At 43.9% G+C, this 121,995-nt stretch overlaps 1 protein-coding gene across 2 annotated transcripts; it reads left to right on the plus strand.

The window, feature by feature from the left end:
• Positions 1-57,946: 57,946 nt before the first annotated feature.
• On the plus strand, positions 57,947-119,040 carry MB21D2 (Mab-21 domain containing 2; the record flags this gene model as incomplete). Of its 2 annotated transcripts, none has more annotated exons than XM_082767166.1 (2): positions 57,947-58,157; positions 117,716-119,040. In XM_082767166.1, the coding sequence occupies 2 exons, from the start codon at positions 57,947-57,949 to the stop codon at positions 118,978-118,980; spliced, it is 1,476 nt and encodes a 491-aa protein (XP_082623292.1). In that variant the 3' UTR covers positions 118,981-119,040. The 2 variants fall into 2 exon arrangements, with proteins under 2 accessions (XP_082623292.1, XP_082623293.1); XM_082767167.1 differs by lacking the exon at positions 57,947-58,157 and adding an exon at positions 96,187-96,319.
• Between the last annotated feature and the right edge of the window lie 2,955 nt (positions 119,041-121,995).

A 121,995-nucleotide genomic window follows, 5' to 3' on the forward strand; every position in this document is an offset into this window, starting at 1 on the left:
TTCAGCAAGTCAGCCTTATTCTAAGGAGCAAGATAGACAAAAAAAAATGAAGCTGATCAGGGACTAATCAGCTATATACTTATCTCATATATTGAATATTCTTTTATGAAGAAAGGCTGAGAGAGATGGGTTTATTCAGCCTGAAGAAGAAAAGGCTCCAGGGAGGACTCACTGCAGCTTTTCAATACTTAAAGTGGGCTTATAAAAAGATGGAGAGTCACTTTTTGCTCAGGAAGATAATGATAGGACAAGAGAGAGTGGTTTTAAACTGAAAGAGGGAGATTTATATTAGGTGTTAGGAGGAAATTCTTCACTCAGAGAGTGGTGAGGCACTTGAACAGGTTGCCCAGAGAGGTTGTGGATGCTCCATCCCTGGAGGTGCTCAAGACCAGGCCCTGGGGAATCTAATCTAGTGGGTGGCATCCCTGCCTATTTCAGGGGGGTTGGGAGTGGATGATCTTTAAGGTCCCTTCCAACCCAAGCTGTTCTATGATTCAATGAATATGGGTTTATAGCACAAGTTGAGCACTGTATTGTCACAGCTACATGCATAGCAATACTTGGACAAGTTAATTTAAAGCTATCTCTGGTATGTACGGGTCTGAGAGCATATAGCAAAAATACTACTTCTGATTTAAAGACCAGAACAGTAAAATCCAGACTGAGATTTAGTTCAGCAAAAGCTTTCTATTTAAGGGTGAAGTTACAGTTGGAGATGTTTTTCCTAAAACCTAATGCAGACATGATTTGACTGGACATAATGCATAATGACGCTATGCTGATTTCTGACTCTTCAAAAAAAATATTTATGTGCCTTCTAGCATATGTAGTCTTGAAGGTGAATGAAGTAGAGAAACCTGATTCAGTTCTGGTTGGAAAAATGCAGTGCACAGATATGATAGATTGTGCTTAAAGTAGAACACTTACATAGGTCTCTTTATTTCTCCTCACAACAATATGAAGATTTTTCAGTGTGACAGCAACTGAGTCCAAGGCTGTCCAATTTGGGTTTCCTCTATGTTTATTTCTGGTTGTCACAGAAAACTGTTCAGAAGAATTTGTGCATGTCTCAACAACTGTATAATTGCAGTCTCCTTGGAAATGGTACAGTCTCCCATCAAAGGTTACATAATGTGGATCCCCAAAAATGTGGCAGGTGCTGGGGTTCAATGGATAACATCCTAGTAGTCCGTTCTGCACCTTGCAAACTTCGCTTGCTTTGCATGTGTTGGAATTACAAACTATAGTCCCACTTCCAGTACATGCACATTGGCCTGCACAGTCTGTTTGCCAAAAAACTTCTCCTTTCTGTTAGAAATGACAAAATAATAATAAAATTTTTAAAAAGTTAAGAATTAATGATGAACTGTGAAAAAAAAGCCCCATAACTATGTGCTAGAACAAACCTCATAATATTTGTCATTGAGAAGACAGCCACAGTTGTTCATGGACACACACTGTCCCCCGCTGATGACAAAGCCATTGTTGCATTCACATCCCTCTACACAAGGTTTGCTGCAGTTCTTTGATGCAAGAGGGTCAGTGCAGGTTGCAGGACAAGCACTGGTGCATGGGTTATAATGGCTATTAGGAGGACAGGCAACAGCTGAAAAACAGTAAAAGGCTCTTCATTGATGATCACAGCTCACATAAAGCTAGGATGCAAAATGGGATTATTTTGAACTAGTGACAGTAATTTATCAGAAACTTCATTGGAGAATAAAATTTCTTTCTTATTTTGAAATCAGAAAGCAAAAAATGAAAAACACTCTACAAGAAAAAGGCTTGAATGTTAACATATATCCTTGATGTTTAGCAACTTTAAATCCAAATGAAAACTAATACTTTCTACGTGAGGTCTACTACTTAGGTGGTATGTGAACTATGGAAGTCATTAAATGTACACTGGAAAGGAACAAACCAGTTAAAGGCAAAACAACCTACAAATCTCACATGTGATTCCACGTTATCAGTGACCTGCTGCTAGTTATTTGACATAGATTGTTGGGATAGGACAGAGTTCTCCTCATATTTCTGGCAGTAAAAATTAATGAAATGTATTTTGTAGAACTTTATCTGCTCATATTTCATGGGGGAATATGTGAAGAATTTAAGATCTCTAAACTGAATGTTAGTTAGTGCCTGAAAGCAGCCTCCTGAGACAGCAAGGGAACTATTCAAAGATTCAGCTCTGTAGAGAAACTCACGGCAGAAGGTGGCATTCCTCCAGGGGAGAAGAGTCACGCCGGCTGCCTGGCACGCGTCAGCGTAGGCCTCCAGGGCACCACACAGGACCTCCTGGCTGCCACTCATGGCACAAAGGTCATAGGAGCAGGTGTCAAAGTAGCTCTGGGGGTTGATCACGGCATGGCAGCTCTCAAAAAAGCCTGGTCTGGCAGTCAGTATGCCACAGAACTGCTCCGATTGGTAGAGCTTCTCCTCTTCCGCACTGCAGGGTTCCGGGGGTGAGGGCACACCGCAAGAGGGGTCACCGTCCGGCACCTTCCAGCTCTCCCCCAGCGCATTGGAGTCTGCGGCTTGCTGCCCGTCGGGCATCATGTAGTCGTCCTCTCGCCGGCTGTTGAAGTTCCCGCACATGCCGCAGGTCAGGTTGGAGTAGGTGGTGGGCACCCTCACCTCCACCGAGTGGTCGGCGTCGTAGGACACTCTGAGGTTGAAGTCTGTCTCCAGGACGATGTAGCGGCCGCTTGTGCTCACTCTGATGGCTCCTCCTGCTGCACTCACCGGCAAGGTCCGGCGCACACCGTTCACCTAGGGCAGACGCACCGCAATGGACCGTGGTCTCTCTGGGGCCCTCGGCCCCACAGGACCACGAGCCCCGCTCGCACAGACACCCCTGCAGCTGGCACAGCCATACATCTGCAGCACTCTGGGGACCCATTTACCAGAGAAGAGGGAAGACCCTGCCAAGAAAAGCCAGCCCTGCCTCGCAGACACACCGTGCTTGAGCCAGCCCAGCTCCTTACCAGCACTTGGCTCCTCTCCTGCTTGACGATTGCAATGCGCTCTCCGTACACCTCGACCAGGACTTCGCGCACGTACGACACTCGGGGGTTGCCACGATGCTCGTTCTTTGCCTCAACATTGAAGTAGGGCACGGAGCTGTTGGAGCACACTTTGGCCAGGGTGTAGGTGCAGTTCCCCATGAAGTCGTGCGTCACCTTGTCAAAGGTAACGTAGTGAGGGTCACCGTGGATGTGGCAGATGCCATATGTGTGTTCAAGGCACTCGGGTTTCCCATTCTGCACACCACAGTACTGGCCCGCAGGGCATGAGGCGCTGGAGCACTGGACTTTGCCTCCCCGCGTGGGACACGTGCACTTTGTGGAGCAGCTGTTGTCCGTCCAGAACTCCGAGCCCACCGGGTAGTGCTGCCCATTGTGCCAGCACCCGCACTGCTGGCTGGGCACACATCGGTCGTTGTAGAGCAGGTACCCGCTGTCGCACACGCAACCCTCCACGCACGGCAGGCTGCATTTATACGGTGCTAATGGGTCAACACATGTGGCAGGGCAGGCTTCAGCACAGGGCTCGTAGTGACTGTTGGCTGGACAGGCTAGTGCTGTATAATAAAAAATAGTAATACACAGGTTTATCTTTTAATTATTGAAATATTGTTGTTGTTTAATTACATATTCTATTTTGTTCTGAAATATTTGAGGACATCCTGGATTTGTCTGGCAATCTAGTTCATGTGTTTCCTTTTTAAACACCCCCTAATTTAGTTTGAGCTTTGAGCTTTTTAATGTCTTCCTCACGGTGAGAATTTCTTAGGAGACCTCTTACTTTTGTAGGTGTTTTCTTTGGTCACTTGCATGGGCTGAGTATATCACTCATTCTATTTGCCCTTGATATGTGCTATATTGGTCTGGTCTTTTATTCTCGTCTTGTAGCTTCTTAATTTATATATATATTTTTTAATTTCCTCAGTGTTTTAAATGTCTGTTAAATAATCAGGATGTATAAGTGCTCTATTCTATTTTTAGATCTTGTTAGACACATGACATATAAAAAAAATGCTTATTAGAGGTTTTAAACATGAGGTTTTCAAGTGAGAATATGTCAGAATTAACATTTCTGGAGCAATCTTTTTCCAGCTTCTGCATACTTACACGTTGCAGTTCAGTTTTTAATGACATAACCTCGCTCTATTTTAGCCTACCTTCCTAAGCAGACAGAGATCACAGAATTACATTATATACTTCTCTGTCCATTCTCCCATTAATTAAATCTGACACAGCTGACTTTCTGGGGAATGGCGGAAGATAGTTCAGTGTCTCTGCAAGTAGAGTGGGTGAAACTCTCGTATGTCAACTAAGCATTTGCAAAACAAGTTGTCGTTTTGTTGTTGTTGTTTTGTTTTGTTTTTCTCAAAGACACTTAAATTAGCTACAACTTCCCCAGAAAGCAAAAAATCCTCTAAGTCAAATGTCCCTGACATACGTAATACTCCTAAGCAAAAACATAGGGACACTACATGATTTCAAAGGAAAAGACCTCAACTCTATTTGAAGATGGACTAGAAAGTGTTTTTTTCCTTTCATCCAGAAACAGCTTAAGTAGTTTCATTAAAGGCTTCCTAAAGGACTCAGATTGAGGACTACACATAATCCTGAAATCTTTATCTTAATCAGTTGAGATTCACAGTGTTACTGGAATTTTTCAATCTTAAAATGCTCTCTCCTCAGGCAGTCCTAACTATATCCTTCTGACAAATGGTAATTTCCAGTAGTCTTTGATACATACGGCAGAAGGTTGCATTTCTCCATGGTTGTAGCTGGACTCCTGCTGCTTGGCACACATCCGCATAAGCCTGCAGGTTTTGACAAAGGGCTGCATTGTTCAAATGAAGCTCACATAGATCATATTGGCAGGCATCGAAATAACTCTGTGGATCAACTATTGAATGGCAGTTCTGGAATGGACCACTGGGATCAGTGACCAGACCACAGTAGTCATTGCTTTGGATGATATGTTTTTCATCATCAGTGCAATTTGGGGTATGGCCATCATCTGGCAAGCACCTGGTGTGGAAAAAATGATGTGTAAAAATTTACTGGCAAACTTTGCATGCAATTTCATTCAAGATGCTTTTCAAATTGCACCTATCAAAACTTCAGGGAGGCTAGCTCAACATTTCAAAAAAACCAAAAACCTACATTAATTCATTATTATTATTATTATTATTTTAAGTTTAAACAAGCTTTAGACATGGCAGACACCTAGGAAGAGCAAAAAAAAATAAAAGCATTCAAAGTTAAATATCTGTCATCATTAAATAACATACTGTGTAATTATAAAATAAATCGTTAAGTATCTCAGAAGAGTTCAAACAGGATCTTTAAGTATTAGCATTAATATACTATAACACTAACTGAAATTCTAGTGGGTATCTGCAGGTGTTATATTCAAACTTTCTCTTTTTACGCACTGTTGAATTTGCTAGGAAAGTTTACCCAGATATGTGAAGGAACTTCACTGACAAGAATATATTTTATTCCTTGTTCCTGATATTTTTGGCCTACATTCAACAGTTGCATAAAATACTGCTCATTGTATAACCAATAGCTAAGGCCAAACATTCTGATTGGAGTCCTACCTTGAGTCATTATAAACTTGCCAACTGTTTCCAAGGCTGGCCGAGTTTGTTTCCATCCCTCCATCTGGGTTAAGAAAGTCATCTGTTTTGTTCCCATTATAGTTTCCACATATTCCACAGACTTTTGACATATAGGTACTGGGAAGAGTGATTTCTGCTCTGTGATCTCCATCAAACTTGACATTCAGCCCAAAGTCAGTGGTAACCACAACATACTGCCCGCTTAAGGAAATACTGACAGGGTGCACCAAGGTCAGAGGGAGCACCTGAATGACTCCATCAACCTGCAGGGACAGAGAAAGGCAATCCTTAAAATCACTTTAAAAGAAGTATTTCTAATGGTGATCCTCTTAGACTGTTTCTATACTGAGCATAGGATTTGCATAGTGAGCCTGTACAAGAATTAAGAACTCAGACCATAGTGTTATTGTTTTTTGAAGTCTTATGTAACATGAATGCTGTATATGGGCAAACGATGTAAGGCCTTAAGATCTAGCGATGCAACTACTTAGCTTCGAGGTCCCAGCTGTGGTCAAAGCAAGATTGGTGAATCAGACCCAGATGAAAAAAGTCCAAAACTTAGTAGGGCCTTCAGGAGTAACTGATGGCAGACCTTTTAATTTTGGATAAAACAACATGAGCACGAACAAAGAACATGGCATAAAATTTAAAAGATGTAGCTAGAATGAAGTCTCAGACTGGACAAATTTTGAAAAAGCTTTTTTCTTTTCTTTTTTTTTTTTTTTTTTCCTCTTTCTTCTTAATTTTCACACATGAGATGCCAAACAACAGAAAACACATGCTTGTATAAAGTTTTCTTTTTCATTTTCTTCTTTTTTTTTTTTTTAAATTTAATAAAATTAACATTTACTTTGAACATTTGTTCTTATTATATACATAAGAAATTTTAGTTTACTTAGGAACATACATAATGAAAAATGTAAATACAATGGAAAGATATAAAAGAGGAACTGTTGGAGAAATGTGGATATAAAACTCAATGTGCTTCTAAGATCACATGGGAAAGGTCACTGTATATATTTAAACCTTTATCTCCTCTCACATAGATCACTGCAATTTTATTATTATTTTTAATAAGAAGGGTGTTAATCAAATAAGGTGAGCTATTCATTTATTGTGGGTTTTGAATCGAACATGTATCTGCTACCTTCGCCCTTCATGGAAGTGTTCCAAAAAGAAGTCTTAAAATACAATAGCTGGCCAAATGATACATTCAGCATGAGGAGAGTCATCAGATATTCTCTGGGACTCTCATCTGGCCCTGTTTTATGGCAAGTGCCAGATATTAGGTGAAGCTAGCGGTTATGCTATAAATAGAAATCACAGGCAAGCATGCAGCTTTATAGGCCACTGTATAGACCTGGAAAATAACCACCAGCTCAGCCTCAGTTAATGAAGGGCCTTTTTATTTCCTGCTGCAGAATAAGTTTGGGAATGGGGGAAAGCTTGAAAGGTAGGTTAGCCCACCAAAGCTATCTGGAGCATCAGCTTTGGTCCTGCCTCCTAGCAACATAGCACAACATTTTAACCTGTGCTTTCAATTCCGAAATCCCAATGTTTACTTTAAGGACTCTATAGTACTACTAGTCCTAAGTATTTGACTGCCCCCTAAATATCACTGTATGTTTGTAGTCGTTGCACTACAATTTCTTGAATTTCTGGTGATAGCGTCGTTCAGCCTTACCTTAACAACTCTGTTTTTACCCAGATTGATCCTGTAGCCATACACATCGACATCCATGTACTGGACGTAGGACACACGCGTGTTGCTTCCCCTGTGCTCATTGGCCGCTTCCACGTTGAAGTAGGGCAGCGAGCTGTTGCTCTCACACAGCTTGGACAGGGTGTAGGTGCAGGTGCCCATGAAGTCATGACGCTGCTTGTCAAATGTGTAATAATGAGGATCCCCATGTATGCTACAAATTGCTTCTGGAGATGGGAAAAAGGAATATATTCTCATCAACATATTGGTGCATCCAGAAAGGCCACCTCATACCTGCATTGTGCAGTGGGAACACACAGTCACCCCCATTTTATAGATTATATATGGAAGGACAGAAACAGAAAAAAATAGATTCATACAGCAATGCCATAGAAACACACACAGAGAAATTAACTAAAGCGTTTAAGTAGCACTGGTAGAAATGCCTTTCTAAAATGCCTTGACTAGCATATGTGACTGGATAAAATTACCTGTCAGTGGAGATGGTGTAGGTTCTGTTGGTGTAGGTGTTGGTGGTACAGGGGTGGAAACTGCATCTGTCAATAGAGAAGATAAGGTAACAATGAGTTATAACAATTCTCCATAAACACTACATACTAACCAATGTACATGAATTTCAACTTACTCTTCACCAGCTTAAACTTAGAAGATTTTCACTGAAGTGAGTAGAATGGCCTATATTTAAAAATGAGTACTTGTAGGTCCTTTGAGCTCTTAGGAGCTCATCTGACTGTTAGGTTGGTGACAGTGACTGAGCTTGTCCCTGCATGCTTCTCTGGAACTGTAAGTATATTTACAATTGGATGCATGTTTCATGAAATCATAGAATGGTTGAGGTTGGAAGGGACCCTTAAGGATCATCTAATTCCAACCTCTCTGCCATGGGCAGGGACACCTTCCACCAGATCATGTTGCCAAAAGCCCCATCCAACCTTATTATTGACATTACTAATAGCATTATTTATAAAAAATTTAGTTATAGTATAGAAAACAAGTCTAGTTATAGCATAGAAAAGTCATAAGAGGACAAGGTAGAGATTTGTAAATTATGATACAGCAACTACATACTTTTTTGTGCTCACCATATGGTTAAGCTGGAAGTGGGGAGTTTTGCAGGATACTTATGATTATAATTTAGAAAAAGACAATAGACTTCACATAAACTGATGTTCAGTATATACTGATAAAGCTCTGTATAAAATGATCCTATTCACTTGATGATTTCTAACTTCAAAGCTGAAGACACATTTTAATAAACTGCTTGCAAAATGGGATCAACTGCTTTGCATCCACTGGCTTCTTGCACACCTCCTTCTTTTATGCCCACTTATGCACATCCAGTTCCCTACTCTGGCACAGCTCAACATTTCGCATATGCAGCACAAATATTTATTTTTGTTCTTTTTTTATTCTCAAGCTTTAAGTTAACTTTGTTGTAGAGCTGAGAAAAAGAACAGAAGAAAACCTCTTTCTAAGATAGTCTCTCGAGATGTAAGGTGAAGAAGTTCTGCAAGTGACAATATGAGTATCGAACATACAACCCAAAGAATGATTGTTAAAATTGCCTTGAAAACTAATTTTTCATGTGACAAATGGACATATATTTAGATTTTTATGAGTCTGATTAAAATGTTTATTCCATCGAGCATTCTTCTAGAAGCAAAAAGTTGGGAGGATTTTTTATTTTTTTATTTTATTTTATTTTATTTTTATTTTTTTTTAACAAGGCCTAATAACTCACTGAACTGATCATATTAGTAGCCACACAGTTTAACAGAGGGAGGAGCACTTCTCTCGCCTCTCGGAATTACATTTAGTGCACCATCCAGTGGCTGAATTGTGTGGTAATGAGTCCGGAAAAAATGAACAGCTGGCTCTCCAAAAGAGCCCCAAGTATTATGCACAGAATTTTAAAGAAAATTACGTGTTCTGAGGGTGTGAACACGAATGGAACTCTTCACCCTCCAAAAATCCTGCCTAGTGTAATTTGAACCATTTTATCATCATTATATGAGTAGTGTTTCACAGAGAGACCTATTTATACCTAGTGACATTTTCTATACCATATTCAGCAGGTTCCTTGTAGAATTCACATTTTATAAGTTTTGCATTCATAACAGTACAGATGGGATGAAACAGTAATTCATTTCTGAATCCAAGTCATTCACAGTTTGTGCAAGTCTTGGCTATTTTGTTACAGGATCAGGAATCGAGTTCAAACTGCTGATTCATAGACAGAAATGGTAGTGCAATTCAGCATTATTGAGTCACCATTATTTATTTATTTATTTTTGCTGCATATGGAAGTTCTGTTTATTTGCTGAGCTCATATGAACAGAGGTTTGCTGTAAAATGTTGATTAGATCATTTAATCTGTAATTCATGAGCAATGTTCATATTCTTGGCTGGGTTTAGAGATGGACTTCAAACTTAAAGTTTGTTGAACCTTGTGAAAATGATCACATTTGCAGAGAAGCAGATAGCTTATTCTCTACATTCGAGGTGGTGAGGAAAGATTTGGGAAGAATCTACACCAGAACAGGTAACATTTAAATGAAGTGAGCTGTAAAGCTTTTACCATTTCTTTTGTGGTTTGGAATTACAAGGAGTTTTGATATTGTATATGGAATTGAATAATGGTCAACAGCTTAAACAGAGATGAAGAAGGAGTGTATGCTAAGGCACAAATATAAAACTTACCACAGGATCCATCTCTTACTCTCACATTGTCCAGTGCTGTATCCCCATACTCTGTCAGTCCTCGGACAGCCTCAAAAATGACCTAGCCAGGATGTAAATGGAATCATTGCAACAATTACTCAGAGAAATGTGACAGAATTTCCCTCAGCCTGTTTTCAAAATATTCTGTCTGGTCTATCTCTAAGGACATCAGGTGAACTGAGGGTGGAACAGTTTTCCTAGCTTTCCTCGGAAGTCTAGAATATATATTCTGTAGCAAGGTAGGGACTTGATGAAACACTACACTCTGTTTATTTTATTTTATTGATTGATAAATGACTTATTAAAATTAGTTTTCTGGATTCTATAGAGGAGTTGAACATAGGCAGCATCCCACAGTTTAAACCTAAGCTTGCAACGGAAAAACCTGCACTTAAGTAAGGCACCTAAAGTCCTTGTCATCATGATGAAATGAGGGAAGAAGGGAGGGTAGGAAGAAAGGAAAGAGAGAGAAAAGTAAATATAGTTTATCCATTAGCTAAAAACACTAATAAAACTCGGGGTCGTTTGTTTCTTCTCGGTCCGTTGGCACAGAGCATTTGGGTATTATACTTACAAAACATAAAACAAGAAATTCGTGGTTATATTTTCTAGCTTACATATACAATCTTTTACAGCTTGCAAAGGGAGAACAAACATTAATGCTGACACTGCACAAAAAATTTATTCTGAAAATATATTACCTTTATCCTTCTTTGTGTTGAAAAAGTATGAGTGACAGCACCATAATTCCAAGAGGAACTCTGGTTTCCCTTCCGACTCCATGCCACAGACTCCCCTGTGCTGTCTTGGATAATCACTCTCAACTCATTCATTTCTTCTGACCCAAACATATAGTACCAGAAGTCTATGCATATTTTTCCAGAAACCACAACATCTGGGCTCTCAAGTCTGTTAGTGTCAAATGGGATCAGATTACTTGCTTCTTGGTAGATGAAATAGCCTTCTGCAGAGTGAAAAAAAAATAAAAATAGGGCTGAATCTTTGTAACTTGTTAGGTGTAACTTAAAACCGAAGTACAACTCTGGAAGAATTCAAGTGCATCAACATTAACAAAGAAGCAAAGTAGAAGGGATTTGTAATTTACGTTGCAATAGTTAGCATTCTATAGCTATCTAAAGTGGAGTGTAAATTAGAAAGCAAATAAAATTTATCTCACACAAACAGTTATTTTGGCATCATGAACAAAAATTTAAACATCTTTCAAGAGACAGCACATCCAGATACAGTGCCCCACTGATGGTTGTTCAGTTTCTTCTTTCCTCAAAGGAAAATAATGTGAATTGCTATGCAATCTGCTATACAACTTCTCTTGTAGGATATATTTTCCTTTAAATATTTTGGTCTCAAGATAAGCAAATCCCTGGCACAAGGAAAAGTCCAACCCCTCAATGTTTGTTTTTGTCTCAAAATAGGAGGGATATAAAAAAAGAAATACAGATATTTCCATTAAAATATTTAGGTTTGATATTATCAAAAGGACTGAAACTTCTCAAAATTCAGAATCTCACAATATTTGCTTTTAGGATTTGAAATAGTTTAGTTTGAATTGGTTCAATATGAGATCTCATTTTACTTTTCTAGGGCTGAAGCTTTTTGCTTGCCATCACTTCCCTGTACTAAGATCAAAGCTACATTTCCTCAATGCAGTTAGTCAAGTCTCTCCCATCTGACTGTGGAAAGGAATGAAAAAAGACCATTTCTACATTGTAGAGTATTTCTCCACAAAAAAAATTATCTATTACTCACTAAAAGGTTTTAGGACTTTATTGATGGTAAGAAAATTTAAGTAACATTTGGAGTTATATGGTCTGTGCCAATTGGAAAAAAAAAAAAAAAAAAGACATTATTATCTAGTTGTGTGAATCTCTGTTTCAAGTATTTCACTTCTTCTTTCAACAAAATACTAAAAATGTAAAAATTCCTTACTGAAAATCCAAACCGATACTGTTCTAATCTGCTTACTAACTGAGTCTGACAGAAGGTGACCATTCCAATCTTGGGATAATTACAGAAAAAAATATCACTGCAGACTGATTTCCTATAAATAGGACTGCTGGTACAAGGATAATGGTTCACACAGAGGTGGAGCCATGCTAAGCACTCTTTTGATGACACGAGCACTTTAGACCTCAGATTTTCAATCACATGTAGCTGAGTACAAACCTTTTAAAGGCATTCTTTAATTTCTGACATGATCTTGTAAAACTTTGCTATCATGAAAATTACCTAGTATCAGTACTGCAGTCATTACATTTATTGTCACTAGCAGGTATCACTGTAACTTGCCCACAAAATTTCTCATGAACAATGATCTGTTGCATGTCATTGCCTTCTCTGTGAGGTCTTAAGCATGGTGTAACTAGCATTCTTCTGCTTTCTTCTACTGCACTTACCAGTGCAGATTTCCAGCCCGTGATGTTACAACTTAGTTTCATTTACCTGTGACTGAGCATGGTGAAAAGCCAAAGACATGTGTCAACCAAATTGACACATTTCAAAGGATTTCATGAATCTCTTCATAAAATAGAAAGAAGAAGACAGGCAGTCTTCAAAAGGAAATTAACAGTACCACAAACAAGCACTTACTTCCATCAGGATAGTCTCCATCAGGACCCGTTCCATCAGTTGGAGTGTCATGCTTGGTTCGTATCCACACTCCCTGGTTTGCATTGCAAGGTTGGGTCCAGTCACAAAATGGTCTTGAGTTGTTATTAAAATCACACCTGGTGAGGTAAGCTGAAACACACACATTAAAGTAAGGAAAGGATATAGTATATTCAAAACCAGCCTTGGACATCAATAGCACTAAGAACAAGCAGTTACCTGTTTCAGGATCCCATGTTCTCAAGCCACCAGTTGGTCTTTGTCTGAGCCTACCAAGAAAAAAAACACACAATGAAACAGTTTAAGAAAGGATGTCAGGAACAACACATGTTTTTAGGTGTTCTTACTGAATTACTGCCCAGACCCAGGACCTCATCCACATCTGACTCCGTCTCTTCCCATTTGCCCTTACTCCTTCAGGAAAAGTTCTGAGAGTGAGTAAAAGGTGGGATATGTTCACCTTGTCTGAGTGTAGAAATATCCTCCACTCTGTATCCCTTTGAATTGAAAGGAGACCACCTCTAGGTACGGGGATCTATAGAAGGGATGGCTACATGCAACTATGCTCAGAAAATACCAGGATAACAAAAAAAAAACTCACAATGAACTTGCTCATGGCATTGTCATCCCCACTCTTGCAAAACAGTGTGTGTAAATGCCAATAAACTGGTGTACTGTATAACTATGTTATTTCTTGGAAGGCTATTTCCTTTAACCACAGCAAATCTCTTATGACCACAACCTGTCATCTCATTCAGTTCTTCTTCTAACTTCCCCTGAAAATGCTGCAGGGCAAGGAGCAGATATAAATGTATAGTCTTTATGGTGCTACAAAATACTGCAGAGATGAACTGACATGAGACCAAAATCCCATCACAGATCACAGCATAGATGGTTCTTTTATTTGGGAGTTTTTTTTATAGGAAAGGGATTTCCAGGACTGCAAAGCTACAAAGCAGGTCTTGACATGTTCTGATGGTGGTCCACAGCATCAGGAGGCAGGGTCCAGTTCCAGCCTGCATGGTGCCCTCCACCCCAATTACCCTTCTTGTACTTGACACAGTATAGAAAATCTGTCCTTAAGCAAATCCATCACAGTGAATGTCCCCACAGCCCATCAAAATCTAAGCAGAGAGATTCAGATAAACTAGGGAGCTTAGGACTAAATATCACACAAACAATAGCTAGTTCATCAATGAAATCCACCAAGCAATTAGAAAACAGATTGAGATAAAGCTCAATAAGGAAAGAAGTGTGAAAAGAGATAAAGTAGGATTTTTTTCTCTGTTTTCCTTCTTGGATTTCCTCCTCCACAAGAAAGGGAAAGCTGTGACAAGTTGCCATTTAGTCTCCATCCAGTTCTATTTAAACTGTTACACATCAGGCAAGTCCTAAGGCAAAGGCTACTGTAGATAAACTTTTAGAGTCAAACATTTGATAACTACTGCAGATATTTTGTCAAGATCTCTCCTCTTCAGATGTGCCATTAGAAATTTGTGTTACAAATTTCTCTCAGATAGCAGCCAGTGCAGAATTAGGAAAAAAAAAATATCAATTATTTCCTCTTTTTAAAAATTATACAGTTTAAAATTGTACATTCCATGTTTAAAAGGTGAAGAAAGGATATTTATCATTAACAGTAGCTAAGCTTCCTGAGCTAAGGTGCATTCAGTATTGTGCTACTTACCCTGTGGTATTCAGCACTGAAAGACAAAATAAAATTAGAGTGCATTGTAAGTGCCAGAGGGTCCCCATACTAGAAGACAGAGTTAAGTCTTCTGTGTGGTACAGTCTACATAATAATCCACCAGCTGTCCTCAGAAAGAGGGAAATGAGGACGACCAACCGTGAAACGGAAGAATATATTGACCACAGGGCGGAGGTGACTGTAAAATTCTGACCAATCCTGTATCATCTGGGCTCCCCAGGTTATCTTCCTCAAGGAAAGCACGTATTAATGGAAAGCTCCTATTCTGTGTGAGTTGTTTTGACACCCTTCGTTGCCTATTGGAGAAACTGATTTGATTTTGGAATATTTTATTGCTGCTTTTGTATATTTAAAACTTTAAAATTAACTTTAAAGGTTGTATTTTTATACTTTTGTTTATATATATATATATATTGATAGCAAGACAACTTTCTTAATTTTAAAACTTCTGCCCAGCTTTTATTGCTAGTGTAAGCAGGGTTTCTTGTATTCACTGTATTTTCTCCCTCTCTGAAGCTAACATACAGCGCAGCAGACCACAAGCTTTTAATTTACTCAGAACAGTCAGATTGTCATTGGCAAAATTCATGAAATTGCTGAAATATTATTGCCAGCATATTGCCCTGCTGAAAAATGAAAGATAATTTTCTGAGCTTTGTGAATAAAATCTCTGTTAGTTGGAGGCAGAGAAAAAGCAGTTTGATCATTCCCTCTGCCACTTGGGCCTTCACTGCTCTTCATCCCGTGCATTCAAGTCTGTAAAGAAATAGCTTGAAGGAAGCTACATTTTCTATGTCACCTAGATTTTATTAGTGATGAGAATCAAAGGAAAATCAGATCATATACAATGTTACTTTGCATTGCCTGGAAAACCCAGACCACAGCTTTTTGTTGTTATTATTATTATTTTTATCTAAAGGTAGGTGGCTCTGGCAGTAGGGATTTCTGGAAGAGTGGCCTCTTAGCTATAACCACTTTTCATTTGTGATTGTAAATCTCGGGATTGAAGTCATTAAGGTTTCACTATTTAAATGTCTGGGATTTCTTCAACTCCCTTTCCCCTTACTCAGCACAAAATATTTTCACTTGTCATTAAGGAATAACTGAGGAGGCTGTTTACAGAAACAGGAGAAAAAGGAAGAAACAGAGGAGGCTGAGCAGGAACATAAATATATTTGAAGTTAATTTCCCTTTCCTGGGGCTGTATTCTGGTACAAGCTCATGCCCCACACAAGCTCCTCAAAAAGTCAGCTGATAGGTGCAGCTGATGTTTGCTTAACTGGTAAGCCTCCCTTTCCAATGAAAATCATTTCCTTAGAAAATATGTGCATTTTCGCCAATCAGTACATAAGGAACTGCACTTCTGTCATTTAGAGACAGAGGAGACTTATTCCCTGCATAAAACCATTGGCCACAATTTTCCAGTTCAGTTGAGAAGACCTCAGTGCAAGGAGTGGAATATAAGTGACCTTCAGATAAAATTTGCATTGAACACACTGCATTAGCAGCAGGGCTGCTGAGATGTTTGTCCAGCAAGTGGTAACTAGGCAATGGGTGTCCATAGCATATAATGAGTAGCAGGGACCCTCCATGTATGCTGATGCTTTCCTTCTGCAGATGGTTTACAAATTCCTCATTCATGAATCTGATGCTGCTGTGCATGATTCCAACATGATGTTAGTCCATCTGCAAGCAGACACACAAGTCTTCCATGGACAGGAGATACTGCCCACTTTGGAAAGAAATCATCATCTTGTAAATCCTTACACCTCAATGATACAATGTTTTTGAGCCCTCCTCACCCACTGCAAATGTGGGGCACTGCAGTACCATGAACACTGCTGTCAAAACAGGCTGCTCCCAGCCATGGTGCGTGGCCTTTTCCATCACCTTGCCACTTCCGTCTGATGCCAGCTTAGGTACTCTGTGAATGACAAACTGGAGTACTGATGGCTTTTCAGGGAGGGACAAATATTAATATCCACTTTTACACATGGAGAATATGAAAAGGAAAGGACTTGCCATTTGATTCCATTGGGCTGTGATAGTATTTTGCAGTCCTGAGAGCTAAGCTGATCACCTTGTAGGCCTGATGTCTCTCTTCTCCATCAGCATGCTTTGTATCCCTGAAAAGAATCTGGGAGATGCAACCATTTATACAAAAATACTGGTCTGGACTGCACAGCAACCTGAAGAAGAACAGCAGTTCTTTGTTTCTAATACAGTGAAGCTAAAATTCTTTCCAAGGCATGGCATTTGCAGAAAATCTTACAAAGAAGTTGTATTTTAATTCTGCCTTAAATCAAGGATGCAATTGACACATACCTAGCAGCTAATCCCTATGACTGGCTTCCTAATGCTCTATACTGCTATATTTCTTTTTGAAACCAAACACCAAATTTCTCCCAAATTTCCAGCCCACATTAAAAATTTCCCTCCATTCTGTCTGTTGACAGGCACATCTTTAGGTGACACAAACAGATTTCCAACACAAAATCTGCAGAAGATGCAAGTAGTAGGGCTTTTCAATGAACAGTGTGAGCTGCAATATCCTCAAAAAGACAAAAATATACTGAAATATAACGCATACAACTTTATTTCTAGCTGGTGGTCAGAAAGGGACTCTTTAAGAGTGTGTCTTTTAATGTTTGCAGAACAAAGCTACATTCCAGAGGAGACAGAAACAGCTTGATACTCCAGCAAAGTAACAGCACAATAAAGACAAAAAAAAAAAAAAAAAATGTCCCAAGCAAGAAAAATCAAACAGTAAAAATGTTAAAAAAAACTCAACAGTTGATTAATTCTAAGGCTGTCTAGTTCAGCTTTTGCTGCGTATTTATTCCAGCATACCTACTGTCCACAGATATCTAAACCTGGTTATTCCATTTTATTTTTCTTGAGTCCTGATGTTCTCTGATGAATAGCAATTGCATTTTACTGTGTTGTTTATGTTCAGCCTGTGATGTTGAACACTAAAGTGTTTATCCTCATTGGAAAATTACACAAAATCTCTTTCCCTTAAGCTAACAAGTTTAGGCTAGTTGACCCTCATAGTGACAAGGAGACTGCTACATAGTACAAAGCAGAGATGTTACTTTCTGATATGAAGTCCTAGTTATCCCATTGAAATGCACTTGCAGTACAGGCATATTCTAGGGTCTACTCTTTCTGAGGCTATAGTTAGAAGAAATTTTAATTAGATTAACAAAATTGTGGGTTTCAAATAGCAGAACCCTGCACAGATTCTCTTAATTTGGAATATATATGGCTCAGTAAACTTGTGCATATAAATTAAACATCTTTATCTGATTTTCAGGCAATAGAAATGTATCTCATTGGGCTTTGTACAAATTTAACTGCATTGGGTCTCTGCATCAATTTTAGTTAAATCGATACAATTTGTGTGAGTAAAAGGATGTTCCTATAACTTCATGTTTTATTTCTATTCAGGCAATAAGTAAGTTCCTCCTCTCTCCTAACAAAAGAGTGAATCAGTTTCTGCAGCACGCAAGACCTCTGTCACAGTTTCTGGAACTCCCAGTGCCCTCTGGGCTCTGCTTTGCTTTTATTGACGTTGTGTCTGAGAAGGCATTGACAGACCTCTGGTTTTCTGTCTTGGACTCTGGTTGGAGCTACCCCCAAGTCAGCACTTTGGTAAACCCCCACTAGGGAGTTACGAAACAAACAATCAAGACCCATAAAGCCATAATCAGGGAAACTTAGATTACACATCAGTGCAATTAATCCCACCTTTGCTCTATTGAGCAACAACTTTTGATAGGCTGAGAAGGAAGTACATACAAAAAAAAATCTGTTGCTAGAAAATAAATGTATGTTTCTTCGATGACTAAAGTGTACTTCTGTTCTGTAGAGAAAAAAATGAAGTTGTTTTTCTAATTGCTGGCTTTCCAGTCAGAAGCTTAGTTTAGAAATTTAAACTCACTTCTTGATCTGATAGTTGCTATGACACTGAAATTGAATATCATTATGCCCATTATTAGAGCATAGATGCACTTTTAATAATTAAAATTTCATTCTCTTTTTTACATTTTTGACCAGTGTAGAGCTATCAGAAATAAAAGGTAACAGCTTTTTGTCAATATTCTCAGCTGTCAATTGCCTCTGAACAGAACTCCTGTGTGCAAACAGTACTCATACACTGTAACCTAACAGAAATACATTTTTAAGGTAATATTCATGAGCTTATTAGGTACTTACAAATGTGTACCATATGGAAAATGTATTACGTAAGTTATAACTTTTAAGGCCTTTCTTATATTTGAATTGAAATACACTCACAATGTATTTAATTTCCAGCATACCAAGGAGGAGAATTTAACGTTTTTCCTCTTAACGTGAGACAGTGTTTTTGCTGGCATTCCAATGGGTATTTGTCTAAAGTAAAGACCATCATATGCAAAACTAGTTTATTTCTAATTTTAGGGTGCTACACTTGCAATTATGAGATTAGTAAATCAGTTTATAAAAATCCAGAAGTTTTCCCAAGTCTGTTGATTAATATATATTGAAGAGATATAAAGGATACCTTTGAACATACGTTTTGGGAGCAGATCTCTAGCAAAAGGAAACTGTTCTCTTAACACTGCCTTCTTTGTGTAGGGATTTTTTTTTTTAATGTTTTATTATTCAGTGATAATCCAATCTGCTCTCCCCGGCTTGCTGAAGTTAAGTGACCTCACAACTATATATCATTTGATGTATTGTATATTTATTGATTTGGATCTAATAATATGTAACAAACGTGGAGAGTTCAAAGACCAGTCTCTAACAGTAGTTTCTTTCAGAGGTAGAGTAGTGCATTCTATTTGAATCATATCATTTGTGAAATTAATTTACCTACAGAGAAAAAGAGTTTAGAGTACTGCAAAGGTCTGATTCTGCTTTTGCACTGTTTCACTTCCAATGTTCTACTATAAGTTGGTGATGGGCCTAATTCATTCTCGTGTAAATTAAAGGGACTCCTGTCTCCTTTTCTATAAGGAAATTGGTACTACAGATGCAGCTGTGTCTAAATTCAGAAATCTCAGGTTGCCTTAATGAATGCTGAAGTTTGTTTGAATTTTCTGCTCACTGTAGTGAGCTCCTCTGAAGCTGACAAAGCCTGCATTGTTCCTCCAATTCTCAGAACTCCAGTGTTAGCAAGCCTTACTTGAACTCAATTTTAAGCAGCTGTTTGTCCTTGGTTGATTTTTCATATATATCACAAAAAGGAATTGGTGCAGCTCTGTGCTTTCCATCTCCTTCCTTGTGTCCTGAGTAATCCTGCAAACCTCTTACCTCTTCCTAGTCAGTTTGAGAAAGGTGACTTCTTCCATCTGTTACTCCTGGATAGGGCTTTTCTTCTTCTGAAGGTATAGTCCTAAGGTATGGGCACTTCTTACAGTATGAGAGCTCTCTGAATATCCAATGGCTCCTGCAATTAAGCTATTAAAACTAGTTACTGCAGTTGCTTCACAAAAAATCCAAGTACAATTTCCTTTTTATTTAAATAAAGAGAGACATGCAGTTATAAATTATGTAAAAATGAAGAAATTTGTCAATATTTTTTCATATAGCCTTTGCTGATCTAAATCTTACTTTTCCCACGACTACTGGAACCACTACTGCTTACCACTAACTAGATCACATCCCTACAGGAAAACCGAACAAGAGGTGATTGAATTGATCTAAAAAAAAAAAAATAATAAATAAAACCCCAGATTGGCAATTCCTACTGCTTTTATAAGTGGAGAGAGAGACGGAAGTTAACCTGTTGCTCAGTCCATTCCCAGATCACAAAGTAAGACTCTAGCAAGACATGAAGCTTGTGAAATGCACTGCTATTTGTATTTTGTTCTGCAAGCTCTACATCTGAAATGAACTAAACTGAAAGGAGATCACCTGTGTCATCAACAGAGTGGAGCGAGAGATCAGCATTCTACTGTTTGCTTTAGAGTTGACTGTACTTATAAAAGAGTATTTGAGTTTGGAGCTATACAGGAAAACAAGGCTTGTCTCAGCAAGTAAGCAAAGCATTTCAGATTCTAGCTCACATACAAGTGTGTTTGCATATGTATATATGCAATATATATGTATATATATACACACATAGTTTTGTGAAAAAAGTTTAGCAAGTAAAGCTAACCACATATGATGATGATGATTTTATCTTATGCATTGTATTTCCTTCTCCAGAGACTAAAGACAGTTGGATAGCATTTTCTACCAGACTGAGTAAGCTCAAAATGTGACAATGTAGAAAACATAATTGTATTTTGAACATGCTAAAATAATTTGGTTTGGGTTCTTCTGATCAAAATTTAAACAACATATTTCAGACCTCCAAGCTTCCATCTTTGCCACTGAGTCTGAAAATAATTGGATAATTAAAGTCAAACAAATACAGAAAAAAGATAAAGAATACCAATTACCATACTGCTATGAAGTAAATGTTGGTTATCAAACAGAACATATGCATATGTATTGCTTTTATGATCAGAGAGAGAGACAAACAGAGAGTTCTTTTAACTTTTAAACATGATATAATCTGTTGAGAAAGAGTACTGGCAACTAGCTATGTTACTTTAGAGTTCAGCAGGTAGAGGGAGGGGGAGAGGGCAATGTTGCTTCTCGGTGTTGAAAGACAGATTACGAGTGAAGTATGCAGCCTGGGAATGAAGCAAATAGCAAACACATCTGGTTCTTGCTGAGCATCATTGATTTGTATTATCTCTATAAGAGTTACAAGATGAATGGCTATTAACATGATCAGAAGGATATATTGCCATTATACTAAAAACTTGCATGAACCCAGAAATTTAGATGTTTCTGTAGAAATTATCAACCTTTCCGTAGTTAAAAATACAAAGCTGGAAAATACTTTTGTTGTACCCCTGCAGTTATTCCTTGTGCAAAATAAATATATCTGCCACATACAATCTTAATTCTTCCTTCTTTTCTTGTGCATAGAGAATATAAACAATACTACTATAGTTTCCAAAGCAAATCAATAATATCACAATATACTACCTTTATTTCAGGATAGTATGCCCATGTGTGTAATGGTATGTGTAAAAATGTGGCAATGTTTTGATTCAGCTAGAATTACATCAGCCAACATTCTCCAGCTGAATAATCCCATGCCAATGCATGGAAATTGCAGAATCATACAATCATAATTTAAGAAGGAAGGGAACTCTGAAAGTCACCAGGTTTACTCCCTGCTTAAAGACCAGGCAACTTCAAAATTATGTCAAGTGAGACTGGGCCTTGTCCAATCATGATGGAAATACGATGGGGCCTTTCTGAGCCCCTCTCTGATTCCCGTGTTTGACCATACCCATTCTGAAAACTGTTTTATATATAGTTGGTAATGTATATCCATCACACAATGAGGAGCATGAGAAAAGATTTACAAAAATATATATACTAACTAGTTTCAATTTTATTATGGAAAAGAGCTTTCATTTTATCCCATAGCCTTTTTATTCCCTTGCGTTAACATGTAAATACAGAAAAGAAATAAAGTGAAGAAAATAATACAAGAATACTTAGAAAAATCTTCTAAGCAACTAGAGGCACTAACGCATTCCTCTGGGTTCTCTTTGCATTAAGACAGCAAGGAGCAGAAGTTTCTAGATTGCTGACCCTAAAAGGCCAAGTATAATAAATTACTCTAGTTACATTCACCACGTGGGCTTGCTCCTTATTTCTTAAAAAGCTTTGCACAGACCAATTTTCAGAGCTATTGATTTATTCCCATTTGCCAGGACGGAACAGCATGAGATTACAGGATTTGGCAGAGGTCACAGTGGAAAGGAAGCCAGGTTTTCATATCAAACATCTGCTCAGTGGAGTGAGCTCATCTACCTTGGTTTCCCACAGAAGTCGGTCTGTCTTTCTGGCCCAAAAGGTATTTTATTTTTCACAGAAGATGAGCAGGCCCACAGAAGAAAAATGTCAGTGAAATTACCAGGCTAGTTCACAGCACTCACCTGAGTTTTAAGACACCAAAATGAAACAGCAGCAGTGATACCAGCTGTGAGTACCTCAGCAAAGAAGCAATGTTTGAGATTTGAAGGTAATCTAATTTAATTGCTCCAACTGTCTAGGTAAGAAAACTCCAAGAACTGCAAAGCGCAGAGAATGGTGAGGCTTCTTTCTGGAAGGCTGGTAGTTGAGACACTACCAGACAGCTTGGCTTTTCTAAGCATAAAATTGTTGAGGTGAGGATAAATCACTTCTGGGATTCACGGTGGTAAACCGTTAGGAGAGCCAGCCTAGCTAAGGATATGTTCCCCTGTGCCCATCAGGGGGCTGAGAGGTGTCACAGAGATGGGGATAACAGAAGTGGGTGGTAAGAGAGGTTTTGGTACTTAAAGTCTGAAATAAAACAAGATGATCAGTATTGGGGATGACAAGAGCACTCACGCACCCTGACTAGCCTCACCTGAGGTCTCCACCCAAAAGCCCTGCCCGCAGCCCCCTACCAGCCCAGCCTGTGGCCATACTCTGGGTTTATCACATCCTTACTCTGCCCAGCCATGTGCCCTGTGGGCTGTCAGCCACCCCATCCTACTCCATCCCATGTCGTAGCTGTGTCTGACCCTGCTTCCCCTCACTGGGCCTCATCCTGCCCTGTTTCTGCTGTTTCCCCAACTCAGCTGGGGGTGTCAGGAACTGTGATGGGCCCATTAGAAACAGCTCAGGGGTGGGAACGTGACTGGCCCCAGCTGCAGCGGGTGGTGCAGTGCCCTCGCTGACAAGAGTTGCTCGGTGTGGGCTGTGCCGCAGTCCAGGCAAGCGGATAGGAAGGGAAGATAAGAGCGGTACGTCAGGGTGGAGAAAAGAAACCATAGCACGCAGCACCCCAGCTTTCTCATGGCAGGAGATGGCCAGGTAGAGCATAACATGCAGTGGGAGCCAGGGATGCTGAGATGGTGGAGGTAGAAGAAGATGTTTGTGAACTGAGCATGCGGAAGGGAGAGGAAAGGTGCCTGCTTAAGCATTTGATTATTTATGTTCTCTTTTTTGCAGTTCCTGAATTGGTGATTAGAAGTTTGTTATTTGGCAATGAATTAAATGAAGCAAAAAATCTTCCGGATTGAGGTTGTTTTACCTATTACATAATTCCCTCTGGGGCTTGCGTGTTTAGTAGATCTTACTGTAATGCGATAGCAATTTTCTGTTTGTGCTGGAGTAGCTATGTAGTTTTGTTTTCAGCGTCTGGTCTGACTTTGATCTATTGTGTTAGTTCAGCTTGTTGGGGGATCAGTTCCTGAGCGAGCACTGTGGCAGGAATTTCTTCCTCAAGTCCAAGTTCCATTGTCACCACACCTGGCATTTGAGGTGGTGAGGTGTGATACATGCCATTAGAACAGCAGGGCCCAGTGGTTAGCTTGCTGCAATCAGGATCATCTGGTTCCTGTCACTCACCCAGTAAATGATTTCTTTATCACAAGTCACCACATATGATATGTGTAAATCAATTGATTGCTTTGGTACTGCAGATAAAATGAGTAAAACAAGATTTATTGTTTCTGTTATCCTGTTAGATTTTAATGTCTGAACTTTTTTCACATAAGCCTGAAAAGCATGAGCAGTTTTCAAAGACTGAGACAGACAGATGTTATGGCCTTTGCCTTTTGATTCCTTTTCCAGGACATACTGTTTAAGATTGTCTCCAATCGTTTGCCATTCAGACCTGCTTCAGTGAGACATTTAAGAGTGTTTTCTGTTGGGTCTATGTTTAGTCCTGTTGTTCTGAGTGAGCCTATGCAAGGCTTCAAATGGCTTTGAGGTCTCTTGAGCATTTTGTTGATTCTAGTCCTGGAAGGCTATGAAACTGAGAACAATCTTATATTACATTTGGCAAACATTTTTGTTTCCTCATTAATATCTTTAGGCACAGTCCTCTCTTTTCTCTCCAAAATTTAAGACTGAATTTCACAAGTAATTTTCTTTAACAGACTGAAGCCAAATCCATGGAGTCAAGCACTGTCATCAGGACTGCAGCCAGGAGCTGAGGAAAGACACTGGTTTCACTAGTCCACTTGTTTGATGCTATTCCTGCTAATTTTTGTCACCTCTGCTGTCTCCGGACACCACCAGACACTGAACTGAAGAGGCCACCTAAAACAAAGGTAAGAGCACAGGGAGGAGGACATCCAGTAGAGCCAGTCTGCACTAATGCCTAGATAATTCCAGTGCTGCAAATGGTAGCCATGCAACCCCAGAAGGTAGCTAAAAACAAGGGATTGTCACAGTGTGGGTGTGTTTCCATTAAGTAGTTTAGACTTAGTTCTTGGGCGTACAGTCCTTAATATTCTGAGCAATGATTTGGAGTACACAATAAAATTGAGACTGATGAGGTGTTGAGGTGACACAGATTTATGGCAATGTTAGATAAGGATGATGATGCACGAATATCTGCAGTGCATATTCACTTAAGTCAAATACACAGTCATACTTCTGTTACCAAAATACGGTCTATACTTACAGGATAATGATAGGGCAAAGGAAGGTTTCTGAAAGACTGGGTATTCACACTGTACAGTCAGCAGAATTCAATACTGTAAAGGGAAGGTTTAATACGATTTTGGGGGGAAAGCTGAGGTGCATGGGAGTAGTAGTCTGCTAAGCTGTTTTGCTCAGTTCAAGTATGTTATTTTAGTCTGGAGCCAAAATTTAAAGAAAGCTGCTGAAAATATGGATAGAAGACAACAGGTATAAGTTTAGAGTATTCGAAAACATATTGTTGGATAAATAATATGTGATAATGCAATTAAATATCAATGTGCATGGAAAATGAGGCCAAACTACAGTAGAAAAGGTAGTTTTAAATTCCATCATTATCAAAGGACAAACTTTTGGATTCTATAAATTGTATGAGAGCATGAATTTAATTCTTTTGGGGAACTTTTGTTTTTGCTTTTTTAACAAAGTTATGCATATAGTTGAGACTTGCTTGTCATATTTTCCTCTTCTGTTAGAGCACACTAAAAACAGAAGTACTTACTCAGGTTTTCCTGTAATGATACCTTAAAGTTACTGGTGAGGTGGGACTGGTGAGCATTGATGTACTACAGCATTACTGGTGGCATTTGCTAGTCTCTCATCCATGAGCTGGTCTATTTACTCTGCCATTGCTTTTGCTGATGTTTGCTGGGAGCAGACCTTGGGCAGTACAGTGTCCTTTTTTTCACCTATGTGCCTGAGCCATGTTCTGCCCTTCCTCTCACCCTGCCTCAGGTTGCTATTTAATGTCCTTACCTCATGCCAGTCCAAGACTGCTTTCCAAGATCTGTCTCCACTTCTACCCCAATATACATTTTTCATGCTTTTTCCATGGGATGCCCCATGCTTCTGCCCTTGCTATTTCTGTACAATTGTATTTCCAACTCCTGCTGTTAGTTTCGTTTTCTTTCCAGCTGCTGCACTGGTCTCTGTTCCAATACGTCTTCCATGTGGCTCTATGCCCAGATCTGAACTAGACACTCTCTTTCTCCTGGTAAATAGGAGGCAGGATGCCAGCAGTGATTCCTCATAACTTACCTGTTTGTTCCCTAACAGTGTCTTTGGTGCTGGGCAAATGAGACTTTGCCTATATGCAGTTGGGCTGGTGCTTGCTGAATGTACTTAATGTAGCCAAAATAGGGAACTCAGTTACGGGGATCTGGCCAAAATATATTCTGGCTGGAAGCCTGATTCTTCATGAAATTGGACAGATGTGGTGTCAAAAAGCATAGTTCTGATAAGTACACATCCCTCCCAACCAAATTATAAGCCTCTTTTTGAAAGGTGAAAATAGAATTAGCCTCTAACAAGGAAAAGGTCACTAGAATTTTAAAAATACAGGCCAAACTCCCCGTCTCATTTTCTGGGAGTTTCTTTCAACTAACCATTGTTTTGGCTGGAGTTTGCCAAACCTGAAGAACCAAACCTGGGGTTTGAAATCCTATGGAAAATGTTGGCCCAAACTGTTCAGGTTGGTTATATCATTAGTAACTGAAGACAGCAGCAGAGAGTTTCACTCAAAAGTAAGTAGTTGTTCTAGCTATTTCCTTTTCAAGATGTTCAGGTGCTGAGCTCCTGCTGGTTTCTGAAAAAGTAGCTTCAAGGTAATTTCTAGCTAGTCAGAAAAAGTGAAGTGTCCTGATCACCTGGCACTTCAAAATGGAAGGTTTTCCATTTCTGCCAGGTATCTGTTGGTCTTTTAGTCTGCCTTTGACTTGGAATAAGAAAAGGATGCCATTTAAAATATTTGTCCATGTATAACAGTATTTAACTCTGTAGCTTATTAACATTTTCTCTGATGCTTTCAAAGAACTACAAGACCCAGACTACAGAAGCAGAGGTCTCAGTCTGGAAACTGTTCCTAATTTCTCTCTCTCTCTTTTTTTTTTTTTTCTCATTGAGGAAACTTCCTGTATGCAGTGAATCAATGGTAGACTGAAAATCTCTGCATTGCATAGATATGCCCTGAGTCATATTCTCCAATTGCCTCAGATTGCAGCTGAAAGTACAAAGATGAAAGCAGTCTTCTACAGTAGCGTGACTATCTTAAATGCTGCCCTTTGACGTTGCATGACTTAGAGCATAATGTAAAGTGAAAACTCAAAAATAATGGTAACCTTATTGTTAGAGAATGAAAACTTAGCAGTTACCTGGTTGCCAGGTTAATGAAGTAGAGCAGAGGTATAACAGAGGCAGTATAGTCATTCAATATTGAAAGTGATGGATGGTGCAGGTTAGGCAGCTTAAATATTTTTCATCATTTCCTGGTATGTCATGGTAGGGTTCTTAACATGGCACCATTGCAGCTCAATAGCACTTCCTGAAACCTATGGGTAAAAACTAGTCTCAATATAGAGACATACTACAGACATAATCTGAGATGTATAGAGATGAAATACATTGTATAAAAGATTCTTTAGTAAGCTTTACAGTAATTTATAAAGGATTAGTAATTATAGTAATTTATAAAAGATTATCTTTTACATGCCACATAGAAGATCATCTAAGAAATTTCCACAAATTGCTGAAAGGGTTTTAAACTTCCAGGATAAATAAGCTTTTTTACCCAAGACTGTTTCCTTGTCTCTTTTTATCAAGATTCTTTGAGTGACGTACATGGTGATGGATGATGCTGAGCAATAAAATGTATTCATGTTATCTAATTTTCCTACAGTGGTTGCTAAATAAGCATCACAGTTTTATAGACCAGCTATTGCCAACAGGAAAGTTCAACATCCTTCAGACTAAAACGAGTTGGTGGTGAAATGATTGCAACCGGGTATTCTCCTCCATCAGCTCCTCAACCATGGAACACACTCCTCTTCTCTGGGCCCAACTTGAAAGTTTACCTTCAGGTAGATACTGGACAGAAGACCCAGGGTTAAATCCTAATTCTTGCAACCTACTCACATAGTGATGGGTGGATGTTCTAGTATACATCCAGATGTTGACTTGGTCTTGTTAACTCGGATGCAAAGAAATTAAAAGAAAGAGATCTAGCCATACTGAGATAGGACGGATCTGGTAAGTCAAGATAAGAGGTGTGCTAGCTCAAGAAAATGTTGTAGGGTGCTGTTCTTGCCTGTCCAAATGGCGATTTTAACACTGAGTGTTATCAGCTGGTTTGGGGTCCTGAGCTGCAGTGTACAGTCTGGAGGTACGTCTGCTCCATCATCTGTCCTTAGTATAGAGACAAATCCTTTCATTCTCTCAGCTGTGTATTAGGACCACAAGGTCTTTTGGGTACTGCCTTTCTGCCAAAGTGCTTTTGTACTACACCTTGTCTTATGTGAAGCCTGATCTCAGCAGAGTCACACTGTCTGTGGGTGGCAATAAATCCTTGTCTGATTAACGCAGTTTTGCTGCAGTCTATCATAACTCCATAAAATGCACTGGTTTCCAGTTTGCTAGGCGGTGCAGCTTATTCACTGCCTTTGACCTAGGAAACCATCAGGACTTGATCTATTCTTCCTTACCAAGCCCATTCCTGCCAATGTATCACCACAGCAGTGGTCAAGCAGAGCGTCTCCGCTAAATCTGTACACAGGGGAACCAAAAGAATTACTGAGAGCCCTGCCTTTGCCTATCAAACCCTCCCTCAATCTAACAAAACTGCATAGTTTGACAGGACAATAAAAATGAGCTATGTTTTGGGTGAGGCTTCTGCCTGGAGGGGTGGGGAAGACTCGGAATAAGGTCACAGGTCACTGAGTGTGAAGAACTTACTTTTGTAGTCAAATAAATGTTAATATATAAGATGGGTTTGTCTTCTTCCATAAATATGAAGGTATACAAGGCACACAACAACTCAACAAACAAGCTGTCACTGTCTATCAATAAATGATGACAACAGGGAAGAAGGAGATAAAAAACTCATCCCCAAAACATGAGGAAAATATTTAGTGCTTGAAGGTGAAGGCGCTGCCAGCTCCTACAAACCTGTGTCTGCCTTGGAGATGACCTAAACCAGAGAGCAGGACTGCACAGCAGAAAAAGAACCAGCTAGAGGCAGGCAGGAACTGGTTGCTACTATGGAGCAGAGAGCTGCAGCTCGTGGGGTTATTTCCATCTGACAGCAGCATGTGTGGTATGGTAGCGCTCAGCCACCTGTCTCTTTGCTGTAAGGATTCTTCATGGATTTCCCATGTGACAACTTCTGAAAAAGAAAAAAAATCTGCTATCTATTCATGAAATACAAATCGTGCCATATGGCTGCTATGCAATAAATCAAGGCACACATAGATGTTTTTTTTCTCTTGTCTGATGCTCACCACCCCACCTAAGTTTTGCTTCATCCACAACATAACAAGAAGATCCAAAAGCTTTACATCTTTGGGCTTCATTACATTGGTCTCTGTTCAGACAGACTGGACAGAAGATGTATGCTAAACAAATCAGGAGGAATGTCTGAGTGCACCCAACTGAAACAGATTTGTTTTCCGAATATATAAAAGCTTTTTTATCACTCCTGGCACATACATTTCAAAAGTGTTATACTGCAGGAACTCTTATTCTAAGACTTCTGTGTAGCAGTGGTTGAAAGATTAAGGGTTGCTTGTTAGAATATATTGTTCTCTCAAGGAAACTTGTAGTCATAAGAAAGGGCTGGCTGTATAAGCCTTTCGAAAAGGATGGACGTAGGTAATCAGAAAATCTATATCTTGGTTCCCTAGTGGGAGGCATCAGCTCTCAAATAACCCCCGCTCTACAGCCTTCCAATTACAGACTCTTGAATAACAATGAGATGGCAAAAGAAAGCTACTAGTTAAATATAGCATGTGATTGTCCCAACCTCAGCAAGGCCTGCTGATGCTGCAGTGCAGGTGTGTGGTGGTGCACAGTTTCCTCTGTATCACTGTCGATGGTAAAAGGGCAGAGGGATTCATTCACAGCAGAAAATGGACTGAACCAGCCAACTCCTCTGCAACAGTAGGTGAAGTCTCATAGTAACCAACTGGTGAAAGGAATTCATGAACTCAGCACAGAATCGCAAAAGAAAGGAGTCCGAACTGTTGCCAGTCTGTAGCAGACCGGCACATTTTCCAACAGCTCAAGCCTGCATGAATGCTCAGGAACCTTTTGTAGGAGACCATTCACCAGATGAATGGAGCCCTCATTTCTGCTTGCCTCAGAATGCAACAAAATACATTAATTGTTCTGAAAGGTCTCTTGCCATTTCTACTTCTGAACATAAATTAGAGACAAAAACGAGATTTATTCTTCCCATCAGTGCTCATTTAGCCTTGCTGTTTTCACTGTTCTAGTGCAGACTTGTTTGCCTCTGCCATCTAGGATTTTAATTTAAGAAGGACTGGAGAGGTCTTTCCCGACAGATCTTCCACTAGCAACCAAACCACTGCTCTTGCTGGGTTGCACCGTGAGGTGGCAGTGCAAACTGGGCTGACACTAGCCAAATGTCAAGCAGTAGGTGCTGTGGGACTGCCATGAGCCAGCCCTGGTATTCATATACTTTGAAAGGCCACTCCCGAACAGCAACAAAACCTCAAACAATGCTGTTGGGTTTTATCATATCTCATTTCTTTCTGGTCCATAGGATGCGGAGGGCAACAATATTTTTTCTCTAGACACAAGCCTGTGCTGTGTTTCTGGATGTTGCTACTGAAAGTCTAGCAGCGGTATTTGATAGGCAGGCTTTCTGGTTGATTTCTGCTGGGAGAGCTGCATGTTTCTATGCAGGCTAAGATCCCACCTGTAACCATTTCTTCTGGTTTCACACATTTCCACATCTGTGGTTTTAGCAGTCTGATCAGTTCTTAGTTCCTCCACACATTTCCAGATTTATGATTTTACTTGTCTGAATTAGTTCTTGATACTGTAGTCTCATAGTAAAATATACCCTGCTTTGTCTGAAGTACTATCATTACTACTGCCTGCCACACATCAGCATTTGTGTTGTAAAAGGAACTTATCTTTGATGGAGTTTGTGATCTTTTGGGAGCTAATCTGGAAATGCCAGGAGCAGATCATCAGTTGGAGACAAGGTGAACAGATTCAGTGGAGCAGGCTTTCTGTTTCTCATCCCTCTTCACCAGCCCTTCCCTCTAATGTTTCCCAGTTAGCTGTGAATGTTAGCACTGTCTAATACTTGAGTACTTGACCTGTGACTGAGTACAGTCAAGTCTTATAAGCTTGTAAATCATAGTTCTGTTTACCTAGAAGCAAGGAGTTATTACTAAGCTTCATCTATGTACCTGCAATACTAGACAGTAACATTTCTCCCAGTTATAATGATGGTCTTTTAAACCACAGCTAAATTTAATTTTAAATGATAAAAAGTGAAAAATCATGAAAAAAAGGACCTGTTATTAGAGCAAAACATATCTGATCCCAGCCCAATGATCAAAAGGTGATCATTGATCATTTTAGAGGTGTTTTCTAAATCATGGGTTCCAAGACACAGCTTCCAGTCCACCACCTTGGGAATTCACACTGACTACTCTGGTGCATTCATGAGAAACAGAGCACAGAAAATCTGAATACAGATCAGACAGAGAGCAAACTGAATGTCGTTGTGGTTCATGCAAGGCAGAGTATTTGTAGAATGCTGTGAGGAATTCAGGAGTAGGTTTTAGACACCTACTGCTACAATGCAGGAAGTGTGGGCTGTCTCCCAAATCTTTTTATTTCTCAGTAACAGAGAACAGGATTGCAGGAAAGGAAGCTGCAAAAATGACAAAACCCACTCCTGCAACCACAGCAACTAGGAGATCATTGAGATATGCATTCTGTGAGTCCTTCTCCGTTAGGAAGCAGGAGAGACATGGAATATCTCTTTCATCATGTGGAAACTTCACTCAACCAAGTCTTTCTTCTCTGACTTGGGTAATGGCTGGGCTGTTACAGAATGCCATGGCCCTTTGTTGCTTACTCTTTTCATTGGTACTGATTAGGCGGGAGGAGACAGAAACAACTGGGGAGGGCTTATTCCTTGGTGGGGGGAAGGCCAAACGCCCACAAGTATTTTCTGTGCCTCATAAAAAAGTACTCCTTTTCTTCATTGGAATTCCATAAGCAAAGCCCAGCATTTTCTTCTTTGGCAATGGCAAGTTTCCCTTGCTTAGGGGTAAGGAGAGAGCTCATCGCAGTTTTTCTGAGGAAAGGAAGAACCTTATTCATGGGAAGTTCTGAAAGGAAGAGAACACTCAATTCACTGATGATGTAGCCCCAAATAGCAGAAATTAAGGATTCAAAAATACATTTGTCAGTATCAGTATAACTAAATAATAGGGAAGAATGCTGTTCTGCATTCTATCTCTCCTTGCTCCAACCCCCTGGCAGGAGGCTGGCCAGGTTAATGGGATTTGAGTATGACCTGCCAGCCAGAGCCTCTGCTGCTGTGTTTGGCTGCACAATGTGAGTGTGTCAGGATGAGTTCACTGCAAGGGAAACTCTGCTGAAGTCGAGAGTTGTACTAAGAACAAATCCAGCCCATCGTTAGCCTTTCTTCAGGGTGAATTAAGAGCTGATGCAAGCAGGCACAGGTCCCACAAGGTTGGCAGGAATCTCCTAAGAGACACAGGCCTGTTTATGTGGCAGTGCACTGCTCTATGACCTGGAGAATAGTCTAGTGCTTCTTGACACACAGCAATCCTCTGCAGGTGGAGATATCACTCAGAACAAATATCACAAGTGCTTATAGCTATGGAAAAAAAACTTAAGAAATATAATCAGAAAATATGTCACTGATAAACTACTACTTAACATGAGACTGCAAACAACATGGAAATCTAATTTTGAGAGATCCACATGCAGTCATCACAAGTGAATTACTACTGTTATTACCATAGCAGTGCATTTGTCAGTTCCATTTTGTCACTGATCATATTACAGAAGCATCCAGCTAATTTACTTAGCTCATCATCCCAAATTACCATCTATGCCCGTCTGGCCAGCACTCATTCACTCATTGCCTTCCCTTCCCACTGTTCTCACCGGCTCTGTTTGGGACAGCTTCTGCATACCCGTGCTGAGCTATCAACAGGGAGATCAGAACACATGAAGCTGAATATGTGAGACAGCCTAGTGATTTAAACTTGATTTAAAATAAAAAACTTGTAAGTAGCATAGAGGCTGCTCCAAACATTGCATCATTTGTGGCAACCATTAACAGGGGAGAAAACACCAGTTTTTGAATGTATCTGCCACAAAGTTTTAGGCCTGCTGCATTGATCAGATGTAGAAATGAGAGGGCCTGGCTGCAAAATGGAGGCTCAAAATGTTCCACGAGGTCTTCAGCAGTATCCGAGGGTTTTGAAGTCTGTCTTCCAGGATTCTTTTCTAAGATTTTACCCTCACTTTCTTCTTTTTTGCAAAACACTCTTTGGGGCCAAGTGTTCAAAAGAACCAACTTTGCAACAGGATCTCTGTCACCTAACATACAGTAGCACAACTACTTAATCTCCCCCAAAGGCAACAGAAATTAGCTTCAGACAAAGGTCTGGGCAGGCATGGTAAAAACCGAGACATCAGTGAATTAACATTTTTCCAGATTCCAGCAATAAATCAGGTATTAGTGTTTTTAGTGGTGGTGGCCATTATATTTTGCTGAAGATCTGTAACGCAACAGGGAGCTTCTGTCTTTTAGTAATAACAAGCCTGAAATACGGGTCACAAAACACATTAAAAGGTCCTTCTGTTACCTGCTTTGCAAAACCTTGTGGACTTTTCATGCAAACACTGGCTTGAAACCATGCCCAGGGACTGTACAAGCTTCTTCTTTACTGACAAATTCACCCTTTGCAGGTAGTATTTCTTGGATACAGCTCCTGTAGATGTATTGGGCTGTCACTGCAGTGTCACTACACTAAGGTTTTTTTAGGTTTTGGTTTTACAGGGCAGAAATACATGTAGTATTCATTTGTAAACAGTGTGTCATATTCAGTCATTCAGTGAATGGCTGAGGTTGTACATGCTGATGTGCAGTCTCTGGCATTTGGGATTTCTGAGAGAATGTTGTAAAAAAAAAAAAAGGATCTGATTATTCAAACCAACTGTTTCTTCAGAGAGCAGGGCAGGAAGGGGTGGGACTGTTCTCTGAAACACTCTGAAATTGAGATGGCAAGTAACATGCGATGGAGAGACCACCAGTGGAACCCAGCCAGGTTTTGATTATGTTGGTTCAGATCAACACAAAAGAGTCAGTGACCTGCTGGATTTAAACGGTCAGCTTTACTGGCCCGATTCTACCTTTTATGTTAAAATTCATCAATGGTTCTTTTAAGCTATTTTGGAAGCCCTTTGCCTGATGGAGGCTATACAGAATGAGCTAAGTGCTCACTGTGGTTCAGGGGACAGCAGTGCTGAAGTCAAGGAAGCCCTGTCCACTCCTCCAATTGTAGGATTTGACCCTGGATGCACTCATCTGTGGGACAATACTGGAAGGTGGCAGCTTTCCAAAATGTACTGAGTCACGTGTAAGCATTTCATACCCATCTGCAGCTGTGGCCAGCTGTTGTGCTGGGAGTCCAAGATATGTTTCAGTGGGAAGCAGAAGAAATAAACAACAGAAATACATTTACTTGTACATGTGAATGCACAGTGACCAGAACAGGTGAAGTGTGTGCAGCTTTATCTACAGGGACTGCTAGGACAGGCTTAGGAGACACTGAGGTCTGTTCTGCATTGTCACAGATGTGTTTGTCTGTGATCTAATTGTAGGAAATTAGGTCTAGAAGCACACTTGGAATAAACTGAGTACAACTATGTGGTAGACCATGCAGCATCAACTTCACAATGACTCTAACTCAATTTTCAGGTCAGAATACCAGGGTGCTCAGCTGCTGGTAACATAGCCATCACTCCATCCATTTCTCTTGCCATGGGCTGTGCATGAATAGGGGATATGGAGTTTATGCTACACCCTGTCTTCTATTTTATTTTATTGATTTACATGGCACTCTTTGCCATGTTTCTACATATGTTGATGTAAATGAAGGAGAACAAGAAGTCTAGTAGGATAAAACAGTCATTTAAAAGGACTGTGCATTTAAATAGAATGTCTTGGGTTGGAAGAGACCTTAAACATCATCTAGTTCCAGTCCCCTGCCAAATAAAGACAAGACAGCTGATCTCAGTGCCAGAGAAACAAGCCTGAGGCTCAAGAGACTTAGGCTGAGTTCCTAATTCTGCTAGACTCCACAGAGAGGCTGAATTTAAACATTTTTCCTCTTAGCTGTTTGGCTTTGAACAAGACAGCATTTCTGAGTCTGCTTTTATAAAATGAGGTAGATGTATTCATTCATCTGCTTTACTAAGCTTGGGCTGACTAAAGTCTTCTCTAAAACCATGGGCCCAATTCTCCTCTTCCACAAATTGCAATCAGCACTAGCACTGATAAACTTCAGTTCAAGTGAAAATAAAGCAGATCTTTTCTTGGTGTCCATAAAGTAGGATTCGTCTGTCATTTCTCTTGGTGCTCATTCCCTGGTAGCAGGAGGTATTTTACTCTACAGCAATTTTCAAGTTTTGTTACATCATGCTTTGCCAAAAAGCAATTAAACCACAACATTTAATGATGTATACTAAAACCTTTCTAATACTAACACATCTTCTGCAGCATTTAATATGTGCATCCATTTATTTAATTTTAGAGTTGCCAACTGCTTAGCCACCTAGTCTCAAGTATGATTTACATCACAATTCCCAATGAAATAGGGAAAATAAGTTAGGTTTAAGTTGTATTGTCAGCTAAGAAGGCTAGAGTAGTGTGAAGGTATGTTCAGATTTGTACGTATGCATAAATGCAGTCTTATACAACTTCTGCTCGCAGCACAGAAGGGAAGAACGTGGCATATGTGTATTTCCACAAATATGGATGAAGATATATATTTTTTTTAAGCTTTCCATAAATAAACTACAACTGGGAGCAAAGAAAGAAGCAGAATTTCACTATGAAAGGGATTAATTGTCTAAATCTCTGAGGAGAATAAACAGAGTTGTTCAAGACCTGGAAATGATTTTTTTTTTTACTATTATACTTGCTATATTAAATGTAGTTGGATTGTTATGATAGGCCGGCACGTAAATACGTGCAGTTCTTGACTATGCTTCTCTACAGTTAGTTATTTTGTGTTGTGTTGTGTTTTGAATGCAAATATGTGGCCAGATTTGTAGCTAATGGTGTTTAGTGATTGGTCTAGAAAGCAATAAGAAACTGTCTCCTGTGTATCTGAGTTATCGCTGAATAGGTGAGCAACATCCCCGGTTTCTGAATGTCCCCTGAGCCCAGCAGGTCTCCCAGCAGCCTTGCTGTTCGTGAAATCTATCTTTGTCACAAATAGCAAATCATAGGCTACGGAATATCACAATCTCATTATGGGATGTCATCCTGCAGCACAAATACATTATTCTCAGTGGATTTACAGACAGCCTAGCCAACATTGCCACCAGGACATGACAGATGTACTGGGTCCAGACTTACACTGAAACATGATTTACACTTGTCAGGACAGTGGCAAGAACAGACTACAGAGAAGACTAGAAATACTGTCGAGAGAGTTTCTCCTTCATGGTTCCTTAGACACCATAATCCCTGTCCTAAAGCATGAGGAGGGGGAGGGAGCAGCTCTCCCTGGCTCTTGTAGTTACAGCAAGATGTAGGGAGTAATATTCTGCTCAGAATTTCTGTCGGTGGGGCACGAACAATACATTGCCTCGTGGGAACAAAGCATGTTACCCCCTACCAGTAAATCAGCCTTGTAACATCCTTGTCAGCCCAGTTTGCAGATCCTAGAGATGTATTACAGAGGTGGAGGAATAATGTCCGTGTCTGTCCAAGTTATATTATCTTCAGTGCAAATTGAGTAAGGAGTGAGGCTGCACCCTCAGGTGGCTCTGTAGCAGCCCTGGAAGCACTTTTATGTCTCCCATTTGCTCTGCCATTCCTTGTACATGGATCCAGTGAACCGAGGCCATGCACAGGGAGCAGAGAGAGGAGGAGGAGCGGGGCCAGCTGATTGCCTGCCACAAGGCAGTTCCACCTTCACCAGCACATGCCCTTCTCTAACACTTTGCAGCAGTACACAGTTGTTATTCCCAAATGCCACCAGCAGCAGAACGCTTCCAGTGCCACGCAGAGAATGGCAGGCCTTTAGGACAATGGGCTGAAAGCTGAGCTCTCCAACTGATGAACCCTTTTCGCTTCTGCTCCTGTGGCCACTAAAGGCCAGTCTGGAAATTTACTAAACTAATTGCTATGTTGGGTCATCAGAAGAACAAGGTTAGGCAGGAGACCATGAGTTTTTTTTTCCCCTCGGGAGGCCTCTGGTTGTATTCTGTGTGCAATGTGCTGTAGTCCTGCCCTGCAGTCTCCCAAGAACCCACCGCAGCAGCTCCCCAGGCACTCCCTGCGTGCTGGGGCAAGCATCTCTTGGCCTGTCAGCTCCCTGCTTGAAAGCAGAGCTGTTGGCTTTTGTGTACACTTGAAATCTATCCTTCAGCTCAAGCTCTGTAGGAGCCTACAAGCCTTTTGTAAGCTACAGAGGGAGTTGTGCTCACTGCACATAGGTCAGGGTACCCTGACTGAAGCCAGTCGTCAGTTTACTGGTGGAGGCAGTCTATCCAGCATCCCAGTGAGTGAGGAGTGGGGAAAAGATTACACCACTAATAACAGCTTGGTTTCATTTAATCCAAAAACTGGTCTCCCTAACAAGGGAAAACATGAATTGTCTGGGAATAAAGTTACATCAAAAGGAAACAAGGAAATCAGCTTTGTGAAAGACTACAATAAATGGGAGCAGACCTCCAGGCTGCTGTGAGATGAGACAAATGAGAGAGGAAATGATCCACTTAGAGCTAGAAGAGTCCAGTTATCATACTACATTGAGGGGACAGCAGGAAAACCCTTAGGAAATGTCTGCAGAACAAGAGAAAGAAATGTCACCCAGAGAGCCTGCAGGACTGCTGGTACTCAGTATCATGGCAGCCTGTAAGGACAGTGTGGAGTTGGTGTTCCTGGGACATGGGGAGGAGACCTGCACTGTGTCTTAATGAGGGAGGCATTCAGAAAATCCTTGCACATGCATGTGGGGCATGAGTGTGGGATGCTGCAGGGGAGAGGACACACTGCTTTCTGGAAGCAGAAGCAATGAAGGGTTCCGTGAGGGAGCAGGGAAGGAAAGGAGATTGGCTGAGATGTAAGCAGAATTTGGAGAGAGGAATGTGAGTTGTAGAGTTCACCCTGTCATCTCAAATGGGATCTGATTGCCAAAAAAGGGGTATATTTCACCCTTGCCTGAGGTTTGAACTGCTGTGCAAAGCACGGTGCCCTTTCACCTGAAGCAGCAGGCCTTCTGCAGGCAAGTGCTGAAGTGAGCTCTCGATCCAAATTCAAGGCCACCCTGGTTCAATGATCCTCTAGCCCAGCAAAATGGAAGCAAAACAGAAAATAGCTGGCATATCTCCATCCAGCAACTAACAACCTAATTTCCATTTCTCAACTACGGGCATTTAAAGCCCAAAGCCTTTCTGAGTAAAGTGTCTGAAAACCAGGGCTTTTCCAATCCAGAGGGATTGTTTATAGCTCAGGTCTGCATAAGTCTAGTGTTTAAATTTTCCATCTGTGAAATTTTAATGGGCAAGCCTTAGAAATAAGAGAGTTTTACATGGTTTTACAGTAAAATCCAAGACTCACAGATTTATGTTTTAAATATGAGATATCCACTGTCACAGTCAAGTGCAAGGTGAGTAAATGAAAAAAAAAAAGTAAAAAACAAATGAAAATTAAATTAAAAAATATGTATCTGCATGAAAGTGAAAATCTGACAGATTACCCTTGTTCTTGTGGTCACTGGTGCAAATAGTCTGTCTCTTAAGCAAAATGACCAATTGTTTCTGCGTTTCTACTGGGGATACTTTCTTTTTGCAATGTTAATACTAGTATTGATTCACTCTGGGCTTTAAGTATTAAGAAAAATGGAAGGAATTTATGAAATGCTGAAGAAAAAAATCATGCAGAAGAGAAATTGATAGTATTGCCTATGCAATGGCAATATGGTGTCCATTTACAAATGATGCGTATCAGACACTACCTCTCCCTAAAACACAGCAGGCTTGAATTCACTGTATAATCACATTGTTTCCTAACCCAGAGAGATAGAAAACCACATGCCCACCTGGGAAATGAGCATCTCTAACGACAAGGTAGCTGCAGAAGCAGCATGCAAACATTGCTGTATCTCATTAGGTCAGACTTCTGGGAGAAAATCCCCCAAATTAAGCTTCTACAGCCAGCACTGCAGCATGATTGGTATGGGCCCTGGTGAAAGGAACAAAGTGGGGCTCTTGTCCAGGCCATTCCTTGTTCTCACCTCCCCATTTTCCATCTGCTTAGGCCAGCACCCTGTGTTGCTGTGCTAGGGATCTCGTTGCTGTATGCTTCTTGGCTGCATCTTTCCACACATCTTTGAACTTTAGCTCTGAGCCCATTTCTCTTGACAGATGAATAACGTTGCTTCTGGATTCGATGATACAGGAGATCTAACTGTGATTAAGAGCCACCCTCAAACCCAGTATTTTACCTCATTGCCTGGTTGGTTGGAAAGAGAAGCAGGAGCCTTCTTGATGCTTGGAGGACTTAAATATTAATGCTTGTGTGCTGGATCCACACTTCACCATAGATTATCTCTAAGTTTAGGCATTTCTGCTCAGCCAAGACTTCCAAAAAGAGTGTACGGTTATTTACCTTCTTAAATACATTACTCTTTGGCTGTCTGTGGAAGCAGCACCTCTTGAAATTCAGGTGATTTAAGTAGGCTGTAGGAAATGGCTGCTGTGTTGCTCCAGGCCATTGGTTAGAGCCCAGTTCTCAGTTTCCAATTCCAAACAGTCTCACTAAGATCCTGCCTGCAGTGCTTTGCCAGGAGCCTAATGTATCCCCTTTTATTATACTTTCTCCATCGTGCTGACACTTACTTCATCCTGGGTTCTGCCTCATGGGAACTCACCCACAGCAGAGTGAAGTCCTCAGATTTTCCTCAAGGTCTTCAATGATGGTTAGATCAGCTCCAGAATTACTGGTGGGTCTTCCTAAATGATGTGTGTCTTAATTCTTCCAGGAAACCTTTCCAAAGGTGCTTAAATTTAGTCTTCTAAATCCTGCTTTTGGCATCTGGCTGAAGCACCAGAGCCTTCTAAGAGCTTTAACTGGCTGGTGTTAGTGACTCTGCAGCCATATCAGCAAGGTGTCAATAGAGTTTTGCTGTGAAGTTAGTTCCCTGTAGTACAAGGAAAAGTTATATTTTATGTATGGGTGATAGGCCTGTGAACAAATACACTTATTAGTACTGATAATCCCAACACTTACTGCTGCTCTACAATAAACATGAATCATTTCATGGCAGTTAGAAATATGGCAAAGCAAATATTGGCCTTTTGAGACTCTGGAAATCTTCCTAGGTCTGTCATTCTGTATACAAGTCTTTGTTTTTATTGGCCATGTCAGTAAAGCATTGCCAAAGCCTGTCTCTGTTTATGTAGCTTTCAGTACTTGGCTTTAAGAAAAGAGGAGGAGGAGTCATCCAGGTTGGTCAAAGGTGATCGGACGGTGAGACTGCAGGAGGATGCCTACCTTATGTCCTGAGTCTCACAAAAAATATTTAGATCTGTTGAAAGGTCTGCTAAGACCATTCATCTGCCAGTCAGCCTGTGACAGATGACAGAAACCTGAGATTTCTGAGTCTTCCACATTACTGGAGAAAAATAAAATAAATTTGTGATTTTCACTTCTTTAGAAGTCTTCTTTCCTGCAGCACCAATGGGAAAGTGGTGCTGGGTGAATGTGGGTACAGGACTCTCCATCTGTCATGCTGGCCCATATTGCCTTATTTCTTTGTTTCTTCACAAACTCTTGCCTTATGCTTGTGTGAGAGCTCTCTGAAGCAGAGATCTTCCTTTCAATTTTTTAATTTATTTATTTTTTGTACAGCATTATATACAGTGGGGTTTGAATTTATGCATTTGACTCCTGTGTGGAAGCATGAAACACTTCCAAGAAGCACTGTTTAAGGACTGATCAGGTTTTTAAAACTGCACATCTCCCTTGTGCTAGGCTTTTGTGTATAGGTAAATTCAGTCTTTTGAGATCTTGTCAAGGGTAAGGGTTTTCTGTCCTGAAGATGTGGCAAAGGCAAAAATTTAGGGAATTGCCATGCCTACCTCTCATCCTGCTCTAGGGCACCTACCCACTTGGTTGCATCAGTGCAACTGTTTGTGAGGCCCATGCTAAGAATAGGGAACTGATCTGGCTGTAGGAAGAAGAAAATGGCTAAAGAGTGAAGCTGTATATTCATAGCTGGGCCACAAAGCAGATTCTCAGGCTGTAGTACAACTCAAGGGCTTCACTGCAGCAAGGAAGTGGGAATCATCAGTAGGGCTGGGGCGAGTGCAGGTTGCTGTTCAATGCTTGCTGTGCTGAAACACAGCTTGGAAGTGATGCTCTGAAGTCTTGTCTTCCAGTTTCTCTTTCACCCCAATGTAATAATAAAATTTTCTACCCACTTATTAAGAGCCAGACATCTCTGCTGTAGGAGAAGAAGCTGGCTGGGAGGAGCAGGAGCAGTGTGCTTTAAGCACATTACCTGAACTGATGGAGATGCCAGTCTGGGCCAACAGGGACTGGCCAGGCCAGGCCAGGAGTGTTGTGAGACTGTTTCAGTTAGCTGCTGCGCTCCACAAGCACTGATCTGCTTGCTTTTTCTTTCATCTCATGCAGAACACATAGTGCAAAGGGACAGGCGCTCTGACTCCTGTGATGAGCTGAAGTTGATGACTCCTAGTTTGCTCATCTCTGCAGCAGGGAAATCAGACAATTGAGGTAACACGCTGATGTGCATTTTGCCCCAAAGCCTCTCCAGCTACAGCAGTGAAAAGGGCTTTTGTTCTGCCACAATGGAGAGGAAAATTTTCATGTATTATTTTAAACAGCATGCTGGAAGCAAGGACTGATCTTCCTTGCTAAACCCAGAGAAATTCTGTTGAACTCAATTAAAAATGCATCTGAAACCTTCTGATATCTCTGAGTGATATCAGAATCAGGTCTTGCAAGGTGTATGTTATGCCTACAGGGTTAACTGCCATTAGCAAATTAATTTTCATTTGATTCTGTCTAAATGAGCCACAAGAATCCAGCCATCATTACAAATTAGCATAGTAACACTGGTAGCATTGTCCTTTCCTGTCTGCTGCTTCTCCCCTGTCCTGAGTTGATTTGGACACAAGTGACAGGAGTGAGAGATACTCACTTCTGCAGACAGGGTACGTGGATGAGGCAGAGAAGCAAAATTGCACGAAGACCTTGCATAAGTCTGCTTACCTCATGCTCTTACCTCATATATAACTACAGAACATCTGATGGCCCCAGGGTGTGAATGAAATTCACAGGTTGTCATTGTTTGCCTCATAATTATAACTATTCTTCCATCCTGTCCTTAATTTTGGAAAATGAGCAGGTACAAATTATTGTATATGCATTGATTTGCACACACAAAACTGTATTTTAAATTCAGGGGTGTTTTTCACCCTCTGGTTTCAGTGCAGAGTACGTTGTTGCTGACTGTTCCCCTCTGAACTTAGGGACCCTCATGTAGACTGGTAACAGCTTTGAAATTTTTTTCCTCTGGCAGGCTCACACAGTTCTGCTGGAGGATGCCAGGCTTTAGTGGGGCATCCCAACACTGCATAGGCTTGTTAGAGAAGGGAAGCTAGTGCTGTTAGAGAAGCATGCCAGCAAGAAAGTGAGGTCTACCTTACCCCTGACATCTTCATTGTATGGGGCTGTATGGGGAGATGGGCAGACAACTGAGGGGCTGATCTATCTTTTGGCTATAACACACAGTTGTCAGTGTCCACTCCCCAACACACTGCAAGGCACAGTTTCTATTACAGCTTTCCTGCTGGAAACTGAGTAAATATACTTAAAACAAAACAAACTAAAAAGTCACACTCCATTAACAATAACTGAGCAGAACTGAGAAAGTAAGAACAAGATAGCTCTAGGAGTCGGGAGCTAAATTACCTATGGAGAGCATAGATAACAGATCAGCAGTACCACTGTGTGTTATAGCCAAAATGTCGGTCAGCCAGTCTTCTATCCATCTCTGTAACAACCTTGTGTTATAGACCTGCCTGCCTCTGCTTTCCTGTGCAACACAATGCAGCAGTTGTCAATGACTTAATAACTTCCACTTGTAATATCCCTGGGTTGCCCTGTCTGAAGGCATGATTTATTGGAGCTTTATCCATAGCATTCTGCAACCAAGTCCTGTGTCTGCTTTACTCTTCCATGAGCAGCTGATACAGTCTTTCTTCTGTGTGCTCAAAGTCTTCATTTTCTTCTCCTCTAGGAATGTTGGTAGCTTGCCCTGAGCGGAGTCATCAAAGGAAGTTGAGAGATAGTCAGTTCATTCAGTTTGGTTTTCTGAAGAAGGGAAGGCTCTTTCCTTAAACCTTGGGGTAGCATTATACAAGCTCCCTTTGCCCTCAGAATTAAGAAACCAGTTCTGCCCAGCTCAAGACACTGTTTAAAATGAGATTGTATTTGTCTATACATCAGTGGGAAAAGTAAACATCTGCACTGAATTGCTATCACGCTGGGCTCACAGCCACTGTCTAGTTTCATCCACCTGCTGCATCTACTTTAGTTCAGAGCTCTATATATGAGGAAATCCTTTTATTACCTGTTTACATAGGGCCTAGCTGACATACAGATGTCTAATACAAGCCATAAAAAGTAAAATTTACAACTGAACTGCTGAGATTTCTAAAGCTGTTCCAGTGGATTTTCTGATGCCGAAGCTGATGTTTTAGCAGAGCTTTTGTTACTGCGGACAGGATACTGACAATACAAAATAACTGTGTAAAAGTATCTTTACGCTACAACAAAGACAGTTCTGATACTGTTTCCTTGCCGTGCCCTTGCTTCTGGGTATAACCAGTTGAAAAGTACATGGTGGGATGAGAGAATGTGTTGGTGACATCAGGTGACACAATATAGTGCCCACATTAGGACATGCCATGGTGCACATCCAATTAATGGAGACAGGGAAGCTGATCATGTTTAACCAAATATGCATGCTATTGTTTTAGTTACAGGTGGGCCAAGAGGAAATCATGGTGACTTTCCAAGGTCCTTTGTAAGCAGAAGTATTCATCACTAGCAAACAGATTGGGAAGCAGTCCTGTGGACATCTTTCCTTATTACTTATCAGCTTTGTGATGTCCTGTATCTATTTAGTCATGTTTATTTTCTATCACCTAGTCTGTGTGCAGGACATGAACAGCTCAGTGAGCCTGTTTCTCATGGCTTTCTCCTCCTCTGACCATGCAATGCAAAACAAGTCTTCAGAAATGCCTCCTCCATAGGCACTTCTCCCCTCCCCATCTGCAACACAAATGCCTTCCTGAGCTTCTCAGCTCTAGAGCAGAGCACAGCTGGGTAGAAGGGCACACAGAAGTACTGGTAAACATCTCCCTTTCTTCTCACACCCCTATGCAGGCAGGTGCATGGACAAGGTATTAGCTTTGGTATCCTGCATGAATGGCATAGGCAATTTCCTTCTGCTTGCCAGGTATTACTGTGCTTCACTAGTGGACCAGGTTATCCCTTTACTTTCCCTCCAACACACATCAGGAGAGGTGACAGGCTCCCTCTGGGGACTTCCTGATTATCTTCACTGCTTTCACAGGAGCTATGGAAATAAATGAGAACATCAGACACCTGTCAGAGGGGTGGGGGCCTGTCTGGGAGGGAGCTCCTGCTTGTCAGCATTGCCTGCTGGGGCTGGATGTGACCTGAACTGCCCCTGGAGGAGGACAGACATGGGCTAACCCACTGCAGACCTGCAAAGGAAGGCTTTCCCATGCCCAGTGTCTTCAGCTGATGACTTCATCTAACCAGGGATTCATTTATGTTCTAGTACTTAAAAGTAATGTAGGAAAACACAATTAAACGGACTTCTCTGAGATTCATTGTGCAAGCCAACATGCAGAGGACAACACTGTAATCTTTTTTTGGTGTTATTGTAACGTACTGCCCATAAGGAGTAACACATATCAGCTTCAAATTAACTGCAATACACACACTGAAAGCTAAGTGGAGTGAATGGGAAGAGACTGGAGATAAAACGGGCTGCTTTCCAGATATTATTCTGAACATTAAAGCGAGTGGATGGAAGATATACATCACAACAATAATCTATTACACTCCATGTACTAGAGCAGAACTTTCACCCTTTTAAACTCTCATTAAAATGCAGCCATTTTTGTTTCAAAGGATTAATATGTTGGCTCTAAAGAGAGAGGAAAAATGTGATTCATGGTGTGCTTGGAATTAGATATTGTTAATTGAAAATAACCCTAGGCGCTTACACAGTGCTTTTCAGCTCAAAATCTCAAAACACTATTTTTTTTTAAATGAAATTCATTCATGTAAAGTAACTGCTGAAGGAGCTGCGTGCAGCAAAAGTCACACAAAAAATACTATGAAAGCTCTCGTGTACCTACACAGTGCACTAAGGCAAACATCAGCTCTGGGCAGTTGGTACTGGAAACTGTGGGGTCTCACTGTCACATAGAAACAAAATACCTGCCTATAAAAATAACAGGAAATGATTTGTGAAGGATTTGCTACAGCTGAATGAATGTTTATACAGCTAGCTAAAACAAGCCCAATGGAAACTCTGAAAAAACAAACAAACAAACAAACAAACAAAAAAAAAAAAAAAAACAACACTGGTGCAGTCTGAATTCTGTCACTCTAAACATGAGAAAAAAAAATCATTGTGAAATGAGGACTTTATAGCCATTTGCAAGCTCCTAATCAAAGTTAATGGAGAGAACAAATGTTCTTGTTGACAACAGTGTGCTTAAAGATGCACTGAATCCTTCGGTTTACCAGGGGAAGAGGTAGAGAACAGGAGGCGGGGAGGATTTGGAGCATCATAATGTCTACTGTGGTCAACAGCCACAGCAAAGTTCACAAAAGACTTCAACAAGAGCTCCAAGGTAGGCAGACTGTTAAGGACTTTACTGAATTAGGGTCAGCAGCGCTAAATTTGCCTGCAGAGCAAATAATGCCTGTGTTTGGCAGATGGGGAAGCTGAGGCACTCACAGTGTGGTGGCTTGCCTAAGATCACAGAAGAATTTAGTCTGGAGTAAAACAGAAAACCCTTGAGTCCTTTCCCTACCCACTTACTCTCCCAGTGACAAATGAAGAAGGAGCACTGTTCACGAGTTATGGTAATTTCATAAAGCGCAGAGCAAAAGCCTTTAAAATTAATAAAAGCAGAAAGAGCTCATTCAGAGAGCGCTCTGTTCTTTCTTGGTCTCTGGAGTATTACAATGACATTCTGTAGTGGTGCTGTGAGGATTTACGGTTTACTTGCTTATACAGTGCTGCCATTGACATGTTGAAGATTTAGCTTTGTAAGCTATTTGTTTCCCAAGTCATTGTGACCTACTTAAGTTTGTTGTTAAGTGGTTGGGATTTAGAGTGGCTGGGACACTGATGTAATCAAAGCCGCAATTTGGTGCGTGGAGGCAAGACAGGTCACTGATATCAGTGATAGGCCAGGAATTGTGCAGTGCACCACCTGAAACAATAAACGACTGTGGGATAAAGATGAGGAGGGCCCAATGCACTGAGAAGAAGGATTTGCTTGAAGTGGAGAGCATGATGTTTTTCTCATGGCTAACTGATGCGGTAACTCCAGCAGGAAGTCTTGTGGCTGATGAGTGTATCCAACGCTTCCAAAGCCCTCCTGGAAGCAGAGGTGATGATCATCTCTGATAAGATATTTCTGCAGGCTTCTGTTCTTCATTAAGGCCAGGGATGGCTTCTCACAACCCTTCTAGCTTCTAATGACTTTCTTGTTTTATTAGCCCATCTCCTGGATATAGGAATAACTTCCTTTTACTGTGTGTCTGGGAGGCAGACAATTAGATAGGGAACAATACAGATCCAAGAATCAGAAAAGACGACTAAAGCTAAAGTGATGTATTCTCTACCCAGCTTCATCTCTGGCTTTTCACACGAAGATCTAGCTGTAGGCTGCATGTAAAGAAGTGAGTGATGTTAAAACACTTGGCTTTGAAAAAAACACAGGACTGAGAAAAAAAGAAGCCATAATTGTAATTTTACTGTGAGCAGCTTCCTGTTAACCTCAAAGAGTGGTGGGATGGAGAAGGCTGGAGGAAAAACCATAAGGATGTGCAGAGGGCACTACCTGGAGGGGGCTCATGGTAGGTCTGTGGACAAACCCCTCAGACCCAGGGAAGTCAGTGAACAACCTCTTGCTGTTGTCAGAAAGGTCAGGATTTCACAGAGGTCTGACTGTCTTCATGTAGTCCAAAAATACAGGTCACAACCTCACAAGGGGAGCTCCCACAAAGCAAGACACACAAGTGATCTTTGTCTTTAAGGTCTTTCATGTGTCACCATGGCTTTTATGACCCTGTCTTCTCTCATATGTGTGACCTTTTCTCAAGGCTCTGCAGCGAGTTCCCTGCAGAGGCCATTAGTGCTTCTTGTGAGGCAGCAAACATAGAGAAAAGGGACAAAGAAAGGTTTGGGTTTCTCAGGAGCTCAACACAATGTTGTAGAGACATCATCTGTGCTTCCTGGACAAGACACAGGTAGGCACAAAGCAAAGTTGCTCCTCAAAAGGTCTTTCAATCACATGATTGGAAAAAACAGTAGCAGTGTTTCAATTAACACTCTGTGGGTGTCCAGACATACCATGGACCTCGGAACTCAGGGTTTCTGCAGTACCGAGCCTGCATGTGTTAATGGAGTGGGACCTGCCGCTGTGTGTAATGTCTCCACAAAGCACACGCTCCCTGCCAGCCCAGAGGAAAGAAGTGGCAAAATCACTGTGGTTGTTTGGGTCAAGCAGGAGGTGGAGTTTGATGTCCAGCTGTAAAAATCACAAAGAGTAGAATTAGTCCTTGGCCCTCACTGCCTCCCAAAATTAAGCAAATTTCCCACGGAAATGAAAGGAAATTTTATCTGAATAAATGTCCAGAATTTACTGGCCTTACATTGCTTAAGTAACCAAGGAGAATTTAAACTGATCACTTATTTTCCCATGGAAAATTCCCATGAACAGTAATAGAGGACACCCTGAAAGGCTTTTATCTCAATTACTACAGAAAATTACAGAGAATTAGATCCTTTCTAATGGTTTTCTGAATCATCCTTTGGGATTTGATAGCAGGAATGTAATTTGCTATTGAATCGTATAGACTAATGGAAAAACAATGCCTATAGAAAAGTGTTCACTATCTATTAATGTCTATAGGGCTTCCCTATAAAAGGTTTCTAAGAGCCTTTTATTTACAAATACTTCCAGGGGGGTCTATTTATGCTGTACACCTCTGTTTATAATGCACACTCATTAGAGTAAGAAAGGCAAAAATAGACAGCAGAGACCAGTGATCTTGTTTCTGAGAAAGAAAGACAGCATGAAATCACAGGAAATCATCCTCACAACCCCATGAAAATGCATTGCACATAGCAAAAATGGCTGAGATTTTGATCCTGCATAGAGTTCCTCCTGGCATACCCTTGACCCTACCTAAACTCTCTAGCTGTAGGGAGGTGCAAAGAGCTTGCTTTACTTACGGTTACATGATTACACAGACTAACAGTGTAAGTTGCTAATGGTGTTTGTACCCTGGAAGCTTACATGCAAGAAGCCATGACTGCATGTGTCGTACAGCAACAACTGATCTATTCCTTGCTTGCTTCCTTTAGCTGAGCAGCCTGGTCCCTTAGCTGCAACTACAGACCCCTCCTGGGTAGACTTTGCTGTCCACAGCTTGTTTCTTTCTCCCCTAGTACTCATCACCCTAACAGAATTGGGCTCCCTGAACCCTGCTCTGCTCCCTCACTCCCACCTCGCATACATCAATGGCACCATGGAACTGTGAAGTTTCCTGGGCCTCCATGGTGTAGTTTGCTGCAAGTTCAGTCAACATCAAGATTATCTCTAATGGTGTCAACTGGAACACTTATGGCTGTCCAGTCTGTGATGGAAACTCTTGTATTCCCTTCTGGCTCTGGGGAGTTTTCTTTATAGCCATCACTTTTCCTACTTGTTGAGGGTGCTTAGGGCACTCAGGCCTCCAGGTCATATCCTACTGCTCCAGCCTCCCTAATGACACTGGTGCTGCAGGGGATGGGGCTTATGATGAGGAGATGTCATTTCTTCAGCAAACAAGTGACAGTGACAGGAATGCTGTACCCAGAACTGAGCCCTGGAGCAAAGCTATCTCCAGTGGCATCTGCCTTGCTTAAGCTGCTGCTTTTTTATCTTTTTTTTTTTTTCTTTCCTATTTTCTTTCTTCCTTCCTTCCCCCCCCCCCCCCTTTTTTTTTTTTTTTTTTTTTTTTCCCTGATTCTTGGATTCAGAGCATGGTAGACTGCTATCATGGACTTGGTATATTTTAGGAGTGGTGCTGAGCTCCTCTTCCAAACTCACTAGTCAAGAGAATTAGTGTAGTGGCTACACAATATATGTTTAGAGACTTTTCCATTTCTAATGAGCATTTCTGTTCCCTTTTCTGCTTATGCTAACTGCTTTTGCTCTGTTGTTATTAATACAATCCCTGAAGGAAAACTCCTTGCTGACTGTAGTTATAGGCTTTTCAGCAGATTTGTTATTCTACCACCTGATGGGAGGGAGACATGCTGAACAGCGCCTGACACTAGCACTACGCCGCAGTTCCCCTGAGTTGAAGCAGTGCAGCTGAGGCTGTCAGATGCAAATGTCTGCTGGGCTGGGAACAACAAAAGTCAGCGCAAATGTCCAGGCATCCATACTCATTCATCTCTTGTACATTCATAGCAGGGGATAAGAAAGAAAGGGGACAGCAGCAACATCAGGATTTGCCAGTGTCTGCAAAGTAGCTGGGGAGGGAAAAAGAAACATGGTGATTTACTTGATTTTCTTCTCAGGTGACAACATGCCAGACTGTCAGAACAGGAGCCACAGAAGAATTCTAGAACAAAGGATATGGTTTTGTTTGGTTTTGTTTTATTTTTGTTTGGATAATTCAATTAGGAAAATGTTTCAAAGGTGTCACTGTGGCAGGTATCCCAACACTGCACATCTGTTCATTGAGAGTCCATGGGAAAAAAGATGATTGGTAATCTTGAACCAAAGAATGATTTTCATTTCCAAGGGATCCATGTGTATTTTAGGTATTTGTATGGCCAGCTGCTAGCATGAAACACTTAACAGGAAATGCAGATCATTCCAGCAAGCAGGAAACAGCATGCCCTACTGGGGCATGCTCAAAGTAGAAAAAATATTTTAGTTATTTGATTTATAAGCTGAATTAAAACTAGAAAATCCCATTCATGTCCGGGTCCTGGCTCAATAATAACTTTCTGAAGTAAAAAGCACAATACCCTTGATTTTCCATATCTTTGCTTTTTTCCACCCATTTTTTCTTTATTTTTCATTTTCAAGTGTCTGTCTTGGCAGACAGACAAGTCCTGTGTTCAGGACATGAACGCCTACTCCTTATTAGAGGCCACTAAAATGTTTTATCTGACACATTGGCAGGCTGCAACAACCATTACAGGAGATTTTTTTTTTATTATAGGTTTTTGTTGTCTTTTGTTTCTCTTCATCTCAGGTCTTCCCTTCTTCTGTCTGATATGAATCTCTCTATCAGCCAGAGTATTGCTGAATGCTGCTTCTCAGCAACATGAAAACAAAACAAAACAAAACAAAACAAAACAAAAACTCTTAACAATGTGTCTGCAGTGGCCAGGTTTTGTCATCAGATGTGGAAAGGTAGAAGATGTGTGAAGTAGAGCAGTTAAATACACTACAGAGCTCAAGTCTCCTGGATTTCATTTATGTTAATGTATTTTTATTGAAATACGTTCCGAAATCTCTTAGCTCCTCATGCTAAGGAATGGGAAACTGATAGAGAAATCAGTGGCTTGACAATCAGTTACAGATTAGGATATTCTAACGGGGAGCACAATGTGGGGAAAGGCAGAGGAAAGGGAATATAGGTTTTCAACATGTGACCAAAGGACTGCATTTTCTTGTTGTGTGGATGCTGTTACAGGGAATTGTAGCATTTCCTGCAAACCTCCTGTTTTCCTACTGCTTTCTGCCAACTTGTAAGTAGTGCATTCTCCAGGGACACAGGAAAGCGGCTGGGAAAACTTGGAAACCTGGAAAAAATGCCCATCTTTTACAGCTACCACCACTATCCCACAGTCTGGGATTGCTCTTAATGAGGCTCCAAAGAAGTAGCAGGTATGTCTATACCACAAAGACAGTTGCTATTTGACAGTCTGCATGCAGGGTGCCATGTTGAAACCTGCTCAAGAGCTGCAGAGTTCGACGTGGGGCTTAAACTGCTGCTGGCAGCCACCCTGTGAGCAGCGGGGTGATGCAGGAGAAATGGTATAATTGTTTTTTCTCACCCTGGATCTATCCATCACTGCAGGCACAGACTCACTGGTATTTTTTCTAAGCTCCAGGAGTAGGAAGAGAGTTGTTGAGATCTCTGAGTATATACAGTGAAATTAAACAGGAGTGCTAATGACCAGTTCTTCATTATGTTTATGTCTCATTTCCAGTACAATGGGACCCTGATTCTCATTTGTGGCTTTTGATATTATTGTAATACAAGTAATTAACGAACATCAGTGAGTGTAGTCAAGCCATACATAATGCACGGAGATGTGTAAGGGAATGTGTCTTTCTGTTTGTATTCTCCAATCTGCCCAACCAGAATTTATTTATTCTATATGGAACAAAAAGCAAACACCAAATCTGTATCCTCTTTGTGTAGGGGCAAATATGCACATGGATTCATGCTCTGGACATATCCCTGTACCAGAGCTTTAGCTCCAGTGCAGCACTGCAGCTCCCAACACTGCTCAGATCTGAATCCAAATTTTACTATTTGAGATAATCCCAATTTATAAATAAAACTAATGACAGAAAATTGACATAAACCATGGAAATGAGCAGCAGAAATATTTCCAAACATTGCTTACAGAGGCCCTGAGCCAACCCACTTAGAGTCAATTAAGTTTATCATATCAACTTCAAAGGTGCCATAGTATAATCAAGTTAAGTTAAACAACGAGATAAACAGATGACCAATATATATATACATATATCATAATATATATAACACATATATATAATTATATATATTATATAATATATGTATTATATATAACATATATATAATTATATATATTATAATATATATATTTAAAGGGCACTAAGAACAGTAAATGATTTGTCTGAGGTCTTTAAATATTTAGTGTCTGAATATAGTTGAGAATCAGGAGTCTGCTTCTCAGAACCCTGCTTCTTTTAAAAGCCTTGGTAGATATATGAGCTGCAATGATAGATTTCTTGCTTTAAGCATCTGCTATTCTTTTAGAAAATGCTATAAGTATCCTGAGTATGGATACTTTGAGGTTGGCTATGACAGATGCAATGCTATTGTTTCAAAATGTTTTAATGAGCACAGCTCCAGTGCCATGTGGATGGCTCGATGCTGTGTTCTGCTGACAGGATGTACATCACAACTCTTCATGGAAGGGACTTTTTTTTTTTTTTTTTTATTCTGGAGGAAAAGTTTAAGTCTGTCAAGGAGGCGACACATCCCTTTTTAAAACAGTCTCAAGACCGCGGTACGTGCTGGATGCTATTGATCTATTACGATCCTCTGCATACAGCAATTGTACCTGCAATCACCCAGATTTTTACTTACAGACACTGAGAAGTAGTCTCTGGTGTCTGGAGAGAGAACAAGGGCAGGGGAAGCATCTCACGGTCTCTGGGAAATATCTTGGGCACCAGGTGTTTGGAGAGGGACAGAGCTGAGCAGAATCCATGCTGCTTTGGCTGGCAAACTTTCACAGCTGGTACCACACATGTCGCCACAAGGAGACAGTTCCAGGTGGTAAAATGAATGGGGCCCACGGGCCAAAATGACACCGACTTTCCTCTGTAAATTGGAAAAGATGGAGAGGAGCCCTGAGGGTACATGGTGGAAGCCCATTTACTTGACTGATCCAGATCTCCCAAGTCTGAGTGTGCTCTGGTGGGGCTGCATGAATTTATGTTCAGTACAGTTCCCTCAAGTCTTGCCAGACTTCATCTGAAAATCTCTTTTTGCCCTGAGTCTGCACTAAACATGGTCTTTTTTGATCCCAGCCTTGGGGAGCCTAAAGCCTGCTAGCTGTGTCTTCCATTTTGAAGACATTTTTAGAGTGTTCTGACACCAGAATGAGGAAGTAAGTCCTGATGTAGAGAAGCACAGGGAATGCTTTGATGAGGTCCTGCCTGGTAACCCTGAAAGGCCCCACTCCAGAGACAACCTAGGGGCTGCTAGTGGAGGGAAAGATCTAAAGATCAGGAAAGTGGCAGATGTACACGAGGTATTACCAGGGCAGGATAATGGAAGTGAGCTCCCAATAAACCTGAAACCAGCTTTGGTTTCAGCTGCTCTGGCTCCCTACTCCTGGGATTGTCACAGGTCTGGGAATTAAGGCCACGCAGAAGTGAGCAGGGAGGAAAAAAGAGGAGTGTGGGAATGTGCTGGGAAATTAGGGAAAATTCATACTGGGCTCAGCTATCTGTTGGAGGAGCAGAGCCAGTGGAGAGGGAGGGGGATGGCACAGCAGGATCCAGGCTGTCACTGAGCATCTCCCTGCCTGTGCATGGCTCACTTCCCTGCTCTGTGTCACTCTTCTAATCTGTGCAGACAGCCTCTTCTACAGGCCAGGACCAGGTTTCTGCAACACAAGGAGAAAAGGGCCCTTGAACAGCTTAGGATGTATCACAACAACATGAGGCACCAATTGCAGCCACCAGGCAGGAAAAATAGAGCATTTCCAGTCAGTAATTTTGTTCCCGGTGAAGCCCCTTGCCACATGAGGCTTTGAGCTACAGCTGCTTCAGTGCTAAGGACAGAAAGGAAAGATGCTCCTCAAGTAGACTTGCAGCCTCAGAAAATCTGTGTACAGTTCCTATGAAGTGAGGGATGAAACTAGCTCATTCTGTGTCATACCATGATTTCAATTGCAGTGAAATAGCCTAAGATGATTTATCTGAGGCTCCATGCTATTTCTGTGTCTTGCTCCAATTAATTTCCTCTACCAGTTTTCAGCACCTCAGTGAGATGCACCAAGGGTCAGGCCCTGGCTGTCTGCTCTTTCTCCCTGGGTATCTTGGGCCAGTTGCTCTTCATAGCTACTGCAGACCTGTTTCCTCAGTCTTAGGATGGTGGTATTAATACTCACTTGCTATCCAGCAGTTTTTTGAGAAAGCCTATTCAAGTGTGAAAAGCATTTCAAGGTCTCAGGTCATGCAACAGAAGTGAGAACAGTTATTTCTTCTCTTTCGATTCATTTCTCTGTGGCCTATTCTGTTGCTAAGTGCTGGAAGTGGCACTGAGCAGAAAAAAGGGTATCTGTTCTGCTGGAGAAAAAGATGGGGAAATCTGTTTTGCAGGAGCAAAAGAGGAAGACACTGAAGGAAAGAGAAAACCTAGGAGAAAGGAGGGGTACATGTGAGAGGGAGGGCACAGTTTCCAGTGCAGGCAAGGAACAGCTTAGTAGTCAGGGTGTTCAATCCCTATCCTAAATAGGTGAGTATCCTCACTGGTAAGTCTTGGACACACTATTGAGAGGCCATAGGTTCTTCCTAGGCCCCAGATAATGCCCACAGAAAGAGCTATGGGGATGCTGCAGTGTTTCCACAAAAAGTTCTGTTTCAGAAAGAAAAAAGATTTGGTAGAAAAACCCCTGGCCAACCGTACTTGCAATCTCATTCTCATTTATTTGCTCAAATAATCCCCAGTGCTTGATTTACGTAAGACTTGAATTAACTGTGTATTTATTCAGAGATCTTAAATTGCACTGATGTGATGAGGGAAAATTGCAAAGTGATGCAGTTTCAAGGGTATTAACAAGCATGTGACAGTGCAGCAGATCCCACTTGCCACTGAGGGACCCAAGCCCATTCAGAGATTTCCAAAGACAGTAAGGAGGCTCCTTGTTTTGCAAGTACAATGCTTTTCTTGAAGGTGAATTTCTGATAGCACTGGGGTGGGGACAGAGAGGTTCAGTACCTGTCAGACTCCTGAAGAAAATGCAAACTGACTGCTCAATGCTCTTGGTGAGCAGTGTTGGTTTGAGCTCAGACACTAAATGAACACATGCTTTGAGTCTGAGAAATGTCTGAATAATGCATGGTACCAGAAACAAAACAAATTCCAGATGAGCAAGAAACATGGAGCAGTTGACAACTTTGTCTAATGGAAACCTTCTGGAAATATGAAAATGACTGTAACTTCAGGCAGGGGTACCATTAAAAAAGACGGTGAAACTGAGATCTCCATTGCTTCTGGCATTTGTTGTCTCTGAAGCACTTTCTGTTTCCCATAGGCATTTAGGGAATTCAGGCAGTCAAAGCTAGCTGTAAAACTTACAGAATGGGCTTTAAACATTTTGAACAGAGGGAAAAAAAGAGAATGGAAGTATGTCTGACACTGATGTGGGTGGAGAGTCAGTCCGGCCATTTGGAAACCCACTGAAAAACAGGATCTGAGACAAGACAAAACACTAATGAAGAAACTACTGGAAGTTCCAGTACTGAGATATAATGCAGCAACCAAGATACAGGTAGAGGAGAAAGCCCCAAAGTCCATGAAGCCTGTGGAGAACATCAGACATAAAGGGATGAGGCAGGAGAGTTGGGGATGAAACGCGTAGCTCCTATCTAAAGGTCCTGCTACTTTGACAAGTGGTGCCAGCGACGTGTGTATCATAGCAGCTGGCAGTTTGCACTACACAGAAGTGGAACAAGGTCCCCACACAACTAGGAGTGGTTATAGCAGGTGTATGAGACCTAGAGATGTTCAAAGATGGATAGAGCAAAACAGAAGGTCTTGGCATGGTTTGGGGTTCAGGAGTTAATGTGACTTCTGTGGATGCTGATGATGGGGAGTAGTGTTATCACAAGAGGGAGCTGTCTGCCTGCATGAGATTGACACCCCAGACAAAAACACTGCAGAGAAATAGCAACAGGACTCTTAAAACCTGAGGGGCAGGAAGCAAGAGGTCCTAAGCGCTCAGACAGACTTCAGTAGGGTAGCATGGGAGGTCACGGGCTGCACCAGGTTAGCGGCACCACTCTGGGAGGCCACCACCACAGAACACCTCTAATTGCTCCTCTGCAATTCAGGTCCCACAGTGTGTTAACGCCAGCAGTAAGTGGTTTTTATTTGTAGGCTTTGCTGGGGAGGGAGAGGAAAGAAAGGTGTTTGGTCAAAGTCAAACAGGGCTAAGTCAAACTGATCCATGTGACAGTGCAGCTGGTCGCCAAAGGCTCAGACAGAGAATGAAGTCCATGTGTGTCAGAGCTGGCCGAGCGTGGCGTCTGTGCACAGTAAGGCCTGTGCACCCAGCAGAGGGCATGTGGATGCACACACAGGCACTACTACCTTTGCCTTTGGGACATCATTTTGTAGATAATGAGATATCAGTGCCCTCAGAATCTGTGTAAGGCAATACAGAACAAAGCCACAGGCGGTGTCTGTTCTCCTTTGAATAGGCTGTGGTTTCTGCCACAAGGGGCCAAATCTACCCTTGTAGATTTCTTGTTTCAGATAAGGTCCCACTGCCAGGGGTGCCGAGCTCCCATTTCTGACCAAAGTTAGTGGTCCTGTGAAACCAGGCCACATCCCTGAGCACAGGTCTAAACACTAGTGTCTGCATTTACCATGCATCAGGGAAACCAGCCTGTGAACGCTTAGTTCCACCTTCCTGGTTTTTCTCTGAATGCATCACTCCAAAATTTGGTACAGAGATTTTACCTTTGTCTGGGACTGAGACGAAAGCTTTATTTTCTGCCAAGCTTCAGGGGATAATACTTTTTGATGCAGTTTGCATCAGTGCCATAGCACTGAAGTGCCCCACAGAAGCTAACAACGTACTTGTGTGCTCCCTGGGCAGGAAAATGGACAGATGCAGCCAGGTAGCTCATGCTATATATGCTCCATGATGGGACCAGGCTCAGAATATCAGGCTAAGGGGAGAAAACCACTTCAGTTTGAAAAGTCAGTAGGCATTAAAACATGTACTAAAGGAAAGCATGCTGCCTTGACAATGCGGGAATGGATGGAGATCGGAGGTTTGGATCCTTGGCACAAGCTGCTGGACTTTCAAGTCTTCTGACAACCCACTTCCCCCTACCCTTTGTCTGTGGAGCTCAGGGTGTTGGTGCAGCAGTGAGGATACTTTGTCTTGGTCTTTGCTTCACAAAGATACAATAAAATGACTTCATGTATGCATGTGCGTGTATATATACACACAAAACCTACGGGATGCCTTATGGAGCCAGAAAGGAATAAACACAGAATGCCTCTGGGAACATGTGGGAAGAGCAGAGTTCCAAGCCGATTATTAACCCACTTGCAGGACAAGGCTTTTACTGAAGTTTACAATACAATTTAAATTAAAACAAATAAATAAATAACATAAAGAAAGGCATCTCATTCGGAGCCGGAGCTCCGACCCCAGCCTCCGCACCACCCTCCCCCCCCCCCCCAAAACCCAACGCCCCTCGGCAGCGGGCGGCCCCCGCGCCGCTCCGGCACGGCTCAGCCCGGCTCGGCACGGCTCGGAACAGCTCAGCCCAGCTCGGCACGGCTCAGCCCAGCCCGGCACGGCTCAGCCCGGCCCCCAGCCCGGCAGCGGGCGGCTCGGCGGGGCCGCGGGCGGGCGGGGGCAGCGCGGCCGCTTGTTGAGCGCCGTGCCCGGCCCCGCTCCGCACCTCCCCGCGCACGCAGCCCCCGCGCCCGGGCTGCCCGCCCGCCTTCTTCCATTGCACCATTGCAAACCCCTCCCGTGTGCGTGTGTGTGTGGTTTTTTTTTTTTTTTTTTCGTCTCCCCCCCCCCCCCTTCCCTTTCTTTCCTTTTTTTTTTTTTTTTTTTTTTTTTGCATGAAGATGGCGGCGCCTCTCGCCAGCAAGGCAGGGTCCGCCGGCACTACCAGCAAGCCTCCCTTCCCGGAGCTGGATTTCCGATCGGGAGCCAGGGTGGAGGAATTGAATAAACTCATCCAGGAATTCACCAAGCACGACCAGAGGGAGTACGACGACCAGAGAGCCCTGGAGATCCACACGGCGAAGGACTTCATCTTCTCCATGCTGGGTAGGGCAGGGACCGGGGGCGGCGGCGGTGCCGCTCGGGGACCTCGGGGACCTTGGGGACCTTGGGGACCTCGGGGACCTCGGGGCAGGGCTCCCGGCCGTGCAGCACCGGCAGAGCCTTCCCCTGCTGCGGGCTCTCCGGCCGCGGGGCCGCTCTCACCGCCAGCAAACTGTTTTTTCCTGGCCCTTGCACCTCCCCTTCGGCGGTGCTGTGTGTGTACAAGCAGAGAGGAAAAGCAGGGTGGCAGAGCTGGCCGGTGCTGGAGGAGCACGCCGAGACAGCAGGGCTGCAGGCGAGGCGAGCCCGAGCCTGTATTGTTTCCCCCCCCCCAGCTATCCAAGCTGTAGGAAACACAGATTTTTCTTTTTATTTTATTTATTATTTTTTTTCCACGCATTTTGGTTATTAGACCGGCTGATGCTCGAGCAGGAGCATCCTCTGAGCTGCGGTTCTTGCCTGGGTTGCAAAACTTGCTGCGAGTGGAGCAAGTCAGATTGTGGTGGGGGAGTCCTCCTCTGCGCGAAACTTTGAGTTGCGGGCAGGGATCCTGAAACCGGGGTGAGACGCGTTGGCCCCTGCAGAAATCACCTGGGCTCTGGCATGACTAAGGTTTATTAAGATTAGCAGCGGAATGACAAACAACTCTGGTTCTATAGGCGTTGATTTCCCAATAAATATTTACCTTATTTTGACTAAGAGATAACTCATAGGAATGAGAGCCCTCGAGATACAAAAGGATGCTCTTTACTTGCAGGGTAGAGTTTAAATCAGTCTTCTGGATTTAAGTTGATATCCCAGCCATTTCTGTGTGTAAAGAACAGGTGTAATCAGCAGGTGTGGCCAGGGAAGGGTTCTTTGTGGCTCGGAGGTGCACGTAGACCCTTGAAGCATATGTGGCACAAGCCAAAGCCAAATGTGTGGTCTGTGTGTGCACAGTGAATAACCTCCATCACTTTTCTCATTCAGCAGCACAGAGCTATCCCATTGTGATCATAATTGTTTTCTGTATTGCAGGGTATCCTACCCCAGAAATAGACCACTTTCTCTGTAGCCATGAACATACCTACGCTCACCGAATGACCGTTTACCTGTTCAGCTGGGTATCTTATAGAGTACCCGGATAAGTATAATCATCTGCTTTGGGATTTGCACAGACTATTTTGTGTATTGCTTTTTCACCAAGGGCTGGACAGGATATAACAGACTAAATTTAGCTTGAGAACAAGGACAACAAGTTGAAAAGTCAGTAGCATGTATATTTATAGTTGCTGTTATAAATGTTTTTCCCTTCCTGTTTAAAAAAAAAAAAAAGTTACATGGTGAAGCTCTGGTTGCAACAAAGTCTGTAGGATTTTTGTTATTGAAAACCTGATCCCATGGAAGTCATCCACTATTATGATGTGATACATTTTTCAATATGGGCTTTAAATAACTGGCTGAGGAAGCAGGGCTTGACGAGATGAAGCAGAGAGGACAGAAAACAGTGAGAACAGCAGTTCTCTGTGTGTGGCTGCTAGGTAGAGAAAGCTTGTGTTAAAGCATTGCTTTCCTTTGCAGGGGACAGGGATCACGGCATTTTTTCCTGTCTCACTGGCAGGAATAGGCAATAGAAGAAAGAATAGGTTGTGGTGTACCTTGTATTTCTGCGGGTGCACCCTAAGGGCTTGATGTTAATGAAAACAGCCTTGGGTTGTTTAGAAATAGCATAGATTAACGTGGCTGTCTGTTAATGTAACTGGTGGGAGATAAGCATTCTTCAATTTTCACTGTATAGACTAAAAATGGGTTTAAACAAAAGCTATATTTCTATCGAAGTTACATCTCACAGTTAGCAATGAGACTTGTTTCTGTAAAAAGACAAGACCTCAGGACCAAGCCCAGGACAGAAATAGAGACAGGGTATCTGAGTCGTCTGCCTTAGACCCAGAAGTTACATTTGTAGATCAGACCTTTCTTAGCCAGACAGGCTCTTAAATCTAAAATGATTTAACTTATTAATAAATAGCTCTTTCCCCTGTGCCTGATCCCGCCCATACGTACTGCTCTTATCTCATCGGGTGATGATAGGAAAATTAAACATAGCTTTTCTGATTTAATTACATTGGTCCGTAATTCATGGATGACTGATAGGCGAGCAGACTTTGCACAGATTCTCAGATGTTTGTGCTCTGTGTGGCTTGCCCTCTCGCTCAGATCTTTGCTTTCTGTTTATATTAACTCATTTTCTTCTGTGTGCTGTCTTGCACTGCTATTTGTGACTGAACTATGGGAGATCTCAAGAGCTGTGCTATGGTATAGGGAGAGGTGCTGCTTGTCATGCCTTTATCCAAAATGTTGTGCCCCAAGCATTAGAATAGGGCTGTAAATGACCTGGCTATTGGTTGGGGGAATTATTTTCTGCATGTAGACAATTCATGGGCATCCCATACTTAATCACCAGGACCAACCATAGGGTCCTGCCAGCACCCTGCCTTGAAACAACAGGTGGCTTTTGGTGCCTGTGCTGGGTAACCTCCCATACTCATGCTGAGCTGTACCTGATAATTACTTGTCTCCAACACAGGTATAACTGAGCCTCAAGGGAGGGGAGGCTGCATTAATCAAGAAAAGGAGTGGAGGAAAGAGTTTTGTGTTGTAGATGATGGGCTGGCTGGGATTGACTGGGAGACCAAGTCTCTGTCTGCCAGTCGCAAAAAGAAGCGATTACTTATTCTGTCCGTGACTCTGGTGGTTTTTTGTGCTTAAGGAGTGATAAAGGGTTATTTTTATTGAGTGATAATGTTACAGATGATGCTATTTTGATTTTTAAAGCACTTGCTGCAATTATGATGAGAGCACTGCATTAATATTGCAAAATCTTTTAGGGGTACCTGACCTTGAGAGTATTGTTCCTGCAGTACAAGTACTTCCTGGAAACTTATTTAATAAAGACTACCTGTCTCTTTCTGTTCAGCACTAAATAAAAAAGTGTTGTAAAGCACAGATGTGCTAGGCTTAAAAAAAAAAAAAAAAAAAGAGAGAGAGAGAAAACATATATTATGCTCCTGGGAACTAGAACATTGCATATTAAACGGCCTCTTGAAATTTCCAGTGCTGTTGCTGTCTCACAGCAGCTCATGCTCTTAGGGATACTGACTCTCACGTTTTACTTATTAACAAGAAGAGAAAAAAATAATAGAGCAAGGAGTTATGAACAGATACAGACCATTCCTCCACTCTAGGCACACACTAGCATTGGGTTGTCTAGAGCAGTTCTTGAGCTCTTCAGGCTGGTATTTTGTTTCTCTTCCCTATCATGAGACCTTTTCTGCTCTGTAGAGTCAGAATGGGGATGCTCAGGGCATTTTAAGCCCTTCCCTTTGCTCTCCTTGTGCTCTCCCCCCTAGTTAGGGAAAGGACTGGTTCCAACTGGTGCCAGAGCGGCCTTTCCTTTTGAAGGCCCCTAGTGTATCTTTTGGTGCTCCGGTGGCTGCACCTCACTTGTGTGGGACAGGACGGGAGCTGCACATCCCAGTGCCGACCCTGTGCTGCCGACAGGCTGCACACTGGGGACTGGCAGCCAGCTGCCACTCCGAGCTGCTGACAAGACTTCGAGAGAGCTTGTATCAGCACCTGATACGGGAGAGGTGGGGAGCCTATGCTGGGAGCGTTTCCTGGCACTGAGGTTTGATGATTCCTCTTTTCTAGGGTGTTTTCCTAGTGCTGAGCTGAGTGTGCCAGCAAGTGTTTGAGATGGAGGCAAGTTGTGGCAGAGGCAGAGCTGGTGCCAGCAAAAGCCTTCTGCTGCTAGTACCCGCTTCCCACATGGAGCGAGCTACCCTGCTGGCCCCTGCGTCTGCAGCAGGGCTACCAGCTGCTTCTTGGACCGAGGGGCCTCTAAAACATGTGGTGGAGGTGCAGATTGCTGTGCTAAGGACACAGGTGTCCTGACAACAGCTTGTTTTTATTAGCATCACCTACAAGAGAGGCATTTCATGGCCCCCCTTGCAGTGGAGGTCTGTATATTAGGACAGCTTTGGTAGTGTAACTCTGTAGGTTTGTGTGGCGTTTTTTCCTGTTCCCTACCTGGTATAACTTGCTGATGAAACCTTCCATTATAGTCTAGATTTCAGGCATTGTTGGAACTGTTGCCTGTTCGTCTACGATAAATCACAGAAATTCTCTGGTTTCTGTTGTGGCGTCGAGCTGATGAAATAGCAACAGGATTGGTGTGATCTCTGTGGGGTTAAGTCTTTTGTATATGTGCACCTTTCCTCAAGAGAGGCCAATCATGACAGGAGCACACTGTATACTCGGAGGCCTATGTTAATAAAGGCTCCCTGCTGGCATTCCCTGTGCTGCTGAATGCATAATGCACAGCTGCTAAAACCAGCCTTACTGTACTGCAGATTTCATTTCTGGCTTCTGGTGGGTCCCCACTCCCTGCAGACCACAGGTTTCTCTGCTTGCATATGAGGTCATGTTTTCTTTATTATTTTTTGTTTTTTAAGGGGCAGGGTGCTACGCTGTCAGTATAACCGTAGCAAGGCATCGAAAGCTTCCAGTTGGCTGCAGCTATCAGAAGCCAACCAATTTTACCTCCCCTGGGGATTCTGTCTCTGTCACCAGCTAAAAAGGACTGCTAGCCTCCTCCATCTCTTTGTTCAAAGGGGTCCCTCCCCATGTGCAGTGAAAATAGCTTGAACGTTTTCTCTCAATTTATTTTAAGCCGCTGGTACTTCACTTGCTCAACTACTGTTTTGAAACATTAGGCTGTGATGCAAAGTATTTAGTGTAATAGCTAGGAACATGTCCTAAGGGCACAAATTCGCATGGCAGGCTTGTCAGGCTGCCCACCGCCTGTTCCTTCAGTCTGGGGAAATATTTGTAAAAGATTTGGGTGAATACTTGCCAAGCCCAATTATGTAATTATGTTTTAAGGGCAATTTTATAATTATAGTGGAGGATGGTAACCAGGATACACGAGTTGTTGGGTTTTTGACTTTTCCTTTTTTCTTCTACATGACTTTGCACGAATGCAGGAACATTTGGAGCAGCTCAAGTCAGAAACCAGTTGTTCAACTTTCTTTTCGGCAGCTGATTGTAGGTGAAGCTAAATAAAGGCACGTACAGCACTGCTCAGGAAGGCTGGAGGGCATGTTTTTCTGTAGCTTTGGTGATTTATAAGACCGATGTGTAGTCAGAGAGGTAGAACAGCTTGCAGGCAGAATCCAGCCTGAAGGAGGCTATGTGGTCATCCTGCCCGGTCTTCTCAAAGGGAGCCCCTAAACCGTGTAAGTTTTTTGGATAGTGCGGATTGTCTTTATTCATTTTGATTTGTCAAAAGCCACGTTACTGCTGACTTTAACAGTGTCTTGTACAGACAAAACTTTTGCATCTTTTCTCAGGCCTTGTCCTATACAGTCTTGCCCCTGTGCAGGTCCCAATCCTTTTGCTGCAAAGACAGTTTTCCCAGGCACATCTCCGAAACCCATCCCTGTTCTCTTTTCTCTGTCCACATGGACCCTCGATGTCCGTGCTCTGCAAAGTAAGTTAGATGGGAACGGTCTAGAAAGAAATGTGGTTCAAATCAAGAGATTAGCTTCACTTCCAATCAAAGGGGCTTCAGTTGGCAGGGTTACCTCAGCACAGTGCTCTGAACGGTGACTGAGGTGACAGTGGAGCTCCAGGCACGTTTTTGTGAGACCCTGTGGTGGCAGCTGCAAGTAGAGGTCCTGGCATGGACCTATCAGTTCTCCTGGAGTCTAAGAAAAATGGTCTGCCACTGAATCCATTACTTATGTCTAGGTGATGCTAGCGTATGAACCTGATTGTTGGACTATGTAGGTGCTAACTTGGAAAGTAAGAGCTGTAGCTTATTTGCTATGAAAAGTGAGCTTTAAGAATTGAATGCATTATGCAGGGTGACATTCCTCCTGAGCTGGGTTTTCCCTTAGCAGCTGAGAGCTGGGCTGGGTTAAGTTCCATAATCAAAAGTAAAACCATCAGTTCTGTCCATTAATATCTCGGTGAAATAGTCTCTGAAAGAGGAATTAAAACTTCCTGAGACCAGCAGTCCATTCATCGCAGGATATCATACATGTATTACATGCAGAGTTTCTCTAATTTGCCTGTCTGTAGGGCATGACGCAAGCACTAGAGTAGATGGAGCTGTGGTTAAGGAAAGGGTATCTCCCCTGGTTTTCTTAGCAAACACAGACAACCTACCACAGGACATAAAGCAGAAGGCTGCTTTGGATGCTGCGCTTGCAGAACTTCCCTTACTGAGAAAAGAGAAGTGTTCATGCATGGGAGCAAGGGTGAGAGAGCTGAAAAATGACCTTTAGATAAATATCTCAAGTTCTTTGCCCAAGTCTTGTTCAGATCACTAGTAATGTGGTGTGAGTTCATCAGACTGAAGTGAAACTGTATTGGAAGCTGCAGCTATACTTCATAGGTTCCCCATCCTACCTATGGATTTTATATCTGGCGAAGTTTTATGACTTCTGTTAGCACAATCCTGTCTTCCTGTCTAACTATGAAAAATATGGGATTTGGCTTCTTTCTTTTGTTAATGCAACTGGAAGGCAGATTACGAGGCATTCAGAATAAATCTTTCAGCAGCAGCTGACGTTCCAATTGACAGATGCTGCTATGGATTTTCCTTTCTTTTTATTGCGGAGAACTCTGCTGTCTGCTTTCATTTCTACCATTCTGCTGTATTCCCTTTTATTGAAAATAGGAATTGTCCTGGACTGAGTGGATTAGTAGTACTTCAGCCAACCTGGCAGGTTCCTGAATCATGTAAACCCTCATCAGATAGACTTCCTTTAGTTCTTTCAAAGCACTGTTTCAGTGACTTTCTGGAATTAACATCTGCTGTAGTATTCAGTTTTAGGAAGATTAGTTCCCTCCCTCCCAGCATATTTGACTTTTGAGCTTTTAATAAACACTTGATGCTAAGGAAGTTATTACAATCCTGTTAATGCATTATATTTAATCTGTCAGACAGTGTAATTTTAATCTAATTGAAAGTATTTAATTAGAAGGTGGTTAATGCATCTTGTTGTGAGCATGCTGTTGTAAAAAGTACAATTTGCACAGCACTGAATGGGGGGAGTTCATTCCTTTAAGGTTCCTAACATCCTTGCCTTTGAAACAGCAGTGGCAGCTACTCACACCCACTCATGGGTAGGGCTCTGGGCAGAAGTTTGCACAGCCCTGGGTGGTTTCATTTCGTAGAACAGGAGGTGGATGGAATCCACTTCATCCAAAGAAAATCACTCTTGAACACTGAGTCTGGACACCCTAGACCTGTGTTCCATCTTTGGCTGTCCCCCAGTTCACACAGCAACTTTCTGAGGCTAATAATGTGGGACCTCAGTGCTACTGCAAGGCTTCCCCATCTCTGTGCTTCAGCAGCTGGTGAAAGGCAGGGAACGCTGTGGTGTTGCTGTTCTTCATCTTAGAGCACTTCAACTGTGCAGCCCTCTGAGACTACAGCTGGAAATGAAGCCTGCTTTTGAGAGCTTCAGGGAGTCTTCCAATAGCGACAACAGATAGTTGCTCTGCCATTGAGTGTTGATCTAGTGGTGGCTTTGAGATCAAGTACAGCTCAGCTTCTGGGAGAAACATTACAACCTGACTGGGTTAGGCAGTTGTAGCAAGTAATCTCATTTTATACTGAAGGGATCCCAAAGCTGTGAGAAATTAGTTTAAAGATTACAACCTGGGTACAAGCTGTATGGTGATGTAATTTGGCAGAGTCTGGCAATGCCAAGCAAGGGGAAAATGCCAGACAGAGCTGAAGCTAAAAATGCAGCTGAGGTAGCTGTAAGAAACTGGGACAGAATCATTTATTTTGTCCTATGACACCTTTCTAAGGTCATGATTTAGATTAAAAGTATAGTTTTATGTGTGGGATGTTGTTGGTCTTCTTAGATCTTCTCTACTGTGGCTTTCAGTCAGACCATGTGGAATTTCCTCCGCCCACTGATGGAGTGAGGGTTCATAAATGATTTGGTCCTGAATTGCTGAGTAGCTAGGGAACACTTCTCAGCAGCTGCATCCAGAAGTAGGTACGTTGGTTTTCGCTCTGTTGCAAAAACAGTTAGGCCATGTGATTTTTCTGTTCTACAATTACTTATTTCAGCTCTCCTGCTCATGTTGTAGGGTCTTTTGATGCTGTTCCACACCTCTCTCAAGAAAGGATGTTTTTATTCACTGGTGCATATATGACCTGGTTTAGAAAATCAGATGCTGAGGCTGTGAGGAAGGGATTGTATTACAGAACTCTCAAAAATATTAAGGCAAACGATGCAATCAACTTCTGTGTTTTTTCCCTTCAGGCTTCTACATTTACATTTTAATGGCTCTCTTGGTGATGCTTTGGGTGATCCTGGGACCCAATGGAACCTCTTCTTGGAAAGGAATCCTGTGCTAATAGCTCTGGCTGGGCCTGATCCACAGGGCAGGTGCTTGGAGATACTTCATGTTTGTTTTATACCTCACTAATTAATGTATAACTTAGTGGTGTAACAGCAGGAAAGCTACGTCTGCTGACACCTCATGATATAATGATTTAATCCTTTGTGACACAGTCCTGCTGAGTGTCAAAGCTGATGACTCTAATCTCTGTCCCTAGCCCAGTGTGACAGGAACCTGCTCTAGAGGACATTCTGCAGGAGCTTGTGAGCTCTTGTAGGTACTTTGTGACTGATTCGTGTGAACTCTTTTTGTACATTGCCACTCTTGAATGTGATTGTCCAGCACTGCCTGGTGCACTGAGGAATCTGGAGTTGAGTGCAAGCAGAGGAGCTAAGCAATTTCATTCAGATGAAATAAGGCTTGTCTTGGGAGAAGGGAGGAGATAGATATCCTAATCTGCTTCCAAATACGCTTCTTCCTTTGCCAGCATTCAGAGTGGTGTGGTTTTATTGATTCAGAAGTGCCTTAGCTCACTGTTCTCTTCTATATAATTCTGAAGCCTGGGTATGGATGCAGATCCGTACACAGGGATAGCTGTACAGCTATTCTCCGGTGGTCAGTCCCTGCCATACAACCAGCACAGCTTGCTTCTGTTCCAGCATGGACAGTGAATTACTGTTTATTTTAATCTTTGGGTTGAATGGTATTCATAAAACAATTTTCAGCTCTGCAAATAGAGGAGGGAATGTTGCTGTAACAACTCTTCAGGGGCTCTGTTGCTTTCTGCCTCTGCAATTTGCCTTTTGGAAGTTGCATGAAGTGTGGTGAATGGCAGATCAGGTATTGATATTGGCCCCTTGATATTCAGCCGTCCAAGCTTAAGTTGCTGAAATGTCTGTATATCATAGACAGTAGGGCAACCAAGTAAGCAATCACTAGCTTAAGGAAAATGTAACTCTCTGCAAATGCAGCATCTCTGAACAAGCTGCACTGTTAGAATTAAATGCCTGATGTGTGAGTGTGTTGTTTGTTTTTTTTTTTCCTGTGTGCAATCTGTAATGCACATCTAAGTGCAGTATTGAGAAAAAGGAGCTGTTAGAATTTGCCTGAGCATCTGTCAGGGAGTTTGTTTTATGTGCTAACTTGTCTTTAAAAGCTTGACCCTGTACTCTCAGGTTTCCCCAACACCCTCTGAACTTTGTGAATGTGTAAAGCATGCAGGTGAGGCAGACACGTTATCTGAAAACAGCCACTTTGGCAGAGTTGCGATACCAAAGAATGACAATGTCTCTGCAGTTATTTTAATTATCTTGGGGGAAGGGGGGGTCGTATGTGCTATTTAAGCACAGCATTCTTTGAGTCAGAGCTGGAGACATTAAAGCTACAAGTTAGTCTGGAAAATTAAAGAGAAAAAAAGTGATTTTGATCTTCTTAAACATAAATCCTGGCTCTGGAAACATAGAGCAATCCTGAGTTGCTTTAAAAGCCAGACAGTCCCTCTTACTCCCTCACCAAAGCCGCAGACAGGAGGTTTAAAATCATCTTTGTATCTAAGCTGCTTCTTAACAATGCAGGTAAAGAAATTGATGTCTAAAAATTTGCTCTTATGCTGAGACCTGTCTTGTCAGACATCACTTGTGTGTGTGAATCACCTCACTCTAATGTGCCAGTACGTGTCACTCGGAGCTCTCAGCTCTTTGTGACTAACCCTTTCGTTACCCTGGGAATGTGTACGTGTCTTTATGTGTGTATGTATGCATTCCTTACTTTGCCAAATCAAATAATTTAGGTGACAACATTCTGGTAATCAAGGGCATTGATGACAGTGCTTCAGAGCGTAGGAGAGGGTGTTGAGAGGTGGTGTCACTGAGGTTTGCGGGTGGAGGGCTCGTCCCGTCTCGGCAGAGCTGTTCCACTGTGGCACACAGCCCTGCTTGGCGAGGCTTGCAGGAGTCCTATAGAAGAGGCTTCTATAGGAATGGGGAGAGACAAATGAACAAAATCCCCAGACCCACAGCGTGTCCATAGACCTCCTGTTGTTCTTAATTTGCGTCTGTAAATGGCACTGCTTTCCACTGTTGTGCACCAAAACAATAATAAATAACAATCCTTAGCATTTATATACTACTTCACAATTTTCAGTGTTCAACACACATTAACTAATTCAGCTGAGATGCAAATATTCTCTGAGCAAAGCCACTTTTCTTGCTACCAGGGGGACCTTTCATTACAGCTGGGACAAGGCTTTTCTTTTTCCCCTTAACTGAAGCTGATGACAGGAATGCTCTATACAGGGACTGTGTCTTTCTTCCTGACGTTTCTAAGCATTAGCATATATCCCCGTTTGCCCAGGAATTGGCCTACTCCCAAGTCATATGTGGCACTATTAAGAAAATTATGCAGCAGGCTCGCCTGAAAGTTCTGTGCTACAAATATGCAGGCCCACAGTTAATGGATTTGAGGTTTCAGACGCTATTGAGTTAGCAGAGATGTTGATCCATTAAGTGCATCTCTGTGCTTGCATAAGGCCTTGGGGGAACACCAGCTCTGGTGGACCTCAAGGCTGCCTGTGCCAATGGTCTCGCAGCAGCACAGGAGGGGAATAACCATCCATCAGTTCTGACTATGCTGGATCATCAGAGCATGTGCTAACAGGAATTTAGGATGCTTTGTGGATGGCGTTGGTCCATGTTTCTCTAGATCCAGCAGCTGCTAGCGTACTGATTTCTTTTGGGGGAGGAGAAAGCCCAACAGAAGGCCTATTGCATGGTAAAGCATTTGGGGGGAGATTAGAGACCTCGTGTCCATTGTTCACAATGCTGAATTCCAAACATGGGGCAATATTTGCATTAGCATGAATCTAGTCTTGCTGGCTTTCAGCTTACTTTCTGTCTTGACATTTTGTCTCTGTGTCTAGTTCTGGTGATGGGGAGTTTGATGCATCTTTGAGCTGGGCAGGACTGGCTCCACTTTTTATTTGGGAGAAAGGCATCTCTTTTTAGCATCCCATTAAAGGTCTAGGATATAAGCGTCTTTCCTTATCTGGTTACGTAATAACCTGCTTTTAGGGATTTATTTTGGAAACAAATATTTGGAGGTCTGTAAAATGATGCCCAGTGCTGTAGAGCTGCTGCGTGCTTTGTATTAATAAAATCTTCCTAATTCTTGCAGTTTAGCCATAACTAGGTGGCACTTCTGGATTGCCTCTTTGTCTAACCTTGTGGTAACTTTCTTTTTAAGGAGTGATGGCTGCAAGTCTGACCTCTGAAACTGGTTCTGAAAGAACAGCATAGATTGTAATTTTCATCTAAATGGCTATGTGTGCAGGAACACCATTAGCCTCCTTGTGACCTAATTACACTGGAAGGTAGCAGCACATTTTGAGATCAAAACTCTCCTCTTGCTGCAGCTTTTCCTTCAGCTAGCAGTGCATGGGAGACGAGCAGCATGTTTCTTTCAGGTGTTGATTTCTCTTTCAGTGGCTTTGATATCCTCATTTTCTCTTTGAAGTTAATGTGCAGATTGCTAGGTAGCATCACTCAAAGTGACTGACTGAGCTTTTGTTGACTGTGAAGATATCTCCAAGACAACCCATTTCCTGGTCAAACAGCACATTGGCTTCTTCCACAAGATGTTTTAAGGGAGTTGGTCAGCTGAATGAGCAAGATATTTTAACAGTTTATTATTAGCACTGTAGCTGCCAAATACAGCTCAGAGTCTATGGCTGAAAATGTTCCTGTTAAACACTGCATATGAATAGCTTAAAAACAAGGATTGTGCAATTTGATTAGCAAGCTGATTTGTCAGGGAACTTCTACCAAATAATAGAAATTAAATCTCTATGTTTGCAGTTCATTTTCTTCACTTGCTGTTTGTGTTCCTCTGCTGGAAGCATGGGGAATTTAAGGACCTTTGTTCACTCATATCTTATTATTTTACAGCCAGGCTTCCCTGCTACATTTCAGCTCTGTTTTTTCCAGTGTTAGTGTGCCATATTTTTTCTTAAATGTGCCTAGAAATTAAATGTTTATTCCCATTTCTCTTCTCTAAAACTCTGAAGGTTTTAGTGACTCCTTCCTATTCTGAAGTTAGGATAAAATAAGCTTAAAGCACTGGATTTTGTTTTCTGCTTTGTCCCTTTCTCCCACTCCTCTTTCTCTCTAGAGGAGCAGTGTTACCAGACAGGTGTAGAGCACTTCCAAGTATTTTTTGTCTGCGTTTCCAATTTTTGTCTGTGCTTCTTTCCATAGAATACTCCCCTACACATTCCATTTGAAGGGACGAGGTCCAAACCAAAATTTTAAAATGCCCACATGTTTCCTGCCTTCCTTGCAAGCCTTGGCTGTATTGCCTAGCTGAACAAACCCCACCTTTGTCTTTGCTTTGGAATGAGAAACAAGCGGGCTTGTTGATTCCTGCTGCATTAACACGATCCTCCTCCCTCATGCTGATGTAGTGGTTATGGGGGGGGGGAGTAGGGTGGAAGCTGCTTGCTGCTGTTTTCATGAGACCTCCCAGGAGGCTGCTGCAATCCGGATCTCCTGCACTTTGGCCCCAGAGACCTTACAGCACTTGCTCAGGCTGTAAGGGCTGGAGGAATGCAAGCAGAAACCGTTTTGTGCAATAGTGGGTGGGGAAAGGACACTGAGGATGCCAGGCCAGGAATACTCCAAGACTTCCAAAAGCAAGCCCTGGAGGGACAATGAGCCTTGACCTCTGTCCCATGGCACATCTGAACCTGAACTCTCAGCTAATAACCCCTGAGCCACTGAGCAGCCTTCTCTGAGCATGCCTGCCCGTGACGGGGAATTTTAGGAATGCGGACTTCAGCATGGTGTGGGGCTGCCGCTGCTCGCCCTCTGTTCAACCAAGAGCTTTAGAAACTGCAGTAGGGTTTGTATCGCCACGAAAAAGCCCCATTGTGGTTGTTTGCAGCCTTCTTTAATTAAAGATTTATTTTCCTGGGTAAGGTTCCATTAGAACAGCAGGAGCCTACATCAAAACACTGCAGAGAGGCCTCTTCTCTTCCCTGGCATAGCACAGCTTCACACCACTCCCTTCGCCAGCCCCCTCCCAATCCCTTTGTTTTTAAGGCATTAAAACTTTAGTGACTGGGATATTAAAGAGGCCGTAGTTAGTGGTGTACTGCCCTAAATTACAGGGGCAATTGACCTGAGGAGGTAAGAGGAGAAAGTACGTGTGTAGGATGGAGGGAGGTGGTATTATTTTTGAAAACCTCTTTTTGATGTCCCCTCCATGCTAAAGCAGTCCCATCTTTAGCATCCAGCCACTTGAATCCTTCCTGCTGAAGGATGTGAAAAGGTCAGGAGCTAAGCTGGTCACACAAACCCCACCGTTTGCTTGTCTGTGTCCACAGCTCTGTGTTGCGTGTGTCTGCTGTGTCGGTGCCTCACACAGCAAGGCAGCATGAACCTGTGGTTTTGTTTTCCAGCTACAGGTATGGCAGGGGGTGAAGGAACATGTCCCTGTCTGCGTATCTGTTGGATAGGTGAGAGGTTCCTCCTCCTCCTGTTATCTTTGGAAACCTGCTGACATAGGAAGGCAAAACAGTTGGTGTCCTCAGTGCAGAGGATAACCATGTGGCCAGCATCCCTCCAGAAGAGATCTTGGAGTGCCACCCAAACTGTGAGCATGCAGTGCCTGTACACGCAGGCGTTATATACCCTGCTTTGTAACCTGGCAGTGATTCCAGCTGTCTGAGATGCTCAGAACAGTGTGAGAAGTAGACTGGACCCAAATGAGACTCCTGAAGTAAAATGTAAGGTTGATTTTAGAGTTGTTTCTATTCTGTTCTGCACCAAGGAGGACAGTGCTTCAGTTTTCCATTACGGTTCAGGATTGGTCTGCCTGATTGCTCATTTCTTGTCAGTACCTGATCTAAATGACAAATACTGGCTGCTTCAGTACCTCCTTTCTTCATCTTGTGTCTTAGCATTAAAGGTGCTGGAGAAGGCCGTGGTTTGAGACAATCCAAGGTTTGTGTTCTCTGTAAAATACTTTTGTTCTTGAAGTTACTCTTGATTGCCTTGCAGCAAAGCTATTTCTGTCCTACCGGTGGCCTGGCTTGCAAGCTGAAATTGTAAGGATAGGATTTATTATGCTCTGACCATTAAATTTTAAACTGCTTTTAATGGTAGATGTTAAATCACTGCTGTCCCAGTTCCAGGCTCTGTGCAAAACTCCCGAGTTCCTAGGAAGGCATTTCCCCTGCCAGCAGCCTGTGACAGCTCTTGGTTTCTGAGGACAGCACGGAGTTACAGGGCTGTTTGTGGGACAAGCAGGTTTGGCGGGGGACCTGTGTGCTATCTGGTGGCTAGGCCAGTGTCTGTGTGTGGTGTGGTTTGCTTTCTTTATCCCAAGGCTGGGCATCATACGAAGTCATCATTCAGCATTAGCCTAGTGGGAAATGCTTGAGGGCAGCTTCCAAACAAGGCTGCTGAATTTTACTGCATGCTGTGGCAGAGTTCTCCCGAGCCAGTGCTTGACTGAAGCAAGATATCCCCAGTCCTCAACGATCTGTATAAAACCACTAGCAGTGTTTGCAGTGCTGGCAGCTGGAAGTAAAACTCTGGGCCAGAGTAGCCAGAAGCTTAAAGTCATCTTGTATTTGATAATTTTCCTCTTACAGAAGATCAGTGCTCTCTAACTGTAGGGTTATTTTACTTTGCTTGCAGTGGGAGAGGCAGGCGATGATAGAGAATGGTGGTGCTGAACCAGGGGTTAAAGGAAAACCACTTTCAGCAAGAATGCTTTCCCTGAGTGGGTCTGCCCATCTTGAGAGAAATGGAGACTGTCTTTTTCTCTGCTTGTTCTCACACCTGTAAAGTTTGAACAGACCATTTTAACAGTGCTGCCGTATGGCTCCTTCCCCTATTAGAAAGGAAGGTGCTGCACACAGACATCCCGGTGTGCATGTGTCTGTCTGTCTGGACCTGTCCCATCAATTAAACAGGAGCTGACGTCATATTTGAAGGTCAGCTGTTTTATAACCTAATATTACCATTTTGTTTCCTCTGGGCTTATTATCTCCCTCCAACCTGCAGCTCGGCACCATCTGGTGCAGCCACACAAGGGAGAAAGATTAGAGGAAAGTAAAGCAGCTTTGTTCACTTCCCCCATTGCTTCCGATGTACAGAGGAGTCGGCAGTCTCTGACAGTATTGAATTTTAAGTGGTGGGAAGGGCTGGATCCTGTTAGCTGTCTAAAGGAGGGTGAAATAGTCTGTGCTCACCAGCAATCCGTCAGGAAGTGTCTCATAATTCCTAAGTGACTTACTGTGGCCACAGAGTGCATTTCATTGCATTTTATTTTATATTTAAATAGTATTGTTTATTTATGAGCTGCTTTTGCCAGCACCCATATTTTCCTCACCTGCAAATTGCCAAAAGCACTCGTAAATGTTGTGTACACACAGGGCTCACCCTGACTACAGTCTGACGATACTGAAGTGCTGTGGACACCTGAAGTGCACTTACATCTGACAGCCACCAGACTGACACAGCACAAGCATGTTCTGCCACACAGGGAGAGCTTCATCTGCCCCGGTGGCATCTGTTTGCACAGACCAAGGAAATGTGTGTTCACTTGTCCATCCTCAGCCTCCCGCTGAAAAGGCTGTTCGCAAACAGCACAAGTTATTTCCATCTCATAAACAAGAGGGGTTGTGTCTTCACCCTGCCTCCCACCCTCTTTCTCTCCATCCATCTGGAGGTGTGATCGCTGTCTGTCCAAACTACATGCTCACTGTTTCCTGTAAAAGCAAATTTATTTTCTTTCCAATAATAAAAAGATAATAATTCAGGAATTCTGATCTCCTAGGCCAGCAGGATTACGTGCAAACTAGTATCTTATTGTTTAGCCTCAATGCTGCAAATTTTGCATTGGGCTATTTTGAAACAAAATGTCTCTAGCCATAAATAACTATTATGTGTTTAGCTGTTTGGAAAGGAGAGCTAATTGATGTGCTTTGGTTGGATACGAATACACGAGCCAAGTAATGAAGGCATTTGGCGGACTGTGATTCATGGCATGTACATGGCACTGTATCATAAAGCATATAATGTGCAAACAGACTTTTTGTCGTCTGCCATTTCTTTGCTGCTATGTAGCATTCTTCCAAACTGCTGTTTTGGCAGGTCAAGAATACTTTGTACAAATTCCTGGAAAGAGGGTAATTCAGCTTGGAGGCTTTGGGGAGGTTCATTATTTCTCATACATTTAAGAAAAATTAAAATGAATTTCCAGCCCCTCCTGTTATGTAGAGAATCTTGAACTAACAGCAGTAGATCTACAGAAAAGTGAGATCTATCTTGGAACAGATAAGAGTTTTTCAGTGTTTTAGGTTGGCAATTCTAAGTGTGTCCTTCAGATTGGTTGTGCTGTTTAACTGGGAAAGTTACGTAGGAGCAACCATGTCCAGTGCATTATGCAGAGATGAACTGAGAAGGACTTACTGTCCTTAGAACTGGGCTGGGCTTTTCAAGGATTCCTGGTTGTTGCTTCTGTAAGGGAAACAAATCTGTCTTGTAAAGCAATATGGGGAAGCTCCAGTTTGTAACTGAAATGCATTTGTATCCTTTCACAGGTGTTTTGCAGCTTAACTGAAACAAATGGTGGCAACTCCTGTTAGATGCCTAGAAAGGTGTTTGCTCCTTTTTTTTTTTTTTTTTTCCCCATATAACTTATAAGGCCATTCTTGAAGTAATTTTGAACGGCATTCATTCCTTGATCACTCTCTCCACTGTAGTTTGAGACACATGCTGCTTGCCGTGCAGACTGGCTCAGCTTTCTCTATACCATAACACTTTATAATAAAAAAATGCCCTTGAAAAAAAAAAAAAAGAAAACAAACAAAACTTCTAGTGGTTCTTTTTTGCAAGTTTTCTTTGTTTTCAGTGCCAAATGCAAGAGGAAAGGAAGATTTGTTAGTATTATTTTTATTATTATTAATATTATCCATTTATAATGTGTCTTTTCAACCTAAAGTGCTCCTAGACAGATCAATTTCGTACTTCTAGTGATGTCTCTGAAAAGATCTCTCACTTTTTGTTTCAAGGACAGCATAGGACAGCATCTCTTGGCTTAGATCATTGTGAAATCCCCTTATCTGCCTGTTCTTACTTTATTTTTCTTCTGTTTCTATCTCTTGTCTTCATTGGTATTGAAAGCATGCAGCCAAGGTTGATGAGGACGAAACTTAAGCTGTGGTCAGTCCTTGCTTAACTCTTTGCTGCTTTTCTTTAAGGAGGCCTGTGAGTGAGCAAAGCTTTTTAATCTCTCTCTTTTTTTCTTTGTTTTCCATTCTGTGTCAATGCAATGAGGAATTTTAATCTGCCTTTTGAAGGGCTGAGGAACCTGAAATGGTGTACGGTGCCTGGTGATACTGAGTGCTCTGCAAGGAGCTCGGGCTCTTCCATCTCTTAGACTTTTCTTCTGGAGGACAGATGCATACACCTTATCTTTACCACAAGTGATGTTGTACGTGCCAGATTTCCAAATGGCAGGCTTCAAAAAAGAGACAACAGGATAGCTGGCTTTGCTACCCAAGATTTCTGCTCCAGAAGAATGTTCTGCTGACAGACATCTTCATGTAGCTCCCGGTGCTGCAGTCAGAGGAGCGCCCACACTCTCCAGTAGGGTCTTGGCAGAAAATGAACCAGCAATATGGGTTCACCTGATACACGACCAGTCATGCCATCCCAAAAGTGTCAGGTTAATGGTTGGCAGTAGCACTTGAACTAGCATATCATGTTGAAAATCAGGGCTTTTTGTTTATATTGCCAGTACCAATCAGTAGTCTTGGTTGGGGACAGAGCCCTTTAGTACTCAAGCCTATGTGACAATTAATAGGACAAGTTTTCCTTTGCTTTGAAGCATGTCCTTAGGATATAAGTAGCAGTGGCATTTTAAGTAGCCCTGCAACTTGTGATCCTTTGTTAACTTTTGCTTTCATTGGGTTGTTTTAACCATTGACTGAACTGTTGCCTTTGACTATTTCTTTGGTTGCTTTTCTTCATACCTGAGCAAAAATCCCTGCTGATCATCTTTTGGAGGTTGTCCTTCTTGTTCCTGGAAGTTCTGCTGAGGAGCTTGGCAAGGCTGTGCTCACTGTCTGCAGCGATAATTGAGGTGGTTTAGTGAGTTACAGAGAATAAACTAGATTGATTTCCCTTTTTCAGCCTGGACTAGAAAAGCTGATTCCTTCAGTCTGCTGTGTGCTCAAGGCCACGAGCCAAGCTGCTATCAATTTTACCTTCTCTGTGAAATTGTTGAAGAAAAAATGCTTTCCAGATCACGTGTGTGGAACAGATGTGGTTTATATTACTACATGATTCAGCTAAAAGTAGTGCCAAAACATCTTCCAGAACTCTCAGCTGGCTTTCGAGTTTAGAAGGGTAATCACTCGATCAAATGGCTGTAACTGCAGCCACAGCAGGTACAGTTCCTTTTGATTTAGCAAAGGTCCAAGAGAATGGTGGGATGCAAGGTGCACATAGAGGTCTTGCAATAGTCCTGGTTGGTACATGGAGGTACTTACAGACAGTGTGTGCCCAAATTAACACAGCTTCTCCCACTCCAGGTATTTCTTTATTGTCAAATACCGTCAGCATAGAGATCACTGGGGTCTTATTGGCCAACTGTATTTCCTTCCACCTGCTGAGATGGAGGAAATTCTGTTTTCATAAATAGATGTGTGACTTAGCTCACCTATTTTTCTCTTTGCAGTCATATTTGGCAGTCTTCCAGAGAGCTTCTGGAATAGTTTTTTGTTTGTTTGTTTGTTTGTTTGTTTTGGGGGGGTATACATATACACAGACTCATGCCAAAGATGGGACTGGACAGCTGCCTGGAGTCTTGCGCTGTAACTGCACATTTGTTTAAGACTTGCTTATATAGAGACTGAGAAGTGCAGGAAATGACAAGTGCTTAGTTGAATTTAGTCCATATCTTAGCAGGTAGCTCTTTGGACTTCAGTGTTGATGTTGTAAATTGGGGCATTTCAACTCCAAACCAGTTTAAGCTTTTATGCAGGGGTTAAGTCCAAGGACTTGTGTGCTGCTCTTGGTGCCTGGGGAATCTCAAAGAGCAGAAACTGGCAGTTTGGCAACCCATAATAAGGAAGTGTAAAGTTTGACTGATGAACAACTGAACCAGACGTGTTTTACTGCACAGAGGGAGTTTCTGGTGTATGCAGAGTAGAAAATCTTGGCACCGGGGAGTGGGAATTCTGCATTTTTGATGGTCAGAAGTCCCATTTATGCAAAATGATTGCAGGGTACCACCAGCTGCCTCCATCAGCCAGAGCACTGGGTGCTGGTAGCCTGGTGCATAGACACAGCGAAGAGAAGACCTGTGTGCAGGTGGCAGTGGTAGGGCATTTCCCCCTCCCCTTCTTGGTCCAAGAATAGCTCCAGTTCTGTCAAGTCTTCTGCTGAAATCTATACCATATTCTGCCCTTAATAAAGGGAACTGTAGGAAGAGCTGTGATTTCTTTCTGTGACTGCTGAGTCAGGAAGAGATGGAGATGAGAAGTGCAGAGCTGTCATTATGTTCCCGTGGGAAAGCTGTTTGCACCTTGACACAACAGTTCCTCTCTGTGTCTGCCTCTGTTGGAGCTTTCTCTGTGGTTCAGCAGCGCTGTCTGCCTTCACTGCAAATTAAGATTTCTTCCTGTTGTTCCTTGGGTTTGGACTGTAGACTGTAAACCAGATCTGCAGTGCCAGTGAGAAGACTGGGGGAGGTCAAGTGCTGGGCTGCCACAGACCGCTGGGTGCAGCCTTGGTGTCATGTGGGAGACGGTGGTCCTTCAAGCAGCATGTGGTGCTCCCTCCCTCTGTGCCTGTAGACCCTGACAGCTCAGGGAGCAGTGTTTGCATGGTCTGGCTTGCCACTTTCTGTGTAATTATTAAATAAGGCTCTTGGGGTCCCAGCTGTGCCTCTCATTTCTTCAGCGTTTGATGTTGTGTCTGATGTTCTTTACCCAGCCACTAAAGACTTTCCTTCTGCTTAAAGTGCAGGGGCTGATGCTTTCAAAGCAGGAAGCTTGCTCTCCTTTCAGGTCAGTAAGGCCAGGCACTGTCAGCAAAATCTTGTGAAGCTGCTCAGTTTATGCCAGGAAGGCTCTTTCCTACCTTCACCTGTGTCTATGCAAAAGGCGGCACCAAGTGGCAAATTGACAGGGCTTTTATGGTGAGCGTTTCACTGGCAAAGCTCTGTTAATCATGAATCACACACATCTCTTGCACCTTTTGGCTGTGCTGGCAAAAGAGCTTACTTCTGTGTTGCTACCAAATTTTCTTAAATGATGGAGTACTTTGTGGTCCCTTTAATGTCATTCAGAAGGGCGCTTTGATGCTAAACAGTGAAATGCTGCATATTGCAGGCTGAGGTGTGAACTGGTAGGTTAAAAACCACCCAGTTAGCACAAAACCCAAGCCTGGGTGGATGCAAAGATTAAGTAAAATGTATTTACCAAGCTTGTGTTTACTTTCACCATCAAGATTTAAAATGGAAGCGTGGGTGCTGTTTGGATAAAGACGCTGTTTGTGTATTCAGCGTGAAAATTTCCAGTCACTTGTGCTCTGAATAACTTGCAGCAGTACCAGGAGTTTGCAGTTCCCTTCCTTGCTCTGTGACCATTGAACAGTGGAGAGGATGCGGTGGGCTAAGGACGTAATTTGGAGAAAATTCATTTCTCCCTGCCCCACCTCTTCCTGTGAGCAAAAGGAGGGGGAAGGCACAATGAAGACATCTGTTCCTTTGAACCCACTCACAGACTTGCAGGGTAATAAAACTTGGGGAGAGGAGGAGAACCTATTGCTGCTGTTCAAGTGGTTGGTAATTGCTGATTGTTGAGCACTGAGGGGGTGAGCTTTTATCATGTTGACCTTTTTAGGGGATATTGAAAAGAAGCTGGCACTGACCCCTGCCAGGATTTAAATCCAGAAGCCTCAGAATCCCTTTGGGCCCCTTTCGGAGAGGAGGCAAATCTCCCTGGTCCCCACGCTCTTCTTTCTGCCTCGGGGTAGGTTCCTCTGCAGTCCTGACCATGATTCTGCACTTTCCTCTCCTGAACGAGTCTTCTGCTACCTGTATACAGCCACGCTCTGGGCTGCAGCACACTGAACACGACTTCTGCAGGAAAAAAAAAAATTACCTTGTCATCTGGACCCAAAGCCTGCCCTACCTCCTATCTGCATTTTGCTTTCCTTATGTGCAGTGCCTGATATCTTGTGGCCATAAGCCCAGGGCTGCAGGGCCCTCCCCTTGGCCCCCACTGCTCCTGTCTAATCTCATTGTGCTGCTTAGTCACAGCGAAGACCCCTCTAATGGGTTTAAGTGGCCCAGCTTCGTGCTCAGCCTGGGCCAGTTGATGCAGGAGATCAGGTTGCACACAGCTATTGCTTCACAGTCCTCCCGTTGTGTCAGCAGGTGCACGCATGAATATTAGGTTTCCCTCTAAGTATCATATCTGGAAACAAAAGCTGTCTGGTAAACAGCATGGCAAAAATGCCAAGGGGAACCATTGATCTCAGACCCTTTCATGAGCTCAGCCTCAGAGTGCAGAGGCAAATGGCACCCCGAGAGTTTTCCCAGGCCCTTAGAAATGTCTTGAGGCATAATCCAATGGTTGTAGTACCCACCTGCACCAGTAAGGTTGATGGGAGGCATTGTTATGTTGTGGATTTGGAGTCTCCTGTGTATTCCTCCTTGATATTTTCCCTTAGCTAGGGAGGAGCTGTCAGAGAAAAGGCTATCTGGGAGATAGTATGAAGTCTGTAAACCTGGGATGTTTGTTCAGGATGGGAATGGCTCTGCCTTAACCAGAGGTAACAAGCAGGCAGCTGCTGCAGAGAAGAAACATGGCTTTGTGCAGAGATGTGAGCTTGCCAGTGGGTATTTGCAGGACTGACCGAGTTGGACAGGAAAAGTCTGCCAGGGTGTAACAGACACAAAGGTATCTCTGTGTGAGTGAATGGGATGGAAACCAAGCTGAGCCAAGCAGAGGCTTTCAAGATGAGAGAGAAATTCCAGAGTGAATTGAATGAAATGGCCAAGGTCTTTGTGCATGCACCCCTCGTGATTGCGGCTCTTAGCACAGCTGGAAGCAGCACATACGCAGGCCCTGAAAAATTTCTCACACAGCCTTACAGAACCAGTCAGGAATCTTGCTGGCCTTTTAGTTTCTCTCCCAAGGTGCAAGTTTGATGAAATCACCCAGTGGAGAAGAAATGGGGACCTTCTTAGACTGTGGGACTAGATAGTGGGACTAGAGCGTGACGGTGTGATGAAAACTGATGGGATTTTCTGAGTTGAGGATAGGCATATTATTACAAGATAGAGGTGAGGAAGGAGTAGAGGAGCCACCAAACACCTCCCTAAATTGTAACAGGTAGCATAACCTGAAGGGAAGAGATGGCTCTACAAAGTAACATTACAAATAGCCTGGCCTAGGAAGTCGAGCAAGCCAGCAGGGCTAAGCTGTGACAGTGCCTGGAAAAAGTGTGAGCCAAACACTGTTAGAAGAGGGGCAAGCGAGGCTGATGCTGAACTAATCTTATAAGCTAAATAGGAGTTTGTTCCTGAATTAAACACTTGAAATATCGAGTAGGGGAGACCACTAATGAGCTAAACTTAGTTTTCCTGTTAGGCAAAACTGCCCCACACCTCAGGGAGGACCCTCTGAGTGCAGACTGAGAGAAGAAGAAAATAGAAAAAAAACTGTGTTTCTTCACCCTCTGTTTTTATCCCCCTTCTCTCACATGTCATGGAGCATCTTGAGGTGCTTTGAAGGACCTATGGAGACAGGTTCAGCCTTAGCAAGAGCCATGGGAGGGAAAACCCAGCACGCTGATGCATCTCAAAGCTCCAGAGGAGGCAACAAGTGCTTCTAAACAACAGAGAGCTACTTGAAGCCAGCACAAAAGGGTGTAATATCTGCAAGAGCTCATCAAGGGAGAGGAACACAAAGCCAAGGATGTAACTGATGGAGGCAGCCGTCAAAAGCAGCATGAATGTAAAAGTCTGTGGGCGAAGTGAGCAGCTGAATCAGAGAATGATGCTACCAGGAAACTTTCTGAGGTCAGGGATGAAGCTGTTCTGTCATTAAATACGTGATGTTATCACAAGCTGATCTTATTATGCAGATGGCTACTGTAGCACTTATGCACTATGTTTGCTTAGCTTCAGGGCAAAGCTATAAGCAAAGACAAGAAGGAAGGGAATGAAGGTCAAAGTTTCCTTACAGTAAATGAATAAAGGTGGGTACGTGTGAGTGGCAGGTCCCTCAGTGCTAGGTTGCAGCACATTCCAGAGGTTGGTTTAGTTTTAGTATTAATGGGGACAGAAAACACAGAAAAACCACATTAGATAAAATGGGTTACTCTTGTCTACCCAGTGGGTAGGAGTCCAGACTGATAAACCTTAAGGGGCAGTCTGGAAAAGGCTTGATCATGTGTGTTACTGTCAGGAGCTCTCCACTTTTTTGAAAAATATTGCTTATCTGGAGTAAACCTAAACAAGAAAGCTAGATGGGAGCAGACGTTACAGTCGTATTTGGAGGAGGTTATGGCACTTTCTGGTAGAGATGATATTACTGCCTGGTCACCTTCGTGGAAAAGAGAGGTTTTTACACTGCAAAGTAGCTTGAATACTTTTTTTTTTTTCACTAAAGCAGCTTTTCTGGCAACACAAGCATTGTGCAGCATAGTTATACAAAGTACTATGCTCTATCCTAAGGAAAGAGGAAGAGACACCATGGATTTGGTTAGGATCATGTAGTGTCTTCCAAACTGACAGGATCACCAGGAATGCAACCTGTGCCGAGTTTGTTTTGGAGCAAGGCAGGCTTGCTCTTTCTTTTCTCTATCGATCCCCAGCTGGTTCTGAGTCTGTAGTTAAGATTTGTATGCACCACTATTAAGTATGGACTCCACTGCATGCTGGGGACTTAGAGGACACTTGAAAGGGAAGGCTGGAGAAACAAACCCTGTGAAGTAGTGCTCTTCTCTGTCCCTTTCTTGTAGTGCTAGCTGTGGGCCTGAAATGTCCTGGATGGAAAAATCGCCTCTAATACCCACAGTGCTGTTGGCTTTATGGAAGCGAAATCTCTGTGCAGCAGTGCTCTCTGTTCGCTCTGCCTTTCAAGATAATTTGGTCCATGCTGCTGTGGTGCTGCTGGGAAGAGCAAAGGGTTGCAATGGTGCCCTGAGAACCACTGCCTGGCCTTGCTGTAGCTCAACAGGCTGAAGGCTGGATGTGAAACTGCCAGTTATGGCTCGGTGTGCTCTCAGGTGTGAGTTTTGCTGTTCACATTAGCCACTGTGTGATGGGCAGAGGAACATCTCAGCACCCTGCTTGCCATTTGGCTAGCTATTCCTTATTTCAGAGCTGTGTTTAGTCTAGTGCTGTTTCTGGAGTTGCTTCTTTTTGCTTGGCCTGAGCTGTTAAATGAAAGTGCTGCTGTGTGGGTAGACTTGGTCAGGATCTAGGGAGGGAACAAATCACTCTGAGAAATAGGCCTTAGATCTGTGATTCTGCTTCAACAAAAAAGAAAAAAAAATAATGCTTTTATTAGGGTTGAGATTATTGTCCACAGATTTTTCTTCAGGTGGGAGTAGAGTACACCCGTGGGAGTACAAGACAACAAGCTAGCTTTTGAGACAGCTTACAGTTGGTCAAGCAGGAATTTATTTTTGCTGACATCCAGATTCTTTAAAGCAAGACCAACTGAAGTCCTCACCATGGATGGGCTCTCATTCTCTTCCTCTTCCAGCTCTCTACAGGGTGGGCTGGACAGAGAAACTGTTTTTTGCTAACAAATCCCTGTATCATCCCTTTTGCCATGACAGCATGCTTCTATTACAGCTCTTCTTACAAATCCCTCAAATATCAGCTTCAATTTAGCAGTGCATGGACCAGACAGAGTAAGTTTGTCAGTTCTTTCCCCTAGAGCAGGATCTGATTAGCCAGCAATGCTAGAAGGGATGTGTGCGCCCTGGTGCCTTCCTGCCTTTGCCCCATCCTCTGTTATGCAATGGGATTTGTCTGGGCTGATAATGCTGATATCACTCACAGAAGCACTCTGGCCAGACCTGGCATTGGCTGGGAGAGACGATTCTTTCTGATTGCCAGACCTGGGCCTGAATATAATTTCCCTCTTCCTTCTAAAGCAGCAGTAGAGAGGCCCAAACCATTGAGATAATTCTCTAGAAAAGCAGCAGCTTAAAATAATGAACTCCTGACCTGTGACATTTGCTCCTCTGTTTTAAGATGAGTCTCTTGTTTGTGCTCGCCTCCTTTGTCCCCTGACCGGAATGGTAGTGAGTGGTGTGGAGAAGGTGATTATGACGGGACTTCTGTCCGTTTTCCGCACCACAGAGGAATGACAGGCACTGATAAACTTACTGGGTGGCCAGCAAAATGCATGCAATTCCCGTGGCCTGTGGTTACAGAATGAAGCTTTTTGTCCCTAACATGTAAAGGACAAAATATAAACAGGTTTAAAAGGAATTGTGCGAATTCAGAGAGGATTTGTCTGCCAGGAGCTATTTAGTATTTAGGAGCCTGCATGCAGAAGCCTTAAAGCCACTTGCTGCCTGAAGCTCGGGAAGATGCATCAGAGGAAGTATTGCTCTAAGCTTACTCTGCTGTTTTATACCTTCCCCTGATGTTTCTCCTCCTTGTCACGGTCAGACAGTCTGCGGTAGATGAACTGACCCAGGATTGTTTTTCCACTGGTGTTGCGCACTGACCATTGCTTTGTCACGATCTCTCTGTCACCCCTGTCACTTTTGCCTTTTGCATGTTGTGCAGGCGTCCCAGTCGGAGCCTGCTTGCGTGAGGCATCGCCCTAATGAGTGCTGGAGCTTACAGGTTTCACACAAGTAGGGCAGCTGCTCCGGTGCAGGTGAGAGAGGAAAGGCAGACGCAAGTGTCATGAGCAATAAGGTGTTTAAAAATAAATGGCCCAGCAGTTCAGTTGTGCAGACAGATCAGCTGGTTTGCTTTTTCTTTTTTTTCTCCTTTTTATACCTGTGTGAGCTTCTGTGATGTTCTCACCATTGTGTTTTGCAGCTTGATACCTCTCACTGTTTTTCCTCCACCGCTATCCCCTCTGCTAATTGCTTTTCATCAAGTTTATCTGCTGTTTCTTAGTAGACAGGAATGTCACCCACCAGTCAATAGATGCTTTGAATCTCTGGTGAAAGGGCTTCTTCCTAGAGGAGCTTCAGGCTTTGGTGTCCTTGCTGCAAAATTTCATCAAAGGAAGAGACTTTCCTGTTGGGAGCACTGGTCTGTGAAGAGTTAGCTGCTGCCATTGGACAATTTTGCCCTGGACTGCTAGGCAAAGGCATCCTGACAGCATTCACTGCTGATTTTTTTTCTTCCTGCATGAACTGTTCACACAGTACGTCAATGTGACTGGGTTTCTGTTCCAGTTTTCCTCCGATACTTGTGCCTTTCTTTTCCCCAGCACTTGCTCTGTTCCCTGTCAGCTCATCACCCACTGTGGGGCTCTGGGTGAAAGTTTCAAACACGCTGGGTCAGCCTCTCCTCTTCCAACAGCAGGTGAGGCAGATGGCTAGGTTGATTTTTAAGGTCATATCTGTGTGTTAGGTTACGTTACTGTTTTTCTGTACCTTCAGGGAGCCTGTGTACTCGGAGATAATACAATGCTAGTCTATGTACTTCAGAAAATTTGCAACTTAAAGCTCTTTCATGAAGAAAAACTATTGCACTTGTTTAGGACTACTTACTAGTTTCACCTCAACTCCCTTGTCAAAACATCCCATTAAAATTTGACTCCATTCTCAAAAGCTCCATGTATGACCTTTCTGGCCTTTGCAAAAGAGTTGGTTTTACTCTAGCTTCATTCCCTAGTTAATCATGAGTTCCGTTATTTATTCATATTTATTAGTTATTTGCAATGCCCAGCTATGTGACCTTATTGCTGACCCCATTCTCTACTCAGTTCTTCCCATCTAGTAGGAAAGAAAATAAGCACATACTGTTACAAATTGCCAGTATGCTTCTGTGTCTCAGCATTGACCGTGCAGCTGTTTCGCACCTTCATGTCTTGTGGAAGCTTGCAGATTTTAATGTTTTATAGGATTCAGTCCAATTCCCACATAAGGAGAAAAAAATCATATTGGTTTCAGTGGTCTGTGGATCAGTCTTCTTAGCATGTGAAGGAATGTAGCTGTATTCTTCTGTGGATTTTAGCATGGCTGTATGCAGAATGCCATAATGACTGCTGTGATATTAGCCTGCATATTTTCCATTGGGGTGTGAAATCATCTTGATGTTTAGAACTGCTCACATATTTTTCTAAACCATTGCTTATCTCTGCATGGGAGCACTGTGCTGTAATAGCCTTAGGACTGGTTGAATATTGCATGCTTCTGGATTGTGAGTTCTCCCTTAATCTCGGGGATTCCTACAGTCTTTTTGCAAACTAGAATAGGGAAAGGGGAGGGGAATGTGAAGAAGATTTTAAAAAGAATTTGTAATGAACCTTTGCAGACAAACAGGTATTTATTACAGGCCTGTTAGTGTGGCTTTTTAAATAAACTGATGTCTTACTTTGAAGCCATTCTGTAGATTTGCATCATATTTTTAATCTTTGTAGCATTATTGAAGCATATCTAAGTAATACAGAAGGTTTCCATTGACTTAAAGATATGTGAGGTCTCTGATAGTCTTTCAATGTAATACTTAAATATTTTTGGCAGGTTCTGTGGAGTGCTGGGTATACACAGATTTTAATAAGGAGTTTAAACATCATTTTCGTGAGTTAATAACACCTCCTGTATCAAGACAAAGTAGAGGACAGTGGGTTTTCTTTCTTTATGTTGTCACATTTAACTTGCTGCACTTGAAGAGTTCATCAGAGAGCGGCTACTTTCCCTGCTTCTGCTTTGAGCCTGTTGCTTTCATGCAGTGCCAAAATAGTGGTTATGGGTACTAACGTCACACTCTGCAAAGAACAATCTTCTTAATAAAAGTAAAAACATGCAACTTCCCCTTCCCTTCCCTCAGGGTCTGGCTTTTCTTTTTCTGTCTGTAAAAGCTGGGTAACTTTTAGCCTCATGCAGTTTTCTTTGGAACTGACAGCTCTAGGTACCAATACGCTGTTTCTCTGAAACAGTTTTGCAAATCATTTCCTTCACATTGCGCACTAGGATCATGTCTGTCCAGGGTGGCAGAAGGAACAAGGTAGTGTGCCTTCCGCCTTGTTTTAGTTCCTCTTTCGGAGGGATTCTTTGCTGTGGTGTTGTGTTTCTGCAGACCACTTGACAAGGGTCTTGTATCCTTTTGCATGGCAGTGGGAGAGCCAAATGCCACCAAGCCAGGGGGGTGAAAATGTTCCAAGGTTCGGCTGCAATGGCCGAACGGGGCAGCTGAAGACCTTGGCTGAAAACCTGGTACCCCACGGACTTAGTGACCTTGTGCAGCATGATGACAATTGTTTTTCAGAAGGGGACCTACCTTTGAGTTTTTCCTACAGAGAACCAGAGCCCCTTCCTTGGACTGATCAGGAAAACAAGATGTGGCAATACCGTGTACCCAGGCCTTGGTGGCAGATGAGAGCAGACCTTCCTTGTGCAATTCCTGCTTTTTCTGGCTTTTGTTGCTCTGTGAGACCCATCTACCCAGCCATGGCAATGAGCTGCAGAGACCTCCCACCCATCCTGTGTGTGGAAGTGGAAATAGCAGCTTCCAGGGCATCGATGGTGACAGCTTTGGGAGAATTGTCGTGGCACAAGGGGTACAGAAGTGCTTCGCTTGCATTTGGTGCCAGATGTCTGTTTATTTCTGGCTGCTGCAGTAATGCCAGATCTGGGCTGGATGTGGAAAAATGGTTTTAGGCAGTTAAGAGCTGGATGCAGAAGAAAGGTCAGGCCTGGCTGCTCCTCAGTGCCTTGCAGGATCTTACAGCAGGAGCTTTAAGGGGGTGTGTGGCCTGCTGCAGCACCCATGGGCATCCCTGTCGTCTGCCCCCAGACCCCACTGCTGGCCGCTTTCCTGTTTTAACATCCATGTGAAATATGTGAGAGCTGGCTTCACACATGCTTGGCATGAGCAGAGCCATCTGGAGCATGCCTCTGAGCATGGGAAACGTTCTCCCTGGGAAATCCAGCCGGGAGCATGACTGCAGTAAGTCAGATATGGATCACAGGGTCAGGATAACGATTAGTCCTACCCTTCCCCCTAGTCGTAATTAACTGCAGTGATGTCACCCTCCGTTCTGACTTCTCACGGGCATTAATTACAGAGCGGCAAATTTCCTGCCTTTCCCTTTTAATCGCTCTCTAGGAAACTCAGAGTGTACGCCCTCTTCTCAAGAACTGCCAGCAAACTTCCTCATCACGTGCTACGGGGCCTAACCTCTGCCTGCAAAAAGGCAACCTGGAAATAGGTTTGGTCAGGGGGAGTTGCTCAGAAGCATAGAAGAATTCAGAAGGATATGAACTTTCCAGGGTTAGGAATGCTCCTTCAGCATCTCTTGAGCTTGTGTCCTTCCATCTCATTTCACTTTGCATTCACCCCTGAGGAGCAAGGTCCAAGATGTTCAAAACCCACAGTGATGTTGCCTCTCCCCTTAAGGAAATTTGTCCCCCCAGGAGATACCGTCGCCCCAGCTAAGCTGAGCTGTAGCCTTAATGCTAGTAGCTGAGGAATTGGTGTAGGAATTGCCTGTTCCTGCTGGAGATACCCCCCGCGCTGGTGGGACGGGGTTCGGGAAGCCTGAACTGGAGCAGTTCTGCATAGTTTGAGTGGTGTTGTCTGTCCTAGTCCTGTGAGGACCCTACAGCCCTCCTCTTGGACTGCCCTGCTGATGGACCCTGCCTGTGTGGCTTATGCCTTGCTTCAGGGGCTGTGGCATATCTCGGGCAGCAGCAGCCTGTGTGACCCTGCGAGCTCTGCACAGCCTCTGGCCTTTGGGGTCGAGAAATCCAGATCCTGCTCTGAGAAAGCTAAATCCAGAGGAATTGTAGTGGCATTTGGAGGATTTACGTTGGTATTGCAGGGTGATATTTCACCTTGATGTTCATACTTGCTTCGCAGCCATTTATTTTCCTGGACAACTTCTTGGCCTTGTGCATTTTGCTCAGTACAGACCTCAGCAAGGTGGCCTCGTGCCTCTTCCAGTCAAGCATCTCACAGTCAATCCTCCCTTTGTTTTGGGTGTCTTTCCCCTTTGAAGTGGGGCGCATCTATCACAATGGATCCGCCAGTAACACGAGGGGAACATATTCCATAATCAGGAACGTTCTGTCTGGAGAGAAGTGTTTATTATACACAACTTGTTAGGGACTGTCAATCAGCCGGGCTCCCTTTGTGATTCCATAATGCATCATTAATGATGGCTGCTGCTATGCATTTAATTTCATGGCACACAAGGGCCTTGTCTCTGTCTCCCCATCCCCTTCCCCCTCTTCATAATCACCAGCACAGGAGAAATTAATAAATTGATCCAGGGAAGGAGAGCTACAGGCGTGCTACAGGCTATGTTCAGTGTCCTTGTTCACGCTGACTTGTACCTGACTCTGAGAGAAATCTCTTGGATATCGGTAGAGCTATTTTAGGATTGCTGCTCGCTTCTCATCCCGAGGAAGGGGATTGGTATCTGCCCGCACACATGCATGATTAGGGATAATTGGCCATGTAAAGAAGGGCCAGAGGTATCTCATGAAAGTGATCTGTTGAGTGCTGGGGATGCCAACATCACATGTTTTTCAGCTCTTCATTTCCACTGTCACCCCTCTGGATCTTTGAGCCTTGAGAACATGCTGATGTTTGGCTGATTGTCATTTTGCTTGTTCAGCCCAATGCAATTAACTTTGTTCTTAAAAGGTGAAGAATATTTGATTCCTCTAGGGCTTGTGGCTGGGAGAACCAAGCTTCCTGGAGGCTAAAAATTTTCACTAAAAATGACACAAAATATATATATATAAAAGAATCCCAAGTTAAGACTGAGAAGAGGCTAGTTGTAATGCTCTTTGTTTGTTAAATAAACCTAACTTTGTTGTTTGGAATTGGCTTGTCGGAGGCCCTGAAGCAGATTTTCTCCTACTGTCAAAGTTTGTGGCCTTCATTTGCAGCTGAAACTCAGCACACCAGCAATGGCTAGGATAATTCTGCCTTCTGGCTGGCGTCTGCTGATTACTTTTGGTTGGCCTCCCCGTCTCATTTCTTTCTGAATGATTTTCTTCAGGGCTTATTTTGACCAGAGAAGACCAAGCCCTGGTGTGAGCTATGGATTCCAAACTCTCTCGTTTTGTTGCATTTCCCAGGATTAGAAAGGTGTGGGCCCGTTCCTCTCTGTGGACAATCCAGCTGGCTCTGTGGTTCTGAACCAGCTGTGTGGTGTCTGTCTTGGCACCGAGTCTTGCTTAAGTCCCGTGCTGGTGCTGCCTGCCCACATTGTGTGTTGCCTAGGTGTGCAAGACGCTGGGCTCCTGAGTGTTCACATGGAGACAGGGGTTTGTGGGGCCATTCCAGCAAGAGAGCAAGGAGTGGGTTGTGCTGAGGTTAAGACAACCTCACAAACGTATTTCTGCTCCATTCTCCTTTGTTTCTCCAGTGAAGTGTCCTCCTTGTCCTGATACCTGTTTCACAGGAAGATCCACAGGTATTTCACGTCAGTCCTGAGGACACTGCGGAGCAGTTGGAAGAGAAGGAAATTCGGTCAACTTCAGATGGACTTCTTTAATTCTCTCTCCCCACATCCTTGGATCCAGGCCATACTCTTTTGGGATTTCCCCCTGGCAAACAGCTTTGGCAAAGTGCTCCAGGCTGGGTTCCAGCTTGTTCGCCTTTATCCCATGTGTGTTGGGGCAGCCAAGCCTGGTAGCCAAGCCAAGCCTAGGCTTCTGGTATTGCTGGACAGGATCCCAGCCTTGTCCATCCACATGGGCACTACCTCTTGTGTTCAAAAGTGAGGGAAGAGGAAGCTATGCACGCGTCCTTCAGTGCTTTACAAAAGAAAAACACTTGCTTGTGCTGCTCACAGCTGAACGTTTGGCCTTTCAATCAAGGGAGCATCCTGCTCTGCTCCCTTGTTTTAAACACCTGATAAGCACAGCTGTTGCAAAAACATTTGACCATTTTCCATCTGAACAGAGTAACTCACAAAACTGCTTTGCCTCAGTTTCCATTGGAAAGGAAAAATAACAAGACTTGACATTTCTTTCCTGGAACAGAGCACTCAAGTTGTTTTAAAAGCATTTTGCATATTTTCTATTTCCTATATCCAGCTATCTGAAATATTTTTAGATTCTCCCCCTTGTGAATAATTTCAGAGGTTTTTTGCCTTTGTTTCAACTCAAAAAGAAGTCAAATTTCAGAATGTTTAATCCTGATCATAATGTATTTGTCATTTGTACAGCTCTGTGGATTTGTTTGATATTTATTTAACACAGAGAAGCACAATTTTTACCTTTGGTTTCCAAATTATTTCTAAGACCCACTGTTTCACTAGAGTCACATTTCTGAAGTAGGTTTCTCCACACTGAGGTTTCTTTATCCCTCCACTGAGTGATAATTCTTCTGAGGCCTCCATTGGCTTACCAATGGAGATAGTAGCTTTGGGGGATGGCTGTGAACCCATTTTCCCAGGATGTCACTTGAGTTGATGTGTCACCACGTTTTCACCATGGTGCTGAGAAGATAGCAGTTCTTAGCATGATGACTAGTTGAGTTTATACAGTTTGGCAGGGATCCTAAGTCCACATTAGTGGAGGGAAGTGTGAAGGTGTAGCAACCGATCTTTCCTAAAAGAAAAAAAAAAAAAAATTCTTTTACTCCTTGATTTGATCCTGTAGGCTGAATTCAGCCCTTGGACTTCAATAAATATATCCAGTAAAAAGTATTTAACAATTTATCTGCTAATACTTTCTTCTTTAATAGAAGATTCTTCAAAGAAGACCTTGCCATGTGAAGAATTGGTGCTGAATTGCAGCTACCAGACAATGAGAGGCTTATCTGTCTACCTCTGTATGCTGGTGGGAGACTGAGCAAAAAATTGATGTAAGAAAGAAATTCTCAGCTTCACAGACTGAGTTCTTTGATGAATTTTGTTCATCACCATCCACTGAATTTTCAGGCTTGCTTTATCTCAAGGATGGAGCTGTAAACCTTGGTACTTCCCTCCTCATTCATGGCTGGCATAGAGCAAATAATTAATTATGGTGTCTTAAATCACTACTTGAAACTGTAATATCAGATTGTCATTCCCTTGAAATGTCTTTGGCACAGGCCTGCTGTCTCTGATTTTCATGTCTTACCAATTGCTATTTTTACATGTCTTGTACAGAAGAGGCTGCACCAGATAAAGCCATGTGTTGTAGTAAGTGCTTTTGGACTTTAAAATGGCTCCCTCTCTGTCGTGTGCCTTATAACCTGAATTCCCAGCTCAGCTTTTTCCTTATGCCAGGAAATGTCTCCTACCTTTGAAACTCCTCTCAAGAGATAAAAGATTAGCTTTATGCTGTCAGGAGCTGTCATTTCAGGCAATTAGAAATGCATCAGCTGACTCCTGGTGGTTTTGCAGATATCTTGCTTCCCGGTGACTGCTTCGTTTCTGCCTGTTTTTGAAGGTTACATTTGGGTAACTCTCCCCGATTGCCCACTTGTATTCTTTGTTTCTGGCTGCTGTTTTCTGGCTGCTTTTTTGCTGTTAGTGAAGCTTTTGGTAGTTAGTGATGCTGCTGTGAGGTAGCTTTATTTGCAGTTAGAGTACCAGAAGTGGCAAATGGGACTTCCACTGTTCCCTCCTAGCTAACCCAGCCTCCAAAGGTGGGAACAGAGAAGAGGAAAGAGAAAGTGGTATTGCTGAAGGCAGGCAAATGAGAAAGCAGTTTTTATTGCCCTGAAGATCTGTCCTCTGCTAGGACTGGGAGCAAACATGCAGCAGGAGCTATGTTCTTTGCATACCCTTTGGCTATGTCTTTCATTAGGAAGCGCCTGCCAACTGTCTGCTGAGCACTGATCCCTACCTGTCTGGTCCTGTGCTCTCTCCAGATGGGTGCTCCTGTTTAGATCTATTTCTAAGTGAAATATTGCCACCTGTAGGATGCAAGGCCCTAGACGGTTCCCAGAGGGGAGACGGTCTGTGTCAGCTAAAGGATGGGATCTGTTTCTTTGCATTTTGGAGTGTGGGAGCGCGAGAGGGAGGCTGAGCCATGGCAGCCAGGAGGGGCATGGGCCTGTTTGGTGACCTCTGCAGTTGCCTCCAAAGCATCCTGCACGTGTGTGAAATTACGATCTCCAGGGTTTGGCTCAGCTGCCAACTCCTTTTTGTCTTTCTCTTCCATCTCTTCCAACTGCAATTGAGCTAGCAGGCAGTTAACCTCAGTGTTCTACCTCGGAGATGTGCTACCCTTGACAATAACAGAGTTTCTACCAAACTGTTGTTTGGAAGGTGTCTCCTTGACAACTAAGTTTCTTGGCAGGGATCCGTTATCTCTGGATGGAAGCTAAACAGAGAGCCTGGAAGGTAACCAAATGCCAGGAGCTGGCCTGTCTGCTATTTCAGACATCTTCAGTGGCACAGGCAGAGGAGGGTCTGCCTGCATCCAGAAATAGCAAGGCAGGAGCCTCTTGGCTCCCTGCTTGCACCTAGCCACGTGGATAGAAAGATGAGTGATCGCAAGGAGCCTCGTGTCCAAAACATCCTTTTGTCACAGCCTCTCAGACCTTTGTGGAGCCTTTTGTAAGGACATCTGAAGGACGGGAGAGCAGGGACTGGGCTCTGGGGCTGAGTGCCTGTGCTTGCTGCATCAGCTGCATGCTGAAAAAGGCCAGGACTTGGCCAGATGGAGTAACAGAGAGGGGAGGCTGGGGAGCCTGGCCTCGTGCCAGCCCGTGGAGCCGGGTGGGCAGATCAAAGAACGGAGCTGGAGGGGGTCAGAGGAGGATAATCCCCAAGCAGCGCTGAAGGCTGCAGCTGTTGGCGTCAGAGCGTGGCATTACAGAGGTTTGCTGCTCCCATGCTGTGGGTGTCAGCGGGAGTCTGCAGCCCTGAGAGCTGAGTCGAGTCGGGTGCTGATGGTCTTCTCCCCTTCCTTTGGTCAGTGGCTCAGGGGATGTGCTGGGATGTTCAACTGAAGGTGGAGGAGCCTGGAGGTGGGCAGAGCCCTGCGTGCCCATCACTCCCCCCAAGGGTAGGGAGCTGTGTGTCCTGGGAGGCATCTGCACTGCTCTTGCCATCCCTAGGATGCAGACAGATCCCCTTGTGGTGTGTTTTCCCAGGGCGTTACTATCCCAGGGAATGAGAAATTGGATCCTTCTGCCCCTTTCCTAGCAGTGCCACCTCTCCGCCCAGCAACTTTTACTTTGCCATTGTTTTACCAAGTAAATGTGTAGAGAGAGCTGATGCCAGCCTTCCAAGGGAAACCTCACAGGGAAGAGCAGTGAGCTGGTTTGCTAAACCTGAGGCACTCAGAAGCTGTAAGTTTGACTCTAAAAATAAAAGCTCCTGGTGTATTTTTACTTCTGTTCTGTTTTCTTCAGCTTTTTTAATCTTTCTGAGCTTCATCTCCTTCAGGGTATTTTTGGTTATTTGCAGCTGTGATGGATGGAAATTGCTCATTTTTTCCATAAATTTAAGCTGAGACTTTTGCACAGTCTTATGACTTCAGAAACTGGGGTCTTCAGCAAAAGGACAGATGCAGAAGGCCAGTAGGAATTGCTAACACGGCCAAATGCTGAGTGTTGAAAACTTGTCCAGCACCTCCAGCATGTCTTTGCTTGGTGCCAGGACCCAAACACAACGCAAACACGTATCTGTGGCTCAGGATTTGAAATCTCTGGGACGCACGGGTCTGTAGGTGTCTGTTAGGTTAGTACACGGAGCTGATGGATAAGAATGGGTCTTCTTTGTCATAGCCAGAAACGGTTTGAAGCAGAACATGATGATGATTACTGCCCAACTGCCAGGGGCCGTTGATAGCTACCGTCATAAAAGTTCAGATATTTCTCTTTTTTCCCCTTTGTTCACTGGAAAGTTTGAGATCTGGCTTGAACTCTGCCAGCGGTTCTGTGTGAACTGACTGGGGACGCGCTGGAGCAGGCAGATCAAATAGTTGTGAAGGGTGTGAATAAGCCCTGGGAAAGAGCAAGCAGGCGGTTTGTTTAATGTTTGCTTCCTTGTGTTTGTGTGAGTCATGGAGCTGGCGGTGGTCCTGCTTTCACCTCGCAGAGAGCAGAAGTAAGGGTGTAAGAGCCCCACGCTAATTTGCTGAAAATAGCTGAAAGCCAGGCTCTCCAGATACTCACAGGAGATTGCAACTCCTCCATCTATCGATTCTTTTTCTTCCCCCCTTCGTCTTAACAGCTTTTAAAGGATGATAAAACAAGGGAAGAAAATGCATGCAGCACACAGCGTGCAGCTTTCTGTCCCAGCCCTTGCCTTGGATGGTTTGAGTGTGTGTGTGTGTGACCATGCAGTGTGTGCACAAGGACTGCAGGGCATTGAGTGGGACGGGATGGGGAGGCAGGCGGTTGCAGCAACAGAGAGGAGGCAAAAATGCCTTCCCTGTTATCCTGGAGGCTGCTGGCATGCCCTGCTGCTGTCACAGCAGCAGTGGGGCAGGCTCTCCACCATCACACACCAACTCTGCCCAGAGTATTCATGGGCCAAGGTGATTTGTACCTGAGCTGGTGCAATTCTGGTGTAGTTGTGGTGTGCTCCTGTCTTTCTCCAGTTCAGGGGGCAAAATACCAGTTGGGTACCACACAGTGTTGCCAGCTCATAATTGCATTTTTTTGTTTCTGTTTTTAATCAACAGTGACGTTAAATTTTATGCTCTCATTAAAGCTTCAGCTTCTGGAGTCGGTAGATGATGATGTGCGAATCCCAGTTTTATTCTCCGAGCAGAGGAAGGAAGTCTGGAAATGCGGTTTGGCAGCTTGTAGCCTGGAGGCAAAGGTAGCAACAAACCCCGAGTTTCTTGCGTGTTTCTGTGGGCCAGGTTCATACTTGAGCTCCCGTTACAGGCTTTGAACACAATAGTTGGCAGAGCTGCCTCTGATGTAGCTGGCTGCACATTGGGAAAAGCAGGATGAGCGCCTCTGCTTGTAGGGAACACGGGGCTTGCGTGATGGCCGTGGATTCAGGTCAGCTCAGCTGAGCAGGGGGGGGATGAGAGTGGCTGCTGTCCCTTAAGCTGCTGACATGGGGAATGCAGCTGTGGTCTGGGGGCTCGCTAAACCAGAGCTGTTTACATGCCGAGCATCTCAAGTGGGCAAGTACAGCCATCACCCAGCATTTGTCCTTCATGCAATCAAGTGATTGCTCTTCAGCAGTGCGGGCTCCCCTGAAGCCTGATTCCTGTATTTCCTCCTTGCCTTAAGCAATCTTTGCTTCACTTGTTTCCACATTCATTTCTCTTGCACAAACTCTGGTCTCAGGCTTGTGGGTTGAAATACTCGTCCAAGCTGCCACAATTTTGCTTTAGACCCAGAGCTCAGCAATTGTTCCTCAGGGAATCTGCAGGTTCTGGGGCTATGTGAGGGCTCAGTTCACTCTGGCCATTTCATTTGCATCTTCTGGTTCCTCTGCTACTTGGCAGTGGTGTGCCTGCCCTCAGGGACCTTTTAATGTCCCTGCCACCCTGACCTCCCAAACAAGAGGATTTGTTCCTGTCAGCTGTGAACTGCTCCTTCTACCCAGCCTCCTAGCAGCGAGTGATCTGCCCCTCCTGCCCTGGAGCATCAGTGGACCCATGGTGAGCTGTCCAGGTGTTATGTTCCAATACCAGCGGTTCTGGACCTTGAAATGGGCTTGTTTTATGGATCACCTCTGGTAATGTTTGCCTTGAGCTAGCAGGAGAAAGATGCCAGCAGCATCCCCATGAGAGCCTCTGATGTTCTAGGGCGGGGAGCATTCTGGGGTACGTGGGGTCCTTTGTGGGGTTGGTGTCACCCACAAAGGTTTCTGCTGCTTCAACCTGACGTGTGGGTATAACAATAGCTGTTTAAATGCAGCTTCAGAAAGGTTTGTAGGAGACGCCCATCATCCCTTCAGAGCTGCTTGCTGTTGCCTGGCACAGAGCTGTAGCACGTGCGGCTGCAGCGTTACAACCACGTTACTTGCACTACCTAGTTCGCTGTTCTTGTAAGCTCCAAAGATACCTGGTTTTGTTCTGCTCATGCTCTCTTGTCACAGGTGTGTTATGCATTGCCAGATGTTCACAACTGTTACAGCAGACAAATCCAAGGCTGCAGTAAGGGCACCCACTGACCATTCTGGACTCATTCCTTCGCTTGCCTGTAACTCAGCTGGCACCCGGGCAGGTTGATGTGTCTCAGCACTACCAGCAGAGCCGTGTAACCTCCTTGCCACTTCTACAAAGCATTGCTTACAGCAGGGGTCTCTGTCTTGAAGCCCTGCGGAGTCACACTGACAAACGGCGATAACATTGCTTTAAGCTAGCTTGGGCTTCCAAATGTTTGTACTTTTTAGGTCCAGGTTTATTTAGTTCAGAAATTTTATAGACTGGTTTTAAACATGCAAATGCTGCTTTACAAGGACAGTGCTGTTGGTTTTTCTTAATACTTCCTTCCTTTCCACCATCTCTCAGAGGGCTCTCAATTTACTGTCTTGAATCAGCTCCAAAATCCCAGTGCTGCTCCTCAAATATATAGTGTGGATTGTCGTGGTTTAACCCGGCTGGCAGCTAAACACCACGCAGCCGTTCGCTCACCCTCCCCCCTCCCTCTCTGGGACGGGGGAGAGAAATGGAAAGTGAAGCCCGTGAGTTGAGATAAAGACAGTTTAATAAGACAGGAAAATAATAATAATAATAATAATAATGATGATACAATGGTGATAATACGAAAGTAATAATAGTATGTACAAACAAGTGATGCACAATGCAATTGCTCACCACCCGCTGACCGATGCCCAGCCTAACCCCGAGCAGTCCGGCCCCCTCCCCCCGGCTAGCCACCCCTATATATTGTTTAGCATGACGTCAGATGGTATGGAATACCCCTTTGGCTAGTTTGGGTCACCTGTCCTGGGTCTGTCCCCTCCCAGCTCTTACTGCACCCCCCAGCCTGCCCGTTGGCAGGACAGAGCAAAGGCTGAGATGTCCTTGGCTTAGTATAAGCACTGCTCTGCAACAATTAAAGCATCGGGGTGTTATCAGCACTCTTCTCATTCTAAGCCAAAACACAGCATTCCACCAGCTACTAGGAAGAAAATTAATTCTGTGCTAACTGAAACCAGGACATCTATCCACCCCTTATTCCATACCATTTATGTCATGCTCAGGTTACACTCTTTTCCATACATTCTAATTAGTCGCCTATAGTAATCATGGTAGTGATAATATACAGTATAATATACTATTTAACATGGTGCAATTCAGTTCATGGGCTATTCTCACCCAGTATTAAATCTCCTTGAGGTACACACCGGACCTCTCCGTTCTTTTGCATTACCCACCAAGTATATCCAGGTCCCTGAGCGAAAACAATTCCACGAATAGGTTTGCCTTTTCCTGAGGCAGGAGTAGCCCAGACTGTTTTACCCAGCATATTTTTTACATGCACTACAGGAACTTTATCCCCATCTACAGTACGTAACAGGTTTGATTGGGCAGGTCCAGCTCGGTTGGTAGATCCCCTAGTATTGACTAACCAGGTGGCCTTTGCCAAATGCGTATCCCAGTTTTTGAACGTCCCAGCGCCCATTGCTTTCAAGGTAGTCTTTAACAGGCCATTGTATCGTTCAACTTTCCCGGAGGCTGGTGCATGATAGGGGATGTGATACACCCATTCAATACCATGTTCTTTGGCCCAAGTGTCTATAAGGTTGTTTCGGAAGTGAGTCCCATTGTCTGATTCTATTCTTTCTGGGGTGCCATGTCGCCATAGGACTTGCTTTTCAAGGCCCAGGATGGTGTTCCGGGCGGTAGCATGAGGCACAGGATATGTTTCCAGCCATCCGGTGGTTGCTTCCACCATTGTAAGTACGTGGCGCTTGCCATTGCGAGTTTGAGGGAGTGTGATGTAATCAATCTGCCAGGCCTCTCCATATTTATATTTCAGCCATCGTCCTCCATACCAAAGAGGCTTTGACCGTTTGGCTTGCTTGATTGCAGCACATGTTTCACAGTCATGAATAACCTGTGCTATAGCGTCCATGGTCAAGTCCACCCCTCGATCACGAGCCCATCTGTATGTTGCATCTCTACCTTGATGGCCTGAGGTGTCATGGGCCCATCGGGCTATAAATAATTCACCTTTATGCTGCCAATCCAGGTCCACCTGAGCTACTTCAATCTTAGCAGCCTGATCCACCTGCTGGTTGTTTTGATGTTCTTCAGTAGCCCGATTCTTGGGCACATGAGCATCTACGTGGCGTACTTTCACAGCCAGGTTCTCTACCCGAGCAGCAATATCTTGCCACAATGCAGCAGCCCAGATAGGTTTGCCCCTACGCTGCCAGTTGTTTTGCTTCCATTGCTGTAACCATCCCCACAGGGCATTTGCTACCATCCATGAATCGGTGTAGAGATAGAGAACTGGCCATTTTTCTCGTTCAGCAATGTCTAAAGCCAGCTGAATGGCTTTCACTTCTGCAAACTGACTCGATTCACCTTCTCCCTCAGCAGCTTCTGCAACTCGTCGCGTAGGACTCCATACAGCAGCCTTCCATCTCCGATGCTTCCCCACAATACGACAGGACCCATCAGTGAACAGGGCATATTTCTTTTCATTCTCTGGCAACTGGTTGTACAGTGGGGCTTCTTCAGCACGACCCACCTCCTCCTCTGATGATATCCCAAAGTATTTGCCTTCTGGCCAGTCCATGATCACTTCCAATATTCCTGGGCGACTGGGGTTTCCTATTTGAGCCCGCTGAGTAATCAGTGCAACCCACTTGCTCCATGTAGCATCAGTTGCATGATGCGTAGAGGGGACCCTTCCCTTGAACATCCAGCCTAGTACCGGTAATCGGGGTGCTAGGAGGAGCTGCGCTTCAGTACCGACCACCTCCGAAGCAGATCGAACTCCTTCATATGCTGCCAATATCTCCTTTTCAGTTGGAGTATAGCGGGCCTCAGATCCTCTGTATCCCCGACTCCAAAACCCCAGAGGCCGACCTCGAGTTTCCCCAGGTTCTTTCTGCCAGAGGCTCCAGGTGGGGCCGTTCTCCCCGGCTGCAGTGTAGAGCACATTCTTTACATCTGGTCCTGTTCGAACTGGCCCAAGGGCTACTGCATGGACTATTTCCTGCTTGATTTGTTCAAAGGCTTGTCGTTGTTCAGGGCCCCATTCAAACTCATTCTTCTTACGAGTTACTTGGTAGAGTGGGTTTACAATCAGACTGTAATTTGGGATGTGCATTCTCCAAAACCCCACAACACCTAGGAAAGTCTGTGTTTCTTTTTTGTTAGTTGGTGGAGACATAGCTGTTATTTTGTTGATCACATCCATTGGGATTTGACGACGTCCATCTTGCCATTTTATTCCTAAAAACTGGATCTCCCGTGCAGGTCCTTTGACTTTATTTTGTTTTATGGCAAAACCGGCTTTCAGAAGGATTTGGACTATTTTCTTCCCTTTCTCGAAAACTTCCTCTGCTGTGTCACCCCACACAATAATGTCATCGATGTACTGCAGGTGTTCAGGAGCTTCCCCCTGCTCTAGTGCAGACTGGATCAGCCCATGGCAAATGGTAGGGCTGTGTTTCCACCCCTGGGGCAGCCTATTCCAGGTATATTGGACTCCCCTCCAAGTGAAGGCAAATTGTGGCCTGCACTCTGCTGCTAGAGGGATGGAGAAAAATGCATTAGCGATATCAATTGTGGCGTACCACTTGGCTGCCTTCGATTCAAGTTCATACTGAAGTTCCAGCATGTCCGGCACTGCAGCACTCAGTGGTGGCGTGACTTCGTTCAGGCCGCGATAGTCCACTGTTAGTCTCCACTCGCCATTAGACTTTCGCACTGGCCATATGGGACTATTGAAAGGTGAATGAGTCTTGCTGATCACTCCTTGGCTCTCCAATTGACGAATTAGCTTATGGATGGGAATCAGGGAGTCTCGGTTGGTGCGATATTGCCGCCGGTGCACAGTTGTGGTAGCAATTGGCACTTGCTGTTCTTCGACCCTCAGCAACCCCACAACAGAGGGGTCCTCTGAGAGACCAGGCAAGGTAGATAATTGTTTAATGCCCTCTGTCTCTAAGGCAGCAATACCAAAAGCCCACCGGAACCCTTTTGGGTCCTTGCAGTATCCTCTTCTAAGATAGTCTATGCCAAGGATACATGGAGCATCCGGACCAGTCACAATGCGGTGCTTTTCCCACTCATTCCCAGTCAGACTCACTTCAGCCTCCAATACAGTCAACTGCTGAGATCCCCCTGTCACTCCACAAATATAGATGGGCTCTGGTCCTTTATAGCTCGATGGCATTATAGTACATTGTGCACCGGTGTCTACTAAAGCCTTATACTTCTGTGCGCGTGATGTGCCAGGCCATCGAATCCACACAGTCCAATAAACTCGATTGTCCCTTTCCTCCCCCTGGCTGGAGGCAGGGCCCCCCTAATCCTGGTCAGAATCTTCCTCGTTTCTGTGTTTGAAGGACTGTCTGCTGGAAGTTGGAGCAGCAAACTTTTCGGAGAATCCCTTTTTCCTGATTGTTTTCTTTTGCAACTCACGTACCCGTGCCTCTAGGGTCGCGGTAGATTTTCCATCCCACTTTCTCATGTCCTCTCCATGGTCTCGTAAGTAAAACCACAGGGTGGCACGGGGTGAGTACCCACCATATCGTCTTCCTTGTGTGGGTGAACGCCTACCCCTGACAGCTGAGACACTGCTTTGTACAGGTGCGAAGGAGAATAATCTCTCTTCAAGTTGGTGAACCTTTTCAGAAAGTTTCTCCCAAGTGTTCTCCTTTGGTCGGTGGGCACTGGTTGGTTCAGGTGGGGAGGACAATAGATTCTCTTCAAGTTGGTGAACCTTTTCAGAAAGTTTCTCCACAGCTGAGACGCAGGCCTGTAAGGAAGAGGAGAGACTTTCTTCGTACTGCCGGAGTTGTTTAGCCGCTTCACCCACTGTGGGTTCCTCATCCTCTTTCCAGGCCATTATTGCCAATGAGCTGGCATATGATGATGGTGCACTCCGTACAAACTTCCGCCACATGGGTCGTGTACACTTGACTTCATCTGGATCTGTGGATGTTTGTTTGAGGTCTGGATCCTCATAAATCACTTCCCGTACGGCTAATTCCCTCAGGTACTGGATTCCCTTCTCCATAGTGGTCCACTTGCCTGGTAGACATAAAATATCTTCCTTGAAGGGATACCTTTCCCTCACAGCTGAGAGGAGACGCCTCCAGAGGCTGGTGGGTCGTGCTCCATCTGCAATTGCTTTGTCAATGCCGGCGTCTCGAGCAAGGGATCCCAGCCGCTTGGCTTCCCTGCCGTCTAACTCCACACAATTGGCTCCAGAGTCCCAGCACCGGAGCAGCCAGGTGACAAGCTGCTCACCTATACAGCGACCAAAATCTTTTCGCACATCTCGTAGCTCGCGCTCGTTTAGGCTTCGGGTAGTTACTGTTGCTCTTTCGGCATCCTCATCTTCCTCCTCCTGAATCCTTGACGGCCCAGCGTCGTCATCATCTTCGTCATCTCTATACTTAGTTTTGGCAGAAGCCTTACCTGGATTGGCAGAAGACTCTCTGCGTTCTAAACGACTTGAATTTCTATACCATATTTTCACCTTCTCTACAGGGGCAGCTTGCACTGCTACTGCTCGTTTCTCTGACTTTGTTACAGGGTCTGCCACAGGGGTTGGAATGCCCTCTGCAGGGTCAACTTGCACTGCTACAGCTCGTTTCTCTGACACGGCCACAGGAGCTGGAGCGGCTACAGGAGCTGGAGCAGTTGCAGGAACCGGAGCTGTAGCGGCTACAGGAGCTGGAGTTGGAGCTGGAGCAGTTGCAGGAGCTGGGACTGGAGCAGCAGTAGGAGCTGGAGCTGGAGCGGCTTCAGGAGCTGGAGCTGGAGCGACTTCAGGAGCTGGGACTGGAGCAGTTGCAGGAACTGGGACTGGAGTAGCGGCCGGAGCTGGAACTGGAGCGACTGCAGGAACTGGGACTGGAGCAGCTGCAGGAGCTGGAGCTGGAGCGGCTTCAGGAGCTGGAGCTGGAGCAGCTTCAGGAGCTGGGACTGGAGCAGTTGCAGGAACTGGGACTGGAGTAGCGGCCGGAGCTGGAACTGGAGCGACTGCAGGAACTGGGACTGGGGCGGCTTCAGGAGCTGGGACTGGGGCGGCTTCAGGAACTGGGACTGGAGCGGCTGCAGGAGCTGGGACTGGAGCGGCTGCAGGAGCTGGGACTGGAGCATCTGCAGAAGCTGGGACTGGAGCATCTGCAGAAGCTGGGACTGGAGCGGCTGCAGAGTCCACCGTAGGGGTCACAGTGGCCGTTGGATCTGTCAAGGGACTTGGAGTGGCCGCAGGGTCTGTCACTAAGTTGATAGCAGTATCCATGGCAGCTCGATAGGCGTAAGCCAGGCCCCAGCATGTTACAATGATTTGTGTTACTTTGGAACTTCCCGAATCGCGACACCTTTTATTCAAGCATTCTGCCAGTTTTTGAGGATTTTGCACTTGTTCAGGGGTGAATTTCCAAAACACTGGGGGTGCCAACTGGTCTAGATGCCTGCCCATATCCTCCCATACTCCCTGCCACCCACAACTATACTGCCTCCGGGCAGATCTCCGGATGAGCTTCCTAAGTAGTTGTTTAACTTTAAGCAGAACCTGAAGTGCATTCAGGAGGCAGAACAACAGGACTATGCTGGTCTGAGTATCCCAAGGATATTCAATATCTTGGAGAGCTATTGTAATAAACTCGGAGGATAAGAGGGTGGTGAAGGAGGAAGGGAGAGTGATCAAGGAGGGTACAGGGGTGGTGAAGGAGAAAGGGAGAGTGATCAAGTAAGAAAAATTATCTTCCCCTTTCCCCTCCACAGATTGACTCCCTAATGAAAAAAGGCAACAGATACAATTGCTAATAGTTTCCAAAATACAGTTTCCAAAGTATAGAATCGAAGATGTTACTGAGTACAAATACCAGGTTAGAGTCATGGCCAGATATTTCATCATCTCATAAGCCACTGATACAACACACAGTACCATAATGGTCTGAAACCAGGGCCCGGAGAGGATAAACAACATGACAGAGAGCACATACGGAAAATAACGTGCTATAATACTCAATTTGGAAAACAGGCGCAGCACAGTTGAGATTAAAGCAATCAGCATTATGACAAGTGACTATTAAGCAGGTCTAATACTTATACCAATTTTAGTTTAACACACTCTGGTCAGATCTGCCGTTATCTCAACCTTTCGTGCCCCACGTTGGGCGCCAAAAAGACTGTCGTGGTTTAACCCGGCTGGCAGCTAAACACCACGCAGCCGTTCGCTCACCCTCCCCCCTCCCTCTCTGGGACGGGGGAGAGAAATGGAAAGTGAAGCCCGTGAGTTGAGATAAAGACAGTTTAATAAGACAGGAAAATAATAATAATAATAATAATAATGATGATACAATGGTGATAATACGAAAGTAATAATAGTATGTACAAACAAGTGATGCACAATGCAATTGCTCACCACCCGCTGACCGATGCCCAGCCTAACCCCGAGCAGTCCGGCCCCCTCCCCCCGGCTAGCCACCCCTATATATTGTTTAGCATGACGTCAGATGGTATGGAATACCCCTTTGGCTAGTTTGGGTCACCTGTCCTGGGTCTGTCCCCTCCCAGCTCTTACTGCACCCCCCAGCCTGCCCGTTGGCAGGACAGAGCAAAGGCTGAGATGTCCTTGGCTTAGTATAAGCACTGCTCTGCAACAATTAAAGCATCGGGGTGTTATCAGCACTCTTCTCATTCTAAGCCAAAACACAGCATTCCACCAGCTACTAGGAAGAAAATTAATTCTGTGCTAACTGAAACCAGGACATGGATGTATGCGCATTCGTAGATGACCCTGTCTTCATTTAATTTGGAGTGCTCCTAAATTACTTTTGTTGTATTCGCTCTGCTCTGAGGATGAGAATAAATAAGGGAAACTGACTAGTTAAGTGCTGGTCCCATCTTTTGGTGTTAAGTCAGAATCATCCAAGGGATCTCTTCCTTAAAATGAGGTACCTGCCAGCATCGAAAGTATGAGCTGTGCCTCTGCACATGTGCTCACTGTGAGTTTGCTTGTTTTTCAGTGGAGAAATAGAAAACCTAAATGTTGAACTACATTTACCTGTGATTCATTTGGAGCAGTGCTTTTTCTGTAACTTATTAAAATGCATTAGCAATAAATTGTTAACAGTGCTTCTATAACCAGCAATTGTTCTGCTTTGAAGCCACAGTGCACATTGCCAGCTCTGTTATGCTGCTGCCTAAAGCGGCACAAATACTCAAAGAGGAATGGCACAAAAGGCGCCCTGTACAGATGGCTTGGGAAAAACGCTGGCCTTTCCCTTCAGTCCTCACAGGCTGGAAATCTGGCATTAAATAGGATTTGTGGACAGGTTTGCTGTCTGTCTTCTGGCTTATCCGTGCTTAGATTTGCATCCTGCTCCCACCCCATGCGCTGTGTGCTACTAGAGGACTTCTAACATACAGTGGATGAAAATTATATACCAAGTGTGGTTTGGTAGGAGATAGCCTGGTACTATAGGTCTTATCCTCTCCCTTGTAGTGATAATTGTGTCAGAGCTGGCTTTTTCTTCATTTTAAACCCTAGCAGGTGGCACAGAAAGATGTTTGTGTGGCTGCATGTGGCTTCCTCACTTGCCCATGCTGCAGTGTGAAAACTATCGCCTTTTGTTTTTCACCGATTCTTTTTCTCTCTGCTCAAATCCCAGAGGCGTGCTGAGCTCTGTAGCCCGGGCACACTGATGCGTTTGTGCCATCTGCTGACGGAAGAGGTGATTGCATGTCCCTGCTTTCCTGGATTTATTTATTTATTTTATTTATTTTTTATTTTTTTTTTTACAACTCCTGTGGGGATTTCATACATGGAAGAATGAATGTGTCGATACTAAGGGGGAATGTTTCCTGTCTTACTGTTAAGGTGGCTGGGTAACTAGTCTGAAATGGGATTTGAACCTTGATGTTATCTCTCAAAAGCCAGCAGCAAAGCAGGATGTCTCAGTAAAGCAAAGAGATGTTTATTAGCATCGTGATTTCACAAGCCATCTTTTTGCCAGGGGGTAAAATGGTGTTTCTTTCTCAAACCCAAAGCTCTGTGGAATAGTTTTTGCTTACTCAGAATATAATTTTGGGCAGGAAGTTGTGGTTTAGCAGCTAATTCTACATTGCAGGGTCCTTCTAGAAGATGCTTCTGTCTGTAGACAGAGAATACCAATGCCGTATCTGAGCGCAAGCAATCATTGCCTCTTTGGGAATCGGCACGCTTTTGCCCTCTTGTTAGCTATGCCTGTGGGTAAAAAGGTTGGCTGATGTCTGAGCATAGATTGGAGATGTCCCAAGGTCCATTCAGTACAAGATCTTCTATCCCTGGTGAAGAAGCAAGTCTGAGAGGGTTGTTTTTGTTTGTTTTTTTTGTTTTTGTCTAATGACAGTGCTCCTCCTCGTGGGTTGTTTTGTGAGGCAGGGAGAGCAGAGCAGCATGTGTTTGAGTAGAAGAGATTACATAATTGAGGTCTGGAGGTATCCAGAGGACAGTAGGTATCTGGAGATGTCTACAAAACCCCAGGATGGGAACAGCAATGAAGCAAATCCCCTGTTACTCCTTCCCAGGCAAGACTTTAGCCTCCTTTTCTTTCCTGCACCTGGGCCTGTTTGTGCTCTAGTGCTGTGTTTGTAGCCCCAGTGCTGTGGCAAAGCTCTCCATCTGTCTGTCAGGGTGACATGTTGGGGCTGCACACGCAGAGCAGGACCGGTGATTAGTGAGTGGAGCTGCTGTCGCAGCAGCATCTTTCCCAGCCAGAAAGCAAGTGCAAAATTCAGTATTTTTCTCATTTTTCCTCTGTCAAGCCCTTCCCCAAATGCAGTCAGAAACAAATAATTAGGATTATGCTCAGATGTCTTCAGGGCATGAGCTGTACATCAGCTTTGTCTGACTTCAGGAACGAACATCCTTGTTATAGGGCCATCCCACACGCACATGTTCCTGTTTCAACCATGTGCAATTAATTATATTAACTGTTAGCAAATTTAGGTCTATAATCTTTTTTGTTTGTCCATTAATCATGGGGCGAGGGGCCAACTGTCAGTGGGAAACTAGCGAGGACACTATCAGTTGTTGCTTTCTTTGTAGCAGGGCTGTGTTCTGACAACATGCACTCCTGGTGTGCTGACTGGGAAGTGTTTTCATACAAAGAATAGAAAAGCCCTGCAGGAGCTGAATGTCCATGGGGAAATTTTGCAGAGTGTTTTCACAGCAACATCCATAAAATATAAGTGAGATTTCTGATTACTGATTTCATGTGAAAGTTCTGCATTCTCCATGTGCCTGCCTCTTCTAAGCCTAACTTTTCTTTATCTGCACTTGTCAGCAAAGTTTTTCAGCATTTTTCATTATTGCTACAGAAATATTAGGGAAATTCATAGAGTCATAGAATGGAGTGGGTTGGAAGTCCAGTAAGGATCATCTAATTTCAACCCCCTGCCATGGGCAGGGACACCTCCCACCAGCCCACCTTGCCCAAATCCCATCCAGCCTGGCCTTGAGCACCTCCTACTCCATGAGGTCTTCTGCATAACTTTCTGACAGTTCTCTGGACCCATATCTTGCTATGTCCACACTCCACTAGATTTTTAGATGAGAAAGGACTTTGGAGAGAATGTCTTTGAGTGTATTGTGTGCATTGTCTATGTGATCAGCAACGATTTTGCTTTCTCTCTGTCCTTTACCTCACAATGTAACTGTCATCCTGATGAAGTGGTTGATCACCGGGCCTGCTCTAATTAAATGCATGTGAGGCTCTGTTTCATGCCAGGTAAGCACGAAGAGGCTTTGTGACAGATGTGGGGCTCGTCTCCTGGAGTTTCTGGAGCAGGCAAAACAGGGTGAGAGTGCTGTGCAAAGGATCGTGAGTGCCTCATGGCTGAACTGGCACTAGCATTCCAAATCCCATTCCTGGTAGCAGATCACTGCTCCAAAACCACACCCCTTGTCTCACCGCAAATATCTGTGGGACATCAGATAGCTGTGAGCGCTGCCAGCCCCTGCCAGAGCTTCCCCTGCTCCCCCTTCCCACCAAAGACTACACGCCTGGCACAGGAGGGAAGGCAGAGGATCCTGCAGGGCCACCTGGCTACGTGACTTCTCACTGCTGCTTTCTTAAATCACCGTGCTCTGCACCTTTGGAGTCCTGTGCCAGACAGCGGCACTTTCCTGCGTGCCTTCATGCAAGGTGGCCCAGGTTCTGCTGTGCTGTAGCAGAGATTGTTTTGCTCTCTTGCTGAAACTGTCCCAGCTCTCTGCTTCCTAGCCTCTGCCTGTGCTGAGGGGATAAGAGATCCTTGACAGCTGCTCGGGCTGCAGGCTTGGCACTCGATGGAGCTGGAATCCACACAGTGCTTCCTGCTATGCTCTTTAGCAGATGACAGTGCTCAGCCGCACATAAGTGACTCTAAAATCTGAGAATTTAGGGACTGACAGTCGCTGTTAGAAAAAAGACCATCCATTCCCTTCCTTCTGCTTGCTTTCATGGGCTGTCAAATGCGACCACTGCAAGATAAAGCTGGGGCAGGAGGGTAGGAGCAATGGGACATGTGCAAGCAGGTTTGGAAATCTAAGGTTTTCCTCTGTCTGTCTCCCATGGAAAGGGAGGAGGAATGCCACTGCATTTTCTGCCAAGTGTTCCCACACACTTCAGGGGAGCTGCTATGTTTTCTGCTAGCAGAAGATCTGGCCTATAACTTCTTCCTCTGGCAATGTGTATGCGTGAATGTCAAATCCAAGCAGCAATTTTCTTTCGTGCAGCTGATGCCGTAGACGGGGCCTTAACAAATAAGTTCTATATAGATATTTCAGTTGATCAGGTTTCACATGGCAATGTTCTCTGTGGTGAGTGGGAAATTGCTTAGTACTGCAAGGAAGCTCACTGTCAGCTCCATGATCTCAGACACATGGTAGTGTTTAAACCTTTTTGAGTTCAGCACTTTCTGACCAAGTATTTGCATTCCCTGCCTTGTTTTGCTGGTCTAATCTGTGCTGATCTGCAGGGACAAAGCAGGCTGGTTTGTAGTTCTGACATCAGGCAGCTCATATGTGTTTGGCCTGTCTGGCTTGGCTTGTCCCAGTTTTTGGATATAGGAACTGTCAGAGGGGCCAGGCCAGGAATGTATGCATAGAGTCAAATGAATTCTAGGGGATGGAGAGAGGATTTGCATCATGTATTCTCCACCAGATGCCTCAGAAGAGCTTCTGAAGACACGTGCTTTCCTTTTGCACATAGAGAAAGGAGCTTCCCTGAGTCCAGAGCTCTTTTGAAAGTTGGGTGGTTTCCTGGAATCATCCTTTTTTCCCCCTTTTCTAACCTGTCCCATGGTATAATTTAAAAAAAAAAAAAAAAAAAAAGATAAATAGATTTTAGAATAGATTTTAGTCATAGGAAGATGAAGAGGTTAATAGTGACTGAAGGGGATGCCATTCTGATCATGTTATTGACCCCAGGAGCCAGGTGTGGTGGATTTCAGGAGGCAATCCAGAACAGTAAATTGAATTACAATTTATGGCTTTCTGTAGCCATATACACCCCACAAGGAAGTTTTCCTGTATAATTTAGTGACAAATTTTTCAGTCAAGGACAAATGTGCTGCTCTGCAACATGGCAGAGCTGTTATTACAGAACAGGCAGGCACTAAGGATGGGCAGTGCATGTTCAGGCCCAGTTTGTAAGGAATAGTGCTGTGATTTGCTCGGACTGTGACTCGTCTTTGTAGAAAACACCTCGTCCACAGGAACAGAAAAGTGGCTGGTGGTTAGGTGGCTGGGGAGAAAATTTCCTGTGTGTTAGATAACAGCAAGCAGGAAGCCTGCCAGGAACAGCTCGCAGTGCATTTACGATGGAGGCTCTTGCTTTATTTACAGGACGTGAGGGTGTGCTGGCATTCCTCTGGGCATAGCCCATGGCTGGCACCGGAACGTGAGGTGTTGTAGCATCTGAGCCCTGTCAGGTCAGGAAGATGGAGACCAGGCAGGAACTAAGAACAGAAAGCCATCCCTGAGGGGCCCAAAGTGCTTTTGCAACCTCGGAGTCGAGTTCTGCCCGTCAGGTACACGTGCCCATCCGACTGACTTGAGGCACGAGGAGCTCCTGGGTTGGGAAGGCAAGGGCTTTGCTCTCCTTTTGCTCACTGCTGGAGCGCTGCCGCATCATCTGCAAGAGGCACCTGGTGCTGAGTAGCCAGGTCTGGGTGAGAGCTTGAAGGAGGCTGAGGGTTTTTTTCTCCTGTGCATTCTCCAAAGCCATCCCCTGTCCTGCTTGCAGTTATTTTCCAGTGTCATCGATGCCCTTTGTAAAGTGGTGAGATCAGTGTTGGCTTCTCCAGGTGGAATATCCTGAAGGTGAGATGAAATTCTGGGGAGAACTCCATTACATTGAACAACCTGGCAGTGGAGTGGAGCTGCTGTAGCAGCTAGGGCTGTTGAGGTATTTTCCAGAGGACTGTGAAGACATCCACAGAGAAGTCACTTTTCATGTGACATGCAGGGTTGACCACCTCGATTCACGTAGAGCCCAGCAATCCCAGGGCTCACCCAGGTGTGACACAAACAGTCAGGTGTACAAAGCCTAAATAAGCTAGCTTTTCCAGCATGGAGAAAAGATGACTGGCTGTGCCTTGTAAACTCATGAGTGATCTGTGGAAGGTGCTGTGGTTAGGTGAGTTTCTCCATTTCCTACCATACCAGCAAAAGGAAATGCTTTCTGGCACCATGTACCTTGTGAAACAGTGCTGCAAGGCGCTGACTCTACTGAAAGCATGAATGATTTAGAAAGCAGCGAGACGTTCCCAGCAGATAAACCCATCAGGGCTGTAAAAGACAAAGCTGTAAATACTTCCTCTAGTTTGGGAAAACCCAAATTCTTTCTTTCCCATCTTCCTTCTTCTTGTCAGCTGCTCTCAGTCACTATTGCACATATTCTTCAGACCCTAAAACAATTATTTCACCTGCACTTTATATTCTTTGCTAGGCTTTCAGCTTTCAGACACTGATTACAGTTTGGCTAATGTAACTCTGTTGTAAGTCCATTGGATAAGCCAATTGGCAGGCAGGAAACCCAACATCATTTTCTTCTTTTTTTTTCTTTTTTTCTTTCTTTTCTCTCTTTTTTTTTTCTTTTTTCTTCCTTTTTCTCTCTCCTCCTTCCTCCCCCCTCTCCCCAGTGCACTATGAAATACCCCTCTGCATTGGCATACAGGATTTCAGCTAGCTGGGTGACTTCCACCAGGGCACATGGGAGCTGGAAAAAAAAAAAAACTGGGACACTATTTTTAAGATTGTTTTTAAAGAAGACTTTGGAAAAAGAAGCTGATTTCTTTTACAAGGGGGTGCTGGGCCCCTGCAGTGTGTTCTGTCACTGTATCACAAGATTTCTAAAAGGAGCAAAATCAGTAGGACACTGGTGTATCAGCCTGCAAAGAGCAGCTTCCCTCGCTCGCCTCCCATGTTTGACTAAATGGTATCACACGGTGCAGTCTCCCCGCTCCCCTCCCACCCCCTGCCTGCTTCCGCCAAGAGCCATCTCACAAAGTGCTTCGTAACTCAAGACACTGCTAAAGAGCTGACTCCTTCAGTTCTGCGTAACAGCAACTCGTGCTGCTCATAAATAGATTTGCAATTAGCAGGAGAAACAGAAGAATGGGTGCAAGCCAGCTGCAGCAGAGTTAGCCTCACATCCCTGTCTTAAAGAAGCCCCTCACATTCAGCACGCGTCACTTGGGCATATAGCTGGGAGACCTCTGCAGGGAGCATGCCTTTCAACAATATTCCTTTTCTACAGGATCTGCTGTTTGCAGCAGAATTGTCCAGAAACTGCAGAGTGCCTATCTATAGTGTCTTTACTAAAAACGACAAAAGCTTTTTGTTTTTGACTAGCTTGGGGTTTCATAGGATTTCTTTCGGCAGTCAGGGTTAAGAATTTGCTGGCCGAAGTGAAGGATCCTGAGATTTATCATGAGCTCACAATTTGTTTCTCTGCTGGTAACATCTGCTGTGTGTTCAATGCTGTCTGAACACTTCCAAGAACTTTTTGAGCATGCTGGAGGTCAGACTTCCTTAGCTTTTGGTGCTAAGGAGGGCAGTGGTTTTATACAGAAGAAAAAAGACAGACTCAAGCATCAAACTGGGTACAGCTGGGATGGACTCGAGAGCCCTGATACTGCTGGGTCCTTTGGACAGATTAACCAGAGTAAAGAAGGGAGGCAAAGTGGTGTATGTGGGTGATCCCTAGCCCTCCCTGTAGAAGAGTTCATTTTATAAGGACCATCCCTTGTATGTGGCTGCTTCCTAGGCTGCCAGGGGATGAGTGTGCCAAGCACCCAGCATAGTGTTTTTTGGCCACCCTAGTGGAAGGAATGGGTCCTACCCCTGCCTTTGACAGCTGCTAAGTCAGCTCCTGCCAACAGGTGAGCTCAGGTATTCTTCCCAACAAAGCACGGCAGGTTTCCCTGTTAGATATTTCTGCATATCTCAAAAACACACCTGCAGCTGGGGCATGTGGTTCTACAGACCAAGCTTCCCTACATGGGACTCTTGCTGAAGTGCTGAACAACTGAGGGCAAATAAGATCTATTGAATAAAAACTGCTTCCAGCACTTCTGTCTCCTCAGGGACATGGTTCCTTCCTGGAACCCCTTGGGAGAGCTTCCTGGTGTGGGAGTTCGCTTGTCCCTGGCACCTTGGATGGATCTACCCTGGGCAGGTCTGCAGGAGAATTTAAACAAAGAGCCCTGTTGATGTCAGGGGGGATTTAGATTGATTTCTTCTATGAGGGGGAGGTAGCTATGTTTCTTCCCAGGTGTTTGGGGTGCAGTTGCAGCAGTCTGATACTCTCTTTCTCTTTCAATACGATTGCTGAAAAATGTTGCTCAAAACAATAGGCAGGCCTGCACAATGCTGGCTGCAAGTAACAGGAGACTTCTGTTAGAGCACAGGCTAATGGTTTGGAGAGGGCAGGCTTTAAATGCAAGGTCAACCAATGATTCGTGCCAGAACATCGCATCATTGCTATTGATTGAGGAAATGAGCATCCGACTCCCTTGCTTTGTGGAAATCAAGTTACCTGCAAAGTAAGACGGAGCTGGGGCAAGAAGATATCGGTGAGAATACCAGCTTGGGTGTTGGATTTCACAAGAGAAAACCTTGGCTTTAATTCTGTAGGCTCTTTCCTGGTGCGTGTGAAAGAAAGGAGCTGGGTGAAGGACGTTGCCAGTTTTGTCCAGTCCTCCCTTCCCAGCCTTCAATCAAAGTATGTGTGTTAAGTATGTAAAGCATTTGGGTATCAAAGTTCCTCTGATCCTTCACAGGCTGCACCCTGTCACTGGGCTGAACCCACAGCGCTTTGTGCCTGAGTGTGGTTGGAGAGGGGACCCCCCGGCTTCTTCTCAACTCCAGTGCGGGGCCAAAGGGCAGGAACTGGGCATGTTTGTTCTGTGCTGCAGCTATTTGTAACAGCTGATGTTGTGCAGAACTTCTCAGATCAGATTAGATGGCAAAGTCCAGAGGTGAGCAGAGAAAGCTTGGCAATGAGGAGCAGCAGCTGGCTAACATCACTTTTCCTTGCTCAGTTCCCCTGTGCAGCTGCCTGGGGGCTACAGCCCCTTCCTGTTAACCTGGGGTCCTTCTTGGTATCTTTCTGGTTTAGTAGCCTCTTGTTGCTTACTGTGCTGTTGATGTATAAAACACATGTGTAGTCCTAAGACTTTAAAGATGAGACGGGAGGGACCACATTAGCTTCCAGAGCAAGCTTGCAAACCTTTCCTGGCACAGAAAGTCTGCAGGGACAGGGATGTTATAGTAACTCTGGGTTCCCATAGCTTGCAGGGAGCACCGCAGGCTGTGCAGGAGGAAAGTGGAGGCTGTGCACTGTTTGGGCTGCCTCCTCCACAGCAGGCTGATGTGGAATGTGAGCAAGCTGTTTGCAGCTGCAGGCACTGGGGTGTAAGGTGGAGCGGGGAGCAGTGCAGAGTTAGTGCCTGGGTCAGGCTCAGCTCCCAGAAGCACCCTGTGCTGCATGTGAGGTTCTGAAAGATCCTCCTTTGTGGAGCCTTTCTGAGCACCCCAGTGCTCTTTTGACCTCTCTCTATTTCACATGCAGCAGAAGTGTCCTGTAATTCAGTGACTGCCCTGGACATCTCCACGCTCAGTTTGATGAGACTAGGTAAGACTAACGGAGTGGTACTTTCTGCTTACATTCTCTTTTAATGGTAATGGCTATGTATATAAGGCCTCAGGAAGGAAAGCATCAGGAAGGAACACAAAATAAGGAAATGCATATGTTAGAAATAAGTTTTTGTGTAATTTTCTTGTGGTCAGTTTCTTCTAAGACAGGTCTGTAAGTTCCTCCATATTTACATGAAGTTGCTCATGAAATAGCATCAGATCCCAGCACACACCGTGAAGGCTGTGAAATGAGTTCATCTGAAATTCTGTAGTGGCTGGAGAACATCTTTGCGTTGCTTTTTTTTTTTTTTTTTTTTTAATGGACAGAACAGTCTCTGTGTCATGTGCATCAGAGTCCCAGTTCATTCAAGGATGTATCCCAAATCTAGTTGTTATGTAAAAGCAAAATCTCTTTTCCCTGTCCTTTTTTTCTTCTCCTTGTATCTCAGTTCTTGGAGTAAAAATAAATCCTATTTTCCTGCCACTGAAGGAACAGTAAAGGAGTGAAAACCTCTCTGTAGACCTCATTTGCTCACCTGCACCACTGAATCGACTGCTTAGTAAAGTAACCATTGAGCCTGGCCTTTGGTTTCTGTTTCTTGTTTTGTCAGATGCTCTGCTTTCCTCATGCTTGTAAGCCTAGTTACTCAGTTACTTGTTATGATGCTGAGTTTTGTATCTTGGGAAGGTCTTAAACTGGTTATATGACTAAGAAAACAGCTTCTTTAAGGCACTTCAGGTAGAAGTAGTAACTGAACACATAGCGAGATGCCAGCTTTGCCAAACAACCTTTTCAAAAGAACATTATGCAAGGTATGGCTGCAAATTGTTTTTCCTAGTAGCAGCAAGAGTCTTCTTAAACATTTGTGAGCCTCCTCTGATGCCATGAGAGCTGGTGCTTCTGGTAAGATAAAAATCTTGCGTTTGACCCTACAAGTTCTGGGTTCAATCCTTAACAGACAACTCCACAGGGTTTCTACAACTTCCACAAGGTTATCTGTAACCCCTCCTGGCTGCTCATGGTACGAAGATAGGAAGATGAGAATCCCAATGGCTCTCTGGTGCTCTTATCTTAAGTACTTGGGTCAAGTACCAATCTTGATTACTTTTCTACATACTTGCACTTGCATGCTTGCTGAGCTGGAGTACCTGCTTCTGCTGTGCATACACGTGGTTCTCACAGCTTGCTTTTGGGTTGTTGGAACTTGGGACGAAAGCTTGGTGCCAGGGTAGTGTATGCCATGCAGTGCTGGCGAACGAGATTCCTTGAAATCCTTTCACATATCAAATAGATCTGTGAGTAAGGGGGTCAGTCTGAACATACCGCAAACCCCCAAAGCCTTACTGTATCCTGATTTTGCCTGTCCCAACTATTTATAGAACATTCTATGCTTATTCTAAATATATTTTCCTCAAAGGGACCTCATCTCAACCCCTTGTTCCACAGCTTTAATTGGATCAGTGATGCTGCTGTGACCTGTTAGCAGAAATTCCTTTTCTAGCTCTGTGGCAGAGCTGCACATGTTCCTGGTCAAGGCCTTGAAGGGGAAAATTTGTGACAAGCATGGCTCAAGGGTTTGGATTTAAACTCTGCAGCCATTCAGGTAGAGAGATTTTGATGATGTATCAGATCATTTCCTGTAGCCATTGCCTGATTATTTTTTTATGTTCCTCCTTTGCTGGTAGATCTAGAGTTCTGGAGGGAGAAAAACAATTGACTTACTGGCAGTGTACTGCACCTTTCCCTTCCAGGAGTCTTTAGCCTTGCAAACTGGACTTAATGAAGAACACAACAAACATCCTCTCTCTAGAGGAAGTGTAAAGAGCATTCTGTGGGCAGAAAGTATTCCCTGTTGCAAGGACATTTGAAACTGGTGTTCTCCTTTTTTTTTTCTCTTACAAGGAAGAGAAGTGTCTCTTCGGTGGGAGTGTCTGCATGACAGTGCTTAGACAGCAGTGGCTCTAAGTCTGTGGGATAGTTCTTACCAAAATGCTTTCCACTCACCAGCAGCAGAAGCCTCTTCTCTGCTAGCTGGCATTTTGCAACCCCTCTGGCAGTAAAGCCAGCTTCCCAGGCTTCATCCAGTGCAAGCTCTGCTTTGTGCCAATGAAGTCAGGGGCACTGTTAGCTGGTGTAGAATTAACATTGCAGGAGTGGCTCCTGCTCTCATCTGGCTTTGGAGGTAGATCATATGTGTCCTGGAGCTTCGTTATTGTTTTCCCAGCAGATGAGCTTGGGGTGTTCAAAAAGGCAAGACTTCAGTCTCACTTGCTGTTGACTGAATGAGGTCAGTTCATCAGCCTTATTGCTTCTGCATAAGAACAGAGGATCTCTTCTGGTCACAGAGAGCAACTCATCCTAGAGTAGATTCCCCAGTGGAGAATCTCTCCCTTTCAGAAAATTATATGATCTTTTTCAGTCGAAAGTTCTGACTATAACATAGGATAGAAGTTTTCATGCAAAGAGAACAGTACGGAACTTCACAGGATGTTTTTTATCCCTTGAATTAATATATATATATATATTTCGAAAAATGCATCCTTCATTGAATTTTGTAGGTTTGAACAGTTTGTTCTATAGGGTGGTTATGTTTTGTCTGTCTTGCTCAGGATCATCTGCATATCTGCATGGTGGGTGCCACAAATCACAGTCCTGAGTGAAAAATTCTGGATCAGTGTAGAGGCAGGATGGGCCATTGGGACACCACAAATCCTGAATAACTGTGCTGCCCCACGACAAGGGTTAGCACTGACTTGTATGCTTGGAAAAAAGCAACTGCTCCCTGTCCTTGTGATGCGATTGTCCCAGCCTCCACCCTCTGGGTCTCAAACACAACTTGTGACTGGGCTCTACAGCACCAAGGATCGACTAGGGTCTAAAGCAGTGCACTGCTTCCACTGGTTCAATGGCAGGGTTTGGAGGCTGTGTCAGTACTGTCTCCAGAAGTCATATTGATTTAGGTACCCTTTAGATATCCCACTCTTCTGGGTGCAAGGAAGGAGACTGACACTTACTTGACCTTGGCAAGGCTTTGTGCTTCATAGGGTAATGTCATTCACTGTGTATCTTAGCTTCAAAAAATGTCTTTGAGGTTGACAGAAGCTTTTCTTGGTTATTATTCTTTAAGGATGAATGGGGCAGCATGCGGCAGCATGTGGCAAGATTGCAAAATGGGATTAGCTCAGGTCCTAGCAGGAGAAGTTTCTTAGCACTCCTCCAGAGCTATTTCCTTCTCCTGCAACCTCTGGAGCTGCATGAAATGAAAAGGGTTATGCCCTTACCTGCCTAGCTGGAAAATCATCCCAGTTCATGGCAAAAAATGAACTGAATCTGGTGCTCTTGGAAGCAATAAAACAGGTAAAGTATATTTTACAAGGAATTTCACATGGAGGATTGGACAGGAACACCAAATATTGCCACAAGATATTTTCCCCTTAAGAATTTAGTACTTGAAACACCGTCGCTGTATTTTTAGAGAGACTTTTGCTTTTTTCCATTGCTCCTGATATGGTGTTTAGGATGGTCTTCAGCTATTCCCAGGAGTGCAGGGATGGCCCTGCCTTCAGTTGGGTGGACTAAAAGTTGGCCTGATATATGTTTGTGTCACATTAACAGTGATGGATACCCCGGTGGGGTTATTTTCCTGCTGAGCATGGGATGGGTTTTAGTCCTGTTTAAATCCTGTATCTCAAATCTGTTTGCCTTCTCACGGAAGGATTCCTCTTTCTCTCTTTTGCAGGCATGGTTCAGAAACTTGACCAGAAGCTGCCTGTAGCCAATGAGTACCTGCTGCTCTCAGGTGGTGTGCGGGAAGGTGTGGTGGACATTGACCTTGATGAGCTGAATGTGTATGCCCGAGGCACAGACTATGACATGGACTTCACCCTGCTTGTGCCCGCGCTGAAGCTGCATGACCGCAACCAACCAGTCACGCTGGACATGCGCCACTCAGCGTTGTGTCACTCCTGGCTGAGCCTGCGGCTCTTTGATGAGGGAACCATCAGCAAATGGAAGGACTGCTGCACGATCGTGGATCATATCAACGGAGCTACCAATTACTTCTTCTCCCCAACGAAAGTCGCAGACTGGTTCTATGACTCCATTAGCATTGTCCTCTCTGAGATCCAGAAAAAGCCTCAGCGAGGGATGCCAAAGGTGGAGAAGGTAGAGAAGAATGGGACTATCATATCCATCATTTTGGGAGTGGGCAGCAGCCGCATGCTGTATGACATTGTTCCTGTGGTGTCCTTCAAAGGCTGGCCAGCTGTGGCGCAGAGCTGGCTGATGGAGAACCACTTCTGGGATGGGAAGATCACAGAGGAGGAAGTCATAAGTGGATTTTACTTAGTGCCTGCATGTTCCTACAAGGGGAAGAAGGACAATGAATGGAGGCTGTCATTTGCCAGAAGTGAAGTGCAGCTGAAAAAGTGCATCTCCAGCAGCCTCATGCAAGCCTATCAGGCCTGCAAAGCTATCATCATCAAGTTGCTGTCCCGCCCCAAAGCCATCAGCCCGTACCACTTGCGGAGCATGATGCTGTGGGCGTGTGACAGGCTACCTGCCAATTACTTGGCCCAGGAGGATTACGCCGCCCACTTCCTCCTGGGTCTCATCGATGACCTCCAGCACTGCTTGGTCAACAAGATGTGCCCTAACTATTTCATCCCCCAGTGCAACATGCTGGAGCACCTCTCTGAAGAAACCGTCATGCTGCACGCGCGGAAGCTGTCCTCAGTCCGCTCAGACCCTGCCGAACACCTTCGAACTGCCATCGAGCACGTCAAAGCAGCCAACCGGCTCACGCTCGAGCTCCAGCGGCGAGGCAGCACCACCAGCATCCCCTCCCCGCAGTCAGACGGAGGGGACCCCAACCAGCCCGATGACCGACTAGCCAAAAAGTTGCAGCAACTAGTGACTGAGAACCCAGGGAAGTCCATCTCTGTCTTCATTAACCCAGATGATGTCACAAGGCCCCACTTCAGAATCGACGACAAATTTTTCTGAGCTTTCATCAATGTTTCTTGGGATTTTTTCTTTTGTTTCATTTTTTTTAAAAACAAAACAGTGTGCATTTTTTTTTCAGTTGTTTTTCCTTGATGACTTAGTCTCTTGTTTTTTACATATCCAGCGTAGATTGGATCTGTTGAGAACAATCTGAATAAATTATAATTCCTGGTTCTGCAGGACGGTGCAGATTTTGAAACAGTATATTACTATTTCATATGCTGCTTTGATTTTTTTTTTCACGCACCCATCCCCGTTGTCTGTGAGTAGTTTCTAAAGGAGGACAGGCACCATAAACACATATACCAGTGTTATATAGAATTTTTTTTTTCAAGCTTCCATAATTAATAAATACTGTTGGGCCCCCGGAAGGGAGCATTCACCTTCCGCTGCTTAGGAAATTTACATTTTTTTTTCCTCGAGCTTCCATGACCCTAAAGAAATGAGAGAGACTCTGGGTTGGAAAGCACTCCTGGTAATTTGATGAGGCCAAATCTACTGGGCTGAAGCCCAGTTCATCTGTTTTCACACTTCTCACACTAGGGGAGGAAGTTGACTTTAGAGATGTTAATGCTTTTGGGGGGAAGAGTTGTTTCTGTTTTGATCTACTTTTTGAATGTAATTGTTCATAATTAGACCCTGTACAGTTCAGAGGGTTGTTTCTGCTGCTTTTCCATGCGGAATAAGGTTATGGAATGTTAGTTTTAGTGTGTGTAATTATTCAAAGCCTTATTTAAATTCTATTAAAGAACATACCATTATAAATGTTAATTGCACTAATGAAATCTCTGCCATTACCTCAGCCCCACTGTTTGTGTTTCTTTCATGAATTAGCATCTGTTATTAGGTACCGGTTGCTTGAGGCCCTTTGGGTCTCATGGTTTCAGGTGATTTCTTGATTGTCTTTTGTAAAAGACTTCCTTGTTAGCCCTGCTATGTTTGAGAAGTCAGAATTTTGCATTGGCATATTTCTTTGGATGCGTATTGTGTGTTGCAGTGCATATTGCATTGATATGTATTGCATGTTGTTGAAACAGGTTTGCCATTAGATAAGGACTTAATGCTAAAGCAGTGGTGTGTGCAAAGTGAATCAGCCAGACCTCGAGCAAAGGAGCTACCTTGCTTCTCTGATGCATGCATTAGGCCTGATCCCTTACGGCAGTTACTAGTCCCGTGACTCCTGCGGACTTTTCTGACTTACCCTGGGACATACGAGATCTTACCTTGGTCTCGTGTCTGCAGAAGTTGTTTGCACATAAACTTGTAGTGCAACGCTAACAAGGGTTAGTCTGAGCCAAAAAAAATATTCCAAGGATAATAACCATACCAAGGATAATAATTCCAAGCATAAAAATAATTCCAAGGATTCCAAGTTCAAGGATAGAGTGGCTTTTTTGTGGCTGGCTGGCCAGTGACTGATATTTAGGCCTTAAATCAGCAATTTGGGCTTACTGATTTTCCCAGAGAAGCTGTTCTGATCCAAACTTGATGCATGTTTTAAAATGTGATTATTAGAGCAGGTTGAAGTATTTTTTAAATATGTGGCAGACAAATGAGGAGCGTATCTAGTAAATTCTAACAGATAAAAATTGTGTGTGAAAAATGTGTCACTTCTTTAGCCCAGCCTGTCCAGTAAAGAAACCAGGCTGGTGGAGCAACACACCAGCAGCTTTGGAAACTGTATTCCTTTATTAGATAGCAGGGAGGTTTCAATACCTGATCTAGTGCCCAGGTCACAACCTAAAATTAATTTTTGGCTCCTTCATCTCTTGGGCATGCTTGAAAAGTTTATCTCATTGCTGCAGCCAAGATGTTCACATTTACCTGAATCTACTGGTACACATGAGCATGAAGAAGCTCCCAGGAGCTGTTGGCTGGATGGACATTGGATGAGGATTTAACCTTAAAGCACAATCGGCTGGTGATGGTGAGCCCCAGTGCGGCTGCAGTTATGGCTAGGGAAGGACATGAATTGACTTCAGTGGAAGCAGAACTGGGTCCTACCAGCGTGGCCACTGCCAAAGATGAGTCTCTGTAAACCCGTGTAGCCTGCCAGCAGGGGCAAAAGAACCATCTGGGAATCCTCTCCAGAAGCGCTTTGAAAATGCAGATTCATTGAAACCGTCTTTTCCCCTGTCTCCAGCACTTCTTTCTGTCTGTTGGGAAAAGAGGCTGGGCTCCAGGATGCCACTTCCCATTGCCACTTGAGAGATCTGCTCAGCAGAAAGCCCTCCGGCAGGCAGGGTGCTTTTCTGGGAGCCCCAGCGTCTGTGCCGCTGCTCCTGCATTGTCCAGGAGCACAGCTCTCAGCCTTCCTCATGCCACTTCAACATCCCGACGACCAGCGGTTTGGCTAGCCCACGTCAAGCTCTGGTGTGTGCTCCTTTCTTTTTGGTTTTAATTAAAAAACATTTTGAAAAGTATTCATCTTGGTCTTCATGTATTATGAGGAAAAGGGGTGTGTGTGTGTGTGTGTGTGTGTGTGTTTTTGTGGGGGGAGAGTAGACTTGGCCTTTTACCAGACTGGAAAGCAGTTTCCCAGGTAGGTCTGGGGAAGCACTGTATCCTCTGCCTGGTTTGTCTGTCCTCCAAAGAGGCAGAATCCTAATCTCCAGGTGCTTTTGATTCTCAGTCTAGTATTTGCTCCTTTCCGCATAGTTACAGCTCTGCTTAATGAAATGTTGTCTGCCTGGAGAGGTGGTGTGTGCTCTGTCAAACAAAGACTCAGTTTTCTCCCTCTCCTACTCCCTTCTTGCCTCCTAGTACATGTCAGGGAAGACTTGCAAAATGCATAGGTTTTTGCTGTTTACATAGGGCTTTTGGCCAGTAGCACGATGGGAGAAACTGCTCATTTGACTGGTTCCAGTTCTCACTTCTGGGAGACTGTCTGTGCAAGGGTATATACCTGAGCTGCTGGCAGGAGCTCCAGCTTGGCAGGGAGTACTCAGAGCACAGAGAGACAACAGAGGGCCCAAGAGCTTTGTGAAAGGCTGCAACCTCTGTTCCTTCGAGCAT

This window comes from Aythya marila (assembly GCF_965140915.1).
Source record: "Aythya marila genome assembly, chromosome: 9".
Taxonomy (NCBI): domain Eukaryota; kingdom Metazoa; phylum Chordata; class Aves; order Anseriformes; family Anatidae; genus Aythya; species Aythya marila.